The 144,179-nt window shown below is 39.0% G+C and overlaps 3 protein-coding genes, 1 long non-coding RNA gene and 2 other non-coding genes across 11 annotated transcripts; 2 read left to right on the top strand and 4 right to left on the bottom strand.

Moving 5' to 3' along the window:
• The first annotated feature begins 28,774 nt into the window (after positions 1-28,774).
• Positions 28,775-89,914, top strand: LOC131250783 (protein CHROMATIN REMODELING 5). 5 transcript variants are annotated; one of them, XM_058251092.1, is made up of 31 exons: positions 28,775-29,125; positions 31,188-31,950; positions 32,138-32,205; positions 34,187-34,621; positions 46,977-47,210; positions 47,446-47,529; positions 56,645-56,704; positions 56,822-56,925; positions 57,285-57,336; positions 58,620-58,683; positions 60,635-60,728; positions 60,818-60,905; positions 61,000-61,134; positions 67,006-67,197; positions 67,318-67,385; positions 67,975-68,068; positions 68,153-68,277; positions 68,373-68,436; positions 69,694-69,906; positions 72,722-72,964; positions 73,137-73,247; positions 73,365-73,454; positions 73,684-73,866; positions 73,984-74,064; positions 74,165-74,407; positions 77,480-77,632; positions 77,759-77,936; positions 78,025-78,206; positions 83,355-83,717; positions 84,016-84,103; positions 88,903-89,914. In XM_058251092.1, exons 2-31 carry the CDS (start codon positions 31,230-31,232, stop codon positions 89,400-89,402), a joined length of 5,310 nt encoding a protein of 1,769 aa, XP_058107075.1. In that variant the 5' UTR covers positions 28,775-29,125; positions 31,188-31,229; the 3' UTR covers positions 89,403-89,914. The 5 variants fall into 5 exon arrangements, with proteins under 5 accessions (XP_058107075.1, XP_058107074.1, XP_058107076.1 ...); XM_058251091.1 differs by lacking the exon at positions 28,775-29,125 and having other exon boundaries at positions 31,221-31,950; positions 32,141-32,205; XM_058251093.1 differs by lacking the exon at positions 28,775-29,125 and having other exon boundaries at positions 31,221-31,950; positions 68,171-68,277.
• Positions 75,936-77,414, top strand: LOC131250785 (uncharacterized). Its single transcript, XR_009173442.1, has 2 exons — positions 75,936-76,579; positions 76,770-77,414. It is a non-coding gene; the product is annotated as an uncharacterized LOC131250785 (long non-coding RNA).
• Positions 89,915-94,179: 4,265 nt separating the features above from the next.
• On the bottom strand, positions 94,180-105,911 carry LOC131250782 (serine--glyoxylate aminotransferase). Of its 2 annotated transcripts, none has more exons than XM_058251089.1 (6): positions 105,770-105,911; positions 98,697-98,935; positions 97,556-97,840; positions 95,759-96,125; positions 94,627-94,837; positions 94,180-94,474 (listed from the first exon to the last, which is right to left on the bottom strand). In XM_058251089.1, exons 2-6 carry the CDS (start codon positions 98,899-98,901, stop codon positions 94,337-94,339), a joined length of 1,206 nt encoding a protein of 401 aa, XP_058107072.1. In that variant the 5' UTR covers positions 98,902-98,935; positions 105,770-105,911; the 3' UTR covers positions 94,180-94,336. The 2 variants fall into 2 exon arrangements, with proteins under 2 accessions (XP_058107072.1, XP_058107073.1); XM_058251090.1 differs by having other exon boundaries at positions 98,697-98,931; positions 105,770-105,878.
• Positions 105,912-111,375: 5,464 nt separating this feature from the next.
• Positions 111,376-111,462, bottom strand: LOC131252458 (small nucleolar RNA snoR114). Its single transcript, XR_009174477.1, has one exon. It is a non-coding gene; the product is annotated as a small nucleolar RNA snoR114 (small nucleolar RNA).
• A 14,047-nt stretch (positions 111,463-125,509) lies between these two features.
• Positions 125,510-125,595, bottom strand: LOC131252452 (small nucleolar RNA snoR114). The gene has a single exon (XR_009174472.1). It is a non-coding gene; the product is annotated as a small nucleolar RNA snoR114 (small nucleolar RNA).
• An 8,614-nt stretch (positions 125,596-134,209) lies between these two features.
• On the bottom strand, positions 134,210-137,573 carry LOC131250777 (disease resistance protein RGA2-like). Its single transcript, XM_058251085.1, has one exon. The coding sequence runs from the start codon at positions 137,307-137,309 to the stop codon at positions 134,265-134,267; it is 3,045 nt and encodes a 1,014-aa protein (XP_058107068.1). The 5' UTR covers positions 137,310-137,573; the 3' UTR covers positions 134,210-134,264.
• Positions 137,574-144,179: the final 6,606 nt, after the last annotated feature.

Here is a 144,179-nt window from a genome sequence, read left to right as displayed (position 1 = left end):
TCATAATCAAACTCCAACTCAAACTCCTTAAAAAACATGACTGTCATGATTTCTACTAGACTTCATGGTTTTGGGCCAAAAATAGTAAGTGTGCAATTTGGCCTCACCATGTTATTCTCCTAATTTTTCTAAGCCCTTTTCATGTTGGGTACGAATCCTAAAGCTCCAAAGATCAAAAGTTATGATCGAACTAAAATTACTGTTAATAGTAAAAACGAAATTAAAATGGACTTTCAACCACCAATCTGATGGAATCTCGCAAATCCAGCATGGGCAACCCAACACGGCAGGGTTGGTTGGCTAAAGTAGCTTCTCTTACCCCAAAATCATATATGGTATGTTGAATAACTCATTCCGGATTGCAAGATACACCTGCTTTAGCGTTCTGATGGTCCTAATCACTTCCGCCTCCGATCGGACCTTATCTGATCAATCTTAGCCATGAAAGTGTCCACGACATGCTCTACATCAGGTTGGGTCATTTGGACCAACTGATTGATAACCTATGTGGGCAAGCCGGGTGAGGTAGGGTTTAACCCAAGCTCAACCCATTTACTTAAACGGGTCATATTTTTGGAGCAAGTCCAACCCACTACCCATTTAGCTTGGTTAAAACCCACCTCAAAAGTGGGTCAGATCAGTTGATCCACTGGCCAACCTGGCCCATTGCCACTCACTGCAACTAGTCCAGATTGGTTCGGATTTGGTTCGAGCCGAGGAGTAACCATGAGATAATAATCATAAGCAATGACATATAATCTCCTGTGCCCTATCTCCATCCATCTTTATTGATCCAGACCATCCAAATTGCCCACATCATGGATTGGCCATGGCTTAAAAATTGCTCTGACTGATTCCTCACCGTTGGATCAATAGCTTTTCTGCGAAAGTGCCGCAATTTGTTACAAAGAGGCTGACCAATTGGAAAATATGCTAAGATGAGTGTAAGTTGTTGGTTTGGGCCCATTCAAGTGGCTAATCCATTATACATAGCAAATCAAGTGGGCCATATGTAGAAAATCTTATCCGTATGAAAGGTGGGCCATGTCATGATGATACAAATTAGAGGCTACCCTTGAACAACTAGGTGCTGATGTTGCGCGACAGTTGCTCTCAATTCAGGGCTGTCCCCTGTAGGAAATGGCCCGCCCAGACCCACTTCACCCTAGAAGAATTTAACCAGTAAGGTGGCAATGGGCAGGCCTTGCAAGGAAAAGATTGAAATGATCAAAGGTTTGAAATAGTACAATCTAAGTAACGCGGACTTCCTCCATCCATGATAAGTCCCGTCATTTATAAATGGTTTTGATTATTGCACCATGACCTTGGATCAAAGAGTGCATTTTAATTATGCATGTATGTTGAATGAGAACCCACTCACAGGTGTTTTTAAACCATCCATTCATTTGTATAATGGTGGCCCACATAATGATTGGATAAAACCACTCATCGTTGGCCAAGGCCCGGCCCAGCTCAGGCATCAGACCTGGATTTCAAGTTTGGGACAGGCACGGGCTGTCGGGCCGCCCAAGCCACTGCCCACTATCACAGTCGGTCCGGACTGAACCCGAACTAAAATGAGGTGCAGGAAAAGGGACCATGACTGTCTAAATCAGTTTGGGTCCGTTGGGTACCCACAGATCCGATTAGCCATTGATAGCTCTAAGGTAAGGGAGCAAAGAGTCAAGCTGGATAGATGATCTTGCCCTGGGAATTGCTCACAGAGAACTAGTTAAATGATATGTGGTGTGGCCTACATGATGAGTGGATTGGCTTGAATCCACTCATGCCACAGATTGGAACTTACGGGCTAGTTGGATAGTAACTTACATCCAACTAGCTGTATGTGAGAATTTCGAACAATGCAATTAAAAAAAATCTTATCTCATTCCCATTAAACTCGGTTGATGGTCAGGATTCTTGAATTATGGACGATGGCCCATTCACAGTAGTGCCTACCAGATGCACTTTTCTAATAATCCATCATCTTAGGTGGACCACATGATACAAAATAAATGGACTGTTAAAACAACTTTCCTGCCAGTCATTTGGGAATCCAGTGAGGCCATGACAGTTAATGGATGGACGGCGTGGATATACAACACACCCATCAAGGTGGGCCCCAGTGTCACGGCCTCACCAGGCTCGCAAAAGACTGGCTGGAAAATTGATTTAACGGTCCAGATTGCTTATTTGATGAGCCCACTGCGGTTGTGAATGCCTTGGTATTCCAAAACTGGAAATTAAGGGCCCGTTTGGATCTCCGGTTGCTTAACGTTAGTTACTTATGCCACAAGTAACTTATCTTAATTTCTACCTAAGAAGAAAAGTATGTTTTTGGTAAACAACCTGCATATGAAAAGTAAGTATGCTTGCTTCTCATCTCTTTTGTCTCTCCTATGCCTCTTTTAGTAATTTATGAAAAGTAAAAAAAGCTTTAAAAAATTAACTAAAATGATTAAATACTTTTAAATAAAAAAAAGTTACTTATCTGCCACCGTAAGTAGAAAAAGTAAATTATTTGGTGGTATCCAATCAAGTCCTTAGGGCCCCTTTGGATACCATCAAATAAGTTACTTTCTCAACTTACGGTAGTAGATAAGTGACTTGTTTCTAACAAGTAAGTTTGGCTTATGATTAGTTATAAATAACTTTTTTACTTAAAAATACATAATCACCTTTGTTGTTTTTTTTTTTAGCTTTTCTATTTTTCATAAGTTGTTGAAGACATGCATCATGAGAGACAAAAAAGAGGAGAAGCTGATAAGTATGTTGTTTGTCAAATATACTTATCTTCTTAATGAGCAGAAACTAAGATAAGGACCTGTTTGATTTTTCAAAGCTCATGTAAATACCTATAAATGGATAATTATTATAATTTCACCCCGTTTGAAAATTCATTGGAATTTCTACCTTGAAACCAATTTAAAAGAGGTAGTTTAAATTTGTGGATCCTAAGGTGATGTATATTATATATCCATTCTGTCCATCCATTTTACCACAATATTTTGAAGCATGATTTAAAAAAAGAAGTAGATCCAACACTCAAGTAGCCCACACCAGAAGAAATAGTGGCCCCAAGAGGTTTTTAACGGTAAGTGTTCGATTTCCTTTTTCACCATGCCATAAATTCAGTGGGCATAATGAATGAATGATGTGGATAGGGGTGTGCACGAACTGAGCTAGCTCGATTAACTCGCTCGACTCAGCTAGAAAAAGTTCGAATCAGCTTGGTTCGAAGCTGAGTTCGATCCAAGTCGAGCTGGTTTTTAAAGCTCAAAAATGAGTTCGAGCCGAGTTCAAGCTAGCCCCAGCTCGACTCAACTCGACTCGGTTCGAACCCAACTTGAATCGAATTCGGATCAAACTAGTTCAGTGACTCAGTTACTTTGATATTGATGTTGCTCACCAAGTGTTTGATTAAATGAATCAACGAAATGTCGATTGGTGGCAAGGAATGTGTGTTTCATCAAACAAATTTCCTTTTTTCTTGATTTTGATGTTGCTTACAAGGTGTTTGATGAAATACCTGTAAAATTGCTGCTAGTGTTTTACATTCAGTGAGAATTTGAAGGTGCAGTCCATGTGTTTGTGAAAATACTGCATAGGCAAACTCAGCTCGAACTTGGCTCGAACTACCTTGAGCTACTGACCTAACCGAGCCAAGCTGGTCGGTTAGGTTCGAGGACCGAGCCGAGCCGAGCCGAGTTCGAGCTGAGGTCAACTAGTGGCCGAGCCAAGTCGAGTTGAGCTGAGGCCAGCTCGACTCAATGTACACCCCAAGGTGTGGTTAAGAAACATGCATCACAGTGGGACCCACAAATATTTTGCAGCATTCTCGGTTTTTGCATCTAAAGAACAATTCATCAAATCAGGCATAAGGAAGAGTAATGTAAATACCGAATAAAATAATTATTATCCATTTACAAGGTATTTACCAACGAATTAAAAAATCAAACAAGCCCAAAGCTACTGTGGAATAAGTAGCTTATCTTAAGCAGCTTAAGATCCAAATGCCCCCAAGTGTTCAACTCAATATAAAATAGTCCCATATCAAAGTGTTAGCAACTGATACTCTCGGAGATTTGGGTTATCCTCAAACCCCTGTAGGCCCATTAGATCAACGCATGCCCATTCCATCCATCTTCTCGGCAAACTCATTTCACATGTGTGCAAGATCCGGGTCATTCATGTGGTGGACCCACCATAATGTGACCCATGATTTTGGCCCTGCAAAATTGGTATGCATGTATGCCGCACATGTCATTATGACAGGCAATGGTCGGGTTCAGTCAAGAGCCGGGCCCATTCACTAAGCAGCCTGAGAATTCAAATCTAAGCCATGACCTGAACCTAGGGTCTCAATGGACCACGCTGGGCAGTAAGACCAGTATGAGTTTTGATTTTCAATGGGCCAAAAATCAGTCATGCTTGGACCAATTGAAAATTTGGCCCTGAGATCCAGGCCCAAACATGGTCAAAAATACAAACTGTGTATAAATCAGGACTCAAAATGAGGCATGGGACTGACCCATAGGTCTTTTTTTTCCGCGTGACTCGGATCCAATTGTTCGGTCCTAAGTGGTCATGACTTGGCCGGGCTGGGAGGTTGGCTCATCCAAGTTGGGCCAAGCCCGGCATATTTAAGGGGGTGACTCATGGTACTAAAATGGATCATTTCCAACATGGACGGATTGGCAACCCGTGCCAGCACATATCATGAGCCGAGACACTCAAAGAGCCAACATGGCCCATTGTTAACAGCACCCAGGCCCAAACCATTTACTTTAATGGGCTAAGGATTTAAGCCGGTAGCTTGACTAGTAAGAAAAATATTGAGCCTAGGCCCCACTCCCGTTGATTAATATTTTTATAAATTTATTAGGTTTTTATATGGCCTATTTGAATTTATTGAAATATAAATTGAGAAAACAACATTATTATGAACATTGCATTTTTTATGTTCGTTCTTATAAACTTCTTGGAAATGCTATTTTCATTTCCATCTTATTTCCCTTGACCCTCTTAAGAAAATATAAATGTTAAAAAATTAGAGAGAAAAGAGAGAAAATGACTCTTCTATTTATAAAGTGCACCAAATGATAGTCACATATGCCACCATCTATCTTTTAGGTGCACGAGATGTTCAACTACTCATCTTCAATTACCCCACATGTACTAATGTACCACATGTGCCATGGTTGCTATCCATCTTTAAAAGCTTTACATGTAGATGTACTAATTTGGAATACATGCAATAAGTGCCACCACCTTCAAGTACTCCTTCAAGAACTCCGTGTGTGCAGACATCAGTCAAGTGCTTGGACATGTGCCACAGTCCATCCTAAAGTACCAAAAGCACACCCATGTGACATGTATCCCACATATACAATCATGTCAACCTACCACATCTCTCAATATATCATATGTGCAACATGTGTTGCATTTATCTTCAAGCACCCACGTGTGCAAATCTACCACGTGTTATTGTGATATATGTTCCACATGTGCTAATGTGTTACATACAACAATGTTATCCCTTTCACCCAATCCACCGAGGCACATACATGTCATCTTCCTGCTTTAAATAAAATTTTCAAAATAAAAAACAGCTTTTCACTTCTCACCATTTTCTGAAAATAACATTTTCTAGAAAAGACCATTTTCCTCAGTTTTTTTATACAAATCCAAACAGACCCATAATGGAAATGGTCATATGCATTTCAGTGCATGGCATACGTATTTTGAGTTGCTTGGGTCCACCCACAACGTGCATGTGGAATCCAAACCGTGCCTCTGATGCACCTTCTCATGATGTTCGCCTTACATACCAAAAATCATCTTAGATCGGATACACCACAAGGAGCAATGTACAATCACACCTAAAACTTACACATTTATGTGGTGCGGAGAACACGTGTTTTTAAATGGTGCGGCGAACCTGATGAGGATTGGATGGCATACCCACGGCAAGGTGGGACAACGCCATGTAAGTTCCTACTACATCATCATCCTCACTGTCACCTTTGTTCCCTTTGACATGGCCCAGTGTCATGGCTAAGTTGAAATTTTGGAAGCAAGCCTAGAAACTAGGGAACAGATATAATGTACATGTTGCATGGTAGCCCTACATTACAGTGGGCCCCACACATTTCAAATTGTATGGTAATTTCCATGCATCCGAAACACACGTGATCATTCCCAAGCCCAATGGGTTAAGTCTGCAGGTAGGTTCAATTTCGAACCACGGTGCAGACCACTGACCCATTGGGTTAGCCATTTCTAAGAAGAAATAAAACCCTAGCATCCACCAAAAAGCTGACTTGAGACTCATGATTCACAAAGAGAACTGACCACATGCAGGTGTTGGTACGACAACCTGTTGTACTAAACCATCTTTCCTTGCCAACGTGCCACTTGTGTAAGACATCAGTACTATGAAAACAGTGGGTCCCACCATAAAGACCATCCATCTAATTAGGTGGGCCATGACTGTATGTTAAGTCAAATTGTCTGTTGTAGAGTTTAAAAAAAAGAAAAAAAAAACAGTGTGACTCACATGATGCATGGGCCTACCAGCTCCTTGACCTATGTCCTCCACATGTGGCATGTTGGCGGGAAAGATGGCACATTGACACATGAGATTTAGTATGGGTTAGCTGGAGTCTCCCAGAACCCTTCATTCCCAACAGGAAAATCAACTACCTTCTCATCAGTTGATCAAATCCAACCGTCGGATGGATGACATTCTTTTTCAGCCATTCGTCTTCCATGCCAACACATGGATGGGATAGTTACAATGAGTTGATAGAAATGATGCTTTAGTACCATAAGTCATCCATGATTAGATCTATTGAATAAAAGTTTCGGAATATTGATTGGACTTTTTTATACAAATGATCTTGACCATCCATTTTATAGGCTATTGACCTGATTATTAGGATGGTCAAATTGGTGTATTTTTTTTCATGGTAACTGTCGAAATGCATGCTAAATTTGATGAACGGTCCAGATCTTGTGATTATAGTTCCAAATGTCCCAAGGTCTTATTCCCACCAGAATTTTGGTTGGAATATTGGCACAACAATCCAGACCACTTATTCCGCCTACCATGTTTTTAATGGGTTATCATGAAAAAAATCATACCAATGAGGTGATAAATCCATCTACAACATAGCTTTCTTTCTTTTTGTCTTTCATCTTCCAAGTCATGGATAGGATAGTTACGAGGACATGATAAAACCGAAGCTTTAGAACCATAAGTGATCTATGATGGGCCCATTGGATAGAAATGTCAAAATTGGATGTATTTTATATAAATGATCTGGACCATTCATTTTATAAGCTATTTATTAGATGGTTAATATAATTTTTTTAGGTAGCCCATGAATTATATGCCAGACCTGAAAAAAGCAAATTTTGGATCTTGTAATTGGAGTGTCCAGGTGTCTCCATGGGGTCATTCCTTCCAAAATGCTGATGGGAATGGCACCACTAAGTCATTTTAATGATACAGTGATTGGAATGTTTAAGTGTCTTGATGGACTCATTCCTACCAAAATGCTGGTAGGATGGCACCACTTATGACACTTGGACTGCCCATTAGGTCTAGTATACATTTCATGGGCTAACATGGAAACAAATCTATTAGTTAATCATGCCTATCCATAAGATAGTTTTCTTTTTTATATATATAGTAGCTTGTCTTCCAAGTCAATAATAAGATAGAGTCTAACTAAGAATAAAATCAAACTGTTGCTAGGACCTATCTTTCTATATACAACGTGCATGAGTAGATAATAGACAATTTTATCCGTGCAATTAGTCACCAAGAGATTTTAAAATAGAAAAATATTCATTGTATGGTTCTTTAAAAAAAGTATTTCCATCATTTTCATTTTTTTTAATGAGAATAGCCTACACCATTTTCTCTTTATAATCTTTCCTAATATCACGCACATGATACATCTCCTTGAAAATGCAGTCCAACAGAAAAGGTACATGAAATTTCTTATACGTGGCCTGTGTTGTTTCTAAGTAATTAATAGGTGCATGCTTATCATCCATCACACTCGGTTGAGTATCAAAGTCTTTCTAAATTTTAATAAGAAATGGTCTAGCGCTTTTTTACCACTATAAATTATAAAGCTCCTAGTAAACATGAGAATGGTTCAACTTATACATATAAACCATTTTTAAGCTTAGCATGTTTGTTTAGTCTACACTGGATGGCGGCAATAACACGAATCATTAGTATAGATGACCACTTGTTTTTGGAAAATGTTATGGATGTCATATTTAATGTGTGAAAAACTCTAATTGTGTATGATTACGATGGTGTCAGAGAGGGATTTCTCTGGTTATCCATTGTGAAGATGAGATTGGACCTAACAGCCATTATATGTGAGAGGATTATGGTCCATGAATCTCGTGTACCTAAAGGTTCATGACCAATTTAAAGGTTTGGGTTGCCTATAATTATGTTCCATGGCCATCCTATGTAATGGGGATGAAAAATGAGTTAGGCTGGATAATCTTTATAATCAAGTTTTTTTGTGCTTTTTGCCCTGCCTTAGATAAGTGTAAGTGTTCACTATATTTGTAGGTTCTTGTGTTTTAGCATGACTATACACTTACAATGGAAAATCGCATCAAGTCTCACTTGATCATGTACCATCTTTGATTAATTCTTTATCCTAAGAATGTTTGGATATTTTGAGATCTTAATTTATATGCTTTAAATCATCTTGCAAAATTAGAATTATAATTGACATATACGCCTAGTTGATTTCATAGATTATGGATATGGTCAATGTTCATATGTTCCAACATAGGATCTATTAATTCATCTAAAACATTTCAGTGGATTAAATATCGGTTATTAGATTATCCATTTAGCCAGTTTTTAGCTAAGCCCAGCTCCTAAATGGTTTTAGATGCTGGTCAGAATATTTGTATTATTGATATTTATTTTAACTATTAAAAATAGATTGATCAAACTTGATAAATATCTAATGATTGGGATCTTATTTTCCATCTCTTAAGCTTACATGAGATTTAATGGTCAATGATGATTGTAACTAGTGGTGAATAGATTTATTAGTTTAGGTACATGAACAGATAAAATTATAAACTTTTGATAATGAAGGGCATACCAAAGTCTTTAAAAGGATGTTTGGCACATGGAATTAGATGGTATTAAGTGGGATGAAATTTTAAATCCATTGGTTTGAAAAATCATACTTATTTTGATTTATTATAGGTTTTCAACATTGAACCCTGTATATGGAGTGGGGAGGGTTGGGGGGGCTTTCTGCAATTTAACCAGGATATGCAAAATCCATGGGATTTCCTCCTAAAAGTATGAGCTAGGAAGTTTTACGCTGGGAAGGGAGGTGGGGCCCACCTTAATATTTGTGAGGAATCCACCCTATCCATCTATTTTACAATATCATTTTAGGGTAAGCGATCAAAAATAAGGTAGATTTAAAACTCAAGTAGAGCACACAAGATAAAATAGTACGGATTGAGTGACCACCACTGAAACATTCATATGGCCACAAAACTTTTGTATCACGACAAAGTTTTCTATGTTGGTAGTTCATCCCGGCAGGAATGAACTTGTGAACGGTTGAGATGATATACAAACATCAAGGTGGAGCTCGGGAAGGTTTCAATGGTAGGAAATTCTTTCCCCACTCTTTCCTCTTGTATGACCCACTTGAGTTTTGGATTTGCTTGACTTTTGGTAGCATCTCCTAAAATGATCTCACAAAACGGATGGACATAGTGGATTACTCACAAACATTAAGGTGGGCCCCACCTTATTTCTAACTGTAGTTTTCAAACATGATTTTCGAGATTAATAATTGTTTTCTATGTACAACCAAACATTACATGAATCAAAATATGTATTTATGCCCTATATCCTACATGATCCAAACACCAAAGTGAATAGCTCACTCCCATGGCATTAAGAGACGATCCACGGACAAGTGCATTTATTACAAAAACGTAATTCCATCACACTTAATACCATCTAATTGCATGCTCCAAACACCCCCTAAAAGTGATGAGTATTATGAATTGTGCATCCTTCGAAAACCCTGATTTCCTAACATTCGAAGAGAATAATGACCTATTTGGGAGCGTGGATTTGAAACCCTCTGGATTCGAACCCCCTGAATCTGAAATCCTCTTGTTTTGTTTGGCGCCTTAGATTGAGATTCAACTTTAATCCAAAAGTAGTTATTCATAGTATATTTGCAGAGGTTTGAATTTCATTGCTAAATCAACTTTAATATATCTAATTAGTGAACTTATGTAAATTTTGACAAAATGGTTGTAATCAGCCCGCTGAAATATATACTTTGCCAAAGAATGATGAAATTCAAAGTCTCGAATAGGCCATAAGCACAAGATCACGTCTGAGTAACTAACCAATGATTTTTAACCGTTGATTTATACGAACAATGCTTAGACGGTGTTGATCATCATATTAAAGTAATTATAGTGATGCAATTGATAATCTAATTATTTAAGGATATCATTAGTAGGCCATGTGTCTAATAAATTAATAGTCTAGTGATGTTACACATGCAACTATGGAAATGATTTTAGATGTAATTCAAGGTCTCACCTTGGATTTCAAACCCCCTGATTGAGGGGATTTGAAACTCCCTGGATTTGAAACCCCCAGTTACTTTATGGTGTCAAACAACCCAGGGGATTTGAAATCCCCTCAAATTCCCCCAAATCCATGGTGCTAAACGGCTCGGCCCTTAAAAGAAAAAAGAAAAAAAATTTGAAAAATTATTGAAGAGAAATCTCTCTTTCTATCTCTCTCCTATCTTTATCACGCATTTGATGTATGGTCCACTTTAAACAGCTTTTAATCATGGTCCGCTTTAGATAGCTTTTTAATTGTGGATAGTTTATTCCAACCTTTAAATTAGACAGTTTCTTTATTGAAATGGAGCAGGGAGAGACTTTCTAATTTGAAGTATCAATAATGGCTCTCTTCATACGATAATGGGATACATATTTCTAAGGTAAAATCTTAATCCTAGATTTTGTATTTTGGAAAATTTCATTGTATTCACCTATATATTCATATTGAAATTAAATTTTGAACTGTTCCAAAATACTTTTGTCTTTTAAAATTGACCAACTTTATATATATTTTATATGATACAATAAATAATCACACTAATCAAATGAGTGATTCCCTTAATAACTTAGTCTATCTTATATCCATCAATTTTTCAATTTATGAATGTGATTGTTATGATTTTCTACTAAAAGTGATTCTTTAAAATTATAAATAATTCATTATAGCTCCATCAAATTGATGGCCTAAGTTGTTGATCAGGCATAATTTTTCATAATATAGATTATTGAACATATGGCTAAAATTGCCCAATCAATATTGTTTTTACATATGTAAATGCCTCCCTCATGCAAACGTAAGGGCATGACCCTCACTTACCTTTGGTTGGAGTGTTTAATGCTTTGTGATGCTTATCGAGTTTGGATTAAGTATGGGGTTAGCTTAAATGTAAATTTCATTTTTGACTTGGAGCTGTCACCATCACTAGCAAATGTAACTTCAGAATTTATGATCAGCTAAAATCCTTAAAATTGCCTAGAGGTCCATAAATCGATAGATATCTTTACTCGAGTTATTCCTGTGATTGGTTTGCACTGTAGATTTTGAGTAAGGACTTTGGTTACCAAAAAAAAAAGGGGGGGGTAGGCACCTTTTTTCACCCCTGCATTTCACAGTATCTATTTTATGAGGATTTACAATTTTTAGGAGACTATAAAAACACTTAAATGCTACTGTATTAAGTCACACTGTGCTAGGTTGCAAGACCCTAGTTAAGCGAAATGAAAAAAAAAAAAGTAGCAGAATAATATAGTGAGAATGTATGCGTGTGAAAGTAGTTAATGCTTGTGAAATATGGTTTGATTTGAGATGTGATAAGAAAAAGAGAGACTAGACACCCTCTTTAATTAGAATGGATGGTCAGATATCTTCGATTTTAATCATACTTATTGACTTCAGCATCTTCTTAAGCTTTAGAGGGCTTGTACTTGCTTTGATCAGAGTGGCATTATACCTGAACATTTCTTAAGATAGAAGATAGCACAGGTTAAAGCATATGTGTAGTTTGAAGCAAGCGACTTCGCATCGCTGTTGTAGCTAAGCTCAAGAGTCAGCTTTTGAGGGATTCTCTAATGTAAGTTTAACCTATCGATATTCTTTGACCCTCTCTCACTCCGTCCTCTTAATTTGTCTACATTTATAACCCTTAAATAGGCTGAAAATGCCCAATAGTGGTCCTTCATGGGTCCTTTTTGGGCCCATTCTTTTAATTTTATATGTGAGTTATAGAGCCTTTTGCAAAAGGTGTTGCAAGATTAGGTTACTTTCTTAAAATAACTCATAAGGACTATTTTCTTAAAATGCTTCTTTTCCCAACAAACCTTTATAAAAATTCGACGCTTTACGAGATATTCCAGATTTGTAGGTCTTATCACATGCTTATTCTAACTTTAGTTATTTGGATATGGTGGTGTTATTTTCAAAGCTGGATTTTCATAGGATGTATCGTTGGAATCTGAAAATTGTAGTTCAATTGGTTTATAACTTACTAATATGTTTGGGTGAGTGGCCAAGATTGATCGAAAAGGGTTACGATCTCGTCAATATATTTTATTAACTATTTTTAGGTTGTTTTGATGGCCTTCCTAGGCTTTCCCGCTGTGCCTTTTGGGGTTTTATGATTAATTTGAGAGAAACTTTATCAGAATATTACATGTTTGGCCATCTCGAAAACCTTTACGATTGTGTAAAAACAACATATAGATGGCAACTTGATCGATTGATCTTGCCTACTGGCTTCCTCCTAAACCCATTCTGAGTCGTACCCTATCCAACCTACACGACCGCATTCGTGAGTGTTGAGTTGTGTTGTAGTTTTGATCAAAATTGATACTGAAATTGAGAGAGTTCTGATCTCGATTAAGGTGAGTGTTTACAACATGGTAGTCCCATAAAATATGTTTAGACTTAATAGATAACCTGCCTCAGTGGATTGTACTATCGAAGTATTCTGAAATAAATAGATATTTCCCATCAATTTGAAAGATTCGTTGTATATTCTTTCATATGTGAAAACACTTGCTATTAACACCACTATCTTTGAGCAATCAACCATTTTTTTACTTGAATTTTATATTCAACTAGTTCTAAAAGTGTAGCCCACTATGATGCATTTACGTTAATCGACCCGTGTGATCGTTGCACATAGAAATGAAAAATCTGAAAATCATGTTGAACTTATTATAATATGGCCAAGTATAGTTCTAGAACTTGATAACTCAACTGAATTACAAGTTGAGTTTACCTAACCTGAGAGGATTTTAAGCATACTCATTTTGAAACTCGATTATATGCTTAACAGGATTTCACAGTAAAGTGAGTCACACACTTCATGTGTTTTTTTTTTTTTTTTTTAATAATAAAAGAAGTAAGAAGAGGATTTTGAGCCCAAGACCTATAGCAAACAAAGTAACTATTGTCTTCAATTCAAACACAGGTCGTACGTGTAATACTTGGCTGAGATTTGTTCGCGCATGGTACATGTATGTATGTATCGAAGGGGATGGTTAGTCTATCAGATGACTTCTTTTTACATTTGAATCAAAGACTTTCTCTTACGTTGGTGACAACTAGTACCATTTAACAACAATATAATACTCAAAAAGTAAAAAATAAAAATAAAGCTAAGTACTAATTTTATTGAATTAATTAACAATTAATGTTGTATGATCAGTAATTGAATAAATAAATTAATGAAGAAATATTACCAACGATAGCCGAGCAGGTGAAGCTGCTATAAATTATTTACGATCATTTAAACCCTAGTAGTAGTGAGGCAAACGTGATTTAGCTAACTGGTCGCGGTCTAATAAAATTAATAAGTAAAAAATTTAATAATTTAAAATACAAATTCATATATGAAGAGCTAAACTAATTCAAACTTACTACAAAGATGCATTAGACAAAAGTGTATTAAAATTAAATTATGCTAAAACTATGCTAATTGATATGAACTTGTTATAATATTATATTTGACATAAGTGAAGAGACTAAACTAAACTAGACTAAGATAAGTATCTATGTGAAATAAAAAAGATAAAATATGTATCATTGTGCTAAATAAGATATGTGTGTATTTAGATTGGTGAGAACCTGAAGTTCTTCATTCTTTACTATTTTATATATTTAAATAGACAGTAGTTTTACATATGATCTCCTTGACTTAAGGGATTAATTGGACAATCAATTAGTAGTCTTGACCTACTATAAATTTAACTCCTGGTAGTTTTCTCTTATCTCCACACTGATGACTAGTTTTCATATATATGGCCAATCATGTCTGGCAACGTGTCAGTATACATTTCGTCTAAATATTTTGCCTATTTGCAAGTTCTTTAGCCACATGTCGTTAGAAGAATGATAGTCTCTAGCATTTTAGTCATGAATACATCTCTAAACCATTGTAAGAATTATGGCATCCTAATGTACTTATTGAGTGACATATGTCCATATTGAAGATGTCTCTTCACAATCTCCTTTACATCAATTTATAAGTATCTCGTTCCGGTATTTCATACAATAGTGCCAACATGTGGTGGCTCTTCGTCTATTAGTTGAGATCACAAAAACCGAATCGTCTCTTTGAGAGAACAGTGTCGATATCATCTTTCCCTTCTTATATCTCAAATCAAGCTTGTCTTTTAACCCGCAAAACCATCTTGCATCTCTATATTTAATACTTTCATTTTTTGTATTCAAGTTATCTTATATCTTTATTATTGTTATTGTTTTCTCTCTTTTTTTTATAGCGTTTATCCACTTGGACCCAAGATATAGCTATTTTACACCTTAAAAAAAATTTCAAAATCAATATGTCGTAAAAGTTAAAACCACACTTTATACCCGTATAAATGGTGTTCATATTTTCCTTTTTCATTATCAAGACTATTATTTAAAATCTTCAACTATATATTAACCTGAGTTGTTTGAGTTGATGAATTTTTTATTCTCATCCTTTAAATAATTTCATGATTTTTTTTTAGCTGAACGTAAATTTTAAGCTTTCATTGGCTAGTAACAACTCAAAGTTAACTGCATAATCATAACCAAGTTGACACTACACCCCAACTACATTCAATACCGACAAGAAAGCTAAGAGTGTACAAAGCCCACTCACTCGCGAAGTAACATTCACAGCAACTTCAACAAATAATAGATATAGCGGGCTGAGATTAGAATAGTACTTTGGATAATAATATCTACATCGACCTATAAGAAAAAATTACAGCCACTCTTTGCTTAACTGTTATTCGGTTATAATAAATAGAGTTGGAGACAATAAGTCTCCTTTATATAGGACATAAAAATATTTAAAATACATAGAGTAATTTATATTTAAAATAATAAAAAATTAAAAGTTAGTCATGAGCCTAACAATCAATCTAACATTATCCTTTCAACACTTAAATTTATGATTAACTTAGTATAAAGATGACATTGTTATTCGGCGGTATGTTCTTCCTACATCTAATTTAATGATGATATCATAATTTAGAACCCTCGCTTTTAATTACAGTGCTTCTCAAGTGTTTAGCTGGAAATTCGTTTGTTAATTCATGTATATGATGTGAAGCGTGCTAGATCATAACATAGATCAATCTAAATTAAATGTCTCTGACTTCAAGTGTCAAGATAGATAGAGAGACGGTGGGTAATCGTCTATGACCGAGAACTGAATAGTTTAACAGTCTATATTACCACTCATAAAAGAAACCATGTTATTTATGAAAGTATTGATTAATTATAACAATGTGAGAATAGAAAGAATGAAATTGCATTGATAAATGATAAAAAAACCTTACAAAAGATATAACCATTAGCGATCTAACAACTGCAGTATAAATAATAAGGTCCTAAAGCTAAAATCTTTATTGGTCCAACGACTTGAGCATAGATGAATGGAATTATAGTACTCTTAAGATAAGTCCATTTAGCGTAATAGTATGGATTGGCTGTATTACACCACTAAGTTAAAGTTGTTTTATTATAACAATGTAGATGGACTGAATTACACTAAGTCAAGCCAAGTTATACTAAGATAAGATAAAATAGGATAAGCAACATTGCACTGTAATGTTAAGACACAGACGGCATGTAAAAGGCTTTCATAGAAACATTCTTCGATAGTAAGTTAGGTAGGACCCATCATAATATTTGTGAGAAATTCACTATGTTCATCCATTTTACTGGATCATTAAGGACATGGCAAAAAAAGAAGTAAATCCAAACTCAAGTGAGCCGCAGATAGGCAAAATATAAGTACGGAAATGCCTATCATTAAAATCTTCATGATGTCCACGGTGATATTTATATGCTATCCATACCGTTCATAAGATAATTCCTACTGGGATGAATTGCAAACACAAAAATATTAGCTTAATCCAAAACTGTTGTGGCCCCACAAAATTTTCAATGGTGAACATTCAATCCTCATTATCTCTTATACGTGGCCTACTTAAGTTCTAAATTTGCCTCATTTGTTGGCCCATGCCTAACACAATTTCACAAAATGAATAGGCAGGATGAATTTCTCACAGATATTACGGTGAGCCTCACTTAGCTTCTCGTTGTGGGAAGTTCTATGAAAGGCTTTTACAAGTAATCCTTATTTATAATATTGTGTTAGGTTGGGTTAGTGAGGGTCTGAAGTTCTTGAACTTTTTTTTATTTATAATAGAGATTTTAAACGGTAGTTAAAGAGAGATCTTCATAGCCACTCCTCATATTTATTGATGTGGAAATGATTGCATAGGCTTATACACAATCTTCGCTTATTACACAACACCATGTGTAATAGTTATTTGTCATGAATTGACCATTAGTTGCACACATCTTGTACCATTGATGCGAAAGAGAATTGTTCTCGCAATACCACGTGTTAATGATCATTATCTTTTTCTCCTCTCGAGTATGTGTTTGTATGACATAAAAATCAACCAACTTGGCGTTGTTATTACACTGCATCATATTTTGTTAGGCAGCTTCAATCGTAAGAGTTTCTTTCGTGTTATGTTATGGTACATTGACCGAATCTGTCACGACCCGTGACTATATTTCGATTGATATCCATCGTCAACAATGAGGCCACTATGATAAGTAGTTGATTTTACCACTGAGTGATATATGCAATATGCATTTTATGATAGTAGCCAATTGGAATTACTTTTTTGAACTACTTATGACTTTTTTATTCTAATCAAATTCAATGTCAGAGCAACTAAAAATATCTTTTGTTCCTCTTATCGATATTTTGTTGTCATGTGACATTATCTTAGTCGGTAGATATGACATGATTAGATCGGCCATAAACACTAAAGCAAAAAAATATATATTTTCAAATATAATTTGATCTTATTGAACATGCATTATTTAGACATAATAATTCTTGACATGATATGATAAGCTAATTGTAAAAACCACTAGGATAATTGTGCAAACAAAATTATATAGTCCAATTGAGTGAAAGTTTTCAAATGAAGACATAACCTCATCTTTAGAAATCGGTACAATGAAAAATGTATATGAGTAAAAAAATGAACCTCACATGTGTGTGTGTGTGAATTTTGTTAATATCTCAATCTTTTATAATATTAAAATATCTCCGAATCTTTTAAATGTCACATGGGACATTTTGTCGCCAATGCAAACCACCCATTTATTTATAAAATTAGGAGCAAGTCATGGTACAAAAATTATACTAATCAGATGATCATAAACAATCATTCAATATCATAGAAAAATAAACAGATGTGATTAAACGGAAAAACACGATAAGTCTAATCATCGTTATATATTTAACAGATCCTTGCTTATAATTCTAAAGTAGTAATTTAGTTTAATGATTTTAATCATGTGATTTATGGCTTGTAAATAATAAATATTGGTCGTACCCAATTGACTCCATTCAATTTAATTGACATAACTATTGTACCATGGTTGGTTCCTAATGATATTTTTGAATGAACCATCCAAATCACTTGGTGTCCGAGGTTGCATTCAAAAGATTTTAAGATGTTGTAAACATCCCCATAAAGGTGTATGTGTATGTGTGTCTGCCCATACATTTATGAGCCACACAAACGTTATTCTTAACTATTTCTCAAGAAGCACAAAAGTTTAAAAAATTTATTTATAATATTAATGAGTTTTCTAACAATTGTCTATATTAATATTAATTTAAATAAACTTTGGTTGGGAAAAGCCAACTCACTAAATATGATAATGTCTAAATGAGATGTTAAAACGTTAACTACAAATATATGCTTCAAATAAATTCTCTACATTACATTTTTATTTTAATTTTGATTATGCGTTGCACATACCCAACAACTATGCAAACATCAATTTAACCATTACTTATAATCCAAAAAAAAAAAGAAAAAAAAAGAGAGCATAGAAAACCTGTTTAGCCTCGGAGAGTTTTTTAGCCTTTTTAGTTATGATTGGTTAAGCCTAGTTGAATGTATAGGTGTTAAGATGAGTCATTTATGAATGAATACCATCATATACATTCTTTGCTTTACATTTTCAGGATGACTTTAACTATGTGTACACATACTCAACAACTATATAAACATCATTCTTAACTATTTCTCATGAAGTACAATAAATACCTAAAAATTTCATTTAGTTTATGGGGTTTAGTATTTGATTATGTTATTATAAATTAAGAAATCTTTTATCTGAATAAGCTAAGACTATCGAAATATTATTATGTTTAAGGAGGCATTTGATATTTCTACAAATAAGACCTTATTGGCTTATTTCTAAAAATAGGCTTTTAAATTGTTTGATAAAACTCTAATCAAAGTGCTTATTTATTTAGAAAGTAACAAATAAGCTCTAATTTTATAAGTTATAGAAGAGTTACTTTTTAGAGCGGAACTTATTTAGTTTAAGCAAGTAGGCATTTTGGATTAATTTTTGGACAAGTTTGTCCTTAAACTTTTCAAGTAATTCTCATCTTACCCTCTTCTCTTCTCTTTACAATCATTTCAAGATAGGCCCATATGATGAATGATCCATATTAAAGGTGAGCCCCACATGATGGATAGCCTGCATGAAAGGGTGACCCCACATGATGGACAATCCACATCAAATAGGCTTTACCTGATGGATGACCAACATCAAAAGTGGGACCCACATGATGGATGGTGGACATTGAATGTGTGACCACATGATGGCAGATTGAAATTAAATGTAAGCCCGCATGATGGACTATGCACATCAAGTGGGCCCCACATGATAGATGGTCCACAACAAAGGTGGGACCCACATGATGAATGATGGACATCAAAGGTGGGACCCTTATGATGAACAGTTCATATTAAACGTGGGGCTCACCTTCAACATTGGTTGTTCATCATGTGGGCCTATGTAATGAACGATTCACATCAGAGGTAGGCCTCACATGATAGATGGCACACATTAAGGGCCTATTTGGTAATAATTATTTCCCTGTGTATTTACAACGCACCTGATTTGACTACTTACTTTTTTGGCACGCAAACCGAAAATATTACAAAATATATATAGGTCCCACTGTGATGCATTTTACTTATCCACATCGTTCATCCATTATGCCTTTTGAATTTATAGTATGAGCAAAAAAATGAGTTATATCCAAAACTCAAGTGGACCACACCATACGAAAACAGGAATCAAATACTTACCATTAAAAACTTTGTGAGGCCACTATTTCTTTTGGTGTGGGCCTCTTGAGTGTTGGATCATCCTCATTTTTTGGCTCATGCCTCAAAATATTGTGGTAAAACATATGGACGGAATTGATACATCATATACATTATTTTGAGGTTCAAAAATTTTAAATAGCTATTTTGAACCGGTTCCCGATGTAGAAGTTTCCCTGGATTTTCAAACGCATGAAAAGGTAATAATTACCCATTTCCTGGATATTTACCCAAGCTCTTGAAAATAAAATACGCCCTAAAGTGTGGCCCATCATGACACAATATGCACAACGAGTAGGTCCCATTTGATGGGCAGTCCATATCAAAGGTGGGACCCACATGATGGATGATGTCATTGAAGGTGGGCCCATATGATGGTCGATTGACATCAAATGTGGGCCTTCATGATGAACGACTAATATTAAAGGTGGGGCCCCACACAATGAATGGTCCACATCAAGGTAGGCCCGCACAATGGATAGAGTGGGCTTCACATGATGGATGACCTACATCAAAGTGTGGCCCCTCATAATAGACAACCCACATCAAGTGGGCCCCACTTAATGGATGGTCCACATCCAAGGTTTCAAATGATGGATGACCCATATCCAAAGTGGACCACATAATGGACGATTATACACATGGAAGGTGCACCTACATGATGAATGGTGGATATCAAAAGTGAGCCCCATATGATGGACAATCCACTTCAAAGGTAAGGCCCTACATTATGGACACATCAAATGTAGACTTCACGTGATGGGTGATGGGTAGTGGACATCGAGGGGCCCTACATAAAGGATAATTAGCATTACTAATGGGCCCCACATGATGGATGACCTACATCAAGGTTGGCCCCTAATGATGAATGATCCACATTCAAGACGGGCCTTGCATGATGAACGATCTATTTTGAAGGTTTGGCTTACACAGTGGATGGTCCGCATCAAAGGTGGGCTACATATGATGGTTAATCCACATTTAATATACAACATAATTAGGGGTGTACACGAACCGAGCTAACTCGGTTAGCTCGCTCGACTTGACTCGAAAAAGCTCGATTCGAAGCTGAGTTCGAGCCAGTTGAGCTGATTTTTTGAGCTCGAAAATGAGTTCGAGTTGAGTTAGAGCAAGCCCCAACTCGACTCGACTCGGATCAAATCCAGCTCGAATCGAACTCAATCGAATCCAGCCCGTAGTCACACCCATGTCAGTACACACACTCCATGTTAGCCACCACCACGTCCAACGTCCAGAGATGCTAGATGGCATGGATATAACACAAGCATCATGGTGGGCTTCGCACATTGCCATGGTGGGGTCCATGTGTTGTGCTCAGTACGTCACCAAGGTGTGCCCCACGTCATGGACAGGGTGGATTTAAAACACGTACATCAGCATGGGATCCACAGCACGAAATCGGTGAGAAGGAGAGGGACCCCGCTACTACGGGCCCTCCCTATACAATGCATACATCATGATGGGTCCCACAACAAGTGGTCTCTAAATAAAATGAAATCTAACGGTCGATCACCCACCTATCGGCCTTCTTCTTGCTCCCTTGGACTCCTATGCTCCTTACATTCACTTTTGATGGTGATTGATGGAGTTTTGATGATGAGGATGAGAGATGAGAGGGTGAGAAAATGGGTGCTGTACTTGAGGTATAGGGTGTACTTGACTTGAGTAATTGATTGATTGACGGGACATGTTGTAGAGATTCTCTCGAAATTTGCAATGCGCAGCTTTTCTTAGGAATGAAACGCGGACCTACATCTCCTGGCCTGGGTATCGGTTCGGTGCGTGAGTCGCGGCGTTAGAACCGCGGCGACGGCGCAGTCGCGAAGGTGCAAATTTCTGGTCGAGCCGACTTCGGTATGCAGGACTCAGCTTAGGTTCACGCACAAATGTTAGATACAGGTCGAGAGTTGCCGGAATTCGATCGGAAAGACCGCGGAAGCCTACGAAACGATACGGTATAGGATACAGATCTTACAGGCTTCAAATAAATTATTTACATTACATTTTCATTTTAATTTTGATTATGTGTTATACATTCCCAACAACTATGCAAACATCAGTTATGTTATTATAAATTAAGAAAATCTTTTGTCTGAATAAGCTGAGACTATGAAAATATTATTATGTTTAAGGGGGCATTCGATATTTCTACAAATAAGACCTTATTGACTTATTTCTAAAAAATAGGCTTTTAAATTGTTTGGTAAAACTCTAATCAGAGTGCTTATTTATTTAGAAAGTAACAAATAAGCTCTAATTTTATAAGTTAGGGAGGAGAAGCATGACCCCACATGATGGACAATCCACATCAAGTAGGCCCTACCTGATGGATAGCCAACATCAAAAGTGGGACATGATAGAAGGTTGAAATTAAATGTGAGCCTGCATGATGGATTATGCACATCAAGTGGGCCTCACATGATAGATGGTCCACAACAAAGGTGGGACCCATATGATGAATGATGGACATCAAAGGTGGGACCCTTATGATGAACGGTTCATATTAAACATGGGGCTCACCTTCAATATGGGTTGTTCATCATGTGGGCCACGATTCACATCAGAGGTGGGCCCCACATGATAGATGGCATACATTAAAGTGTGGCCCATCACAACATAATATGCACATCGAGTGAGTCTCATTTGATGGGCAGTCCATATCAAAGGTGGGACTCACGTGATGGATGATGGTCATTGAAGGTGGGCCCACATGATGGTCGATTGACATCAAAGGTGGGCCTTCATGATGAACGACTCATATTAAAGGTGGGGCCCCACACAATGAATGGTCCACATCAAGATGGGCCCGCACAATGGATAGAGTGGGCTTCACATGATGGATGACCTACATCAAAGTGTGGCCCCTTATAATGGACAACTCACATCAAGTGGGCCTCACTTAATGGATGGTCCACATCCAAGGTTTCAAATGATAGATGACCCATATCCAAAGTGGACCACATGATGGATGATTATACACATGGAAGGTGCGCCCCACATGATGAATGATGGATATCAAAAGTGAGCCCCATATAATGGACAATCCACTTCAAAGGTAGGACCCTACATTATGGACACACATAAAGGACAATTAGCATTGCTGATGGGCCCCACATGATGGATGACCTACATCAAGGTGGGCCCCTAATGATGAATGATCCACATTCAAGATGGGCCTTGCATGATGAACGGTCCATTTTGAAGGTTTGGCTTACACAATGTATGATCCGCATCAAAGGTGGGCTACATATGATGGTTGATCCACATTTAATATACGACATAATTAGGGATGTACACGAACCAAGCTAGCTCGGTTATCTCACTCGACTTGACTCGGATCAAATCCAGCTCGAATCGAACTTGATCGAACCAGTTCGGTGACTCGGTTACTTTGCCATTGATGTTGCTCACCAACTATTTGATAAAATGACTCAACAAAATGTGGGGAATTGGGGATAGAGTTTGACAGTTTCTTACATATTCTTTTGCTTGTATTTAGGATCTAAAACAGAAGGAGAAGGAACTCCAAGCCAAGGAAGTAGATTTGAGGAAGAGGGAATAGGTACCTGCCGATGCAGTTGTTAATGAATGTCGTAGCTGCATGCCATAATTGATTTATTTGTCTTAAACGTGAATTATTACCAGAAAACAATGTTGGAAAAACGGGATACATAGATATTGAGTTGTAGTCTGCTTCTCAATGTTTGTGTCATTCATTTGCCTCATATATTTGGAGCTGCCTCTTTCAAATGGACAAGAAACCATTTGAATAGAAATGGAAAATACCATTTTTTCTCTTTGTTTTTCTTGGTTTTTATGTTGCTTAGAAGGTGTTTGATAAAACACCTGTAAAATCATTGCCTTTGTTTTACATCAAGCTGACCTTAGCTCGACTCGGTTCGACTCGATGTACACCCCTAGACATAAATGGATGCCCCAAATGTCTTAACATATGAAGATTGCAATCATCAATTCTTTTGTCATTTGGGGCATAATTCATTTATGATAAAATCTATCAAAATAACTATCTGCATTGCCTTTATAATAGAGTTGTTGTAATATTTAAAAATTGCATCAACTATCATAAAGGAAAAAAGCTATTATTTAATAAATTTACCAAACAAGTTTATTTTAAATAAAACCTTTTTTTTTTTTTTTTTTGCTTGAAAAAGTAATTTTACCAAATAAACTTATTTAAAACAAAAACTAGAACAAAAAATGTTTATTGGAATAGATCTTACTAAATTAGAGTAAAAGTACCAAGCTAACCTTAAATAAAAAATTGAAACATTATTTATGCTTATGAATCTATATTTTACCCGGGTTTCCTCTACACGGTAGAACGTGGATTAATATTACATGATGAGGGGCTTTAAACTTTAAATAAATTACCTATGTAAACACACCCTTCCATATAAATATCATCTTTTAAACATTTCTTAAGAAGCGTGGAAAAAAGAGGAAAGACTTGATCTGTGTGGGGCCCACATAAATATCTGTTATAGATCCACTCCGTTCATCTGTTCTGAAAGATCAAAATAGGACATGATTCTAAAAATGAGGCAAATTAAAAACTACCGCATGAAATGGTGGGGATTGAATGCTTGGGGTGACAAAAGTTTTGTTTCAGGACTATATTTGTTGCTACAGTTTACTTGACTGGTAATAACCCTATGAATGGTTTGGATGGGATATAAACATCATGGTCAGCTCTAAGAAGGTTTCGATGGTTGTTCCCATTATTTTGTTGGTGTGGCCCACCTAAGTTTTGGATTTACCTGATTTTTAGAATATTGTCCTATTATGGTCTTTCAAAACAGATGGACAGAGTAGATTTGTCACAGACATCTATGTGGCCCCCACACAGCCTGGGGTCCTATCTGTATCTCAGTGCCCGTGGTAACGGGCAATCCACGTCTGGAAGAAGTCCTCTCTGATGACCTCATCAGTAATCGAGATGGGCTTTGGACGGAATCAGCCTAACCCAGTTTAATATTGTGGAGTCCAAATGGAATGTTGGAATCTTACACCTATAAAGAAAAGCTTCTAATGAATTATCTACCCTAATTTTACTACTTAATCTGCACATGAACATTCAACAACATTCCATGACTTTATATTTTCACAGAGCTGCTGTTTATATTGTGGGGCCCACTTATTACCAAGTTCACGATCCAGAGTACCTGCTTCCACACCACGAAGTTGAAGACAAGGGCTCCCACGATGTATGGTCTTGTATTGCCTACTAACTCAGTATGCTAACTTTGTAAGGCCCACTATAATGTATGTGTCTTATCCACACCGTACATCAATTTTAACAGCTCATTATAGGGCATGAGGAAAAATTTGAAGCATATCCATAGCTCTAGTGGACCACATCACTGGAAACAGTGTGAATTGAATACCTACCATTGAAAACTTTTTTTTAAGGGCTACAACAGTTTTGGATCAAGCTGATATTTGTGTTTCCCCTTCATCCATGTCCGTGTGATCTTATGAACAGGTTGGATGACAAATAAACATCAGTATAGGTCCTAGGAAGGCTTCAATGGTGGACTTCTATCCCCACTATTTCCTGTAGCGTGGTCCACTTGAGATCTTGATATCCTTCAATTTTGGGTTGGTGCCCCAAAATGAGCTGATAAAATGGATGTACGGTCTAGATAAGGCACATACATCACGGTGGCCCACACAGAGTTTACAGCTCGGTGTTTAATTGGCTTCCATCCAAACACAAAATCTTAACGTTCATTGGCGGGCCTCTATTTGCCAACCCAAGCAAAGAATGTGGAATCCATGTCAAAGAAACACCGCCCGTGTACTGTTTCCCGCGTGATCACCTCGATGCAATCTTCCGACGGAATAGCCTTTCCTTTTCCTTGGACCCACCCTCAATGGGTCCATCAGATCAACAATCTGAACCATTGAATTAATGAGCTCGAATATCTATGCACGTGTCCTGTGGTGAGGATTGCAGTAGTTTCTTGGCACGGCTGTAAATGGTAAAAGGTCGAGATGGGGTACACAAATATCATTTGGATGCAAAACTTCGGTGGCCTCAAAAAGTTTTAGGGACTTTTTGGCCGGACAGATTGGATGGGAATGGAAGGGATTGGAATATAGATTTTGGGATTGGCCAGGCATGCCAAACACACACGGGATCCTAATATAGGATATAGCAATCCCGTGGATCTGACCAGGCATGCCAAATAGATCGGATATAGCAATCCTGGGATATATCAATCCCATAGATCTTGCACCAATCCATTGACGCAGCTATCATTATCTTGAAATCTGTGCAATCTACTCTAATACCAGCCGATCCCATCTAATTTGCCCAGCCAAACAGGCCCTTAATGGTAGGCATTTAATCATCATTGTTTTATATAGTGTGGTCCACTTGAGATTTCAATCCATCTTATTTTTTTATAGTTCATATCTTATTATTAAATTAATTTGAAAAAAATTAGATTATCTGAATAAAACACACGTGCAGTGACCATAGGGCCCACCTTGATATATGTGTTATATATCTATACTGTCAACCAAATTTGTTTTTTTTTGGATCATTTTAAGATATGGTCCCATAAATGAAACTGGTCTAAATCTCAACTTAACTACAAAATAGAAAATAATGTGGATTGAATGCTTGTCATTAAAAACTTCCTAACTCCCACCGGTAATGTTTGTTTGCCATCCAAGCTTTTGATAAGGTCACACATTACGGGAGGGAAAACACAAATATCAGTCAATCCAAGATTTGGCATCCGAGAAGTTTTTAATGATGGACATTCAATTCTTATTGTGTGGTCCACTTGAGATTTGAATCTGCTTAACTGTCTTGGATCATGCACTAAAATTAGATGGGAAAGCTGATGGACGGAGTGGATATACAGCAAATACAACAAGGTAGGTCCCACGGCAGAGAAATACTCACTAACGTACCGGAACGGGCATTATAGATAGCCTTTGTACCGTACACGTGGCAGTGAATTATCGACTGCGGGCTCACAATGGAACGGCTAGTCGGCCACAGATAAAACCGATCCAATAATCGTTGCTACTTCTGCGCTACTTCTCCCCGGAGTAACTTTTTCCTTGACCGTTTATTTAAAGGGCCGTGATCGGACGGCTACGAACGCTTGGTTGGTGTCGTTTCAATACCTTGCGATATGGCCATTAAGGCCCTAATCGGGGCAGTTGATTAAAACGTACCCCTGCCACTTGTACGGCTGAAACATACCGTACAGGGTTCTGCCAGCTACACCGTACCATCTTCGCTCACTAGCCAATGGCTACTCCCCTGCCACGAGCCAATGGCTGATGGTCGGTGATCTGTGGCCCCACCATGAGGTATGTGTATCATCCATGCCGCCCATATATTTTCATAAGTTTTTTTATGGTATGAGATAAAAATGAGATATATGCCAATCTCAATTGGACCACGTTATGTAAAAAGTGTTGAATGAACGTCGGCCATTTAAAACTATTTGGGAGCCATAAAGTTTTGGATCAAGATGATATTTATTTTTTCCCTTCATCTGGGTCTGTATGACCTAATCAACAGATTGGATGTTAAATAAACAGTACAGTGGGCCTTAGGAGGATTTTAATGGTGGATATCCAATCACTATTTTTTTTTCCTGTGGTGTGGTCCACCGAAGATATATATACTTCTAATTTTTGATATCAAGCCCTAAAATGATACGTAGAAATATATGAACGGAATGGATGAAGCATATACGTCATAGTAGGCCAACAGAGCACTGACCATCAGCAAATTAGGTGCGCCCTTCCCATGTGGCCCACCTTGATGTATGTATAATGTATCCACGCCGTCCATGGGTTTTTTCGGATCATTCTAGAGCATGAGCCCCAAATAAAGAAATTTCCCAAGGTAGACCATACCATAGGAAAAGTAGTGATTGACCATTAATGAACCACAAAAAGTTTAGATCGAGCTGACAAATTTTTTTCCCCTTCATCATAGTTTGTATGAACTTATCATAACCAGGTTGGCTGGCAGTAAAACATTACGGTGGGCCCTACAATATTTTTAATGGTAGAGCATTTAATCACGACCGTGTTTTCCCTTCATGTAGGTTTGTGTGACTTATCATAATCAGGCTGAACGGCAATAAAACATTACGGTGGGCCCTACAATGTTTTCAATGGTATGACATTTAATCACCACTGTTTTTGGTCCACCTAAAAATCAGGTCTTCTTTATTTTTAGGCCGATGACATAAAATCATCCGAAAAAACAGATGGACGGCGTGGATATAGAATACATACATCATGATGGCCCCACGGTAAGGGCCGCACCGTACTAGGTGAGGCCGGGGTCGCACCTAATTCGCTCCCCTCGCTAGGAACTCAGCTCACGGCGTCCACTATCTCCGACACGTGGCACCTCGCGATTGGCTCTCTACGAAGCCCCGGAGCCCTAAAAAGGCAGAACGACGAACGAAATCAAGAGAGAGAAAACCCCTTCGACTCACACTGTTAGACAAACCCAAATATTACCCTACCATTCTCAAGACGGTGGTGACTCATCCACCATACACGTGTCATATCCACCGCAAACCCCAACCATCAAAACCGCAATTCACGGGGGAGACTGATAACACTCCAACACGTAAGCCGTAACATCAAATCCGTCCAAAAAAATCATCAACGGTCCAGATTAACAAGTTGAACACATGATCAAGATCGTCCAATCAGCGAGGCTCTGGATCACGTCCATTAACAACGAGGCCCAGGACTTGGACGGTATCTGATATCCATATTGTATGCCAACTGTACGGTGGATGCATCATATAAATTATGAGAAATGGTAGTGAACTATCACCGTAGTCATGCGCTATAAACCCGCATCTCCAAGGAAATAAAGAGGAAAAAACCACCGCAATCTTTTCTTGTTTTTCTTCCGATTTGATAAAAATCACATCTCTCTTCGCTCTCTGAAAATCCACCGGAAAAATCAAACTCCCTTCTCTCTCATCACACCGGAATCTGACGTTCTCTCGCCGGAATCCGGCGCCGATTAGCCGTCCTATTTCCCGAAATATTCTGAAAAATCCGAAAAATAAGAAAAAAAAAAATCTCTCATTTTCTGCCTTTTCTCCGTTCTACCCTTTGAGCACCATCGCTCGACTCTCCCGCCTCTAAGCGCACGATTATTAACCTGCGCACCCGGCTCTCCCTATATCCGATCCTCTTCCATCCCATCTTCTCGCCTTTAAAGGTACGTTCCTGCTCTACTCTTCGCCAGTTGCTGCTCTGTTCCTTCCGATTCCGCAGATTCAAGCTTCAGTTTTCTCGATTTGAGGATTTTTGTAGAAATTAGGGTTTCCGATGTCATTTTCTTGTTTTTATTTTGTTTGTTTCGAGATTGATCCGTTGTTTTTTGTTCGATTTGCTTGGTTTCGTTATTTTTGAATTGAATCTCGAACTGGAAGCGTTGGCGTTTCCGCATCAGTCTGGGATTGCTGTGTACAGACGAATCCAAGATCGAATGCTACTTTTCTGTTTCCGATGAATGTTTGGATTGTTGTGATGCCATTTGAATTCATCGAGATGTTTGTTTTGGATGAGTTTTTGGTTCAATTGAGTGAATTGAGTTTTAGTGTGTGGAGAATTCGGGTATCTTGTTTTCTGTTTCGGCTCTTGGTTTATGAGCTGCAGTTTTGAGTTTGAGTTTATGGAGGATTCACCTGTCAAGAACTGAGGTGTGGCTTGATTTGTGGCTCTTGGTGTCTTATAGATTGCATTTTGATGGTCTGCTGGCAAATTGCGTCAGGGTTTTGCTGTTTCCCCACAAAATGGTGTTTTGGGAGTGTTTGGCTTGGTTTTAAATGACTGCTGTTATGTAGTGCATCGCTCTGCCTAATAGTTTTTTGTCTCTCCAATCCATACCAGTATGGATTGGATTGATGTGTCTTGCTTCATAGATTTTAAACTTTGCTGTCTGGGTCTGGAAGGACACCATTTGGGAGCAGAGTCCATTCTTTTCTACTCCAATTCAACAGTTTCCTGCACTAATGACTGGTAGTTAACGCTACAATCAATATGTGGTGGAAAAGCATCTGCTCCGTTCTGTCACAAATTGTGAGAACACACAAAAAATTCATACCTTTTGAAATTTTATGGTTTTGGATGATAGCTTCTTTGTATGATGATGGAAAGTCACTAGGTTTTTCTTCTATTACATGAATTACAGCTTTTGATATTCAGTTTTTGATGCATCCAGCCCACTAATGAAGCATGTGACCCCATATGCTATCAGATTAAAATATGTGGCCCAGATAGGCATTTTATTGGACTTCAGGACTTGCAATTCTAATCAGATGGTCCAAATAATTGACTGCAGTGGGCCTATCAGTCAAACCTTAGTGTTTATTTATCCTCTATACATGGCCATAGGCATATTTTTGGGTCTTGATCAAGCTGTACAGCACCACAACACTAATGTTGTGCATGGGATGGTGTTCTTGGTCTCTAATATCAACTGGTGCTGCGAAGTACAGCCATATGGTTGTATACATTGACCTTGTGCTTGATATATAGAGAGGCCTATTTGAATTAGAAGTCTTTATTGTCAGTTTCTTTAGTTAAGAAACTTTCTTTTTTGTAGGTTGAGTAGGGTTAGAACAGTATCATGTGGATCAATGAGAATAAAGGAAGAAAGAAAGATGTAGAAGCTTATCTACTGTTTGTAAAAAGTTATGTAAAGGCACAAAGGGCCATATGTGGGGACTAGTTGAGACTGATGGTTATTTAATGGTTGGGTTTGTTTTATTGGTTTAGTCTTTGTTTTGTCTGATGGGATCATAATGTTACCTTTTCCCCCCCCAAAAAAAAAGAAGAAAAAGAAAAAAGAAATTCTCCAGTGGGATTCAAAACTTTGTTGGCATGGTGCCTCTAGAGCACCACTGAAGATGCCATTGGGTTCTTTGCGGAGAAATTCCACATAATTATCTTTAAATTCCCATTTATAACATTATTGCTGTTTGCTGAGTTGATTGGAGCTTTATTGTGGCACCTTGGAGGAAGAATTGAACTTTAAAAGTGGTATTGTGTACTATATTTTTCATTGTAGTTCAGTTTTCTTCATGTTTTTGCATCAGTTTTTATTTATTTATTTATTAATTATAAGTTGGGATTAGGGTCAACGAAAGCTAGTTGTTTGAGCATGCATTTTTCTACCAAAATTTAAAGAAAGTTCTGTTTCCCCTTTGATTTTGGTATCAATTGACTTACCTGCTGACTTCTGTTCACTTTCTCTTTGCAATGTACGCCCACTACAGGACGAGTTTTGAAGTAGCGTTAAGAGGATTTCCATGTAAGGGATGGCGTTTTTCAGAAACTATGATAATGGCACAGTATCTGGCCACCTTACTGATGACGAAGGACTGGACAGTGGCATGGATAGAGTTCATAGCCAGGTCGGGAATGGGGATGTAGATGCGAGTTCGAGTGAAAAGGATGTAGACATGAAGGTCGATGACCAATACCGGAGTGAGGAGGAACGGGGCGATGACAATGACAGTAGACTGCAAAATGAGACAGATGGCGGCGATGCCATAGGAAGTAGAATGCAGAATTTGCAGCCATCTGGAAGGAGAACAGCTTTGACGGGAAAATGGGGTTCGTCTTTTTGGAAGGACTTCCAACCTATGCCCACTCGAGAAGGATCTGGATCTGAACAGGATTCCAAAAACATGGATTCTGATTATAGAAGTGATGAAGGATCTCCTGGTAATTCCCCTGCTGTAAGGAAAGATGGGCTAGAGTCGGAGGATGATGACGGGCCGAATGATGCTGAAGAGGTTCAGAGGGGCCAGGCTGATGTGCCCACAGATGAGATGTTGTCTGATGATTACTATGAACAGGATGGGGATGAGCAGAGTGATTCGTTGCATCATAGAGAGCTGAATCAACCTCGTGCTTCTGGTTCGAGACAGCCATCAAGGCCCATTGCTGGCAACAAAAATGTTTCAAGGAATAAAAAGTCTGCGAAGTTCAATGAATATGATTATGATGATGAATGTGGTGAAGAAGATTACGATGGTACTTATGTTTCGTATTGTCATCTTTTATTGGACTAGAAGCTATTCTCCCATGACTATGAAATTGAATTACGCTCTTATCTGATTTTTTAATCACTTATCTTTACAACCAAAATATCTCAAATTTTAGCGGTAACTTGTGCGTTGGTTTTATTGATGGAATATATCCTTTTTTTTTTTGGCTGCAGAAGATGACCCTGAAGATGCAGATTTTGAGCCTGATTATGGAGAGACTGGCAGCAGTACAAGGAACAAGGTTCTCCATGTTCTTATTTTGTTTGTCATTCAGAAATCATTCAAAAAGATCATTGCAGTGTTCTGCCTTTGTATGCATGTGTTTTCTATCTTTGTTGCGTTGCGTTTAATCGTTGCTAGATTTAATGTTTGTGCTTGATGAATTTGCTGATTATGTCATTTCAAGACAAAATTCAATGGAATTATGGAATAACCTTCATCATGTGCTATGTGGTTTCTAATATGAATTTTGTAGTTAAGACCTTGAGCTACCCATAGTTAAATAATAATGCGTTGATGCTAACCCTGGGAATAGCTTTTATAATGTTCATTATTTGCATCTTCATATGCCATCTAACATTTAATCATGTATGCTTATCCGTGCCCCGAGGAGGCCTCTCTATCTCCCTCCGTCTCTCTTGATCGGTCCTGAAAATTTCTAATAAATTGAGGAAAGGATGCAGAGCCATGAAATTTCAGCTAAAAGGAAAAGGATTTGTAGGATACTAATATATTGCTTTTCTAGGTTTTTGCCGAGAGCACTTATGGAGCCAATACAAGTTCTGTTTCTGGTAGACTTGTCTTATTATTTGGCTGTAGCACATCACTGGGGGTCTTTAAATGGGCATATTTTTTCCTCTTCACCTTGGTAGACTTTCTCTATCAACTTTATGGTCAATCTACTCAATTGTGTTAATCAAAACTAGAAGAAATGGAAACAAGCACAAATCAAAATTTCAAAGGTCAAAAGTAGTAGTAAATTAGTAATTTGTTAAGAAAAACTCAAGTGGAGCGTTATCTATTCTGGGACATTGTATGAGTTGATTCTGCTCGCCACATTGGTTTTTGACTACCAATATTTGCATCAAATCAATTTATTTCAGAGTTTTAAGATGTATTATGTCCTCTAGCCATTCAATTTTCCTCTAGCCATTCAATTTTTTTGTAAGTAGGTGGGCCACCTAAGGTTCTAGGCCTTTTAGGATTCTCAGACATTATTTGGGTTCAGTAAGTCAGTTGGGGTTTTGTGTAGTGAAAATGGGCAAATTTTTGGCTGTAGCACGTCACTGGGGGTCTTTAAATGGGCATATTTTTTCCCCTTCACCTTTTTAGACTTTCTCTATCAACTTTGCGGTCAATCTACTCAATTGCGTTAATCAAAACTAGAAGAAATGGAAACAACAAGCAGCCAGCCGTAGTGCGCCAGAGAGCTGCAATTGACTTACCAAAGGATGCAACAAATGCATGTTGTGTTCACTCCTTTCTGGAGGTTAGCCAAAAGTCGAGGTCTCACGACTTACTCCAAGCCACAAATCAAAATTTCAAAGGTCAATCGTAGCAGTTAATTAGTAATTTTATAAGAAAAACTCAAGTGGAGCATTATCTATTCTGGGACATTCCATGAGTTGATTCTACTCAGCACATTGGTTTTTGACTTCAAATATGTGTATCAAGTCAATTAATTTCAGAGCTTTAAGATATATTATGTCCTCTAGCCATTCAAATTTTTTAATTTTTTAATTTTTTTTTTTTGTAAGTAGGTGGGCCAGCTAAGGTTCTAGGTCTTTTAAGATTCTCAGACATTATTTGGGTTCGGTAAGTTAGTTGGGTTTTTCTGTGTGGTGAACTGACCTTAGGGTTTTTCTAACCTTCTTCCTGCTTTGGACCTGTGACTTTAGAAAGTTACAAATTGGCTTGAGATGTTTTTGTGCACGACTTGGTTGATTTGTGATTGGTTGCTTGACTGTCGTATGCTACTTATTGCAGTGGTAGAGTCGTCTCTTCATTATCCATTATGAAAAAAGCCATATCTGCTTATTTATTTATTTATTATGGGTACAATATTTACCTCATTGTTAACCATCATTCAGGAGGTATTTCTACAATGCAACATAGGTTTTCACTCATTGGTAGCATATGGTTTTCATCGTTATGCATTCGAACTGGTATCTTGGCAAACTAACTGTAGTTATACTTGACTTGTTTCTTTCTATTGATGACAGGTGAAAGGGTGGGGAAGTGATGATTTTGATGAAGATGACGACGACGACGACGAAGACCTTGATATCTCAGATGAAATTGATATGGAATTTATTGATAATCCTCGCCGTAGAAGACAGCGTAAAGGTGGACGCAGTTTAAAGTCCATCAGAGGAATTAAATCATTACCTGCTAATAAACGGAAAAAAGGTAGAACATTTGTTGAAGACGAAGATTCTTCAGCAAAGGACTCAGAAAAAGATAGTGATGAGGATTTTAGAACAAAGAGAGGTACCCATCTCCGTAAGAAGGCTAGTGGTCGATCTACTATATCTGCAAATATCATCTCCCAGGATAGTGAAGTTCGAACTTCAAGTAGGTCAGTTCGTAAAGTATCGTATGTTGAAAGTGAAGAGAGTGAAGATATTGATGAGGGAAAAACGAAGAAGTGCCAAAAGGTATGGTCCATTTAAAATAGTAGTGCTTCTTCTATCGTTTTTATATGACATGGATCCTTGGGTAGACTAGGGCCAAACTGGTGGGCGACTTATTCTGTCTGATTGGCCCATGCTAGTTTAGCAAAAGAAATTTGAATGAGTTCAGAATTAGCTAAATTAACTAAAACATGTAAGAAAGATCAGCATGCAGTATATTTTAAACAAATAGAAATATTTGTCAAACATGCAATATAATATTCTTAAAACTAATTTATTAAATGGGCATTGTTGAAAGTGGTGTCCTAGAATTAATAATGGGGCATTTTACCATACACTTGTTAGTTAGACATATGTGCTGCCAAAATGGTATATTGATAATTCTACTTTGCCATTCACATGGCTGCATACACAGTGATATGGATGGCAATTTGGTTTACCCTACAATGAATGGAGGATGAAATACACCAATGTAGATTCTAATTTTGCCCTTCCAAAAATAGTAGAGAACTTTGACATATGTTCCTAATGGTTGCAATGGTTTGAGTGGCTACCATTGAGGGGGTTAGGTATTGTCTCATCAAGTGCTAACAAGGAAAAAGGAAAGAAAGAAAGAAATAAAAACATTGGAAAGGTGTGTTTCAGTAAAACTTGGATGAACCAGTCAGTTATTAGCGAAACTGGATGGCTCATTAGGTTCACTTCCAAAAAATCGTTAAATTGGTTTTGATAGGACTAAATGAACTAGTTGACCTGCTGGTTCTTGTCCAACCGGGTCGAATCGATTGATCTGGTTTGGTTTTTAAACTGTTGATTTTATTTTATTATTTTATTATTATTATTTTAATTCTTTATCTTTTATCTTTTTATGATTGGTAACGACTAGAAATTATTTTATTTGAAAGGCTAGTGAAGACTAGAGACAGATAAAATTTTGAGATAAACCCAAGTGGTCTGCTTTGAGAGTTCTCTTCTTTTCAGTTTGATTGGTATGCAATCCCTACTACCTTGTCAGGGAGCTCATGATGCTTCTATAGGAATTGCTGTCATCTAGTAGGGGGATGCTTTATTAGAAGAAGGTGAATGAATTGGAATTTTTTGATGTTGTTAGTCTTCAAAGGTGGTGACAAACTCCCTAGTTGGTGTTCACTTTAGTCTATGGCCCAAATGAACCTAAGTTGGGAATTTGGAATGAATTGGCCTTTGCCCATGGAAAGTAGGATTTTTTGTGGTGTGCATAGGTGGAGCCTTTAACATTATCTGATACTTCTTAGAGAATAAAATAAGAAGTGGGGTGATGAAGATTATGAAGGGCTTTGCCATGCTGGGTTCATAGACACGCTTTGACCGACGTTCCCCCCCACCCACCTAGGAGGGAGGGTAATCACACGTACCAACAAGCAAGCGGGTGTTTGCTTTAGTGTATGGCCCAAATGAATTGGCCTTTGTCCAAGGCAAGAGGAATTTTTAGCGGTTTTTTTTTTTTTTTTGAACTATAATTTTATGTGGTGTTTAGTTGAAGACTTTGACATTATCTGATTCTCATTCAAGAAGAATTGTGGAAGTAGGGTGATGGTGGTTGAAGGCGAGAAGATGAGTAAATCATACCATAGTGTGTCCTTTAAGACCTATACTTGGGAGAAGAGTAGAGGTGACCTACTTTTGGGAACCTTGAGTTTGATCAAGGTTGGCAATGATTGGTTAGGGCTGGGCCAAGTTGCCCCTAGCTCAACTCTAGTCCCCTAAGCACTGGCCCTATGGGGCCGGGCCGGGCTAGGGTCAGCCTTATATGGTTGTAACGAAAAGCTTTAGATGATCAAAGGTTTGAAATAATCCGATCTAAGTTTTTTATTTTATGGGTATCCTCCACATCTATGTCGAGTCCCATCATATAAACAATTTGGATCAATGAAAAATGACCCAGATCCAACAAATGCCTTTGAATTACACATGTATGATGAGTGGGAATGACTCACAAATGCCTTTAAACTGCCCATTCTTTTTGTTAATTGGTGGTCTGCTTGTTGATTGGACTGGACCATTCAACATGGCCTTGGTTCCGGCCCTGGCCCCAGCTTGAACCCACCATTGGGACTAGTTTAGAGGCCTGACCCTTGGCCCTAGAGGGCTGGGCTGCCAAGCCCATTGTGTTGCAATCTAGTCAATAAGATCTTGATACCCGAATCATAAAGAAATGGACATGAGTACACACACAAGAATGTTTTAGTAGAGGGAGAAATAGCTTTATCCTCCCTTTTATAGACCCTAAAGTCAATTCCTATGAATCTTTAATGAAGATCGCCCAACTATTATCAAGTAAATCTATAATTTATTTAAGGTAATAACAATTCTGCCTACAAAGGTTTGGCCTAAAGTAGAAAAAAAATTCTACTAAATGCCTCCAAATCTTCAACCATATCTTCCAAATTAGCTCTCCTATTTTCCAGAATGGTAAATGTGATGTCTGACATTTAGGCCCCAGATCATACAACAAACAGCTCACAATTCAGAATGTCTTGGCCCCACGGTGGGCCTTGCGCCTACATCACATTGCTAGCCCTTGTTTTGTAGAATAGATGAGGCATGTGCGGACTGCCTAGAGTTTAACAAGGATGAGGTGAAGGTGGTTGTGGATCAGCTAGGGTGTGACAAACTGCTGGAGCCAGATGGTTATCGCTAGTGTTCTTTGAAGTGTTCTTGAACATTGTTAAAGGGGAAATCATGAGCTTTATCATTGAGTTCCATCGGAATGGAGAGATTTAGAAAGATATGGGTGCCTCCTTCATGGATCTTCTTACGAAAAAAGATGGTGTTTAGGAGCCCATTGGACATTAGTCCCATAAAAATTTGACTAGGAGTTCGTAGATCTTGGTGAAGGTTCCGTCTTTGGAAGTGTTGGGGCGAATGTTATCCCAAGGTGCTTTACTCAGGGCCAGAGGGGTTCTTGAGAGTGTGCTAGTGGCACATGATTCAAGTTACAAATTGAGAAAATCAAAATTTGATTTGAAGAAGGCATTCAATTACAGTTGTAAGGTGACAATTTTATTGATCAAGAAGGCCAAATCAGCCGAAAAAATTACAAAGCAGCCCAAGAAGCAGAAGAAAGGGAACAATTGCCAAGAACATTCAAGTTTGAGACCCCAGTCCATAAGATCCAATTTAGCCCTTCTAGACATCTGCAGCTACACTTTTATAGTTATGAAAGCATTGGTTGTTCCTCTACTCTCATAAGGCCAAAAAGCTGGCTAATAAGACTACCTCCATAAAATTCCGCACCCCCCCCCCCCCCCCAAGAGGAGGAATCCCTCAATTGACTTCAGCATCACTCAAGAGACGCTAAAGATACCCAAGAATCTCTCCTACAGTTCTCTAGCAAAAGGGCGAATGAAATGGTGGTTGACTGACTCCTCATTTCGCATACACAGTAAGCAAACATTGGTCATCGTCATCTTTCTCTTCCAAAGATCAACCATAAGCACCTAACTCCTTCCCACCAACCAAGCTAGTATTGCAACCTTGGGAGGGGCCTTGTAATACCAAATGAAGTGTGCACCTTTTTCTGTTTAGAAGAAGACCCATGGACTAACGTGAATTGGGAGTTAATACAATACATGTTATGTAGGAAAGGCATTGGGATCCAGGATGTGTTGGATGAAGGCATGCATTGTGTCAGTGAAGTTCTTGGTATTCATAAATCGCTCCCTATTTGGAGGGTCCTTGTTCTTCTTTGTCATAATAACAGTAATGTTGAGCAAAATGCTGGAGAAGGTGAGAGAGCCTCACCAGGGTTTTCAGACGGTGGACCACATGGAGTTTCATGTTTCATTTTTTAAAAGATAACTCAATTTTATTGCAAAGAAAGGGGAAAAAAGCAAGATAAGAGAATTAAAAACAAACAGGCCCTAAGGTGAGGATTTTGTTAGCCATGGCTATTGGTGAAAGCTTGAACCTGAGGATGATTCCTTCACCTTAGCATGAAAGGGGGCCCTTCCCTAGCCTACCATAATGAGATGGGATTTAGGAGTATGTATGTTGTTTTGTTGTCCATTTTTAAACCTTTCTGTCCTTAGCTCTGGGTTGATTTGAGTCCCATATAAGTTCCTGTCGAGCTTGCTAAAATATCGCCTTTTCGTTGAGATGATCCCGATGAAGAAGCACAGAGCAAACCACCAAGTTCCCATCTGCAGTTTGCTGATGATGCATTGATTATTATTATTATTATTATTTTTATTTATACGTGAATAGAGACCTGATTTTGAATTTGAGGTGGATCTTTTAAGGCGTTCTTAATCCATATCAGGGCCGAAACTGAATGTGTCAAAAAGCAAAATGTTGGAGTGAAGATGGAAGCCACTTTAGCTAGTGGAGTGGCAAGCATGATGATATATTGGGTAGGTTCTATTCCCTCTGCTTATCTCGGTTTGCCACCATGTGAAAAAACTGTTAAAATATCTTAAGGACCCCATTATTGAAAGGTTGGATGGTAGACTGTTTTCTAGGATGCATAAATATCCGTCTTTGGGGACCATGTTTCTCCCATCAAAGCAGCCCTTCAGCAATTCCTATGTTTTTCATGTCAATGTTCCAGTGCACTATGAGTGTTGTAAGTTGACTAGAATGAATCTAAATGGATATTTTGGGGAATGGGATGTGGAAAAGCACAGATATCACTTGCTAGAATTCAAAGAATTGTGCAAACCAATCAAGCAGGGGGAGCTGGAAGTAAATCTTTAAAAGTGTGGATGGAGGGTTAGGAGGGAGTGTTGTGGAAAAGGTCGATTTCGTCACGGTATCGGTTGCAGTTAGGTTCTTTTCCCTCTGCTTATCTCGGTTTGCCACCGTGTGAAGAAACTGTTAAAATGCCTTCAGAGCCCCATTATTGAAAGGTTGGAAAGGAGACTGTTTTCTAGGATGCATAAATATCCATCTTTGGGGACCATGTTTCTCCCATCAAAGCAGCCATTCAGCAATTCCTATGTTTTTCGTGTCAATGTTCCAGTGCACTACGAGTGTTGTAAGTTGACTAGAATGAATCTAAATGTATATTTTGTGGATTGGGATGTGGAAAAGCACAGATATCACTTGCTAGAATTCAAAGAATTGTGCAAACCAATCAAGCAGGGGGAGCTGGAAGCAAATCTTTAACAGTGTGGATGGAGGGTTAAGAGGAGGGAGTGTTGTGGAAAAGGGTGATTTTGTCATGGTATCGGTTGTAGGATGATGGCAAGGACACTACATAAGCAGCTTACAGAAGTTCTGTTATGTTTTGAAATCTATCCTTTTAATGGAAAGTATGGTTGAGCAAGGCACACCATCAAGGTGTCCCGTATCGGTATCGGTTGGCGTAACTATGCCCTCCGAAACCGATACGGATACGGGGGCATAACGGCGATACGGGGGCGTAATGGCCCCTAATGGCGCAAATTTTTTTTTGCGAAAAAAATATGAAAAGAATATGGATTAAATCCGAAATATTCTAAGCATTCCAAATATGTATTCATTTATAAATTGGAACATGTTTATGTGGTGTAACGGTCCACTTTTTGGTGAGAAGTTGTATCGGACTGGGATGAATTTATGAACCAGATAACCTGGATTTGACTACAAAATTCATATATTTAATTTTCTAAATATCTAATTTATACACTTAACAATTTGATATCATTTCTCCCAATAGTTCTTTTAAAAAATGAAATTAAATTTAGGTAGATCGCGTTGCCAATTAGGGGCTGACTTGGAGGACCAACCCATGCCCCAAATCAGCTTCAAATTCATGCAATTTATTGGCATTATCCCACTTGTGAATTGGTGGACATTTATTGGATAGTGAATCATGAAAAAAAATCAAAAGGCCTTATTTTAAAAAATAAGCGTCCACAAATTAACAATTAAAACTATTCAAACAATTTGATTTTGGCATTTTGAGTTAGCACTTATTGTCCATAATTTAATTGGTAAATTTCAAGTTAATACATGTCTCGTGTACAATTTTTTAAGGGCCCGAATTAGGTAGGACTCAGATTGTGAAGTGTAGCACACGAGTGTCAAAGTTTTTTGGACCCCACTCGTGATGAATGTGTTATATCCACACCGTCCATCCATTTTGCCAAATAATTTTAGGGCATGAGCCCAAAAATGAGGCAAATCCAAAGCTCAGGTGGACCACACCATAAGAAACAATAATAATTAAACGACTATCATTAAAAATTTATCGGGGCTACAAAAGTTTTAGATCAAGCTGACATGTGTGTTTTCCCTTCATCCACGTTAGTGTGACCCTATTAACAGGTTAGATGGAAAATAAACATTACAGTGGACCCTAAGAAAATTTTAATGGTGAGCATTCTAAAACCACTGTTTCCTATGCTGTGGTCCACCTGAGATTTGGATCTTACTAATTTTTCGAATCATAACCTAAAATGATGTGGCAAAATGGATGGACGGCATGGATAAAATACATATAGCATGGTGGGGCCCATGTGGCACGTGTACATTTTATTAAATTGTGCAACGTGCTGCGTAACGCGTACCAGTCCATTCATTTGACGCAAGTCCTGTGGGTCTGATCATGAGGTATGTGTTATATCTAAACCGTCCATTTATTTGACGAGCTCGTCTTAAGGCTTGACATGAAAAATAATATGGATCTAATTATCAAGTGGACCACACTGCAAAAAGTAGTGGGGGATTGAACGTTTGCCATTGAAACCCTTTTTGGGATCACAAAACTTTTGGATCAATATGAAATTTGTTTTTCCTCTTCATTCAGGTCTTTTTGACCTTTTGAACAGATTGGATGGAAAATAAACGTTATGGTGGGCCTACGAATTTTTTAACGGTGAAAATCATCATCTCGCTGCTATTTTTGGTGTGGTCCAGACGATCTTTAGATACGATTTATTTTTTGGCTAATGCTCTAAAATGATATTTAAAAATTGATGAACAGTGTAGATATAATAAATACATCACTGTGGAGCCCACGTAACTTTGATCTCCTTTGAACCGTTCGTACAACTCGGAGCTCGAGGACTGTCAACGCTCGTCTTAGCATGACACGTACCTCTAGCTGGTGCGCGGTACACCTCCGAAAGAAAAAAAAAAGAAGGGAGAGAGGGAAACCGAAAAGAAAAAAGAGGGAAAAGAAGAGAGAGAGAGAGAGAGAGAGAGAGAGAGAGAGCTGCAATCGCAGCCTCCCGAGAAGAAGAAGAGTCGCAGCCTCCCGAGAAGAAGAAGAAGAGGCCGCAGCAGAGCCGCAAGCTGCAGCCGCAGCCGTAGCCAGTGTTCGAAATATCGGTATCGCACAATGTATCGCACCCTTGGGATACAGATACGTATCGGTTATCGCACGGGATATATTGTTTGTATCGCATAGTTTATCGCACTTTTTGGGAAACATGGGGAAACATTGGGAAAATGGTTGAATTTTTTAATGAAACTTTGGGGATTGTTAAAAAGGCCCTTAATACACACTTTTAATTCATAAAGTTTCAAAAAAGAAGTGTACATAATAGATTTCCTTTGTATAGGGTCCTAAGCTATGCGTTGTCCGATTGAACTAAGACAACTATATTCAGTATCAACCCCATCCATCCGTTTTTCCATATCATTTCAAGACATTATCCAAAAAATAAAACAAATCCAATAATTAGGTAGACCATACCATAGGAAACAATGGTGATTGACAATTAATGGGCCACAAAAGTTTTGGATCAAGCTAATAGTAGTTTTTTCTCTTCATTCAAACCATAAATTTATCTGGTAAAATGGATGGACGGAGTGGATAAAATACATGAATTATAGTGCGCCCATAAAGTTTACAAAGTACACTGCTCATTAGGGGATCCACTTCCCACCATACTGGGGTGGGGCGCTGATCGTATGCAGATTTCCTGCCAAGATCCTTCGCTCAAAACCTAGGTGGGGCCCACTGTGATGTTTATAAGAAATCCACCTCGTCCATTCATTTTTTGAGATCATTTTAGCACTTGAGAGCAAAAATGAGCAGGATCCAAGACTACAGTGGGCCACACTAAAGGAAAAGGTGGGTAGGAAAATTCCTTACCGTTGAAACCTCCCTGGGTCGACAGTGATATTAACATGCCATCCATACCGTTCATAACATTATTCCTACATGGATGAATTGAAAATACAAATATTAGTCTGATTCAAAACTTATGTGGCCCCACGAATATTTCAAGTGTGGATGTTCAATCCTCACATTTTTGGCACACTTGAGTATTAGATCCTACTCATTTTTTATTTCATGTCCTAAAATGATCTCACAAAACGGATGGATGGAGTGGATTCCTCACAAACATCAATGATAGGCCCCACTAAGGTTTCAAGTGCAGGAAGGCTTTGGCAGGAAATCCTAGTACTGTGCCGACGCTCCTTGGCGCAAGTTGTACAAATATTTCAAAGTTACATGGCCCCACAATAATGTATTTATTATATCTACACCGTTCATGCATTTGGAGAGATCATTTTAGATCATGAACCCAAAAATGAGTCATATCCAAAGCTCAAGTGGACCACACCGCAAATAGTAGTGGGGGATTGATTCTCACCATTAATATATTCGAAGGGCCCACCATAGTGTTTATTTTCCATCCAATTTGTTAATTAGGTCACACGGACCTGGATGAAGAGGAAAAATAAATATCATATTATCCAAAACTTCCGTGACCCCCAAAAGGGTTTCAATCGTAGACGTTCAATCTACCACTGCTGTTTGCATTGTGGTCCAATTGATCTTTGGATCTGTCTTATTTTTCGGCTCAAGCCTTAAGAAGAGCTCGCCAAATGGACGAACGGTCTGGATATAACACATAGCTTATGATGGGACCCACAGAACTTGGTGACATCAACACATAGCTAGGTGGTGTGCGCGGTACTGGATTTAGATAAAAAAAAAGGGGGCTGCGGATTGGCTACTGACAGGTTGAGTAGCTACTGAATTTACGTCACCAAGTTCCGTGGGCCCCACCATGATGTATGTTTTGTATCCACACCGTCCATCCATTTGGAGAGAACATTTTATGCCATGAACCTAAGAATGACTAAGATTCAAAGCTCCAATGGACCCCACCACAGAAAGCGGTAGAGAGAGTGACGCCCACCATTAAAAACTTCTGAGGGCCACAAAAGTTTTCGATTAAGCTGATATATATGTTTTCCCTTTTATAATATCTTTTTTAACTTATTAACGGGTTGGATCTCAAATAAACATCACGGTGGACCTTAGGAAGGTTTCAACGGTGGATGTCACTTTCTCCACTGTTTTCTGTAGCGGGGTCCATTACAGATTTTTTTCTGCCTCGTTATTTGACTCATGTGCTAAAATGATATCTCCAAATGAATGGATCGTGTGGATATAACACATTCATCATAGTGGGACCCACATAACTTGGTGACGTTACTTCAGTAGCGATCTCGTGACTCAACCTGTCAGTAGCTAATCCGCGTCAAAAAAAAGGCTCGAACGACCTTTACTTTTTAAGCAGAGAGGGTTCCGGAGCCGGAACCCTAAAATTTCTCCCAAATCGGTGAAGATGTCTCGGGATTTCTCTCCAAAATCGGAGATTTTATTTGTGGAAACCTAGGAATGATGCTTCAATTCGAATGGCCCGCCAAATGGAAGCTTCTGATCACGACGATCTCTTCTACAGGTACCGAAATCCACCCTCTAATTTTTTTTCCCCATTTTTTCGGATGATGACGTCCGATATCGTCAAAATATCGTGCGATATCGACGATATATCGGCCGATATCTGGATTTTGGGTTTTTTGGTATCTTCCGGGGGTTATCGCGAGTGTATCGTCTCGCAGGGGTGCGATAACGATAATATCGGCCGATAGTATCGATATTTCGAACACTGGCCGTAGCGAAGAAGAAGAAGAGGCTGCAGTAGAGCCGCAGCCACAGCCGCAGCCTCCCGAGAAGAAGAAGAAGAGGCCGCAGCAGAGCTGCAAGCTGCAGCCGCAACCGCAGCCTCCCAAGAAGAAGAAGAAGAAGAGGAAGAAGAAGAAGAAGGAGAAAAGAAAGAAAAAAAAAGGTAAGTACTTGTTTTTTTTTTTTCCCCCTAAGGCCTGTAATAGCTGTTATGGGTCAGTAACGGCCGTTTCGCCCGTAACGGCCATTACGGTAGCAAAATCGGGGCATTGCCCGTTACGCCCCTGTATCGCATAATGGACCCCATCGTTACCGTTACATATCGATACGTAACCGATATGGGACACCTTGGACACCATTGAATTGGGAATTGGCTCAAGGGACCCTTTTGAGGAGGATTGTTGTAGTGAGGATATGCTTGGTAGAACGTTTGGGTTTTGTTACGAGCAATGTTTGAAATATCGGTATCGGATTACGTATCGCATCCTTGACATACAGATACCTTACGAGCTCTCTTTATGCAAAAAAGCCTGGCTCTTTGACCTTTACCACCATATTGGTAGCTAGATGATCTGGTCCCTTACGCTTAGTAGAGACTAGAGAACTAATAAAAAATAGTTGGAAGGTCAAACTGTTAGGTTTGCTAGAGGGCGTCGTGTTTAACCATTGAGGGAACGTCAAGAGAATACAAAGTTGGGGAAAGTTTGCTAATTTTTATTTGCGATCATGTTATGAAAAGATGATGAGTTGGGGTTGTGGCGACAATTACATGGCTTTGGGGTGTTAATTGCCCTCTTAGAGCCATTAACCTAGACTCTTGATTTCTAGATCACATGGTTCCCATGATCCGTTTGACCTGAAATTTTGTCCCATGCTTATCTATCATAAATTAACTGTATATGTTGAATATTTGCTCCTAGATTATAGTAGAAGTGACTCATTTGTCAAATCAGCCCCTTAACCCTTGATTTTCGTGTCCGTCAAGTGAGAATAGTTCGTGGGTAATTGTAGTCGAATATTTCCCTTCACGTGAATAACTTGGATCGCCCCTAATATGGATCGATTGTGAGATGTGAGTGCCTCACCTTCGTAAGCCTTTTCTTAAGCACTAAGTCACCTCGTTTAGGAAATAGCTATATTACCAAATCTTCCTAAATTTGGACCTTCTAATTCACCAACTTTTCACCGTCAATTGCAACTCAAATTTGGACCATTCGTTGGCCTTATATGACTACAAAATCATACAAAATTTAGACCTTGATACATGATCCTACAGCGTTGAATGATGGCTGTCTTAAAGCTAGTTCCTTCCTTTTGATATAATGAGTGAAATTTCAGATTTAGACCTTTCCGACCATTGATCAACCATCAAAATTTACTCAATTGTTTGCCTATCATGACTACACATTTCTCCCAATTTTGGGCCCCAATCATCAAGCGTGGACTGTTAATTACGATCAAGTCTGTTTCGGCACCCACCAGACTATTTTTCAAGATTGACCAATCTAGATTTTGGATCACCAAGAAAATTACGTATACCGACTCTATTCCTCGACCTCAACACCATGAACGGATTAGAATTTACAGAAGATCGCTCAAACCACGAGGTTTAGAAAACCCACTCATAGTGGGATGTGACAGGCTCTTTGACCTTTACCACCATTTGGTAGCTAGATCATCTGGTCCCTTACACTCAATAGAGAGCTAATAAAAACAGCTGGAAGGTCAAACTATTAGGGTTGCTAGAGGGTGTTGTGTTTAACCATTGAAGGAATGTCAAGAGAATATGGAGTTGGGGAATTTTGCTAATTTTTATGTGCGATCATGTTATGAAAAGATGATGAGTTGGGGTTGTGGCGACAATTACATGGCTTTGGGGTGTCAATTGCTCTCTTAGAGTCAATTGCTTTTGGGTGGCTTGGGGGATGAGATGAAGTGCTAAGTGATTGACATGAATGGTTGTAGAATGTGTACATGGAATGAGTTGAGCATAAACCATTTTGTCCCTTCATTACTGATTTGCATCACATCTGTGGGAGTGTTGAAGAAAATTCGGTAATTGCGTGGCTGTAGGTTGTCAACTGTCTCTTAGAGTCAGAACTTTTGGGTGGCTTCTCGGATGAGATTAAGTGCTAGTGGCGGACTACCTCAGAAACAGACAGGTGATAATCATGAATTCCTGTAGGATGTGCTTTAATCCATGTTTGCCATGATTGTCGCCCCTTTCATCTGCCCTCATTGGATGCGCTTTTAGATGGATTAAAAGAAAAAGCTTGGAAATGCTGTTCCAACTTCCAAGTGAGGTTGATTTTAATATCTGGTTGTTATTCTTCTAGGCTATAGACCAAACTTTATCCCCTGTTTAGTGGATATGTTCATATTTTTTGAACTCTTTCTTTCCAAGTTATCCTTGTCAAAAGCACTTATCATGCAAAATCATTCATGCAACTTCCTTTCCTTACCTTATTCTATGGCGCCGTGAAACAGGTCTCCCAGGAGGATGCTGAAGAGGATGATACTGATTCCATTGAGAAGGTGTTGTGGCACCAGCCAAAGGGCATGGCGGAAGATGCTTCAGGGAACAATAATTCAAGACAGCCTGTTGTATTGAGTTCCTTATTAGACTCTGAACCAGAGTGGAATGAAATGGAGTTCTTCATAAAATGGAAAGGCCAGTCATATTTGCACTGTCAGTGGAAATCTTTGTCTGATCTCCAAAATGTAAGCCTTCTGATATTTTTGAGGGTACAAGTGGCAATTGTTAGTTGCATCTTACTGATTGCATGTTGTATTTGTTCTTTAAATTTTTTTACAAATGAGAAATTTCTAACAATGTATCCTTCAATTTGTTTAATTTTTTTCCCTGATAATGCTTTCATTTTTTCCCCTTGGCTTTTTTTTTCTTCTTCTTCTCCTGAAGTTTAAATATCATCCAGTTTATTGTGTTAATTTGCAGCTTAGTGGTTTCAAGAAGGTCTTGAATTACATGAAAAGGGTGACAGAGGAAAGGAAGTTCAGAAAGACACTGTCACGTGAAGAGGTAATTTATCAACTTGGTGAATGGTAATTGCTATTCTTCTCGGCAGTGAAGTAGAATGTCCTTGAAAAACTAACTATGAAGCAAACAACATTTGCCACTGGAGGGCTTCACCTCTTGTTCACATGGTTCTTTGAAGTTTTGGTTGGTTCACCCTGTCGTACCTGGTTTGCATTCATTTCATCTCTAGACTGATGCAGGACATGAAATTCAAATATGATGTGCAAGATTTTCAGGCTTTAGATCACGTTAGTTCAGAAACAATTTCACAAAATTCCATATCCTACACAAAAAGTTCAAGCATTCAATCAAGGCGAATTTATGCAGTCCCAGGCCTATACAAGCTAGGGTTGGATCAATCAAAATTACAAGACCAAACAATAATCAAAGGAGGGTAAATTCATTCACGCATGCACAGAAATAATTCTCCAATCCAAGGGGTACACAGATTTCAATTCGGGGAACCTTAAGGTTGAAGAAATGACATAAAATTGAGGATTTGAGTAATTTAGGGTGAGGGTTAGGGATTTGGGGTGAAAGAAGAGTGAAAGAGAGGAGAGAGACGAACCAGATAAGTACCGCATGTGTGGACAGCAGCACTGGCATAAACGCACGTGCGTGTGATCCTTACTGCACATATGTAGGGCCCACTATTCAGAAAAAAGCCAGCTTGGCCCAGGGTGGACTCCAAAACCCTCAAATTTCAGCTCGATCCGATGCACGGTTTGTGCATGGTGCTCCGTCGAAGTTTCAGCCCTCCTGTAGGGCCAGATTCTGGAAATCTGCTGTAGAGAGAAAAATGGCTGCAGTAGAGGATGGATTTGAAGCGTAGATGATTGTAGGAGAAAAGAAATATGGATGGAAGAATGTGGGGGCGAATCGGGATAGGTGTGGCTTCGCACCACGGTAGTCAGCCTTTCGAGGAAGGGAGAGTTTTACATCTAATTGAATCTCTACAACTCAGAAATTTAGAGGAGCAGAAAAACGCAGAATTTTTTTTAGTCTTTAATGAATAAAAAGACTACAAGGGGTGCCTATTTATAATAAAACCCTATACCCCAAAACTCGCGCCATGTGCGCAACCTATTACTTGGAGATGAAGTAATAAAAAATAACAACTAATCAAAACAATCTAAACCGTCCATGATATTCCTAATAACAATAATAGGCAAAACTTAAAGTACTAGATTAATTAGAATAGTAGGCCACGATTATGAGAACCCATGGTGGGATTTACATGACTATCGGGCCCACTCCAATGAACCAAAGCGCAGTCCTCTAACTAGGAGGCATTCCCTGGATGTCATCATTGATCTAGATCAATGGTGGGGCTCTCTTCCTTGTGTACGTGCGTGGGGGGGCGTGCATGTGCACGGGATGTCCCCACCATAGACGCTAATATATATATATATATATATATATATATATATATATATATATATATATATATATATAACATGAGTAACCTTGGGAGAAATTTTTGCTGCAATTACTTTTTCGACTTCGTAAAACTTTGCCTTACAAAAGGACATCGAAAGGGTTTTAAATCTAATGAAATGGCATTTAGGGAAATTAGGATATGGCCACATGCTGAGAAAAATTACGCCTCTATTAAAGAAAGAGCCCAGACTTTTACGATAATCACCATCATCATCCTCACATTTGGGACTCACATGTCATCTACACCATTCAAATTGTGGGCCACATTGTGGATGGAGCATCTTTCTTAGATCATGGTAATCAAGCAATTCTAACTATCCAATTTGATGGCTATCAAATGGATGGTTAGAAGTAAAATAGTGAGTTATCCAAATTCCAAGGGCAAGATCGGATGGTAAGTATGATTTCCTCAATGTAAAATTTTGACTGTGTTTCATCCAAAGTTGGGTCAATGATTTTGATGGTTTGGATTGCCTAAAACTATGCCATGTGTACATTTGAAGTGTCAACTACCATAGAATAGCTCATCAAAAGAAACCTAATTTTTACCACTGGTTAACCTCTCCTCTTTCCCTCTGTTTCCATACTGTTTATTTTATTTATTTCCAATTGCACATGTGGTCTCTAGTATGAAATAATGGGCGTGATTCACACACTTTAGTTCCTAGTTCAAGTTCACAAACTTTGCTTTGCTAATCGAACATATAGATATGATGGCTAGTGATTGTATGGTAGTTTAATAATTATCAATTTTCTAGCTTCTACTAAAAATTTAATGAGCAGTTTGATTAATTGTCAGCTAAACCTGTTTTGACTGCTGTGTTGGTTTTCAATTTCTAGCAATTCATTATCTAACCAATCTGTGGCCTGGTAGAAGTTTGACTTATACATTTTCTGTCCTGAATATTGATTGTTAGCATCTAAATAACGAATTGAGAAGCCATTGGTATGGTCAAGGAATGTCATGGTTGTTTTACTGAATCCTTCTCCTCTAATAGTTTTTTTTGTACATTATGTCCTCTCATGAACTGGCTTCCAAATTCTCTATGGTCCTAAGAGGATTAAGTTTAAAACAGTGTTTTAAATAGCGCGTTGTGTTTAGCATAGCGTCGAACCCTCTAGTGTGTAGCATAAGCTACATGATACTTTTAATTTTTAATTAAAATAATATAAAAATATGATAAATTTATAAATAAATATAAAAATAGCAAAGAAAATGAAAGAAAAAGCATAGGATGTCAAATAAATCACTAATAAAAGAACAAAAAGAAGAAGAGGAGATTATACAATCTCCCAAGTCCCAAGTCATAAATTTGTCAAGTACATATCTCTCTCCTAGCAGTTTGGTGGGTGACCTGGGCGGAAAGGAATAGACTCTGCTTCCAAAACTCGACCCTTGCTTTAGAGACAGTGAAGGCCAAAGCCTTGGCTATTGTCTCTGAGTGGAGCATGCTTTCCAATCCCTCGGAATGGTTCTTGTTGCCTGTTTTCTTTTCCTTTTCCTTGTATTCTTTTCTCTCTGGCTGTTGTTGCTGAACCTTTATTTAATAAAATTTTCGCCAATCTTCAAAAAAAAAAAAGAAAAAGAAAAGAAGTTCACGAAACCAATCCACATCATAAATGATAAACTTTCTACTATAAACTCTAGACTTTAGAGCTCATCTTCCTCGGTAAGTAGCAAGTCATCCTCATCTTCATCCATTCTTCCATCAGAGCCTTTCATCATTAGCTTTTCCATCAACATCTTTCACCTCTTATATACCCTTATCACTTACTTTTACTACAAGATAAAGAAATTGTCCCATAGGACAACCTACGCGTTAAAAAGAGATCCATTGGAATTTTTTATTATAAAAAAAACTACATATAGAAGTTCATATTAAAAGCTATAACTAAATGTACTTACTCAAAGGAGTTGTAGCCTTTCTTTTATTGGAAGGGGTAGGATTCGGACCACCATCTGATGGTGCATTGCTACTAGCTGAATCATCAAAATCTAGAATAATGGGAATGACACTAACATCAAATGCTATGTCTCAATCCTCTCCGAGCCAAGATATATGTTTAGGAAGAGTGGGGTTTTCTTTTTGAGTAATCCACTCATCATCAGAAGCAATCTGGTCTACCAATATAAGGTCTACTTTAGCTCTCCTCTTCATGCTTCTCTCCTTTAACTTCGTATTGTACATGACATAAACTAAAGAATTCTACTTTTGTTGCTCCAACCTATTCCTCTTCTTCGTATGGACCTATCATTATAATGATGCATGTAAAAAACATGCTAATATACTAATTACTAAATAGCCAATTTAGAGTGTATCAAACTAAAAATAAAAAAAACCTTTCTCAAAAGTACTCCAGTTTCACTCACAACCCGAAGGTACATGCAAGACTTCAAACTTGGATGGCAAATCTCTTGAGCTGTGGTGTTCTCTCTCCAAAGTGTATATGCCAATTAGCTACACATTAATTAAAAATAAAATTATCAAATGCTTTCATCAATTACACAACCATACTATACATAAAAAAATATAAAAGAGCAAATATAAAATCACCCGATGAACAATGCATCATGGTATCCATTGCTAATTCAGAGCAAAATCCTCTTTTAAATTCATATTCATCAAATAGAATATTGGCAGCAACGCGATCTTCCCAAAATCCTCTTTTAAATTCATATTCATCAAATAGAATATTGGCAGCAACGCGATCTTCCCTGTCAGGGATCATCCTCAACATGCATTCATATAGCCTGCTTTTTATCTCGGGATGTGAAGAGAACTTGTCTAAATACCATATTTGAGGATTCAAAATGTACCCAACCGCATGCAAAGGGTGATGAAGTTGAGTCCATCTTACATTTATCTTGTTCTAAATTGGAAGATACTTCTTGTTTACTCGATTGCAATTGAATGCAATATGCTCTTTTGCAGAGTCCATTAGTTCATAAATAAAGCCCCATTGGCTTTAAAAAAAGCATATTGCAGACCTCTCATCGGAATTCACTTCTCTCAAGTCTTACCACACTCACCAATGGAATGATGCTCTTCACGCACATAAGGAAACCTACGACCAAAACTTTGGTTCAAACATTATGATAGCCCGTACTTTCACTCCTTTTGGCTTTTTAGCCCAAGCACAAGTTGATCACTTCTTCGATGAAAACATGGTTTGAAGAGCTTGTTTTTACTTATAAAGACTTCGAAGGGTGAGGTATGTAGTGGCAAAATGTGTCACTGCTGGCCGTAGAAGCTCAATATTTTTTGTAAAGCTTCTCATCATGCTAAGAACAATCCCATGCCCGTAAATGAAATTTATAATTTCTCTTGCTTTCTCAAGGGTCTAGGAGTACATCTTCATCTTTCCCATATCTTCCAACATCAAGTGTATGTAATACGTGGCACATGGAGTCTAATATAATAATTTTCTTTTCTCCATCAACTTCTTCCTGACACTCACATAACTTGAATGGTTATCTGTAATAACCTTTACCACATTCTCTTTCCCAAGTTCTTCCACAACAACGTCAAGATACTTAAAAAACAAATTGCCATCTTTTATAGAATCTGAAGCATCTATGGGCTTATAAAACATTATTCCAGCTAGGCTATTCATTATGAAATTGGTGATGCTTTTATTTTTCACATTTGTGTAACTGTTTGACATAATTGTGCACCCGTATGTTTTCCAAGATTCCTTCTACCCCTTAAATTAAATCGTCAATATTATTTACTTCCTCCTTGAGTATTCATGTCCTCATCTCATGCATAGATGGTGGCTTTAAACCGGGTCCAAACTTTCCAATAGCCTCACACAAGAAAGTATGGGCTATTGCACAAGTTAAATGACAACACATTCACATTAACAAAATCTCCCAATCACCTTATAAGCTTATTTTCTTTCGTCGTTCTTCCACTTTGAATTTAATGTTACTTGTTGTTGTTCGCTACTTACAAATTGGTCTATATAGGACCTTGTGCTCTTACTATTTGGCATACTGTGCCGGACAAGGTATTCTGTAATGGTAATGGTAGCCATAACGCCCACCACCATTACCTTTATGATACAGGTTGTAACGGTTGTTACGGTTCCCGTAACGGCCATTACAGTCTTTTTTTTTTTTTTTTAAAAATTGAAAAAGATTCGAAGAACATGTATTAGCCCCTTAATGGACTGATACGTGGCCGTTATGGCCTTTACAGGGGGAGTTACATGCCGTTATAGGGTAATTTTTCTGTAATGGCTGTTACGACCTTTACAACCCCGTAATGGGTAATGGTTCCCACTATTAGCTTTACATAATGGCCTTTACAACACACCATGCCAGAACCGGACCCGCTTGCAATCTCATATATGTCATTACCACCACCCCCCACGCTACCAGACGTGGATAAATATGTTGACCCCCCTCTCTCAATATCACGGAACACCTCAATTTTATTTTTATTTTTTCTTCATGATGCTCCTTAACAGCCTTTGCACACTCCATCTTTGCTTTTTTTGTTACTTTCGAGCACGGCTTAATCCCAACATGGGTTCTAAGCTTCTAGCCAAGTGATGCTTTAAGCGCGTCACCCCTCCCGTACACCTTAGAGTAAAACCTGTTTTGTACATAACACTTGTTGATGCAAAAATCTGGTCCACCCTTTTTCGACCTTCGAATACCCGCACAGGAAGAAGACAAATGAGACCCTAGCTAGACCAGGATACCCTTCGATGCCAAAGTCAGGCTAGGAATCTGGGTCTAGTAGTATCGAGGGGTTTTGGGTGAGAGATTTTGCGTACCTCTACTCATGTCAGTGTATGTATTTATAACCTTTTGAGGGCGGTGGCGTATATGACAATGCCTCTTGGATGGTGATTGTGTATTATGGAAGATATCTTCCTCCGGACGTGTTGTGATTGATTTCCCGAGATCTTCGGCGAATATCTCGGAGGATAATCCTATCATATCTTAATATACTGTAAGTGTATTTGAATTCTGAGGTGGTGGTCTATCCGAGGTTGAGGCCAATGTCGATATCCTACGCTAACCCCACCTCCAAAGTTGGTAACCGAGGCCGACCTCCGAGGCCAGGGTTATTTTTCGGCTCTCAAGCAATCCATAGTCTTCGAGTTTGTACATCTGGTCAGTCCATTTTTACTCATAACAACACTAAAACATGCCATTTCCAACTTTTCAGTGAAAAAAATGAAAAATAAAAAAAGGGCAACAAAACAACAAAAAAATGAAAAAAGGCAACCAAACAAGTAAAAAAAAGAAAGAAGAAAAGATGTCAAAATCTAAGAGATACCAATCATTTTATCATAAAAATAAAAATAAATAAAAATAGTTGTAAATATACCTTTTATCTCTTCCAAATCAAGCAGAAATCACAATTCGGAAGGCCCATAGCCGCATGGATATAAAATGGGGAATCTCCGATTTCTCCCGTTTTTGGTCCAAGGCCTCTGAAATTTCAGCCGTAGGATTCTCTGATAGGACCAATCAAAATCCTAAAATCTCGCTTCAATAGTATATGTAGATTGAGAGAATCAAACTCTTAGTTTTTTGGGGGGCTAGATGCACTGCTGCTGGAGTAGATACCCTTTTCCCTTGGGTTTCAACTTATAAAGCCTCTTTATGTTATGTGAGTCTGCCACCATTTATATCAGCTAAAGCTTCTCTGGCCGTGGATGTCCAAAATCAAATGGTTAGGATAATCAGATAGGCGTAATAATAAATATATCATCTATCCATGATAGGAATCACAGTTTCGATATTCTAGATTGACCTTATGGATTGCCACATGTGATTAATATGGGTTACCACAATTTCCAAAATATGTGTGACATAACATTTAAAAAAACTTAAAACTAAAATGAGTTGCTGGTAGCGTACGCTACATAGGCCTCACACTACAGCATATGCTATGTAGCGTTTTAGCTACACTATGCTACTCCTTGTGTAGCTTATGCTACCAAAAAAACTGGTTTAAAATGAAGATTTTGGTTATTTGACAACTAGTGACACATAAGCTTCCCAACAAGACTTGAATTTGGAAACTTGATTCTTGCTAATTGCACTTTGCTTGGACAATATCAACAAAAATGATGATGTCGTTTTAAATTTTAGTTCCCACTCGTAAATTTATTTTTGTTTTGATAAAGTTTTTCGAAATTAATTCATTATATGGTGGCCCATCTATGTGCTTCCACATCTGCCAGTGATACATGGATCTCACCATGTAGATTCCCTGGCTGAAAAATCTGGCCGGTTCACTCATCTTGTAAGCCACAATAGTAGTAACATCCGGATGGCTAAATTCAGGAGAAGTTTCTTTTAGCCATTCATTTGGTCATAAACAGTGGCACACCGAATTGTTGGACCTTCTGGATTTTTGGCAAGAACATCAACTTGGTGTGACCCACCCGATGTATGGCTTGGATATTGCACCCGTGTTCCATGTTGGCACATGTGGTCGCATTGTAGATGGGCTGCCTTTCATACATGCGCATAGATTCGTAGATGTCAGGAGCTCCTTACGAGGAAACGAAGTTAACAAAAATTGCAACTCCAATGGTTCATGTCAATCTGCCCAATACATCTTGGGCTAAGGATGAATTCTGTCCATTTTGTTACGGCCTGCCCCACAATCATTTCTTGAAAAAAAAAGTAATCTAGGACATAATTTTAATGGAAAAATGGTAGGCATGGATCCAGTAGTGTATTTCAAATGGTGTTTTTAATTAATTTACTTATTTATACTGTTTTTTACGATGCGTAGCTCGGCCAGAATGTCCTTTAGAATTGGGTTTCCCTGTATTTTTGTCATTGATTATGGAACTTGGAATTGATACAAGTTGATATTAGAAATATATTAATGCCTTCGGCAAAGTGGCTTCTAGAAGCGTCATCCCTCATAATGTCATACAATCATTGTGATCATCATCAGATCCTTCTCCCAACTATTTCAAATGTTGGCTTTATGTATCTCATTTCATATATTCTTGTCACACATGCAGATAAGAAAATACAAGTCATGTAAAAGCTTTGTAGACTACAGTGGTTCTGTTAGCTTGCTAGAAAGGTCAGAAAAGAAATCCCTGGTTTAATGAAAACTATTAAATTGAATATGTTGTGAGTAGGAATACATTTACTCGAATGCATTCTAAATTTTAAGAATTTTGCGACCTGTATCCACGTTCTTTGTTACATGATTTAGTTTTTTCATTGTGGTTGTTGGTTTTTTGAACTGGGCACTGATATCCCTAGCTGTGACAATCTTCTACCCAAGTTGCTCTCTCACTCTTGTTTCATTCTCCCACACCTGCTCCTGCTTCCTAGGCATTTACATATGTATCTGCTTTGTTTGACATCATGCTTTGTGCTATTGGACAATTAATTTGGTGACTTTGGTCATATATGCACTACTGGCTTGGCCGGATGAAAGGCTTTTGATTTCAGTCAAAACAATGTTTTATGTTCTTTTCCTTTTTATAGCATGCCATTTTACTAAGCTCACATGCATTTCTTCACACTTATCTTTGTGTGCGTCCATGCGTCGAGCAGGGCTTCAGGGTCCCCATACTGTTGATGACCTCATTCAATTTGTTTTTCCTTTTTATCTGTACTTTTTTTATTGAATTATAAATTATTATTGGACTGTTGCACTCAGTAAGCAATCTCTTCAATCAGGTTGAGGTTCATGATGTGAGCAAGGAAATGGAGCTAGACCTTCTCAAGCAGTATAGTCAGGTTGAATCTTCCTTGGATTAGTAAACAAAAAAAAAAAAAAAAACACACACACACACACACACACACACTTCTCTTTTGACTTCTGGCTAATGGTTCCTCTTAAAATACAATTTCCAGGTAGAGAGAATATTTGCTGATAGAGTCAGTAAAGTTGGTTCTGATGATGTGGCACCAGAATATTTAGTGAAGTGGCAAGGACTCTCTTATGCTGAAGCAACCTGGTACATTATTTTAAAACTTGTTGATATGATTAGGAATGCCTGTTTATGCTGAAGCAACCTGGCACATGATTTTTTTTAAAACTTGATTACATGGTTAGGCATGCCTGTGCTGCTAGACATAGCAGAAGCTTATCTCCAATGCTTGTTTTGTTTAGGAGTGTCGAATGATAATGTGAATTAAGCTTTAATTAACAATGACGAGAACAATTAATTTGTTGCTGCTTACATTGGAGAGTACTGTATACATATTTTTCTTTGTATATGTTCTTATCTCTCTTTTGAATCGGTGGCTTACAATTCTTCATCATAATTTGCTAATAACTGAATGATGCTATGGTGATTTGTTCGTCTTATTACAGGGAAAAGGACACTGATATTGCATTTGCTCAAGATGCTATTGATGAATACAAGGTAGGGTCCTATTTATTATGATACATGAGAGGTTCTTAATTTATTTCTTGCCTTAGCTTAGTGAGCTCAAATAGCTGGGACAAGGCTATGATGCTGATGCTGATAAAATGCGGAGCTTCCTTGCTCCATGTCGTAGTGAAAACATATGTTTCCTTCTTTTGTGCATTGGTGCTATTTCGTTGTTGTTCTCTATTATCAAACTTCAAATCTTAGTTGCAAGAGTCTTTCATATCACTTAATGCTTCTGCTAAAAAACATGGATTTGCCCTTTCAAAACATGGTCACAAATGCCATATTCATATCGCTTAATGCTTCTGCTTCAAAACATGGCCGCAAATGCCATATTCATATCATAATTTAATTAATCATCATAAATAAAAAAAAAATATTTATGACCATTGGAGCATGTGTGATATACAATTGCATACCATGAATATGGCATTTGCGACCATCGCGTATGCCATATGCATGGTATTATGTGATCGCATTCGACAGCATTGGTTGGTATGATGGGCATATCCCATCATATGATTTTTCAGCCATGCTCTAACCCTAACATTGTTCAGGCTTCAGGGTAAGGGCAGTTTGGATTGGCTATACACATGTAGATTAGATGAACCAAAGTTAGTAGTTGTGGAAGGTGTACCTGCAGGGATCTGGTACTAAAGAAAGCAAATGTTTGAGTTATCAATCACAAAATCCTGGTAAGAATATCTTGGCCATTCATCAGTTAAATCCTGTCTTGGATGTGCCACAAGCCACAATTCTCCCAAGCAAGGTAATCTTAGTGGGCCCTGAGTGACATATAGAATGTTATTTTCCCATCTTTAGCACTATGGCTGAATGCGGGGTTAGGGTAGTTGTCTGATTGAAACTGTTGATATAGTGTGCCTCATCAAGCAAAGAGCATGGCATGATGTGCCCTTGCATATGGGCATCTGGAAAATCCTCAGGTGCATGACTTGACTGAAGACTCTCTTGCAACCATTTATTGTATGTGGGCCATCTTTCTTCATGCATAAACCTTTAAAGTTTATGGCATTGATATATCCCACCATGGTGTTGTGATGGAAGTTAACTGCGGGGGCAATCTTGACCGTAGTCAGAAAATGGAGGGGGTTGTATGGAAATGTGATAGTATAGATGTGGCTGTATGTCTAATTCCCTTTTTCCATTAGTAGGTTTGCATCTGGATATGGGGAATCCACTTCTTTCCACCATCCTAATTCTGCTATAGTAATATTGCTTCAAAAAGTCTCCTGATTTTCTGTATTCACGAGCAGGCTCGTGAGGCTGCAATGTCTGTCCAAGGAAAGCTGGTGGACTTCCAGAGGAAGAAGAGCAAAGGTTTGTGTTATTTCATGTATTGCATCTTATCTTTGACAGTGGTTATTTCATTTGCAATGTGGGATGGAAACTTGAAATATTATCTAGCTTGGTAAGAGTGAACTTATCAGGGGCAGGTTGCTGGGAAGTTTCTATGTTATACAATCCTTTACATTTGTTGCTGTGCTATAGATTTTTTTTTTTTTTTTAAACTTGAATATTGGTACTTCCATGTTTTATATGAACTGGATTGCCGTTTTGATTGGGAAAGATGATGTCATAATGTTAGCATCACTGTTCAACCCTTCTTTAAACTTAATCAGGTGCTGTGTTGTATTAGCCATGCGATTGACCAATGCGCATTTAAGATCTCAGTACAATTGATCACTGCACATTTAAGTTCTCTTCTCATTCTCTGAAGCCTATGCCACACCTTGCTTTAGTGATGACTGCGAGCATGCTTGATTTTCTTTTTCTTAGTTAATAGTTTATCTTATTTAATTGACGACCAGATTGTCCAGCTTATGACATGAGATGCTGTCTGCGTTTTTTTTTTTATTTTTTTATTTTTTTAATCAATACAAGCTACTGTCTTGTGGAAAAGGGATGCACATAATGAAAGGAACAGTTCCACCTGCTCAAACAGTTGATGCTGGGTTAAAGTGGAAGAAAGAAAAGATGATACGCACCACATATAGACCATGAGAACTATTGAAGAACATCACTGGGAGTAAAAAAGACAATGAGAGTAGCTGTTGGAGGGGAACCAATTAAAAATAAATAACAATTATAAATATTTGTAAGAATGAGGAAAAAGATCAAATATTATCAAGAGAAGAAAGTGTTAGAAAAACAACAGGTGTATGGCCATAGAATGTGTACCAGAGTGTGCTGGCATCATGGTGTGCCATAAAGGCCATTAGGGGGCCGTAAAGGCCGCTACGTAAAGGTAACAGTGGCAACTTTTGCGCGTTATTGGGACATAACAGTCGTTATGGAAAAAATGACCTGTAACTGCCATTAGTGGTCCGTTACACCCCCTGTAAAGGCCGTAATAGTCTTGTAATGGTTTGGAATGAGGCAAATATAGGTTTTTTGGATATATTTTTTTCAACGTTATGGGGCAGATACAGGTTTTTTGGGTTTTTTCTTTCAATAAAACAAGAGACCATAACATCTATTACGGGGGCCGTAACAACCATTACCACCCATATCATAAAGGTAATGGTGGTGACCGTTATGGCCACAATTGCCGTTATGGAATACATTGGCTGGCATGCTTTCTATTACACATTTCAGACTGGAAAAGGATGAGAAGTTTGGGTTTTCCAGTTTACATTGGTGATAATATTTGGTAGGGCTCCATCATCACAAGTTTACATCGTTCATAACCATTATCATTTTTGTCATCAGAGTCATATAGCCTTATCCAGCTATTTAGGGTCAGTTCTATGAATCCTATTCTGTCAAAAAGTCCTAAAGATCTATCTTCTTTAAACATTATATGTATTTATATTATGCATGTGAATTTAATGAGATTGTGCTCTGTGTGGTCAATTCAGTTATATGTATTTTATATTCTCATGTTCTTTGGATGGAGTTTGCAGTTGAAATTATTGTCCACGATGATGGAAATTGCAAACAAATCAATGAGGCAACTACATTGCATGCCGTCTTTCTAATACTACATTTGTGGTTAATTTTTCACTGTCTTGACCTTGTCTTTGCTGCCTTTTTCTTGCTATGTTGTAAACCAGAAGGTCCTGTTTTTACCTTCATGTTGGTCTCAGAATTCCTGTTTTTCTCCTCTATGTTATCTTTCTCTCAGGAGCAAGGACCCTGTTTCCTTCCTTTGTCCATGCTTGCCACCCTGTCTTATCTTTCTTGTGAATACATTTACATTTGTATTTTTTCTCCATATTATTTCGATTCAATCGCTAGACATTGTGTAACGTGGAATCTTTTTCTGTAGCTATTCTAAGGAAGCTTGATGAACAGCCTGAGTGGTTGAAAGGTGGTAATCTTCGTGATTATCAGCTCGAGGGCCTTAATTTTTTGGTTAACAGGTATGATGTACCCTTATTAGTCCACTCACTGTTTTCTGTTGCCTTATCAATATATGAGAGATACCTGAACAGGCTTGATTGTAGCACAGTTGGAGAAATGATACAAATGTTATTCTAGCCGATGAGATGGGTCTTGGAAAAACTGTTCAGTCAGTTTCAATGCTAGGTTTTCTACAGGTAGGCTGCATGTTTATCCTTCTCATTGCTTCTTGCCTCATAGATCATGCTGCTATTTTTTCCCCAAATCTTATTCATTTTGTTGATTTTGCAGTATGCTCAACAAATCCATGGGCCATTCCTTGTTGTTGTACCATTGTCCACTTTGTCAAACTGGGCAAAGGAGTTTAGAAAGTGGCTCCCGGAAATGAATGTGGTTATATATGTTGGAAACCGTGCCAGCCGTGAGGTATGTCATCCTTTCTGTTATATATATACGCACGCACGCACGCATGCACAATGTTCCGAGACTCAAAAGAGTTGTTCAATTCCAATTTAGTTGACTTATTTAGATTATAGAGGTGGTGCTTTTCTCTTGCTTTTACAGTACATATTTAATATAACCAAGAAAGACAATGTACTCCATCTTTTTGGCAGCAAAAGTGGTTTATGATTTGCTGCAAGTGTATTCTCTTCTGCTGATGATTGATTTGTTTCATTTGATCCTTTCGGCTGGATTTAAATGCCTTATTACTGTTTTTATGGCATCACATTTCATCAAGTTGGTTTCTAATTTTACCAAGTTTTCAAAATTTAGACTGTTTTGGTTGATCATATAATATGCTTTTATTTAAAGCCTAAATAAAGGGTTAGAGGGAGGATTTGCAACCGGGGTATGGCAGAGGATTCTAACACTCTCCAAGATGCAGTGGGTGATGCTGGGGTCAATTGAATCTCTGATCCTATCAGGAACAGAGGGTTGTTGAGACAACGGCTGATATAATTCTTTGGATGCTCTCTGGTCCATTTAGAAAGAAGACAACAAGATGTTTGACAACAAGGTGGCTGCAGTGAAGTTGGTCTTCCAAAAATTGAAATGGAGGATTTTCCATGAGGTCCTATGACTCCAGCATTTAAGGGATGCGAATATATAATATATATTGGGTGATGCAGGACCGATGCATGAACTAAGTAACATGTGAGATCAAATAACCGAATTAAGATATTTAATAAAAAACACAAACATCCCTATAGTCATCATAAATATCATGAAAATCAAAATAAAACCTTGCATAATCCTAGTTTAAGCTACCAGCATTGTAACTCAAGATCATTAAATAAAAAGAAACTAGGATCTAATGGATGTAGGGACATCCAATTATCGTAGAATATAGTCTATTTCAAAATAGGAAACCTAATACAACGTAGGGTGAAAATTAGGATTTGGGTAATTTGGGAAAGTAGGAAAATTAAGAATTTTAGGTTTAAGGTTAGGGTTTTGGGGATGGAAGAAAGAGGTTTTGATATAATGATGGTGAGAAACCAAAAGGAGCATGTGGGATTCACACGTGTGGCCATACGGCATACGTGTGACGCGGGAGGATGGGTTTAGGTCGGTTATGGGAAGGTTGGGTTTGGGAGATGACGAAGATTTGTGATGGGGAGAATGAAGAACCTAAAGAAAATACCTGGATGGGGAAGAAAAGAGGATGGTGTTAGGATAGATGGAGACCTCGCACCTTCGTTGATGAGGATTAGCCTCGTCCCAATCTTCCTTCCAAATCACATGGAAGTATCTTCAAATCGCATGAAGATGTGAGAAGAAAGAAAGAGCTTCTCTCTCTCTCTCTCTATTTTTTTTTTTTTTTTAAAATTTTAAAATCACAAAATCCAATGGGTGAGTAGTCACACGCCCCCCTCTTTTTATAGATTCAAGAAGTTTCAAAAAATACAAAAATCTCCGTCTTGTGAATTTTAACGAAAATAGCCCTAGTCTAAATAAAATCAACTAAAACACTCATAATGTGAGTAAATATAAAATAATCAAAAACTAAATTTTAAAATATAATAAAGTCTAAAACTGATGTGGACGATTAACGATTAATGGTCCAATCATGTGATTCATGCGATCCAATGGCCCGATCGTTGCCTCCCTCCGATCCAACGGTCTGGATCACTCCATAAAGCGGCCCATGTGCATCTTTCTAGTAGGGGGTTTTCTAGATGCTCGCACATGCACATGGGGTCTTTAGCATGATCACGGGTACTTGCCTAACTACAGGGAAATCGGCACGGCCCGCCCTCTCTGATATGTATGTAAGGGTGTATGTGACGTGATATCCTCATAATTGGGTCTATGGAATTCTTCTCTCTCTATTATACAGCCCTTCCCCTATGACCCACTTCTTTGTACATTGTTGTTTTGCTTTAACATAATCACTTACCTTTAAAAGAAAAAAAGAAAAGAAAAAAGAGGGGGGTTTGAGGGAGCTACCTACAAGCTCCCACATCTTAACAAAACGATCTTATACATCTGATTGATGTTCAACATTGTAGATGGTCCATGTTGTTTTAACAAACGGATCATTGATCTGGACAGTTAATCATGCAGGCCTTACTTGTGTTGCTTATGCAAAACAAGAATAAGTTGATTGCATCATTATATCCATATGTTATTGTCCAAGAAAGATAGATGATTTGTATGGATTATAACAGTAAAGATCCAATCATCGATTTACACCATCCATCAGGTGGTCACTTCAGATAGACTGTGACTTCCGAGAATTACTTTGGTCAGAGGTCTTAGCCATATGAACGATGGGCATGAAAATGGAGGGTCCAAATTGATTATGTTCATTGATTTAGGCCATCCATCATATGGGGTTGTCTTTGATTATTTGTCTCCTAAGCATCACCTTGATTATGTTAATTGATTTAGACCATCCATCATATGAGTTTGTCTTTGATTATTTGTCTCCTAAGCATCACCTTGATCCGTTAGTTGTAACTATCCAATCAATGGTGATTTTAGTCATGTGACTGCAGAAAAGGGCAATCATTGATATGAATGGTCCATTCAAGCCTGCCTTTGGTTACTCATGACTCTAAAGAATCACTTTGATTAGAAAATCTTGACCATTAGATTAATGGCTTAGAAAATTGATGGTCTAGATTCTAGATTGATTATACTAGAGAAGGTCCATTCATTGAATGGATGTTATGTTCATTGATCTGAAATGTGCATCATGTGGTCTTCACCTTTGATCAACTATGACTCTCAAGAATCACGTTTATCATACTATCCAAAACATCCAATCAATAACCAAGAAAATGGATGGTCCAAATCGATTATACTATAAAAGGTTCTATTGTTGATCTAGACTGTCCACCACGTTGGCCCCACCTTTGTTTACCCATGCATGCCAAAGGATCTAATCATCGGTTTGGATTGTCCATATGTAGGCTAGCTCTTGATTACATGTGCCTTTCAAGAATCACTTTGATTGGATCATCCTAACCATCTAATAAATGGCATGAAGAGGGGATGGCCCATATCGATTGTATGAGAAGGGGTCTAATGAGCAATTGGGACTTTCTTCCATGTGGCACTCATTTTGGTTGCATGTGCGTCTTAGGAATCATTTGGTCAGATCATCCAAACTCTTGGACCAATCATTAGGAGAATGGATGGCTGTAACTGATTATACTTGAGATGTCCTGGTATTCACCTTGGAGTCCATGCCTCTCAAGGATCACTCAAATAGGCCAATATTAAGGTTGCGCTTGGCTTGTTGCCTTTTTAGAGTCGTTTTGGGTAGGGATCCTACAAAATTGGGATTCAGCTAATCCAGATTTGGTGTGCCCCACACACTGCACGTCGGATTTGTTGCATTTAACAATTTTTTCTTCTTCTTCTAAATTTCCATAATTGCGATTGAGTGGAAGAAGTGCCTGTTTAGCTTTACGAAATATGAGTAAGGTTATGTGGCCTGCGAAAACTGGGATTAGTCTTAATAAATTGTAGACTCTACCTAAACTGAGCCTTAGGAGTGGGGCAAACTAATTTGTGATTTGGGAATTTCTACTCCTATTAAAATTTCTAATAATGGTGTACTGCAGATCTTTTTCGTTATATTTGAAAGTAAGAGCTCTTTCATATGCGGTCTCCTGTCATACCTCTTGTCTAGTAAGATCCTGAACTTTACAGATTATTGTTCTCACAGCCTAAGCCAAAGCAACTTAACATGCAAAATTTCCAGTAGTATGGAAGTTCCAAACTGAATCATTGATTATAGCAAAAGAGGCCCTGGTTGGAAAAAGTTTGATGACTGCCTGCCCATCTGACATCAACCCTCCTCGTTTGTCAGGTTCGGGATTGGTAGGTATGATTGTTGGTAGTAGATGCATCTGCAACTGGGAATGAATAGCTGATTGAACAATTAAATTGTAAAATGTTCCCTTGCGTTCCTTGGCACGCGATGATTGCACAACATCCAGAGGTTCTGTTTCACACAACACTCTTGAGGCACTTCTCTATTTCATCCACCCAGCTCTATTTATATCGGACATGTCCTAAAGATCACAAAAGAATTTTCTACTGGTTGAGCTATGGTGTTTGCTTGCACAATTACCAGAAATTTGATTCACAGGGACTAGAAACCATCCTTTGGAGTTCTGTGGGCAAGTCCATCTCTTAAATGAGGTAGATAAAAAAATCAATCACTTTGAATTGTGTGGTTGATGCAAAAATCGTCTTCCTATTATGTTGTTCTTCTCATCCATCCTACATCAAATTGGTACGAGGGCAAGTTTTGCTCTTGAGAAGTTGGAAGTCTTTTTCCTATATTCCCCAAAGTGGTCAATTATTGTCACTAAATTGGCTTCAACCTATTCAGCAAACAATACTCTTACCAGCCTCATGGTTGCCTCAAGTACCCAAAATCACTTTCTGCAAGTTTCAGGTCATGGTTCGTCAACACAAATCGTAAAGCGAAGCATCAACATATTTGGGTGTGGAAGAGGGGAAGCGTCTTTTTCCAAATGTTTCAAGCTTAAGCAGGTAGGAAGCAGGATGGGAAGCATGAGTTCAATGTGGGAGCAACACCCATTTAGAAGGATCATGCAACTAACTATTGAGATGGCGGGAAGTGGATTTTTAACAAATTAGTACTGTGACTTCTATTGACGCATGATGTGCTGCACCAGTACCTAAGTGCTGTGAGAAATGGTCAACTTGCTGCCACGGCACCTGGTTGTGGTGAAAAGTGGGCAAGGGTTTCCCACGTAATTTTGGACAAGTGAGTGCAGTTAAATAAACTAGCCCAAGAGAATAAGGTTTGTCTTGCCACATGGAGTATATGAACTGTGATACGTAAGGAGCAGTGTTTCAAATAGTGCCCGTAGCGTGGCTGTTGCGCTATGTAACGTCCTAAATAGCATAAATCCCTTGTAGTGTCTACAGGGGTCATAGCGTACGCTACAGCTACAATGTATTTTTTTTACTATTTTATTCTTTTATTATTATTTTTTCATGTTTTCTTTGTATCTAATGTTGAGGAATGTGACACTTGTATTGTACTTGATACTTTTAACCTATGAGATTTTTATTTCTTTTCATAATTGTGACTTGTGGTTTCAATTTGACATTATTAAGTAAAGTGGTTTGCTTAGAAAGTTGTTGATGTGATAATTATTTGATTTGGCTTATATATGTGGATTGACTTTTGATAAATGATAACTAATAACTTGTTTGAGCATGCTTATAATTGATAAAATGAATAATATTTTAGGCATTAATTTTTTTCCCCTTTTTTCCACTATTTATTATATTTGTCCTAATTTTAATTAAAAAATAGAAGTATTGTGTAGCTTATGCTACACGCTATAGAGGGCTGAGCGCTACGCATCACGCTACTGCTATTAAAACACTAGTAAGCAGTGATGTGATGAAGCGAGTGAGGGTTAATATAGCTTGTGTACAAGAAACCGAGTGGTAATGGGCAAAAGCGTCCTCAACACTAATTCATTGACTCTTCAAGAGTGATGTGGCATATATTAGGGGGCCATATGTGCAATTTACCAAAGGGACCCAACAAGGAGGCTTCAGCTGACCCTTGCCTGAATCAAAGATTAGGGTCTGTTGTAATATGTGTCATGGTGTTTTTTGAAATCATGGCATATCACAGGTCATGGGAAAGGATACATGTTGTTGAATGTTGACTAATCACATTTCTTGCTTCCTTGAATTTTTTTTATTATGTCTTCTGATGTTTATAATGGCCCTGCAAATTAATTATAAGTTTAGCACTATATGTGTTCTGATCCTTAACTCTTGTTGCAGGTTTGTCAGCAATATGAGTTCTACACAAATAACAATAGCAGCAGGCATATTAAGTTTAATGCTTTACTGACTACATACGAATTAGTATTAAAGGATAAAGCTGTATTCACCAAGATCAATTGGAACTATCTTATGGTTGATGAGGCGCACAGGCTAAAGAACTGTGAAGCTTCATTGTATACAACACTTTCGGTATGCCTGCTGCCTTTCCTAAAACTTTCTTTCCCTTTTAAAGAAAGCAGTCCAGTTTAAGATCACCCATTTCATTGTTTAGACAAATACAATCATATTGATATATTTCACTTATCACAGGAGTTCCGAACCAAGAACAAGTTGCTTATCACTGGTACCCCATTGCAGAACAGTGTTGAAGAGCTATGGTGATTGTTCATCACCTTTTTTTAAAAAAGATTGTTCATCATCTTTATGAATTTTGTTTGTACAATGAAATGGTGATATTCACATGCTTTCGCACAATTGTTTCAAGCTTTTTTCTTCTGCTGATATAAAAGAATGCCTGCTATTATAATTATCTAGGATGATGAGCCACTATTTTGTTTGGGATTTTCTAGTGCTTTTTTTTTTTTCAATATATAACGACTATAGAACTTAGCAGTTAACCATCTGTATGGTATGAAGCCATTGCAAACTCCTCGACTTCTATTTATCATGCATGATTCATTGCTCATTTGGATCTATGTTCAATCATTGATTCAAGCTCTGTTATTATTGAGGCTTTTTTTTTTCAAGACTTGTCCATATTCTGTATTCCCGTGTGATTGCTTAAATTGCAAGTCATTTTGTTTTCTACATTTCTTGCCTATATTTGGAGCAGTACTTTTCCAATGCTATTTAAGGAGATTATATGTCATGTTTTTGTTTAGTGCATTTCTTGATGCTTGTTTGATTTCCTGAATGTGTGCAATAATATTTGTGTCAGCTGACCTCTTTGTTGTTGCTATGTAATAGGGCTCTATTACATTTCCTTGATCCAGAGAAATTCAAGAATAAAGATGATTTTGTTGAAAAATACAAGAATCTAAGCTCCTTCAATGACATTGAGGTTTTATCACTTACCTTGCACTCTCAGTTCCATGTGGTATATTCTGTTTCCATATGTAGTTGAAGTTTACTGGTTTTTCTTTAGCTTGCTAATCTTCACAAGGAATTGAGGCCTCACATTCTTCGAAGAGTTATCAAGGATGTGGAGAAGTCTTTGCCTCCAAAAATTGAGCGCATCCTCCGGGTTGAAATGTCTCCCCTTCAGAAACAGTAAGCACACTGCCCTTAGCTTGTAAGGGACTGCTTATAGCACTTAGTATGTTTGCTAACTTGGAGTGTGTCTGTTTATGGTTGCATCCTTCCAGGTATTACAAGTGGATTTTAGAACGTAACTTTCACAACCTGAACAAAGGAGTCCGCGGAAATCAGGTTTGCACCTATTTCAAATATTTAGGTCCCGTTTGTCATTGAAGAAATGAGCGCTTGTGATCCTTAAAAATCACTTATTAAGCACTATATATGTTTGAGTTAATACTTAATTTGTTGCTTAATAATCAATTTCCCCAATAATCACAGGTTTCTTAAATGCCCAGGGGGTCATTTCCCAACTTTTGTCAGTTAAGAAGTCCCTATTAAAAGGGATTCATTTGATATATGGATGATTATGGTTATTCATGCGTATGCACGCTAACCCTATATGCACATTTCATATATGCACCGCACCACATTCCATTCAGTCCACATCGTGGCATCTACTTTTGATGGGTCACATTCATGAAATCAGATTGATCGGACAATCATAATCTCTCAACAATCAATATTTACTTGTCGAATTATCATTGAGTACTTCTCACTTAACTGTTCATATGTTGGCCACCAATTGGTGGTCATAGTCATCCTTTAATTTTCTTTTCATTCATTCATTCTTCTTCTTCTTTTTTTTTTTTTTTTTTTTTTTTTTTTTTTTTGGTTATGAACTATGACTCATCTATAGTGTGAACCACTGTTTTAAAAAGTTGAAATAGATGTACAAATGTGCCAACTGTAGAGTCAGTAGGACCTGTTGAGAAAATTTTCAAGAAAATGAAGAGTGGTGATTAGACAATTCTGACTGTGAAAACAATTCCCTGCAGGAAATTTTTTCTTTCATGTATGTTTACAAAACAATTTTCTTTTGTTGGCATAAGCATTTCTCAATAACATCTTAGAAGAAGCAAAAGACTTACTGAATCACTGGACGTTGTCACCCATCTAAGAAGAAGCAAAGGACTTATCTGAATCACTGACTGCTGTTGTCAACCACATAATGGTCTGCTAATGAATGGGTGAACAAATTGGCAAAAGATGGGGCCTGGTGTCAAATTGGCTTCCCCACCCAAATAATATTCACCCATTCATAAAGAAAAATCTAGAGAACTGTTTATCATTAATCAATTCTCATTCTGCACGCCCTAAGGGCAATGCAAAGGTGCCCTTAAGGAAACGTTTTGGTAATATCTTATTTTGTACCATCCATTATTCAGTTGTCTTCAACATATCAACCAGCGATATTAAAAGGAATAAAAATAAGTGAATATAGTCTGCATCTTTCTAAACATAGGAAATTAACTGTTACTGTTGCTTGATTTAGTCGGATTTCTTTTGCCAAGGATACCGTTATGATCATTCTACTTAAAAAAAATGCAGGTTTCACTTTTAAATATTGTTGTGGAGTTGAAGAAATGCTGCAATCATCCTTTCCTATTTGAAAGTGCAGATCATGGTTACGGTGGGGATACCAGCATTAATGATAGTGGTAAAGTTGAGCGCATTGTCCTAAGTAGCGGCAAGCTAGTAATACTTGACAAACTTCTGACGCGACTGCGTGAGACAAATCATCGTGTTTTGATATTTTCTCAGGTTTGTCTTGAAAAAAGGATTTGAGTCTTGTATGAAAGTATACTTCATGGTTTGATATACAGATTGCAAATTGAATGCTTTATTCAACATCACAATCTTCTGCTTGACCCATTTGTCGTCTTCATTTAGATGCTCTTTGATGATTTTGTATCTAGTTGAACAAATGCAAATATACATTCCTTTTACTTGTTGACTATTGAGATGCATCCGAATTTTTTGATATTATTTCCTGCATATCTTGTGCATAAATATATTTTTGCATGAATTGTCATGCATTTGCAGATAAATATATACAAAACAACAGAAAAGTATTGACCAATTGGCTGTGGATCACATGGTTACCAAATAACGGGGGGAGCCTGTAATCAATGACTTCTTTTAAGCCCATCAGCAGGTCCCTAATTCTGACCTCATTTGAATCTGCTTCCAATAGGACTGGTAGAAATGTGGACTCCCTCCCTGATTGTATGATAACATGCCTGCAAAACTTAAGGGAGCATTTTATAAGGCAACTATTCACTTTGCTATGCTTATCTGGGACAGTGTTAGGCAGATAGAATGCAACATAAGTTGAGGCGGAGTGTTGCAAAGTTGAGCATGTCGAGATGGATGTCCAGGAAGACTTAGAAGGATGGAATTAAAATGAAGTCATCTGAAGCTTCTACAGTAGTCTCAGGAAGAATGATGGAGGGAAAATTGAGATGGTCCGATCATGTGCCATAATGACCGGGGATGGCTCTATTAAGGAGGGTGTTAAGGTTGAAGGACCTGAAAAGAGGATTGGAGGTAGACCTAAAAGGAACTGGACCAAGGTGGTGAGAAGGGATATGAAGGCGTAACGGTGATACGGGGGCGGAATGGCCCGTAACGGCGCAAAATTTTTTTTTTTTGCCAAAAAAATATGAAAAAATATGCATTAAATCCGGAATATTCTAAGCATTCCAAATATGCATTCATTTATAAAATGGAACATGTTTATGGTGGTGTAACGGTCCACTCTTTAGTGAGAATTTATGAACCAGATAACCTGAATTTGACTACAAATTTCATATATTTAATTTTCTAACTATCTACTATCAATGATAGATATATTAGAATGAATGTAATATGAAAATATCTTACATTTAGGTGTTTGCAATTATTTTTGAGGGCCAAAATTCATGCGTAAATAGAAAAAAATATAAAATGGCACCCCAAATATGTAAAATGCACATTAACATGTTCTACTATGATTAACACATCATATGGCATCATTAAAACAGCAAAAGAATCATTAAAAAATGATTTTTCGAATTTTCAAAAAAAGGGCCGAAATAAATGCGTAAATAGAAAAAAAAATATAAAATGGCACCCCAAATATGTAAAATGCACATTAACATGTTCTACTATGATTAACACATCATATGGCATCATTAAAACAGCAAAAGAATCATTAAAAAATGATTTTTCGAATTTTCAAAAAAAGGGCCGAAATAAATGCGTAAATAGAAAAAAATAAAAATAAAAATATAAAATGGCACCCCAAATCTGTAAAATGCATATTAACATGTTCTACTATGATTAACACATCATATGACATCATTAAAACAGCAAAATAAAAAATAAAAATTATATATTCGAATTTTAAAAAAAAGTGCCAAAATAAATGCGTAAATATAAAAAAAATATATAAAATATATAAAATGGAACCCCAAATCTGTAAAATGCACATTAACATGTTCTACTATGATTAACACATCAAATGTCCACATTAAAACACCAAAACAATCCTTTAAAAATGTTTTTTAGTATTTTAAAAAAAATGGCCTTAATAAATTCGTAAATTTTAAAAAATATTAAAAAAATATAAAATGGCACCCCAAATCTGTAAAATGCACATTAACATGTTCTACTATGATTAATACATCAAATGGCATGATTAAAACAGCAAAACAACCATTAAAAACTGATTTTTCGAATTTTAAAAAAAGGGGCCAAAATTCATGCGTAAATAGAAAAAAATATTAAAAAATTATTAAATGGCACCCCAAATCTGTAAAATGCACATTAACATGTTCTACTATGATTAACACATTATATGACATCATTAAAACAGCAAAATATATTAAAAAAAGTATAAATACCTATTTTTGACGAATTTCTGAAAAATGGCCCACCGAGCTTTGATTCAAAAAAATCTATAATATAATGTGTTTTTCTATCAAATACCTAGTTAAGGTTGGTCGAAATTAGTAGTAGAAGGAGTTAGAAACAGTTTGGAAGCAAGAGGTTTCAAAAAAACAGCAAAAACAGCTTGTTTACTTTGTGAGGACAAGGCCTTCAGATTGATTGGCGAATCAGGATTCTTAAAGCTGGCCCTAAATATTTGGAATGAGGCAATGCTTTCAAATGCAAACACGACAAAAGGCGGAAACTAAATGTAGTCCATGAAGTTGATAAGGATAACAACTCAAATAGTATAAGCAGTTCTCACCATTAATTGGTGCTCTGATACTTGTTAAGTGGTATTCTGTTCACTATTTTCTGATTCTTATTGTTGAAGTCGATTGTTTTGTGCTTTTCTGGTCTAGTTTCTATTTCTTGGAACCATTCTGAAAGTTTTGGGGGCAGGTAACCAATGCTGAAGCTTGTGTGTTTTTTTTTTTCTTTTTTTCCCGTCTACTTTTGTGTCATTTGGAAGTGATTGAATCTTCTTTGTCATTGATCACATTGTTCTGATGGTTAGGGTGTCAGATGTCCATATTCCGTTCCTTGTTTCAACATTTTTAGTGTTGCATCTTATGTAAAGGCTTCCAATTCACACCATATTGTGCAGATGGTTAGGATGTTGGATATACTTGCAGAATATTTGTCACTCAGAGGGTTCCAGTTTCAGAGGCTTGATGGTAGCACAAGGGCAGACCTCCGCCACCAGGCAATGGAACATTTTAATGCACCTGGAAGTGATGATTTCTGTTTCCTTCTATCTACTCGTGCTGGTGGGCTGGGCATCAATCTCGCGACTGCAGACACTGTTATAATTTTTGATTCAGATTGGAATCCTCAAAATGATTTGCAGGTTCAAATCAGATGAACATCTCTCTATAGTGAATCTTTCTCTTTCTCGCAGTTGGAATCTATGATCATTATCTTCTAGATTTTTACCCGTTGATCCTTAGTTATAGATTGTGAAAAATGATTATTTTTCATGCATTTGTTAATCATGACTTTCTTGGGATCTTGTTTGTCAGGCAATGAGTAGAGCTCATAGGATTGGGCAACGAGACGTTGTTAACATTTATCGATTTGTTACAAGCAAAAGTGTGGAGGAAGATATCCTGGAGCGTGCTAAAAAGAAGATGGTACAAAAATTTCAAATCACCTCTGCTTCCTTGTATCGTCCTTCATGATCCACCAGTATCTGTGGCCATTGGTCTTGTTTGTTTCTTATGTCATTTACTGATGTACATGCTCGACAGGTTCTTGACCATCTTGTCATCCAGAAGCTAAATGCGGAGGGCAGGCTGGAAAAGAAGGAAACAAAAAAGGGAAGTTCTATGTTTGACAAGGCAAGTCCACCGTGAACTTAATTGTTTGTGCGTGTGTGTTTTAATTATCATCTTGCCCTATTTACATGGGTTACTTGTGTTGTTCATTTGAGATTCTGATGTTTGTCAAGCCTTCTGTTTTCAATGGGACCTTTGTTTGTGTCTCACTACATTCCATCCCACCCATTTAGTGAATTCTTTTAATTACTGTGACATGATTCCTTTAACTGTCTACTCTGCATAATTGCAGAATGAGCTCTCAGCCATCTTAAGGTTTGGGGCAGAGGAACTCTTCAAGGAGGAAAAGAATGATGAAGATAGCAAGAAGAAACTTGAGAGCATGGATATTGATGAGATTCTTGAGAGGGCGGAGAAAGTTGAGGCAAAGGAAGGTGATGGGGAAGCAGGAAATGAATTATTAAGTGGTTTCAAGGTAAGATTATTGACATATCTTTTGAGCTAAATAAATATAGTCACTTTTACATTCAAGAAGATTAAATGCATCTCTCTTACATGCCATCCTTCTTTTGCTGCTTGTCCTTCTATCTAGGTGGCCAATTTCTGCAGTGCTGAAGATGATGTGACTTTCTGGAGCCGTTGGATTCAACCTGAAGCTGTGGCTCAAGCTGAAGTATGAACATTTTTCTGGGATCTAGGAAATAGACCAAATATGTGCCTTTAACATCTGATTTCAGGGTCTTATTTCTTGACATCTGTCTTTTATACTTTAGGAAGCATTAGCTCCCCGTGCTGCAAGGAATACTAAGAGCTATGCTGAGGCCAAGCAGCCTGAAAAAAATAATAAAAGAAAAAAGAGGGGACCAGAGTTTCAAGAGAGATTTCAGAAGCGGGGCAGTAGATCTGCCGATTTTCCTGTTCATTCCTTGCCAATGATCGAGGGGGCAGCTGCCCAAGTAAGAGGATGGTCTTGTGGCAACTTATCAAAGAAGGATGCCAATCTTTTTGTCCGTGCGGTAACATCTCTTAATATTCTCACTATTTAAAAAATCTCTTAATTTTCTTGTGTACTCGTTCTCATCCTGCTTGTATATAGCATGTAATACTCTTAACATGGCATATATATGTTTCGTATTATCTGTTTTTACTTGGTTCCAAAAATCATTCCGTTTTAAAATGTTTTTTTTATTGACAATAATATCCATCCATCCACCCACCCACCCACCAAAAAAAAATAAAAATAAAAATAAAAATAAAATCATAAATCTACCCATAATGAACAGGAGGTATCAATGGAAATATTTTGATATGTATTGTGTTACTCTTAGGAAAATTAATTAATATAGAGGAGGAAAAATGACGCGAAGATAACTAAATTTCTTCCAGTATTCTTATACTTACTAATCAATGCATGCAATGATGTAATTTGAATGTTAGTTGTGCATATGACCTCATTCAAAGTATCAGATTGATTACATCAATGGCTAGCTGGTGCAACCTGGTTATCGAGTCAATGAGATCTCGATACCCAAATTGCAAAGAAAATTTAAAAATATACTCGCAAGAACAATGTAGTAGAGAAGGAGAGAACTTTGATTGATATGAATCCTTTTCTCTTGCAAAACTTAAAGAAGAGCCACACTTAAAAATTATTCGAATGAATAACTCCTACACCACTACCTTTTTTATAGGATCTTAAATGAATCTTTAATTAAAATCCTCCAACTAAAAGATTGGTTTCAATTCAATCAAAATTTATTTCAACCCAATCTAACCTTCTTTGATTTGGTAAAAAATTAATAATTAAAAACAAACATGGAAAATAATTAATGTCTAAAACTAGCCCATATCTTCAATCATATAAAGTATAAATAAATAAATAATAAAATAAAATAATAAATCAGCACATGTTGGGCCATGGCCCTTGCCAGGCCCTACAGTGGGCCTGCATCATTAGCGTACTACGATGATTCATATAAGAATAATGCTACGACGATTTGAGCAAATCGCCTCTCAGGGGTGATCCACTCTCTTACTGGGAGCTGGAAAGTACCTCACTTGGCTCTGTTTCGTAGAAGTAACTGGAAATGGGAATTATATGGCGAGTGTCATGCATCTTTTATGTTTCCGACAAGTGGGAGCCATAGTCCCTCTGTTAAAAAAAAAAAAAAAAAAAAACAGTGGACTGGCCGCAGAAGTTCCCTGAGTCATACAGTTGGATGCAAATTGATTTTGACTTAGTGTACCTGAAGGAGTGGATCGGCCTGATTTACATATAAGGTGATCATCAAGGTGTGAACCACCTTTTACAAGGACTCAAGCAAAGTTGTAAAAAGCGTAAGATTTACGATCCCTAACTCTTAATTGCAAATTTCATGTGCATCATACAACTATAGTGTCAACTTGTATGATTACTGAGAAATGCATAAATGGGGTCCAAATTTACGTGAAAAAAAAAATCAAAATTGTCATTTGTTTCTCCATTATTATTTTTTTATTTTTATTTTTAAAAGCCCTTTTGCGTTTAAGACATGTAAAGGCCCTCTGATGTAAGAAATCATCTGTTTTGTCGAGAGAGGTTGAGAGGGAGGGAGGGAGGGAGAAGAACACAAATCATTAAATTATTTGGTCTCTTTCCTTTGTTTTTTGGGTTACTTTCTTGAAAGACAAAATACAAAGGGAAGATATGAGAATTTGTTAATAATATCACAATTCGTATACTGCAAACAGATTTTCAATTGATAACATCATGATGTACAGTAGTTTTCTTGTTGCATATTGACAAGGAATGGATGAAATGTGAGTACTTTTTTGTTTTTAAGAAAATCTGGAAAAACTTGCAATTTATGATACAATTTGCTATTCCATATGATTCAACCTCTCTTATGATTTGCGATATGACAACATTGCATGTGGGTGGGAAAGAATTGGCTGTATGTGAATCTTAAAATACGATTGCTGTATTTGATCATTTCTCTTATCATATCCTATAGGAGCTTTGCTATGCCAAATGCTTGTGAAAGAAATGTCATCGAAACGCCACCACATGGGACAGTTTGGCACACAGACGCAAGATCTAAGTGGTCTTATCATCATGCTGAACAGGATTTACAAAAGAAATGGATGGAAAAAAACTCACAATTCCTTAGGGTCGACAAGGCAACCAAAGGATCAAATATTTAATACAAGTTTTGTGCTTTATTATTATTATTATTATTTTTAATTTTTTTAATTTTTGGGTTAGCTTGTTAGTACACACCCATGTCAGTACACACTCCATGTTAGCCACCCCCACTAGGGATCGATACCAAGACCTCAAGTGTTGAAACGAGGTATCTCCACTCAGTCTGCCAGTTGAGCTATGGATCTGGGAGTAAGTTTTGTGCTCATCAGAGTTAAAAAAAAAGGAAATAAAGTTGGGTGTGTCAGGGATTCCATAAGCTGGCCCTCTATTGCTCTGCAATATATGTAATCTGTTGAAGGGGTGAACAAAAGAAAAGAAATAGTGCTGGTGGGAGCACAGGTGACTTCTGCTGTTGCATTCACGGGTTGAACCAAAAAAAAAAAAAGAAAAGAAAAAGAAACTTCGAATATTTCCCTCTTTACTTTACCTCTATCTGGCAGAAAAAAGGAAAATTCCTTTTTTTTTTTTTTTTTGTCTGTCCCTAAATTAAATATTAAATAATAGGAGACTTAAATGAAAGTTCCTTTTTTGCATTCGCTCTCCATTGCATTGGCGGAACAAAAAATTCTGTTGCATCAATATGGAAATATTTAGTACATGAAGCCATGATTTGATATCTATATCTATATCCTATATAGATATAAACTGATCTTTTTTCTGGAATCGAAGAAAGATATTGAAAAATATATTGCTCTTGTCACTCCAAATAAATGGTTTCTCTGTGGGGGAAGGGAATAACGATTTATTCCTATAATGGGAAAACTGTGAAGACTGTAGAAGTTCTATCAACTACTTGATTTTTTATTTGAAATTGTTATTCTGCTGTCCCTATTCTTTTATTTATTTTTATTTTTTTAATGGTTTTCTCTGTCCATTAATCTTTACCGGTCTTTTGGAAATCTAGGCTAAGAAGTTTGGGAACCCAGATCAAATCAGCTTAATAGTAGAAGAAGTTGGTGGTGCAATTGAAGCAGCTCCTTCTCAGGCACAGATTGAGCTATTTGAGGCATTGGTTGATGGTTGTAGACAAGTGGTTAGAGGAAATCCAGAGACCAAGGTTAGTCTATAGCATCTCTCAGGGAAATACACATCATTACTTGCATGCCAAATCTCAAGTCCTTTTTCTTCTTGCTTATGTAGAAAGTACAAGAATTCACACCCTCTACTTGCTCTTCATCTATAGGGAATTCTGTTGGACTTTTTTGGTATCGCTGTAAAGGCATACGATATGCTAGATCGTGTAGAAGAACTTCAGCTACTAGCAAAGCGCATTAGACGCTACCAGGATCCAATCAATCAATTCCGACTAATAACACATCATAAAGTTCCAAGTTGGTCTAAAAGTTGTGCCTGGGATCAAGGTATAAGCAAGCCAGTGAGAAAGCTACTTTGTTTTTTACTGCAACTTCCGTGTTGAAATCTAACCATAACTGTCAACAATTTCATTAGTTGATGATGCAAGGTTGCTTCTAGGAATACATTACCATGGATTTGGAAACTGGGAAAAGATTAGGTTAGATTCGAAGCTTGGGCTTACGAAGAAGATTGCTCCTGGAAATCTTGGACCTAATGAGACTTTTCTACCACGTGCTCCTATTTTGAGCGATCGTGCTTCTGCTCTTTTGAAAAAGGTATATGGTCATTGACTTTTCTATATAGTTTTATTGTCTACTAGCAATATGGCTTGCTTTATCTCCAGTCAAGGAAATCCAGTTTGCCCATCTTAAAAAAAATAAAATAAAAATAAATCTCCGATGCACTTTTTCATTTTTTCCTCTGAAACCAGTGGTAAGCCTCTGGGAAGAAGGTGATTTAGTCGTGAATTATATTAATAAATCCTTTCTCCGCATGTGGTTCATCCGCCAATAAATCACTAATAATATCTTATCTTCTTTGGAATGTCGAACATGGTAGATTTCAATCAGTGTTGTTATCCTGATTTGAATCAATTCGAACCATAACCTTTGCTCAATCCTGTAGACGTAGAAGTTCCAGTGATGGAGACTACGTGTAGAGGCGAGTCATTCATATGCCAATTAAGCTGATTCAGTGTTGTATCTTTTGGCTGAAAAGCTTGTGGCATGGTCATATTATACTCTCAGAATGGTCTTGCAATGGCCTACTACGGTGAAGCTTGCTCTAGTGCATTCTTGTAAAATTATTAGAAGGTATGAGTACATTTCCAGGAGAACTTGGAATATTTGGCTGACTGAGCAAAATGCTATCTGATATAACATGGGAGTTGGGGTTGGGTCTGGGATGGGCAAGAGAACTATGCGAATGGTTACATACATGGGCTAGTAAATGTTCAAAGTGGGTGCCAGTGTGTGTGGGGGCACTTGTGCCAGAGGTAATGTGTCAAGGTGCGGAATTGGTGACTTACTGATCATGCAGCTGTTGTATTCATTGTGGTATTGGGTTCTTTGAGGTGGATAGCTCTCCTGTAAGTGCAAAAGTGATGTTATATGACTGATGGAGATGGTGCTGGTATGCTGATTAGAAGTCACATGGAAGACCTATGATGGGGCAAGGTAGTGGGTGTATGAGCTGGCGTCTCATTGGAGTGGGGTCTGCATTGTTACCTTCTGGTTCCTAAGCGAGGTGGATGCCTTGTTCGTATATCTATGTGGCATGTACATCCAAGTGTTTCAGAATTATATTGGTTGGCAGTGGGGATCAATGCAAAGATTAGGGCCTCAAACTTTGCATCACAATTTATGTGGTTATGATATCAAGGGATTATTATTATTATTATTATTATTATTTTTAAAAATAGAAGATAACCATTTCATTAAGGTCTTCCAAAAAGATATAGAGAACAAAACGAGATCTGATGCAGATGTGTCTCTCTCGCCACCCTTTCCCACTGAAAGCAACTGCTAAAAGAGTAACAACAACAACAACAACAACTACTACTACTACTACTACTACTAAGACTGGAGCAATGCACTCTCATTTAACCCAAGAAAACTAAATCCCAATCCCTTTGCAGTGAGTCGATCCAGACCCCATTGAACTCCAACAATGCTATTGTCCACCTAAACACCAATGAGGTGATGCTCCACTTGAGAGAGGAAAGAGGAGAAACATTACTTTGAAGGATCACACACACGCACACAAACACAAACACAAATAATAATAATCCTTTCAACTTTTTTTTTTTTTTTTTTCAATTTTCTTGGCAATCTCCATTGGGATCTTAAAAGGAGACAATACACCTGAAAATTTAAAGAGCGGATTTGATAAGAGTAATACTTTCCCCCCATCTATAGGTAAATTTTTTCTTTTTTTCATTTAATGAGTCTTTTTTGAATATTCTTTGACCGTAACGGCCGTTTCGGGGCCGTTACGGGCCCTAAAAAAAAAAACAAAAAACAAAAAAAAAAAAAACTCACCTTTTTTTCCTTTCTTTTCTTCTTCTTCTTCTCTTTCTTCTTCTTCTTCTTTTTCTTCTTCTTCTCGAGCAGCTGCGGCTGCGGCTGCGCCCTGCTGTGGCTGCGGCGGCTGCGGCTGCGGCTGCTTCTTCCTCTTCTTCTTCTTCTTCTTCCTCTCTCTCTCTCTCACTCTCTCGCTCTCTCTCTCTCAATCTCTTCCTCCCCCTTTCCCTCTTTTTTTCTTTTCTCTTCCTTCCCTCTTTTTTTCTTTTCGTTTCCCTCTCTGCCCTTTTTTTTTTTTTAATACTGATGTAGGTACGTGTCACGCAAAGACGCGCGCTGACACTCCTCGAGCTCCGAGTTGTACGAACGGTTAAAAGGAGATCAAAGTTATATGGGCTCCACAGTGATGTATTTATTACATCTACACCGTTCGTCTATTTTCAGAGATCATTTTAGAGCACCGCCCAAAAAATGACTTATATCCAGATATCATCTGGACCACACCAAAAATAGCAACAAAGATAATGATTTTCACGTTAAATAATTCGTACGCGCACGGTAGCGTTTATTTTCCATCCAATGTGATCAGACCCAAGTGGGGCCCACTATGATGTATATTTTCTATCCATATCGTCCATCCATTTTGCCACGTCATTTTATGTTAGGATTCAAAAAATTAGTAATATTCAAATCTTAGGTGGACCACACCATAGGAAAAAATGGTTATAGAATGCTCACTATTAAAATTTTCTTAAAGTCCACTGTAACGTTTATTTTCAATCTAACTTATTAAGTGGGTCACATTGACGTGGATGAAGGGAAAACACACATGTCAGCTTGATCTAAAACTTTTCTAGCCCTCAATAAATTTTTAACGGTGAACATTTAATTATTGTTGTTTTTTATGGTGCAATCCACCTGAGCTTTGGATGTGCCTCATTTTTGGGCTCATGCCCTAAAATTATTTGGCAAAATGAATGGACGTTATGGATATAACACATTCATCACGGGTGGGGCCCAAAAAACTTTGACACGTGTTGCACTTTACATCTGAGTCCCTCCTAATTCAAGCCTTAAATAATTGTACACGAGACATATATTAACTTAAAATTTGACAATTAAATTATGGACTCTGCAATTGCTAACTCACAATGCCAAAATCAAATTACTTAAATAGTTTTAATTATTAATTTGTGAGTTTTTATTTTTTAAAATAGGACCTTTTGATTTTATTTTATTTTTTTATGATTCACTATCCAATAAATGTCCACCAATTTATAAGTGGGATAATGACAATAAATAACATGAATTTGAGGCTGATTTGGAGAATAGATTGGTCCTCCAAGTCAGCCCCAAATTGGTAACGCCATCTACCTAAATTTAATTTCATTTTTTTTTAAAGAACTATAGGGAGAAATAATATCAAGTTGTTAAGTATATAAATTACATATTTAAAAAAAAAAATTAAATATATGAATTTTGTAGTCAAATTCAAGTTACCTGGTTAAAAATTAATCAGACAGTCCGATACAACTTCTCACCAAATAGTGGACCGTTACACCACCATAAACATGTTCCAATTTATAAATGAATGCATATTTGGAATGCTTAGAATATTTCGGATTTAATCAATATTTTTTCATATTTTTTTGGCAAAAAAAAAAATTTGCGCCGTTACGGGCCGTTACGCCTCCGTATCGCCGTTACGCCCCCGTATCCGTATCGGTTTCGGAGGGTACCGTTACGCCAACCGATACCGAAACGGGACACCTTGGTTAGAACTATAGGTAAATTTTTTCTTTTTTTCATTTAATGAGTCTTTTTTGAATATTCTTCACCCTACCATGAATACACTCACCATACCCAGACTTAGAAGCCTTGTTCATAAGCATGCTTAGACTCTTTGCCACAATGGTCGAGAGAAGTGAAAAGGTTTGCTTGAAGGCTCTTAGAACTGTTGAGTGTTGACCAATATGAAGAAAGATGTCGTGCCAATGCATTTTTTATATATTGATCTTAACCATATCAAATCAAAGCCCTCACTTGAAGGGAATAAAAAAAGTACTCCCAATCAGTATGGTTGTTGGATTTTTCCACATTCCCTTTACACAACCACGTGGCATACCAAACAACCTTCCTAACCTCCTCAAATTCCCTCTTGAGCCAAACAACTCACTCATGAATACACCTAAAATTGAGATCACCAAACCTTGCCTTATGCGATCTTTTTTTAGAGGTTCTCATAAAAATCCATAATCACAACTTTGACTTGTGTGGTATCCTCCAAATGGGTAGTTTGGACACATCTTATGGATATGGTTCCTCCTTCGTCTTCCGTTCACTTTGACTTGCGATTCCATGTAACAAATTTTTTTAGCCAGACCAACTAATGGCAAACAAAAGGCGACATTTATTTATCATGCCCATAAGTCATCAGTAATTATCCTTGATGCATCAATCAATTTCTGTTCTTTAATCATCTGAATATCAACATTCCTACAACACAATGTCTTTGATAACATTCCCATGATCTTGACACCCTAAACCTTGCACATTCATCAATCATTCTCATCGATACATGGATCAATTTCTGTTCTTTAATCATCAGAATATCGGCATTCCTGCAACACAATGTCCGTGATAACCCTTCTATGATCTTGACACCCTAAACTTTGCACATTCCATGAAATGATCTTCATGGTATGTTTTCACCTTGGTTTTGTCTCTGCCACTGTATTTCTTGCTCCTTCTGTAACATCCATCCTGCCTTTCTTTGCTGACTTATCATAATTGACAGAGGATGTCGAGCTACCTAACTCCTTCCTCTATTTCTTTGATGCGAAATATCGTTCGCTCACTGTCATCCCTTTCTTCAAGCTCTTTAAACAAGACATCAACGTCATCACATGCCCTTTCAAACGGTAGGCCCAGTTCACAACCAAGATCTCCCATGTTTATATTGTCCTTAGATTCATCTGATGCCTCTAGATGCCCTGTGATTGTATGAGCGTTCCAGATCACAACCAAGATCTCCCATGTTTATATTGTCCTCTGATTCATTGGATGCCTCTATATGCCCTGTGATCGTATGAGCATTGAAAGTGGACGAGTTTCTGTCTAGTGAACTTGGTTTCCCTACTCATGAAGACTATATATCTCACAGTTATATAGCTTCCTGGGACATCAGGGCCAGGTAATAGATAGCTTAGAATTTCGTCAATTGTGTGTCTCAGTTACAGTTCTTGATTGGATGAACATCGAATGTGAGTTGCTTTTATTCAGTGGATGATTGTACCAAAGTTTTACATATATATTTCTTTCCCTCTTCCTATTGGCGGCTTCTGCTTTGAGATCCTTGTGACAGTATGAAACCACCTGGCTTATATGTTCTTCCCTAAGCAGGAATTTGCAGCCGTCGGCGGCAAGAGTACAAAAGCCAAAGTGGCTCGCAAGCCTCCTAAGAGTGACGGAGATAACCTTCATAAATTCTCAAGTACTCGCTCTAAAGAAGTGCAGGGAAGAGTTCGTTTTCCAAAACAAAGTGTTGGAACCATCAAGGAACCCCTGCGAAAGCGTCAAAAAGTCGAACCCAGGATCAAAGAGGAAGGTGAAATTTCTGAGTCCGAGCAGGAAAGGTATCACAGTCAGCAGTTCCGGGAGGAAAAGTGGAGGGAGTGGTGTGAAAATGAAATGCATGGTGAGATGAAGACATTGGGGCGTCTAGAGGAGTTGCAGACTACCAGTGAAGATCTTCCAAAGGAAAAGGTCACTCCTAGCCTTTTATCTCCTACTTTGTCAATTTTCATTCTGGTAAGGTGTTCATCCTTTATACCCGATGGGGTTCGGGCGAGCGGCCAGCACCGTGGGTTTGCTCTCTACTGGTGTGGGTTGGACTCCCTTCCCCGGCATTACCCAATACACGTGGTTGTGGGTGATTGCGTGCATCCGCAGGGAATAGTCTCGCCTGAATATGGGGTGGGGACACCCTGTGTTGTCAAAAAAAGAAAAAAAGAAAAAGAGAAAAGATGTTCATCCTTTATGCTTAATCATTATATTTCTTCAGGTGCTATTTAAAATTCGGAAATATTTACAACATCTTGGGAGGAAGATAGACGAAATTGTACAGGAACATGACTCATATAAGCAATCTAGTAAGTGCTTAAACCTTATATCACCATTTACTCTTTTTTTTTTTTCTTGTGTGTGTGTGTAAAAGTTTCATTTTGATATTGTTCTGCAGGACTTTCTTGCTATATTTAAGATTTCCGTGTCATTCTAAATGCTGATTTCATGGTCTTGAGTTGAGTCATGCAATGGGAAGTTGTTATGATCATGATCACCATGATCATCATCACCTAAGCCTTATTTAAATTAATTAGGGTCAGCTACATGAATCCTTTTCTGTTCGGATTCATGTTGGAAGTTATAGCATATATTTGATACCGGCCACCAACTTGACGCAACCTTCCTCTCTCTGGGCTCGGGACCAGTGATGGGAGCACAAAACTCTTACAGGCACAATGTAATAGACTATAACATAGGTTGATTACAATCTAGCACTATCTAATAATCTATTACATAGGTTGATTACAATAAATGAGTTATGTTGGATAGAAGAACATAACATGATTCTGCTTGGCTATTTTTCTTACAGAACATGATTCTGCTTAGCTATTTTTCTTACTCTAATGAAGGATTTTATTTACTTGATGAGTGTGAATGACGTTAAGGTAGCTCTCCAAAGCAACAAAATCATTGACATTAGTTTCACATTAGTTACCCTTAATAATGGGACGAGCCACTATAATTTTTTTACTTTTGCATAGTGAGATGAAGTTTTCTTGCAAAAATCGCTCTACTCTCAACTTAGTATCATTAGGACTTTCCCACAGGTTGGATTGTGGAAATAGGGGTCTATTGCTCTGGTGCTCCATCTTCTAGATCTGGACTCAAACACTATTAAATGGGTGTGTTCTGTCCCCTAGGATCCATGGAGATTTGCAACATTATTTGGGGAAATTTGAAATTTGTGTGAATTTAAATGTCTCTTGGATTTGGACTCCCTCAACATTATTAAATGGGTGTCCTCTGCCGGTCACACATCTCTGAGAAATTCAAAAATTGGTGTGAATTTAAATGTATCCTTGTCCACCTCACTTGAGAGGCTAATAATGTTGCTGATGCTCTTGCTAGATATATGTATGCTGGGAGGTTCACTCTTTGCCAGTAACTGTTGCTTTCTTGTTCTCTCTTTGCTAGATTTTTATGTTATTCTGAAGAAAATGATATTATAATGTACATGATAGGGGACTGTGCAGGCCTTCCTCGAGATGCACATGGTAAAATGAAAATAAGCAAAAAAAATAGTTTAAGACAAGTCAAATCAGAAAAGAATGAAAAGTCAACATAAATCCAATGAAAGAGTGGAATTGGAGAACAGGATTCATGTAGCTGACCCCAATTAATTGGGATAAGCCTTAGATGATGATAATGATGATAAAATCCAATCAATATCAATCAACAATAAACAAACTATAAATTAATGAAGCAATAGCAAATGATTATTACGAGAAATAATACCTTGCATAAATATTGTATAGCCAATTTCTCCTGTAGATAAACTGATATGCTTCAGTCAAAGGGGAGTAAAACAGGGGCAATTCGGCATTTCAATTCTTTTATGTCGCACCATGGTGCCTATAATAGGAGAATGAAATGAAACTAAAACCAAGAGGGTAAGAGGTAGTTCCTATAGATTTCTGACACAATCCTAATTCTCACTAGGTGTTAGATATCTTGCTGATTGAAAGTTGAATGCCACGAGGAAAGAAAGCAGAAAATAGAAATAAATTCTAATAAATTCGAAATTGATTGATGAATAATTGATCATTGCATAATGTGTGTCCTTACACCATTAATATAGAAAAAAAAAAATTAAAATTCGTAATTACCAAAAATAGCAAAATTCTAACTCTAATAAAAATCCTAATTCTAATAAAACTCTTCTAAGGCCTAATTTCTAAAAATAAAAATTGCAAATAAACTTTCTCTAGAAGAGTCCTAGTATAACTAAAATTTATTTCTAAAAGGAAAGAAAATCTAAAACTCTAAAAAATATTAAAAAATCGGAATTACTAAAAATAGTACATTTTTTCTAAAAATTCGTTTTTGAGCTGAAAGCGCACGTTTTCTGACGAAACGGACGGATGCGACCCACTTTGTGGGTCGGTTCACCTCGGATGGCCCGTTTCAGTAAAGATTGATAGGTTGCATGCCCCATAACAATACCCGGATCAAAAGTTATGGTTAATTCACCGTCCATCTTCTTTTGTCTCAACCATGCTAGGAACGTATCTGTGATACGTTCTACATCAGACCCCTCCACTTGAAAAAAACTCGTCCTCGAGTTACGCAAGAGACTTGGCACATGAGTCTGAGATAACTTCTGACGCCGATGTTCATTAGCCCTTTTTTTGTACTTAGCATTAAGCTCTTGAGCTGACACAATACACGTACTCATGTTTTCCTTGACTTGACTAATATTGATCAGTTCCTTCACATTTGTCTTCAAGATCTTATATTTTTTCTGATAATGTGGGCAATTAGGCGGACTTGCCCCTGAGATGGGATCAACGTAATTTTGTATATCTCGTATGGGAGGCAATTTATCGGGGGGTTCATCGAGCATAATCTCCTTGAACTCCTGCAAAATTGGCTTCAAATCTTTTGGGATATTCACAGGCTCCATATATTTTTCATTTTCAACTAATGAATATATATGTTTTGTTTCCTCAGATTGTTTGACAAAAGCCTGTTCAGTTGTGAGAGACTGTTCCTCAACTTTAGAAGTCTTGGGTTGGTTTTTCATTCCTATAGAGGTCACATGTTCGCCACTGATGAATCCTGTGGTCTGTTGCAACTCCGTTTTGACCCGGTCACCTCTTGCCGACAAATAATAGGATTTCTCTGCATAACCCTTTAATGATTGGTTATCTTGCCAATAATTTTGATTTTGTTGGAATAATACTTGATCATAATTGGTAGGGAAGAATCTCATGCACAATAACTTCTTATCCGCGACCACATGCGGATTGGCGCCTTCATCCGTCTCGTTCGCTCGAGTTAAAGTTGTTCCCACCAATCTGAAGCTCTGCCCGTCAACTTGTAGGCCATAAGTTTAACTTTCTTTTCTTCCATTATGTTCATGTAGTCGAAGAAACATTCGACTTTAAGCAACTAATTGAGGAAGTCCTTGAAGTATAGTTGACCATTAAAACTAGGAAGATCAACTTTCATCTTGAATTCTTGATCCATCTGATCCATCTGATCAATGGCTCGTCTAGGATGTTGTAAAATCATGTCGCTAGATCCCACTTTATTAGGAGGGATCTTGTGGTTCACTGATAGCGTCGCCCTACGATCAATATGATTACTAATTCTAGCAATTGTTGATGGTGGATCACCACCATGAACACGGAGTGCCAGGGCCTCCGCCAAACGATCCGCCATGCGATCAATGGAAGCTAACCCTTGCATGGCTTGCCGATTCTCTCGCCGTGTTGCTTCGAAAGCCGCCGTTAAAGGTAAATTCCTTGGAACACCGTCCATGGGATTGTTGCCCGACCGTCGTTAGAAGCCATCTATCAGGAAAAACCTCGCTTTGATACCAAACTGCAACGGAGGACGTGAGGTCGAGCACCGTCTTCCTCAAGAGGATAACTATTCCGAATCCACGGAACTTCTCTGGACTCCTCACAGAGACTTCTCGAATCCACGAGGAAAGAAAGCAGAAAATAGAAATAAATTCTAATAAATTCGAAATTGATTGATGAATAATTGATCATTGCATAATGTGTGTCCTTACACCATTAATATAGAAAAAAAAAAAAAAAAACTAAAATTCGTAATTACCAAAAATAGCAAAATTCTAACTCTAATAAAAATCCTAATTCTAATAAAACTCTTCTAAGGCCTAATTTCTAAAAATAAAAATTGCAAATAAACTTTCTCTAGAAGAGTCCTAGTATAACTAAAATTTATTTCTAAAAGGAAAGAAAATCTAAAACTCTAAAATATATTAAAAAATCGGAATTACTAAAAATAGTACATTTTTTCTAAAAATTCGTTTTTGAGCTGAAAGCGCACGTTTTCTGACGAAACGGACGGATGCGACCCACTTTGTGGGTCGGTTCGCCTCGGATGGCCCGTTTCAGTAAAGATTGATAGGTTGCATGCCCCATAACAATACCCGGATCAAAAGTTATGGTTAATTCACCGTCCATCTTCTTTTGTCTCAACCATGCTAGGAACGTATCTGTGAAATGAAACTAAAACCAAGAGGGTAAGAGGTAGTTCCTATAGATTTCTGACACAATCCTAATTCTCACTAGGTGTTAGATATCTTGCTGATTGAAAGTTGAATGCCAGTCTGTCCTGGTTTTATCCAATTACAACCTATATTTGTTTTATGTTTGTTGAGCATGCTTTTGTTTGTTACCTTGATAGTCTTTCCTGCTTCCTTTTTAGGGGTAGCATTTGGCTCTCTGGGCCAGGTCTGTCTCTGTCTGCTTGAGCTTGTCCCATTCATTTGTCGGGTCCTGAAATTCAGGCCTGGGCCTGGCACCTGTGAAAGCAAGTAACGGGGTTTATCTGAGCTTTGGCATGCCCTCAATTGAAAAGAGGTTTCAACTTGTGCCCAGACCTGGCCTGTTTATTTTTCAGGCATAACTACAGTCTAAGAATAAAGCTTGAACCACCAATTGCTGGCCAGACACCCAGAAGCCCAGTCAGCTGGCATGGTCCACTGCCAATGCATATACTTCCGTATCCGGCCATATCTTGTTCTTTGAAACTTTTCATTGTTGCTCCTCTTTGCCTTGATATGTATGGAACTGCCGGTCACCCTCTCACCAAATTCAGAAATTTTGCTGAGAATCCTTCTCCTTTACAGGATTGACCAAGCGATTGTGGAACTATGTCTCCACCTTTTCAAATTTGCCTGGAGAGAGACTCGCTCAGATCTACTCTAAACTGAAACAAGAGAAGCGAGATGAGGCAGGAACTGGACCCTCCCACCACAACAGTTCTGCACCGGGACCCAGCGATCGAGATAGCGATCCTAATCAGTGCCCCCCCTATGGTAATGGAATTCAGAAGCCAAGACCGACCTCTAAATTCTCATCCCACCATCCTTCAGAAGCATTTCACAGGGATCAGGAAACGGGAAAGTCGGAAGCATGGAAACGGCGTAGAAGAGCCAACATGGATGGTCAGCAACTCCAAGCTCAACCTTTACCACCACCGTATCAACAACCTATGAGCAACGGTGGTGCTGGGATTCTTGGTTGGGGCCCAGCAGACAGTACTAGGCGCTTCAGTAGTGACAGGCCAAATGGAACCCGTCAGCCCCATTTCCTTCGTGGTCAAGGACACATGTCCGAGCTCAAGTAGCAGAGAGTATTGTCTTGACCGGCCTTCTACCTTGCCATCAAATAGATTTTTTTTTTTCATTACCAGAATAAAAGAGTTTGCAGATTGTGTAGCTTGATCTAAAGCTGTTATCCGGTACCGAGAAGCTTGTGGGGGCCACCAAAGGTGGCTGTGTAAAAGAGCTGTGTGATGAGAATCACGCATGGAAGAAAGTGTTTAGTGAACTGGCATCTATTCGGGGAGGTACTAAAATACAGGGAGGCATGTGGGGCCTGTTGTAATTTTTTTGAGGGGATGAGGTCAGTCTCTCTTAAGTCTCTAATGCACAGGAAGTACTGAAGGATTTGCTTCTTACATTGTTGAAAATATATATATCTCCAAGAAAAGAAAATTTGCATATAGGCTTTGTTTCTCTTTTTTCATTCTCAGTTTTTTCATGTGTTGTGGCAAGTTCAATGTACATTATGCAAGCTTGCACATTTCAACTTTTGAATTTGCGTTTCCAAGTGAATGCCGACTCCCTAGTTTTATTACTTTGAAGAATTCTCACCACTCCATGCATGGTGTGCATCTGGATGTGAAATTTCATGTCATTGAGATGATTCATATTGATGCACAATGAACAACAATAGGGTTGGTGCTGCTTTATTTTGTAATGATGCTCAGACCCCAGATTGTAAAATGGTTCAAGGCGGGACACAAGCAGTCATGGAATATTTTGGATATTCCATCACTGGTCTTACTTCAATTCAATAGAACTTCCGGATGCATGCAGCCTTGAGTATAAAGCTATAGGTGCATATATGTTTCTGTTCTTTGAGCCACTGAGGGGTCATACTTGTACTGAGGACATTCAATCAGCCAATAGGGATGTCTATGGGCTACTTAACCAGGTTGCAGCTTTTGTCATGGAACAGCTACGAGTCTTTTGTTGCCAAGAAAAAATAAAAATAAAAAATCATTGGGATTATTATAAGGCGGTTCTGATTTATATGAAAGGGTCAAATGTGGCATCATCAGCGTGCCTATGGAATGGGTATTAAATGGCAAGTGGGGTTTTGATAGGATAGGGCGCCTCGCATGTGGATTACATCTCAACTGTTGTTGTGGAATCTATGTTACACAGGCCATTGTAAGAAACATTAAAATGGATGATTGTGAATGGAGATGATTATTTATTTATTTATTTATTTTTTTGAATGGGGTGTGTTCGAATCCAAAACTCAAAAGCCCTGCACAGTATGATACGGGGCCACTACATCCCATCGAAATTCATGGCAAGAAGTGGTTGGGTTACCTTGCCAATTAAAGCTCCTGGGCTGCCTGACAGCATCCTTGGGAGTGAAATGCTCGGTTCATTTGTTCAAGGTTGAAGAGGTGGGTCACATGCCAATGTAGCACATGCGTGAGAAGTGTGCTATGTAGGGCTTGCTACGAACATGCTCAGGCCGAAAATTCTCTGGTCCAATTATCAGGTGGACCACATATAGGAGCCATGTTGACATGGAGTTATAGGTTGTTGATCTTCTGTAGCCTTTTTTTTTTCCTCTTCCACACCTATTGCCCTTCTAATGAATGGGGTATTTTGGTTGTTAACATGAGATCCACTTTAGGGGAAACCGTCAAAATATAAGATCCATCCTTACGAAACCTATGGCATCAAATCAAGCAACTGAATATGCAAAAACTTTAATTGAAATAAGTGCATGCAAGGCCATTAACATAGTGGGGCCCGCCTATTGACAGATTAGATTGAACACGTGTGTCCAGTTTGACCTGCAACACTGCATAGGTGTAGTGGTGCACACCGCATGAGGGAGTGAGTTTACGTGCATGTGATCCACTCCGTTCATCAAGTGTGCCACCCAGGCTGATCCAACCCTCCGGTGATGGTAACATAGGCAACGGTGTAAAATCATTCCTAAAACATTCAAATTCACATGGTATAGTCCATCAGATGAATGTATTAGATGGAAAATAAACACTGAATGGGCCCCACAAACAACTGATGGTGGGTGCCTGGAAATCTACTATTTCCTATTCTGTCAGTGAATGATGATGCTTGATGATTTTCATTGCAACCGTCCAATAACTGTTCACCAATCTGAAAGTCATAAAATCAAATAAAAAGTAGCTTCTTTCTTTATTATGTCTCAACTGGGACCGATACCATAGCTTGTCCAGTTCATCCATCACACTTTGCCAGAGTATCAAAAGTTCTCCTGATGTCATAATTCTATCCTTATCAGAGGCATGATATCTGAGAAGGTTGTTCCAAGTTCATTTAACAGCCATCTTCTTCTTGTTTTTTGTAGTAATATAAATTCTGCTTTATATTGTGTTTAATGGAGGAGAATTTCTGCAATTACTCCATATTTCTTATTTGTCAACTCGTACACTTCTCCCACTATCTTGTATTAAAAAAATTCAGTCTCGTAACTACATTATTTTGGTAGCAGAGCAAGTTCTAATATCTTGGGTGTTTATTTTCCATTTGTTCTTAATCTACTCCTGCATCATTGGGTGAAGTTAGTCATTGTTTTTATTTTTCTACTCTCTTAGTTCACTATGTGCTTCCAATCGGGTAAGTTTTGGTCTATTCATTTACTGAATGTACCATTCATGGACAAATCATTTTATCGGCAAAAGCATCTGTTGCAATATGTTTTGGGTTGATTTTTGTTTCCGCCACGATTTTAAATCTGTTGTTTATTTGCTTGATGGCTTTTCTTTTTTGGCTACAAATAGAATCAATCAGACACTTTTGTGGGTTCTATGCTGCAAAATTCATGAATTAAGCTAAATTAAGTAGTTTGATTTGGTATTCTGCTACAATTTTAACCTCAGGAACATAAATGGGCTAATCTAAATTCTATTTATTTTCAGTCCAAACTATTCCTTACTTCAAGCATTATGTCTGTACAAGTTCCCAGTTATGCACCAAGGGCCTGTTTGGATGACACTCAATTTTCATTTTAAAGTAAAAATAAAATTCTCCCATTTGGTCTTTTGGTTTGGATAATATCCAGGAAAACAGTTCAATCGCTATTCTCCCTGACAATCAGTTTGAGGTCCTTGGAAATACAGCAGGAGCCCTTGCACATGCCAATACATGGTACATGGTCCATGTATAATAAGTCCATTACGAGGATCTTGGTGGGACAATATTATACATTCCATAAGCTCAGCACCGATATGCTTCAGGTGGGCTAGAATCAGCTGTCAAATATCAACCATCCATTGGATTTTTAGAGGAATCCCGACAGGCGGTGACACCATCAATGCGGTGCTGGTGCCCTGAAGAGTGAAAAATCATTTGAAGTGTTAGTTAGAAAGTTTGTCATCCAAACAGTTCCTTAAGGTCTTTATTTATTTATTTTTACATATAGATCTAGTTGTGTATTGTTTGTGTACATAAAGTACATTAATCTGAGGTACAATATATATCATGAAATATGATGAATCTGAACCATTTGTTCATCAATTAAATATCTTTGGGTCCCACAAATTATGAAGGTACCGGAACATCGACACATGATTGCCAACATCAATGCGCAGACACTGCTTATCTTCCTATATGTTATAGGAGAAGAGTAAGAGGATGAGAAGGGAATCTAGGGAAAATTGATACTTAGCTAGCTAATAACCTCCCTAACCTATTTTATTAAGAAACTGGTATGGTGCCCAAAGGGAGCACTGAAAATAAAATATTCGACATTTATTTCTCTCTAACACTATGACAACACATGCTTTGATTTTCCCTTCATATAAACGGTTTTTGTCCGAGAGATGGAATTTAACAATCTGTGGCATCTCAAGACAAGTGATGTATCTTTCCCAAAAATCAATAGAACCCATCTTAAGGGTGGGAAAGTCTGCACTAATTCGCATACCGAATGCAGAAATTCCCTAGACAAGATCGACACATGAAATTTGGTTACATTGGTGTTATTTTGCATGTGCTGTCCTGCTCAATGAGTGCTCCAGCTTGGTTGTTGGGCCAGGCTATCTCATTGATGAGAGGCTTGGATGTTGCACGTGTTGCTACGTGCGTCCAAGTGTAGAGGTGCATGTTGGTGTAGCAAAACATGGTTACCAGTAAATGTTCTGAGATCAGACAGTTGCTATTTCTCACATAAAAGCTTGTATTTGTGGGTCTTGTGATATGGTGATTGGGACCATTTAACAAGTGGGCCTTAAAATACATAGGCTAATCCCCCCAAAACTTACTAATTGTTGGAACACTAGTGCTCCATTGGTGGGCTTTTCACTACATTCACCTTTCAAGCATGTCCCCACCTGACTATCAGCCCATCCACTGCTGGTCCCACACAATCAACTGCCATGCTCACCAAACCATTGGGCTTGTGGTTTTGTTCTCTCTTCTGGAAGGGCAGAATTGGTTGCTTTCTATTTGAAATCATCTGCTTGAATTACTTTGAGCTATCATTTTTTACAAGCAGAGATTGCTTACAGTAATCAAGACCATTCATCTTGTGGATTCTACCACGGAAGAACGACCATATTGAAGAGCATCTGTCCAACATCCTAAAGATCTAATTATTGTCTAAATCTAAAATACACACAACGACCAGAACCGTCTGTTAACTCAATTAGTGGGATTGTTTGATGGGGAGATGTTTCCTTCATAGGTCCAATCACGTGGGACCACCAGATGAACAATCATGATCAATTAGATTAAGTCCTTTCAACCGCCCATTCAACTATTTATCACTGATACTGGGATACTTCTAAGTCTGTAAAAGTGGGGCCCATGGTTCAGAATGTAAAAAAAGGCTTAGAGTTGGAACTAAGGTTGATTGAAGAGATTTTAAATACAAGAGCATGCATGTATTTAACAAGAAGAGAGTAAGCCTCAAAAGAGTATAGAGGAGATTATCCTTTTTACAAAGCTTATAACAAGAACATAAAAAGAGAAACAATACCAAATCATATTATATTCTTGAAGGGATCAATGGGATGGTATTCTGCATATAAGCGCAAGCTGCTGCGACTCCGCTTCCTAGCTTAACCGGGTATCCAACGTCCTTGAGTACCATCTCCACACCAGCCAGACAACCCAGCAATTGCAGCTGTAAAATTCAAGTGATTCAGTACATGTTTAAATACTCGAGTATCACACATGGGACTATTGCATTTGTTCTTATCTGCATATAAAGAAATTGTGAAAGACCCAAGTTTTATAAACCAATGAAATTCAATGAGATGAGAAGAAAAACCATACGTCATTAAGGTTGCCGAGATGGCCTATCCTGAATACTTTCCCAGATACTTTATTCAGGCCCAAACCCAAGCTCAAGTTGTATCTCTTCCAAGCTCTCCTAACAATTTCTGAACTGTCAATGTAAGGTGGAACAACTACTGCAGTGACAGTGTCACTAAACCATTCCTCCTTTTGTGTGCAGTTCTTCAAACCCCAAGCCTCAACAGCAAGTCTGTATTTTAAATGTGTTAGAAAATGGCAGCTAGAGCAAAGGACCATCTATGGAATAGAAATCTGTAAGACATTTGGAATCATGTATGTGGTAGATGAAGCCTAACCAAAGTGTGATGAATGGTGTCCTTATCTGGTGGGCTGCATTCAACTTGGACCTGTAGAAAAATGGTCCATCATTCGAACCATTTATTGGGTGGATTCCGATATGCATTGGCCATGGTAGAAAACAATGTCATTTTTGAACTGATGGTAGGAAAGGTCAGCATTTAACAGGAATGTTCCACCAATTGGATGGGTAGAATCGTTGAATCCCTGTGGTTTTTCAGATACTTATCAAGCCATGATGGACTAACTCGATGAAAGTTTGATATGATGGACCATTGTGCAGCTTGTCCAGTTAGAGTGCAACATACTAGATTGAGGAAATTGGTGTTCTGCACTCGTCTTAGATTTCTCAGATTGAACATTCCTTGAAATAAAATTATCATAGTTAAAAGAGGGGGAAGTATATTTATACAAAGGATCTGTATTTACATATAAGTTAGTTATCAAGCACTCATTGTACATGTGGCACACATTTATGTGATCTGGACCAATCATCTATTGGGTAGGCTGAGCTCAAATCAACCTGGTAAGGGGATTTTAGCTACTGGTTGGTGGAATTGATTATAGATGGACGGTTAGAAAAGCATATCCAAATTTTGATAAACATTTAACAGGAAAACAGAAGTCATTGAGTGCCTAGGATCATTTCGCCAGTGTGATCTTTTGTGTATTGCCCACCCATCCATGATGTGGTCCAATAAATAAATGTTCTAGATATCCTATTGTGGAGATTGAGTGTTTGATAACTAACTTAGGTGTTAGCTTTTCCACATGATCCTTCCCAAAATATATACAATTAAAAAGACCTGAGTACCTTGTAGCTTTCCCCAAACGGCTGTGCCTTGCAAATACATTGTCAAGTCCTTCCTCAAATAAGAGGTCCAGAGCTGTTCTCAGGCCATACAACAGCTGGATGGAAGGGGTGTAAGGCCAGAAAGTTCCCAAATTATAAAACTTCAAGTAATCCTTCCAGTCGAAGAATACTCGAACAGATTTAGCAGTCTTGGATGCTTCCATTGCTTTCGGACTTGCACACACAATTCCCATTCCAGTAGGCATAGAAAGAGCCTTCTGAGAGCCTGTTAAAGCTACATCGATCCCCCATTCATCCATTCGGAAATCAAGTGCACATATCGATGACACTCCGTCCACAAGGAACAGGGCAGGATGCCTGTAATCATCTGCATTCCATCTTTGCAATTTGAGTGTTTTGCTTAAAGAAATGAGGGTCGTGAGAAGATGGTTAAAATAAATCAGGAAATAGAATCTATTCCAAGAACTCACCACCTTAAGTATGGACATGTGAATTGTACGATTTACTCAAAAAGGAATTAGGAAATATTACGTTTGTTTGATCGAGCTTTTTCTTGGCCCAATAAACTCTACAAGTGGGACCTAGATTTTGGTGTTCAAATGGTTGCCCCCGAGATATCTTGAATCCATGATGGGGCAACCATTTGAGTTGGATATCTTGAATCCATGATGGGGCAACCATTGAGAACCAAAAGGAGATGCCCACATGTATCATGGTTGGATTGAACAAAAAGATAGTGTTATTTCTTTGGAATTAAGGTTGCGAAATGTTATCAGTTGAAGATGAGTTTGGAAATAAGCTATATATATACTAACTTGTTAGCATATCTAACTACTGATGTAACTCATAATGACATCTAAATGAAATGGAATATTAAAAAAATGATTAAAATTTGGATGGAATGTAAGAATATGATTATCGGGGTCATTTTGAAGAAACCAGCCAACTCCAACACAACATTTTAACTAATGACTTCATGAAGAAAGAGCTTCAGTTATTCTTATGTTCTCTATCCTCCATTGATTTAACTAATCGTGGCAATGTTTAGAAACGATAAGTCATTTAGTGGTAGTTATGACTTAAAGTATCCTTTTGGAAATACCATAGACCAACATTTGGTAGAATCTATCAGTGGCAGACTCCATTTCAAACTTACCAAGCATTTAGGACAGTGGGATATGATCTCAGTCCCTGAAGTATGTTTTGTTTGTGGCAAGTACTAGAAACAAACAGAAGATTATTTCAATTGAGGTAGTTTCAAACATACCCTTATGCATCATATCTCTGGAGTTTGCAAGAAAATGCAAGCTATATTTCTATAGACCCGTTTGGATGACATCCAGAAATGTATCCAACTCATTTCTGGGAAGACAGATAACAATGTCCCCTTTCAACAAATCATTCTCCAAGAGAATAGCAAAATGTTATTTGCACTGAAATGAATAGGCAATGGTGGAAACTTTTGCCAGCCTACAAATGTGCCATTGAAGGCAAATGGGAGCAATCCAAACCATCGATAAGGTGGGTCGTACCATGAGCCTTACCCGATTCAGAAGCCTGGTTTGTCCAGCCTTCAGGTGGGCCACAGAAGTCCTTCAAAACTTTACTATTGTCCACCTTTTATGGTAAAATAGTAAACCATTCCAACATGCGCTCTAATATGACTGATAATTTTCGGTGGGAAAATGAGTAGGGATATTTCCTGACATCATCCAAATGGGACCTAAAGATGGGATGATAAGATGAGAAATAAATTTCATTTCATATGGTTTATATTCAATAAATTCCGATCCTTACCGAGCAGTTTCCTCACAGCTGCCAAGTTATTGGTGACTCCTGTTGCAGTCTCATTGTGAACAATGCAAATAGCCTTAATGGTATGTCCCCTGTCTTCTGCCAGTTTCGATGCCAGAACATCGAGATTCGCGCCTTGTCCCCAATCACTTTCCACGACATCGACATTGAAGTTGAGGCGTTGCTGTTGGTCGATCCAAAGCAGGCTAAATTGCCCGATCAGGAAAGATATGATACGATCGCCAGGCGATAATGTGTTTGTAAGCGCACTTTCCCACGCGCCAGTACCTAGAAACACCACATTGTTGAATGAATGAAGATACAAGAAACAATCTTAGCAGAAACATGAGCCATGATGCAGTGAGAAGGCTTGTCGTGGGCTCAGCTCCGGTCAAGGTGGACCTTTAGAAGGTGGCCCACCTTGTATCCAGATGATCTTGGTTGCCATGGAGTCTGTCACATTCATCTTTGAAAATAATCACCCTGATCCAATCAAACAGATGATCTCAACAAAAGTGGGTCCCAGTACAGTTTCTGCAGCTCGATTGATTACAAATTCGGTTCATGGTTTTAGATATCAGTTTTGGAATGCAGCTTTCTGAGGGACTGAAATGAGTACCACTTGGTCAGAATTGATGCATGTTTCGGAGGCGACCTGTCTAGCTCTCCACTGACACCATGTCAACTCGGTACCAGACAATATTTAAGAACATGATTTGAACACTGGAGACTTAGTCCATGGAATAAACAGTATTTGATCATCAGATCACACTCCAACAATTCTGACCAAGTAAAAAGCTCCATGTTCATTGCAGCTTTTCGATGAAGGATTTGCAGCTAAGGCTTCTCCACTGGAGGAGGACTTGGAGGCCTATGGATTTGATTCTGATTTAGAGAATGTGAATGTATGCAATTTCAGCTAATGGGAGGGTCACCTCTCAAGATGATCATTGTTTAAAGGATTCAGTTCATGTGGGTCCATGTTCAAGCGATCCAAAGTGTTCAAGATATGAGCATCATGGCCTAGAAATCTCCTCAATTGGAAGATATGAAAGGACTATTGCTGTACGACTGGTGACAGTAGAGAGCACAGACTTGACAGTTTGGATCACCAAACAGTGGACCCGACATGGATAGAGAGTACCTGTGGTGGGAATCAGAAACGGGGTCCCAGATGTCGTCTTGAAGATCTTTTTAATGTCCTCGAGAAGTGTCTTTGTCAGGGCCGGCACTGCAGGTGAGCGGTAATCCTCATTGTTTCTGTTCATCGCCCGAATCACAGGCTCCGGGATGTTCACGGGCCCCGGAACAAAGAGATGGTTTTTCCCAGGTGCATAAGTGTAATCCATCTGGTCTTTGAAAGCAAGTAACGAAACACTCTACCTCAAAATTCCATCCAAGAGATTGAGCCAATTCGATTTCTATACTTAAACTTAATGAAATTCACTTCCACAAACTCATAAATACATATATGAAGGATTATCACGGTGAAAAAGAAACTGAAGCCTGCCAATGAATTCATTACTGCACTGATATTCAGCCAAAACTGCAAAACTCGTACAATGTAAGAAAGATAATTCACATCACCGAAAATTTTGATTTTCTGTCCTCAAAACCATCAAACTACAAAAACCCATGAAGGCAATCAAGCCGCGCCTCTCTTCACCAAAAATGAATATTTTTTCTACTGTAAGAAAGCAAATCTACTTCACTGAAAATTTTGATTTCTTTCCTCAAAACACTCAAATTACAAAAACCCATCAAGGGAATTGAGCTGACGTTTGATTTCAACACCTCTTCTCATTGGAAGTCATGATTCTTTTTTACCTCACTTGACTGAAAATTACTTATTTTTACACTGTAAGAAAGCAAATCTACTTCACTGAAAATTTGAATTTGTATCCTCAAAACACTCACATTACGAATTTTTACACTGTAAGAAAGCAAATCTAATTCACTGGAAATTTTGATTTCCATCCTCAAAACGCTCAAACTAGGAAAACCCATCAAGGGAATTGAGCTGAATTTTGATTGCAACACCTCTCTCTTCACCGAAAATTATGAATTTTTACTCTGTAAGAAAGAAAATCTACTACACTGAAAATTTTGATTTCTATCCTCAAACACTTAAATTACAAATTTTTACACCATAAGAAAGCAAATCTAGTTCACGAAATTTTGATTTCTATCCTCAAAACACTCGAACTAGAAAAAACCATCAAGGGCATTGAGCTGAATTTTGATTGCAATGCCTCTCTTCACCGAAAATTATGAATTTTTTACTCTGTAAGAAAGAAAATCTACGTCACTGAAAGTTTTGATTTCTATCCTCGAAACACTTAAATTAGATATTTTAACACTATAAGAAAGCAAATCTAATTCACAAAATTTTGATTTCTATCCTCAAAACACTCCAACTAGAAAAACCCATCAAGGGAATTGAGCTGAATTTTGATTGCAACACCTCTCTTCACCGAAAATTATGATTTTTTTTTTACTCTGTAAGAAAGAAAATCTAATCCACAAAATTTTGATTTCTATGCTCAAAACACTCAAACTAGAAAAACCCATCAAGGGAATTGAGCCAAATTTTGATTGCAACGCCTCTCTTCACCGAAAATTACGAAGAAAGAAAGCAAATCCACTTCACTGAAAATTTCATTCTTTCCTCAAAACACTCAAACTAGAAAAACCCATCAAGGGAATTGAGCCAAATTTTGATTGCAACGCCTCTCTTCACCGAAAATTACGAAGAAAGAAAGCAAATCCACTTCACTGAAAATTTCATTCTTTCCTCAAAACACTCAAACTACGACTACCTATCAAGGAAAACAAGCCGAAATTCGATTGCAACGCCTCTCTTCACCGAAAATTATGAAATTTTAGTGTCTAAGGGTGCGTTTGGTTACACCAAACATCATGAAATTTCAATATATTTCATGATTAATCAGTGACATTCAGACGCGCCAAGAAAAGAAAATTCAAACTTTATGCAACTTCATATGTAAACAAACCAAAAGAAGATCCGAATCCGACTAGACCCGGTTTTAAGCTGGGTCCAAAATGGTAGACCTGAACCCGACCGGTTATTTAACGTTTACAGAAAATTGGACCCGGACCGCGAAAAGACTAGTCGGGTCTATCGGGTAACCGCAGCGGGTCAGGGTTGGTCTATTGGTCTCTGGGCCAAACCCAACATAGACCTACTCCTAATGATTTGATGGCCTTCACAGACGATAGACAATGGCCCAGCAGTCAGATGTGGCCCACCATTAATCAGGTGTGCAATACCTGTAGTAGGTCAATTTCTTTTATCCATCCATTTCTTGTGCATGTGTGGTCCACTTACAGAGCTGACCAGATTGATTTTTTGAATCGAGATTTAAATAGTTAGGTCCACCTGATGAGTGGATTGGATCACTCAAAAGCGCGACCACACGTGAAATACAGTGTGTCAGATTACCATTCCCATACAGCAGCGGTTCACATGCAACTGATAAAGGCTAAGGATCATACGGTTAGGATGTTCCAATGCTTATACACAAAGAAATCTCCTTGATTGGAAAATCCTATCTCAATCCAATCTTTGGTCATTTTCCCCATTGAATCTGGACCGTTGCTTCATTATTTTCATCACTGTCTATATAAGCAGGTAACTATCCAACGGTTAGCAATTTCCCTTGGTAAAGACTTTGGGTATGGTCCACCCGACCTACAGTGGGTTCATCCATATCAACGGTCAGGATCATCCAACCATGGGCTCCACTTGTAGAGAAACCCATGGCCTAGCTCTCCATACCGTTGATCTGATGGGCCCAACTTGGAGACGGGTGGGCCTTTAAAGTTATACTAGATTCGAAGCCTTTAGTCCTTTGGTTTCCCCACCGATGGTGGGGCCCACCGGATAAACAATGAAAAAGGTGGGCCCCACCATGAAGGATTCCCTTCTGGAAAATCAGGCCGGTCCACTAATCAGGTTGGCCACGCCTTTATGTTGAGTCAATCTGTAGGCTGTCCATCAATTCCATTTGTCTGCCCACCGGTGGGAAGTTGAACGGCCTATTTTTGTTGCAAGTGATTTTCATGATGGGGTCCACCGTTTTGACGGTGATGATGTTCTACACACGTGGCATGTGAGCGGAAAATATGGTGCGATGCCACGAATTGTGGTACCTCGTACGTGACCGGTTCTATTTCTGATGTGTCTGTGACTGTATGTCTTTATCTATAGAAATCGTCTACAATACCTGTTGTACTCAGCACGTACAACACCCAGGATTTTTGGGGCCCACCATGTTGCATGTATGACATCTACTCCGTTTATCAGGTGAGAAGCTTGATTTCCAGCTTAAATACAAAATATCAGCCCCATTAAAAACTCAGATGAGCCACACAACTGGGAAGAATGTAAATTGCGTGTGTCCCGGATGAGTTTTAGATGATCTTTGTAATTTCTTTTTATACTGGTAAGCCACGTATGATCAATGGGTTTGAAGAAATACAGATACTATGGACCCACAATCAAACCTATGGTTGCTGTCCAACACCAAAACATTCCATTTGGTGTGGCCCATCTGACAGCTAAATTTCGGCCCGAGGGTCGAGTATCAAGGGGCAAACGTGATGAATGGAGTGGATTTGATACAGACAACATGATAGGCCCACAGAGCGCTGCGTAAAGCAAGTGTCGCACTGGATTCCTGTCCAGACGTAGCCGCCATTTTTGACGGTGTACATGGTTTTTCAACTCTGACAACATGAAGCTTTTGGTTCTGTAATCCAGACCATTAATTTTGAAGTTCTCAACGGCTAAAACGACAGATTCAAAGGTTAGATTTTTCTTTCCACAAGGCTTTTGGACACCGTCCATCCACTGAGGTACACAACAGGCCAATGGTTTGGATTACCGAGCAATGGGCACCACTTGTCGGAACGGAAATGTCATGCCCATCTGTCTCTGCGTATCCAGCTAAATATGAGAGGATGCGCTCGAATGGTACTCGTACCACCCATAGATAACGGTGGTAGCGCACTGTTGTGGGGCCCACGTGATGCATGCATTGCATCCAAACCGTTCATCAGATGCATCCCCTTTCATTGGCTACAACTTCAAAAATCAGGCTGATCCAAAAATCAGGTGGGCAACACAAGTAGCAACAAGTGAGAGGGGATGCTCACCATTGATTTTTGCGGTATCCCTTCATCCGAAGTGGATAAGTCAGATGAATGGACTGGATGGCGTATACACAACACGGTGGGCCCGCCATGCAAATCAATGGTGGAGTTTTGGATCGGCCTGACTTTTGGACTTAGTGCCCTGTTGTGGGCCCACGGCATGTACACGTGATATCCAACCCGTTCATCGGATGTGTCTGTCCATCTTTAGCCAAGATCCAAAAATCCAGCCACACCCAAAACTCAAGTAGGCCACATCAGTAGAAAAAATTGAGAGGGGATTCCCACCATTGATTTCCGTTGGGGCTCATCTAAGTTTCAGAATGGCCTGATTTTCTTGCCATCACTTCATTTGAGGCTGATAAATTAGATGAATGGACTGGATGGCGTATACACAACAAGGTGGTACCCATGCAAATAAATGATGGGCGTCCCTTCTCAAGGTATTCATCCTGACCGTCGATTACCGAAACATAAACAACCGATCAGATGATCAAATCCATCCAAAAGTTGGCATTAAAGCCATCCATTTTCCAACACTTGGATGACATGATTATAATTCTCTAGAGGGTAAAAAAACTGATTCTTTAGAACCACAGGCAATTCATGATGGGATCCAAGAAATAGATGGCTCAAATTGCTAATACGCCTATTTTTCATAGATGATCTCGACCATCCATTTTATAGACTATTGATAGGATGTATAGAATCATTTTGATAGATGTAACTTCTACGTGGGACCTAATAGAACGTGTTCTGGACCTAATGGACGGCCCAGATTAATCAATTGAACTGTCCAAGTGTGTGATGTGGCTTAGAGCACTATAGTCGTACAACACTCTTAAGTATACTGGTAATTTTTTACTATAGACGCGCCGTACCACCCATAACCTGGGTCCCGTGCAAAACTTATCTTACCAAATTATACCCCTGTCGTACCAACAAACTAATAAAGATGAAAATACTTATACTAATTTTAGTTGCTTTATCTTTAAAAATTAAAAATATTTTTATTTAAAACTCTTTTTCCATACCTTAAAAATTTACTATGGTAACATAAGTTTTTGGTTATCATAATAAATAAAAAAAAACATAAAAGGAAAGTATATACTTTCGTAACATAAGTTTTCTGGCGTCAGAAAAAAAAACACCCTTAAAGGGAAGCGTCTGTACTGTAATTTTTTCTTAAATCGTGGACATTTGGGTAATTTACATCTAACAAGCACATTCAAATGTAGAGTTAGCAGGCTCGCAGCGAATATGAAACCATTCAGTCCGTTGGTTAAGTGGGCCACAGGTGTATACTGAATATGCTCTGTCACTTACATTTAAGTAAATCTAATTACTTAAAAAGGTGTTTGATTTTCTGTTAAATAAATAATTACTATTTTGAATTTGAATTATATACAGCCGCCTTGTGATGTATATAATTCAAGGCGGCTGTAGATCTAACCAGACGTCAACATGTGTATAAAATTCACAGATGCCAGACGTCAACATACTGTAGATCCAAACTTGATGAATGTGAGTGATCCATGCCGTTCATCTGTTTTATCAGCTTGTTTTAGAGAATCAATCCAAAGTTGTGACAGATTCAAAGAGCAACTGGACCACACCACAAGAAAAAGGGAGAGTTAAACACCTATCATTAAAAACTTCTTGTGGGCCACATAAGTTATAAATCAAGCTGATATTTGTGTTTTACTTTCATCCATGTCTGTGTGACCATATGAACTGGCTGGATCATAGATGCACATCATTGTGGGATCCACAGATGGTTCGCCTTCAACGGAGGGAGGATGTCATTATTTCCCCGTTTCCTCTGGCGTTGTCCACTTGTCATTATCCCCCTGTTTCCTTTGGTGTGGTCCACTTGAGCCTTAAAATGAGTTTGTAAAATGTATGGACGGTATGCATCAAACACAATTCACAGATTTCACTCGCATCCCATTTTCAAAAAAAAAAATCTCAGGCATAAATTTTGAGACTATTCTCTCTTCCAAACAACTTTATTTACTACCATTTACAATGGTAAATATAAAAACAAACACCACCTAATAAATCCAATTAGCAAACCAGCAAAACATACACCAAAAACCCACATGAATAACGGCCCAAAATCATACAAGTACATGTGAGTTCGGAAGCTAGATATATACAACTCAAGCTTCAAGATAATAGCTTTGGACCAATATCACAAAACCCACACTACTTGACTAGAGGGAGAAACATTTATGGACTTGTCCATTCAAACTCACCCATAGCCAGCAATTCAGCATATCATGAAAATATGGTACAAAAAATTAAAAATGTTGGTACATGTGAACGTGTGGCTTAGAAGCTCTACAAGCTCTCTGTTGTAACTTATCACCTTGAGACCATTCTACTAGATATGCATCCTAACTGAAATCAGGCACTGAAATTTCAGAGTTTTGAGGGGGTTTCTCCAATTGATAAAATGGAAAAATCCAACTGTTGATAGATATATGTAGGGGCCAATGAAAGCATCTTAATAATAATAATAATAAGACCTGGTATAAGATGTTTATTTAAGCAAAGCACTAAAAATTTGCAAATTGATATGTTTTGAAGTAACACGACTTTCATTGAAAAGGTCAATATTAAAAATTTGAAGTACGGTAATAATTCAACTTAGTATGAAAAGAACCGTTAATCCACACAATTAATCATCGTGCTTGGTTGAAAAATTAACCGTGCGAAGCTATTATGTGCTGGATTATGATGGTACACCTCAAAAATATAAAGGGAGACAGGAAGGATAAAACACTGATGATTAACTGAATTAAATATATGTATAACATGCATATTATGCATGTATTTAATGACTATGGCCCTGCTAGATGGTGATCTAGGCTGTTCATCTAGAAAGTCTAACTGCCACATGTTAAATTAAGGAAGTTGATTGACAAACAACGGTCCAGATTCTAACACATGGATGATAAGGATCAAGACAAGGAAGCACTAGATGAGCGGTCTAGATTATATTATCTGGTGGGACAGAAGGAATATAATCAATCTTACCTGTTGGGGTACTTCAAAATTGATGGAAGCACTGAAACTGGAATTGGCAGAAGTCTCTCCAAAGTTAGCACACTCCCCTACTACAGAGCGTGACGGCAAAAAAAGCAAAAGGGGGTTTTCTTTTATAGGAATCTTTGCAGTCTGGAGCTGCCACGTGGCAGATAAGAAGACGTGACCACGGAATCGTGCGGCTCAGGACTAATATCATAATAGAGAAACGTTTTTTTTTTATTTTAATTATTTAAATGAGAGGAAATACGTGGCGTATTTTGGAAGGATGAGGATGAGAAATGCCAAGGGTAACCAACAAAGATAACATGATAACGGGTTTTCTTTCCACCACAACTTCTTGGACCCGAATCGTCAGCAACATCTGTTTTACGCGGCGCGTAAATGACTCAAGATCTGTGCGGTCCACCTGTTGTTTATGTAAAATCAACTCCGTCCATCAGGTTCTAATCTTGATTCTAGGACATGAGAAAAGAAATCAGACAGACCCAGAACTTGGCTGGGCTGAACGACAGGGAATAGTGGAGATGGAATACCAACCGTAGGTTTTTGTATGTGGTTACCCTGTCGTATATCTTTCATCAAACCCGTTAATCATGTGTTAATCAACATTATGAAGTGAATAAATAAGAATTACCTGGAAAAAATTTCATACTGGCCACATAATATAAACTTATAGGTTTTATGAGAAATTTTACATTGTTCTCATTGGTGTGTCCAACTTTAATGTTTTATTTCTCTTATATTTAATATTTACGGTTAAAATAAGGTTTATCACCTGATGGACAGGGTGGATCTACACATACAATATGTTGACCCCACATAGCTTGTGCGTTTTACGCAACTGCGTAAAAAGCGTCGTTGCAGACGATTGCAGTTCCAGCCTCCCTTTCTTTCGGGCGCGGATTGGATACTGACAAGGACAGTAGCCAAATGGCTACTGAAGTGACGTCACCAAGCTCTGTGGACCCCACCATGATGCATGTGTTGTATCCATACCGTCCAACCATTTTTAGAGATCGTTCTATAACATTACAAAGAGAATGAGATAGATCTAAAGTTCAAGTGGACCCCACCATAGAAAATAGTGGGGACAATGACAACCACCGTTCAAAACTTCTTAGTGGCCACAGTGATGTATTTTTGAGATCCATCCTATTCATAAGTTAACATAGAGATAGATGAAGTGAAAACAGAAATATCAGCTTCATTGGAAACTACTGTGGCCCCAAAAAAGTTTTGAACCGTACCCACTATTTTCTATGGTGGGGTCCACTTGAAGTTTAGATCTATCTCATTCTCTTTGTAATGCCATAAAACGATCTCTAAAAATGGTTGGACGGTATGGATACAACACATGCATCATGGTGGGGTCCACAGAGATTGGTGACGTCACTTCAGTAGCGATCTAGCTACTGACCTTGTCAGTATCCAATCGGCGCCCCTCTCTTTCTCAACCACCCACGTCAAATCATCGGCTAGGATTGTTTGATGAGGTACTGTACAGCTGTCGAATGCATCAGTTGTACATGAACTTTCAGATACAGCCGTTTCTTTCCCCATATGGGGTGGTGATAGACTCTGTATGTTAGTTTTGCTGACCACATGGATCAAGGGCTGCCCTGCACTGGTACCAGTCAGAAGTGGGGCCCACGTGATATATTCAAGACATTGGACCGTCCATCATCAGATTTGACACCTTACGTGCACCAAAAATCTGCCCAAATAAAAATTCAAGTGGCCCCAGCAAAGGAGACAAGTTGAGAGGTCACCTACCCTTAATTTGTATGGGGCCATCATATTCTCTATACGGAATCCAGACCGTTCAGACACTTTGGATGAAGGGTCAGGACAAAAATCAAGCTGTTTTGCAACTCAGCTGGGCCCCCGTCAGGATAAAGGATAGGCATCCAAGGAAGCAGATTGGGTGGTGATGGGGTCACCACCCATATCCCTGGAGACCAGATTCCGTGGGACCTGCCGTGATGCATGTATTTGATCCACGCCATCCATCTGTTTAAGGCTCAAAATTAAAGTATATGAAAAGCTCAAGTGAACCACACCACAGAAAATAACAGGGATTGAATGCCAACCGTTGAAAACTTCTACCAAAGAAGTTTTAGATCGAGTTGATATCTGTGTTTTCCCTTCATCATAGTGGGCCCCACAGTCATTGGTGTCACCACCCAATCCACTTCCCAAATTTAAAATCATGTGAACCATAGGCATTGTAAAATTTAGGAAGATTTTGTAAAATTTAAAATCCATGTGGACCAGGTGGACCATAGGCATTAGTTGGGACTTGAAGGGACTCAGTAGTCACCATTCTACTGATAATTTAGGAAGATTTTGTACAATTTTTCGAGTTTATAATATATATCGAATCTCGGCCTAATCAAGTGGACGGGATAAGATTTCAAGCCTGGTCTCTGCAAATTCGCTCACGAGTATGACTCTCTGTGGACTCGGTAGAACTCACCGAGTCAACTTGAGAACCCAAACAATTCAATCCAACCCACCCTGGCTTGATTAGAGTTGCTAGCACAATCACTTAGAGTGTGACTCGGATTGGACCAAGATTCATCAAGTTAGCTCAAGAACTAGGTCTTCCCCGATTCGAGTTGGGACTTGAAGGGACTCACTCACCATTCTTCTGATAATTTAGGAAAATTTTGTAAAATTCTTCGAGTTTATATATATATATATATATTGCGTTACGTCATATAGGATTTAAATAAAGAATATATTCGACGTGTAAAAAAAGAATGAATATACATAAAAGATAAAGGATAATGAACATGAATATACATGGAAGACAATAAAAATAGATTTATCCAGATCACCTAAGCACGGAATGAATTCATCTATAGTTGCCACTGTCCGTTGTGTTTTGTTTTAAAAAAAAAAAAGAACCCCACCAGTCATATTCAAACCTATGAAAAAAGCATTGAATGTGCAACTAATATCCCATGAACCACGCATCTACTTTCTTAGAATCTTTGCCATATCATATTAGAAAACTTAATTTTACATTAGTTATTAGCTAATATTAGTTTTGTCAAATTAGGAAGGGGTTAGTTAAAAAAAATTCCTCATTATAGTTATCCTATTATTAGGATTTGAAAATCAAGAGTCATCTCAATATGGGGACTTAAGCTGGTACATCCACAACATGTACAAATTCTATTTGTCTTACTTTTTGCTTCCTTTTTTTTTTGTTGTCTTTTCTTCTCTTTACATTTTTTTTTTCATTTGTTTTGTAATTAAAATATCCATTTCCAGTGCATGCACTTTTAATTTAATTGTTAAAATATCATGTCAACTCAAGTAAAAGTGCTATTTGATTCATGAATGGGGATTCATTAATTTCTTAAATTCAATGAAAAAAATGTGACTTTTCTTCTATAGAAATGCAGGCCCCTTATCCATATCTTAGTAGATGAAGTAATTTAGTTGTATTTGGGCACTTAGGGCCTGTTTGGAAAGACGCATTGCATTAAATGTAATTAACACATCATTATTATGTAATGATTATATGTTTGAAAATACCATAATATTTTAACATTAATCCAATCTCACATTTGGAATTGAAATTTTCTTTTAATAAAAACATTGTATTACATGAAATCAATGTTTGGTGGATGCTAAAATTTTAATAAATGAGTATGATTCACAATCGAGCAAATCACCTATATTTGTAAGCAACTCGAGTGTCACATATAAATGGCACATATGGATAGAGACTGTAGATAAAATATATGCATCAACATGGGGTCCACAAATGTAGTGGATTTTGAAATCCCCCACTGTATCTCCTGTTGGGATTGAGGCATACCTAGGAAGTAGATTGGCTGGTAAACCAATGCGTTAGGATTTGATTGGGCCATATACCGCTATAAAAAAAATGAGTCATACAAAACAAGCTTTAAAGTTGTTCACTCAACTAAACAACTAGCCTGTCTTTGATTCTAGCATGTGGCCTATCAAATTCTGCCATGTTGGCCACCAGAGATATCCTCGGTGAACACCAGGCAATCTGCGTCCCTGATAAATGGGTTGGATGAACGCTAGGCACATGCACACAAGTGCAGGTGTGATTATGGTTTTGTTCTCTGTGCACTCCTAGGCCTGTACCACACCTGTCATATCTGCCATGGGAAATATACATCACTGAGATATGTGTGAAATCTGAACCGTCTATTATCTGAACTAGTCCATATATGTAGCAAAAAACAACTGTATCCAAAACTCACGTGGCCCTACACAAAACCTATGGTCATTGTTTCTTCACTTATTATTCCCTGTATTTTATGTCCCTACTGAAAAGTTGTAACACTGCTATATTTTTGCAACAAGTCTTATAAATTAGCTCCCAAGAAGTTTTCGACTGTAGGCATTTAATCTCCACTATTTCTTATGGTGTGGTTGGCTTTAACTTTGGATTTGCCACAGGCCGGGCTCTTGCCTACAATGAGTTGATAAATCGTGGCTTGGATAAAACACATGCATCATGGTGGGCATGGCATTGCCTCACCCAAAATGATGTGGCCATGATCATAGGATCACCTTGATGTATGTAATGCATATCCATGCCGTCCATTCATTTTCCCAACTCCTCGTTTTAGAGATGAGCCTAAGAAACGAAGGAAGGAGATCCAAATCTCAGGTGGACTATACCATACAATGATGGTTGAATGCCCATCATTAAAACTTGCTAAGGCCCGCTGTAATGATTATGCAACGTTTATTTGCCATCTAACCTGTTGACAAGGTCACATAAACCAAGGTTTAACAAAAAAAAAAAAAAAAACCAGCTTCATCTAAAACTTTTATGGTCCACAATTTTCCCGATCAATCAATATTTTATCCTATGTCGTAGTCAACCTGAGTTTTGGACTCATGACTAATGCCTAGGGGTGTACATCGAGTTGAACCGAGTCAAGCTGGCCTTTGCTCGACTCGGCTCGGTCCTCGAGCCTGACTGGCCAGCTCAGCTCGGTTCGGTCAGTAGCTCGGGCCAGCTTGGGCCGAGTTAGCCATTGAGGCATTTCCACAAAAACCTTGACTGCACCTTCAAAACCCATCTGTGTGTGAAACAGAAGCAATGGTATTGCAGGTATTTTATCAAACACCTTCTAAGCAACATAAAAACTAAGAAAAAAAGAGTATTTGTTTCATGTACATACCTTCCTTGCCACCAGCCACACTTCGGTGAGTCATTTTATCAAATACTTGGTGAGCAACATCAATGGCAAAGTAACTGAATTGGTTCGATCCAAGTTCGATTCGAACTAGGGCCTGGTCAAACTCATTTTCGAGCTCAAAAAATTAGCTCGACTTGGCTAGGGCCTGCTCAAACTCATTTTCGAGCTCAAAAAACTAACTCGACTCGGCTTCAAACCAAGTTATGATACATTTAAGCATGAACGGTGCAAGGCTTCGAACCAAGTTGAATCAAGCCTTTTCGAGTCGAGCCGACTCGGTTCGTGTACGCCCCTACAACCATATGATACATTTAAGCATGAACGGTGCAACTCCATCAGGTCGCAAAAATGGTGCAAGTGCAACTGACCCACCTGATGGACGGTCGCAAAAATGAGCTCAGGCGCGCTAGTTTTGTCCAAATATCGGACAACTGTGATAACACCCATCATCACAACTTGCACTAAAAATCCTCATCACCCATGTATTCAATGGATGGAGGAGAGAATTCAAAGAGTTCAGGATAGAACAAGCCAACCGATGTGGGACAAACATGGGAAACGGATAATGAGATAATAACAGGAATGGCAGAGTTTTCTTCTTTGCATGTCTGTTTCTTCACGTGCGGTGCATGGTTCAGCGATCAAGACCGTTGGTCAATCATGGATTGACCTTTCCCAAGAACCCTTCTAAATCAAGCAATCATAACCCTTTGATTCTACGGCTAGGATCTATCCTTAGAAAATGATCATGATCAGTGATCTGAGAAAAACCCAGTTAAATGATCATTTCTTAGAATTTGGATTGTTTGAATATTTTTCATTTCAACTATCCACTAATGAACAAGCCATCTAAATCAGGACCCATGATTTGGGCGATTTAGGTTGACTTGTGGAAATTATTAATGTGTGCGTATCAACCATCACCTATGCCAGAGTATCAATTTCTCATTAGTTGTATTCATTTTTCAAAGGAAAAGAAAAGGAGCGACCAGTTCAGCATATTATCCCAACTGGATCAAGAACAGGTTTATCCACATGGTCGAAATCGACAACAAATAAAGGACCAAAGGGCTGTCAATGGGCCGGGATCCGGGCTATCCAACTCATTGTTCTTAAAAATTAGTGGCTCAACTCAAAACTCGGTCTAATCTGTTGGGGGCCTTGCACAAAACCTTAGGATCTAGCCTTCCAAATCAAACCAAAATTATGGGATAATAAAGCAATGAAATAAATCAAAGCAAAAACCACACCACACAAGAAATTTTTACGTGGAAAACCCTCAAAGAGGTAAAAACCACGGGACCTCGTCCAGATTAACAATCCACTATGAAGTAGAATGTTACAACCTTCTTCACTTACGCAGGAGTGGATAAACAATAAGAGAATAAAAGAAAAACAGAGAGATCTCACCGATCACGAGGACGTAGAAGCGTTGAGATGTCGAGTGCACAGTAGATCACCTCTACGAGCAAAACCTCCCTTCTACAAGCTTCCCCCCTCTCTCTCTCACACACACACCTTTGATAACCCTAAACCCTTTAGCAAACCCTTATAAAGCTTTAGTAAACCCTCTTGCATTACCTAAAAAGGCCCTAGGCACCCCTATTTATAGTTTAGGAAAGTCACTTTCGCACCCCTTGTGAAACCGCCTTAAATTTCCGCAGTTCGCACAACATCCGGACTCGAATTTGCGTAACCTCGACTGGTCGAGCACCTCCCTCGATTGGTCGAGCACCTTGGAGAAAATTCATCAGGTAGTTGCTGGACTTTGAGTCGAGCCCCACTCAACCGATCGAGCGCCACCCACGACCGGTCGAGTATCCCACTCGACTGGTCGAGCAGTGCGGTTAAATACTTCAAATTTTCAACCCGCAGCACTGTCTCTCCTCTGAACTGATGAGGAAAACCCCATCAAATCTCCCCCTTTCTGACTCAGGAAGAATTCACATTCTTTAAGCCAGCATGGTTTCTATAAACCTCAAACTTGCTATTGGGCAAAGCCTTAATCATCATGTCTGACCTATTATCATCCGTGTGGACCTTCTCAAGCTGTAACACCTTCTGTTCTAAAGTATCCCTGATCCAGTGATACTGAATATCTATGTGCTTCGACTTGGAGTGCTTACTTGGATTCTTGCTCAAGTGTATAGCACTTTGACTATCGCAATAGATCATGTGCTGCTCCTGCTTCAGGCTAAGTTTCTGTAGGAATCTCTTCATCTAAAGCATCTCTTTACATGCCTCTATGACTGCAATGTACTTAGCCTTTGTCGTCAACAATGCTACGACCTTCCGTAGCTTGCTCTGCCAAGAAACTGCTCCCCTTGCAAACGTGAACATGAACCCTGATGTAGACTTCTTGGAGTCTATATTGCCTGCCATGTCTGCATCTCTGTAGCTCTCTAACATAAGTTTTCCGTCACTATAGCATAAACTTAACCTGGATAAGCCCCTTAGATACCGCAATAACTATTTCACCGCTGCCCAATGCTCTTTGTCAGGATTAACAAGATACCGACTAACAACACCAACCGCATATGCTATGTCTGGGCGTATACACATTATAACATATATCAAACTTCCTACAGCTGATGCATAGGGTATCTTCTGTATCTCTTCCACCTCTGCCTTCATTTTGGGACACTGCCTGTCGCTCAATCTGAAGTGACCATTCAATGGAGTATTGACCGGCTTCGTTGCATTCATATTGAACCGCTTTAGGACTTTCTCAATATATCACTCTTGTGACAGCCAAAGCTTCCTGCTGTTTCTGTCATGGGTTATCTCCATTCTTAGGATTTGTTTAGTCGGGCCCAAGTCTTTCATCACAAACGACTTGCCCAACTCCTGTTTCAGCCGGTCGATCTTATTGATGTCTTTTCTCATGATGAGTATGTCATCAACGTGTAACAACAGAACTAAGAAATTACCATATGAGAACTTGCGCATGAACACATAGTGGTCCGACTCCGTTCTGTCGTACCCATGCTTCAACATAAACGAGTCGAATTTCTTGTACCATTGTCATGGAACTTGTTTCAGCTCATACAAGCTCTTCCTCAGCCTACACACCATATGCTCTTTGCCCTTGACTTCGAACCCCTCTGGTTGGTGCATGTAGATCTCTTCTTCCATGTCACCGTGGAGGAAGGCAGTTTTAACATCTAACTGCTATATATCTAGATTCATACTAGCCGCTAACCCTAGCAACACCCGTATGGATGTCATCTTCACCACTGATGAGAATATCTCATCGAAGTCTATGCCTTTCCTCTGACTAAATCCTTTCACCACAAGTCTGGCCTTAAACCTCGTCTGTGAATTCTTCTACTCAACCTTCTTTCTGAACACCTATTTGTTGCTTAAAGCTTTCTTGCCCTTAGGCAATTTCACCATATCATATGTGTGGTTTTTATGAAAGGATTTCATCTCCTCTTGCATAGCTTTCAACCACTCCCCCTTATGCTCGTCGGCTAGGGCCTTAAAATAATCTTCTGGCTCTCCTCCATCAGTCAACATAATGTACTCCCCTGTTATCAGGCACCACGGGAGGAATAATCGAATCCATGTCCTCTAGCTCACCTGAACTAGGTTGGTTCTTCTCTGGCTTACTAATGTCTTTTATACACTTATCTTCAAAGAAAATCACATCTTTGCTCCTGACGAGCTTCTTCTCGATCGGATCCCACAATCTATAACTGAATTTTTCATTACCGTACCCCAAGAACATACACTGCCTAATCTTCATATAGAGCTTAGACCTCTCGTCCTTTGGTACGTGAACAGATGCCCTGCATCCAAACACTCTGACATGATTGTACGATGGATCCTGTTCAGTCCACACCTTCTCAGGTACTTCTCTGTTCAACGGGGCTGATGGAGACTTATTTATCAGATACATTACTATGTGCATTGCTTCTCCTCAGTATGTCTTGGGCAATTTCGCATGGGATAACATGCATCTGATTCTCTTTATAATGGTGCAATTCATTCACTCAGCCATATCATTATGTTGGGGGGTCTTGGGAATCATCTGTTTATGTCGTATACCCAGGGACTCACAATACTCATGAAAGTCACCAATGTAAAAGCCACCATTGTCAGTGCGGATGCACTTCATTGATCTACATGTCTCTCTCTCAACTATAGCATGAAATAATTTAAACACACCAAAGACCTCGTCCTTAGATTTCAAAGCATAAATTCAAATCCTCCTAGATGCATCATCTATAAAAGTGACAAAATACAATGCCCCACCCAAGGTTTTTGTCCTTATAGGACCACAAACATCAGCATAAACCAAATCTAATGCATGCACTTTATTAACATAAAAAATAAATTTAACAAATGAAACTCTATATTGTTTTCCTTATAAACAATCAATACGGGTTTTGAGAGGTATACCTGTCACGTCTGGAAGGAGCCGCTTCCTCGCTAGTAGCTGAAGCCCTTTTTTCACTCATGTGGCCTAGACGTCTGTGCCACATGTCAATAACTGAATCTTCCGCTGCGTTTGACCCACCCTTGCACACACTGACACTTGCCTTATAAAGGGTGCAGCACTTCTTTCCCTTGGCTGCGATCAACGAACCCTTGATAAGCTTCTAACGTCTACCAGCAAACTAGCTTTTATAACCATCATCATCCAACCTTTCCGTCGACATTAAGTTGAGGCGAAGTTTTAGAATATGCTTCATATCCCTGAGAACCAATGTGCAACCCATATCGGTCTTCACACAAATAGCACCGACCCTTACGATTTTCGATACGCCAGAATTTCTCATCTTCATGGTCTTATAGTCACTTGACTTATAGCTTGTAAAGAAGTCCCTTTGTGGAGTCGCATGAAAAAAGGCTCCCGAGTCAATCACCCAATCGGTGTCCTGACTCATAGCCGTGAGACAAATATCATGATATGCTGAAAGAATAACTACAACGTCGCCATCTGAAGCGACTGTAATGGAATCTAATTCATCTTCCTTCTCCTTTCCTTTTCCTTTTTATTCTTACGACATTCATACTTATAGTGACCCTTATTGCCACAATTCTAGCATTCAACATCCTTCCTGGTACTCGACTTGCCTCTTGATTTATCTCGAGCTGTCCCGCCCTTCCTGTTCTTTCCTCTCCCCCGTTCCTATGTCACGAGAGCCTCTTGCTGAATAGATCCCTAAGATTTCCTCCTTGTCTCCTCATTGAAGAGACAACTAGTTACCTGTTCTATGGATACCTTTCCGTCTGGCGTAGAGTTATTTAGAGACACCACCAATGTCTGCAACTATCAGGCAATGAGTTAAGCAATAACAAAACCTGTAATTCATCATCCAAGACCATCTTCATAGTGGAGAGCCGGTTTAATATATTGTTAACCTCATTCATGTGCTCAGCCACAGAACCACCATCTTTGAACTTGAGATTCACAAGTCGTCGTATCAAGAAAATCTTATTACCGACTGTCTTTCGACCTCTTATAAAGACCTTGTAATTTCAGCCATAGGTTAGCCACTGAGGTCTCCATACACACATGGTAGAATACGGAATCGTCTAACCATTGTCTAATAAACCCCACCGCTTTCTGGTCCAATTTCTTCCAATCATCATCTGTCATATCCTTTGATTTTGCTGATATGCCTTGAATTGGACAATACAAGTCCTTGCAATAAAGCAAGTCCCCCATCTTAGCCTTCCATATGGTCCAGTTAGAACCTTGAGGCTGATCATCCTTGATGAGCCACCTTCCATAATTCAGAGTTGATCCCACTTCGTTTAATGAACTTAGCTCTAATGCCACTTTGTTAGGGGCCTTACACAAAAGCTTAGGATCTAGCCTCCCAAATTAAACCAGAATTATGGGATAATAAAGCAATAAAATAAATCAAAGCATAAACCACACAACACAAGAGATTTTTACGTGGAAAACCCTCAAAGAGGTAAAAACCACGGGACCTCATCTAGATCAACAATCTATTATGAAGTAGAACGTTACAACCTTCTTCACTCATGTAGGAGTGGATAAACAATACGAGAAAAAAAAACAGAGAGATCTCACCGATCACGAGGACGTAGAATGCTGAGATGTCGAGTGCACAGTAGATCACCTCTACGAGCATAACCTTCCTTTTACAAGCTTCCTCTCTCTCTCTTTTTCTCTCTCTCTCACACCTTTGATAGCCCTAAACCCTTTAGCAAACCCTTGCAAAGCTTTAGGAAATCCTGTTGCATTACCTAGAAAGGCCCTAAGCACCCCTATTTATAGTTTAGGAAACTCCCTTTCGCACCCCTTACGAAACTGCCTTAGATTTTCGCAGTCCGCACAAGATCCGGACTCGAATCTGCATAATCTCGACTGGTCGAGCCGAGTCCTCGACCGGTCGAGCGACCTACTCGACTAGTCAAGCACCTCACTCGACTAGTCGAGCATTCCAGAGAAAATTCATCAGATGGTCGGGGGATTTTGAGTCAAGCCCCACTCGACCGGTCGAGCGCCACCCACGACTAGTTGAGCATCCCACTCGACTGGTCAAGCAATGCGATGAAATACTCCAAATTTTCAACCCGCTGCATTGTCTCTCCTCTGAACTGAGAAGGAAAACCCCATCATAATCAACTGGATGGGACAAGATTTCAAGCAAAGTTTCTACAAATTCGGTCACGTGCAAATTCGCTCATAATCAACTGGATGTGGACTCGGTAGAACTCATCGAGTCAACTCGAGAGCCAGGACAAATTGATCCAACCTGCTGTAGCTTGAATAGAGTCACTAGCACAATGGCTCCCAGTGTGACTTGGATTGGACCACGATACATCAAGTTGGCTCAAGAGCTAGGTCTACTCGATACGAGTGGGGACTCGAACGGAGTCACTCACCGATTTGATAACTTAGGAAGATTTTGTAAAATTCTTTGAGTTTTGTATTTTTTATTTTATTTTTATTGCTTTACTTCATATAGAATTTAAATAAAGGAATACATATATTCTGTGTATAAGAAAAGAATGAATATACATATAAAATAATGAGCACAGATATACATGGAAGGTAGTGAAAATACACCTATCCAGGAATCACCTATACATAAAACAAATTCATCTATAGTTACCGCTATCGATTGTTGTTGTGGGTCAAATATTGCATATCAGACCCAGTTATTGCATGAATTTACAAGCATGATACCGTTTAATGGCCTGATTTAATTGTGTTTGTGATGCAGAGTGTATTTACGAGCATGGACTGAAAAAGGATGCTTAAAGCATGGGATGGACTCCAGGGGACCAAGATCAACGAAATTACACGCCAGGGATCCGCGGAAATCGAGAAACTAAAGCTCAAGCGGCCTGAAAGTCAGCCAGAATGCAAGATCACGAGGTTCCCACCACCCGTTCAGCTCAAAACTCCATACATGGCCAAGGGCCCACAAATTAACTGTACATGGCGAATTTCAACCTTCAGATCCCTTCAGAAGTGGCCCAACGGACAGATCAGCCCCTAAAATCTTGATTTGGGGCCCGCCTGATATCTGGATATACTCCAATTTTGGTCTCAACGCCTTAAACCACGTGTCAAAGCGGATGGACGGAGCGAATTTCTCACGATCATCACAGTGGACTCCGCATGTACAGCGCGTGTACATAAGGCACCGCTGCCCGCGCCGCACCGGACGGTCAGCCCGGTCAAAGACGGGCTGACCCGTCTTCTTCTTCCGCATCAACAGCGGACAGACGCCATCCGTCCATTTTTCATTAGTGGAGCCCATCCATCATCCATTTGGGAGATCTGAACCATCCGTACTCTCCTCAGGGTGGGCATAACCTCATCCTAGCTATCCTTATAGTCCCATGCACGCAAACACACGCAGATTTCATGAAAACGCAGGTATGGACGGTGGGAGAAAAGATCACATGGGCCACACCGAATCCAACATGAAACCAGCCCAACCTTAGTGGTTTTCCGACGAGAATCGAATGGTCGGAGTGGATTCTACACTGGGCATCAAAAAATGGTCCGCCGACCATCACAGCGCCGCAACGCGCAGGCTCTGTTTCGTAATAGAGCCTGCGGTGGATTGTTGTGGGCCACCCTTTGAGGTGATCGGTCCGATCTGGACCGTCCAGTGGACTCCCATGGGCCTTACCTCCCTCGCCTAGGTGGTGGACTTGCAGAAGAAAGCTTTAATTGGATTTCAACCGTCCAATCGGAAGACTGACGGTGAACTGAACTAATTCGTGGTTCACCACGAAGCAGACCCAAAACCAATCAGGTTTCTCTGGTTTTTCGTGGGGAAACTGATGGACGGGTCGGATTTCTCGTCCAACATCAATCCAAGGCCCACCAGTCATCACAGATGAAGGGCCGTAATCCTTTTTGGCGTAAACAGGGAGTCCGACTCCATTGCAAATAGGCTGCGTGCGGACTGTCTCCGCGACCTATCTCTGGTAGGACTCTGCAGCAGCTCTCGGAGGACAGCTCTATAAAGAAAGGAGGCTGGAACGTGGGGAGGGGCATTCAATTTGTAAGGCTGGACGTGAAAGGGAGAGCGGAAGATCGGTTTTTGGTTTTAGGCAAGAAGAAAAGCTGAGGAAAAGAGAGGTCGGCTGTGAAGCTGGAACGTGGGAGAAAGAGAGAGGAGCCTGGTTTTTCTCTTCTTTTCCTTTATATTTCCTTTATTTTAATGTTCAGCCCATTCATGTGTGGCTAATCCTCTTAGCTAGGGCTAAGAGGTGAAGCCTGTAGCGAGATGGGAGACACTATTTCACGCATTTAATTTGAATTTCTGAACTGAACTTGGTTTTAAGTTGATTATTAAAAGAATATTTTCTCAGTCTTTAATGGTCTGTTGTGACTGAAATTACAATGGGTTTGCAATGGCTTTGAATATCTCTTTTTCCCTTTTTATGTTTATGAAGTCAGGAACCCCTGTTGTTCATCATTGTCCCATGGGCATGGTAGGATGACAGTACCCTTCCTGATCTTTATACATTTTTGGTTGGTTGGTAATTATTTTAATTCTGTTGTTTACTTTGTCTCCTGGGCATGGTTTGGTGATGGAATCCATTCTAATTCATATACTTTTCATCTCTTGAAAATCAGATCAAGTAAGTTCAGTTTGAATTCCATAATCCTTGATGCAGGCATAAGATCTCCCTGATCCCTACAAGTGGATCCTCTGAATCTCTAGTTTCCTTTCTCTGAATTCCTTAAGTTTTAGATAATTATTCCACAATTATTCCTTAAATTTACATTTGATTTTGATTACATCTTAGGCTAGTTCTATTTCTACCTAGTTTCAGATAACGTACAGGTATCAGTCCCTGTGGATTCGACCTCGGTCTTACCGAGTTTATTACTACATCACAACCCTATACTTGGGGAGTGAACAATTGTGCTTTGTTTAAAAAGAAAAAACTCCACTATTCATATTCAAACCCCATGAAAAAAGCTTTGAGCGTGCAACTAGTATTCCAGGAACTACGTATATTCTTTCTTAGAAATTATTGCTGAATCGAAGTAGAAAACTTAATTTTACATTAGTTATTAATCTAATATTAGTTTTGTCAAATTAGAAAGGGGTTAGTCAAAAATTTTCCTCATTATAGTTGTGCTGTTATTAGGATTTGAAAATAAAGAGTCCTGTCAATATGAGGACTTCATCCACTATCTTACTTTTTGAGTAAAGTTGTTCTTTTTTGTCTCTTCTTCTCTTTACGATTTTTTTTTTTCCATTCATTTGTTTCGTAATTAAAATATCCATTGGCAGCATATGCACTTTTGATTTAATTGTTAAAGTATTGTGTCAACTCAAGTGAAATCTGCATCATCATTGGAGATTCTTTAATTTCTTAAAATCAATGAAGAAATGTGACTTTTCTTCTATAGAAATGCAAGCCCCCTATCCATATCTTAATAGATGAAGTATTCTAGCTGTATTTGGACACTTATGGCCGGTTTGGAAAGATGCATTGCATTTCACTACATTAAATGTAATTAATACCATTATTACACAATAATTATATGTTTGGAAATACCATGGTATTTTGACTATTCAATCTCACATTAAGGACCAAATTCTTCCTTTAATAAAAATATTGTATTACGTAAAACTAACATTTGGTGGATGATAGAATTGTAATTAACAAGCTTTGTTTCACAACCGATGGTGGTCACCTATATTCATTCACAACTCAAGTGTCACATGTAAAGGGCACACATGTATGGACAACGTGGATAAAACACATGCATCAATGTGGGGCCCATGGATGTAGTGAATTTTGAAATCCATCAGAAATCCCACTGTATCTCCAGTTGGGATTAGAAGATCAAATACCTAAATTAATTTAATCCTTTTGACCATTTTCAAATGCTGGATGTAATTTATGTTCCGCTTGGTGTAATTTATGTCCCACTTAATGTAATGTAATATCACTTAATCCTGCATTTCAAATTGGATCTTATTGGATGAAGGAATTTTGAACCCAATGGGGGCTCTAAGGCTCTGCAAGTGACTTCTATCATACAACATTTGCAATGCTCACCCACTAAGGGGTCATTTGGAAGCCTGTAAAGTCCTTAAAAAAAAAAAAAAAAAACCACCAATATATTCATTTCATCCACAAAAGAATTAAAAGACATGCGCATGGGTTCGGGCAACCGCCAACAAAAAGCTAGGCAGGGCCTATTGTAAAGGATCCCTAGGGTGAAAAACAGGAAAAAGAATTACTATCCATTGTCTCTATGTTCCGCTCTTAAAGGGATGGTCCTGAGGTTTCCCAAGCCCACCTTATCCAGCAGGATGAGACGCCTGATCTAGGTCGGAATGTCTGAAATGTGGCTGTAGAGAGAGGAGGTTTGGGTTTTACTCCCCAGCCTAGCTAGCCCATCTACCGGGGCATTACCCTCCCTCTGGATATGGCTGATAATGATCTGACCTTTATTCAAAATCCTCCTCAATCTAGTTATCCAGTACTTCTATCGCCAGCCATTCTTTGAATTTCCGTTAATAAGATATACAACAAAACTGGAATCGGACTCGATCTGCACCCTTTTGAGTCCCAAATTCAGACAATATGTCAGCCCATTTGAAACGGTCTGTAGCTCGGCTCTATTGTTGGAATCAAAGCCATATGCGTTATAGAATGCGAAAATTAACCTCCCTGATTCATTTCTGCAAATACCTCCGCCTCCCGAAAGGCCTAGGTTACCTCTAGCCGATTCGTCAACATTGAGCTTGCACCAGCCCGGGTTCGGCCGCAACCACTTTATCACCGTTGTTCTCATGGGTTCCATCCAAGGAATACTCATGCCTAATGCTTGAAAAGTGATACTAGCGGCCAAAGTCAAAGAGTGAGGACTAGACGTGTCCTTGAAGAGGAATTTGAACCAACCGTTTATTCTTGTGATGACCCTGTGGGCTTGAATATTCTTGCCATCAAACCTAATTTCGTTTCTGGCCCTCCATATCTCCCAACAGAGGATAAGAGGGAGGAGACACTGCATCAGGGCTATCGTGCCCCTGGATGAAGAAGAAGCCCACCATACCGACAGTCTCTCCTTTAGTTTAAGAGTATGATGCACGTGGATGCTGAATACATTGCTAAAATGGTTCCAGGCTGCCGATGCTAAGTCACCAGATAGGAAGATGTGGGGCAACGTTTCTTCTGGGGGCAGGACCCATCACAACAATTGCACTTAGATTACAGGTAATATGATTACAGAGGTTGTTTGGATGCATGTATTTGCTTGTAAAGGCTTTATCAGCTGTAAACATGTTAAAATTTTTAGTTGTATTAAGAAACTTGGTTAAAAGCCATGTTTTCAATTACATGTAAAGTCTTTACCGCTAAAAAAACATCATACATGTTAGAACACAATGGTTAATATATACTCATGATATGTGGGGCCCACCATAATATGTATGATACATCTAATCTATCTATCATGTACTTCCCTTGATACTCTCTGGTGGCCCTAAAAAAACAGCTCGCCCATTATCAAATGGACTACATGAGGGAAGGATGGGACGTCGACCATTAAAAACTTCTAGATTGCATTTGAGGCCCACTATGATGGGTGGAAGACATCCAATCCATTCAGTGTGCACATGCTTTAATGCTCTCCTAGGCCCCTTAAAAAAAATATAATCTTTCTTATGTGATTTGCAGATTTTGAAAGGTTCACTGCCAAACCTTTATGGTATGAATACCTACTTTATTCATTGCAAAAACTTCATAGGCTAACCAAACACAATCTACTTAACCCAATACATGTAAACTGATTATTCCTGAAACTCTTTTTAGGGGTAATGGGTTTACAACTAAAAAACTTTAGGGCATCCAATCGACCACTAAGGTTCACACAAGTGGGTCCCATGTGACCCAAGTCAAAGGGATCATACCCTCATAGAGTTTTAAGAATTCTAATTAGACATGTGCCTTGATGTGAAGATCCTAGTCGCTCAATAAGTAGGTCCCCACATCGATTAGTCATTGCTCAAAATTCATATAAGCTAGAAGACCCTACTGACTTGATTTGAATAAACATACAGACAATTGATGATTTTCATTAATTTTTTGAAATCGTGATGTTGATCAGCTCCACGGTTTTACCACAACACCATGGTTTCCCCTTACATAAACCTATAATTTGTTGAATAAAATGATTATACAAAGAAACGGATGCCGCCACGTGCAACAACTAAGTGCAGGAAACTGCTGCGGTTGGAAGTTAGGTGGGGCCACCATGATGTTTGTGAGAAATTTACCCCGCCCATTCGCTTTGTTAGGTCATACTAGGACATGGGACGAAAACTGAAACTGATCCAAAACTCATGTGGGCTACATGATAGGAAAGTGGAGATTGATTGCCAATCGTTGAAACATTAGTGAGGCCAAAGAAGTTTTGTATCATGCTAATATTTTTGTGTTTTCAGTTCATCCCAATGGGAATGACCTTATAAATGATTTGGATGGCATATAAGCATCAAGTGGACCCTGGGATGGTTTCAACTGCAGGCATTTTCTTCCCCATTTGATGTAGGGCATGGCATAGATACATTCTAAGCATAGCTAAACTACAAGAAGGCCAAACGAAAATGGAAGGAGTCTATTGGATTTGGGCCCCATCCTCCGTAGGGCACGACATAATTGGGTATAAGAGCATCTGTTTTGAAGAAATTCAGTTTAGATAGGAAGAAATAGTGAGAAATTGTCGTTCAAAGTGTAAACCATAAATTGGACATAACTTTTTATCCGATCATTGTTATAGGACGCACAACCTAATATTTAGCAGGCCATCTAGTGTCTGTTTGTTTCGCAAGAAAATGCATGCTTTTAGTTTAAAATTGAGATTTTAAGAAAATTTTATTATTTATAGTAATTTCAATTTTGTCATATTCCTTATTTTTATAGTTTTAAATTTTTGTCTTTTTAGAGATGGATTGTAATCACACCTTGAATCCTCCAATAAGGTTAATTTAGGACTTTCCAGTTTTAGTAAAACTTACTATTTCACATTAGTTGTATTATAATTGAATTGAAACTTTTATTAAGGTTAGAATTTTACTATTTTGAATAATTTTAAATCAGAATTTTATTTTTCTTTATTAATGATATAATTGAGAAATTATAGACATTACAAATTATTCAATAAAATAAAATAATAATTCATGTTTTCTCTTATTAATGATCTTTCTCATTATCTCCTCACACCCATTCCCTATGCAACCATTGTTTCTTGTGGTGTGACCCACTTAAGTTTTGAATTAACTTATTTTTTGTCTCATGTTCTAATATGAGATGGCAAAATGGATGGATAGGTGGATTTCTCGCAAACATCACAATGAGCCCTACCTGGTTTCCAATTGCACTTAGGGGCAATCATCATCCAAAAGAAAGAGAGGGCCCTTCATCTCATTGAGACATACACGATGAAGGAAGTAGATTGCTTGGTGACCCGAGACCCTATTATTCCATGTATTTTATGGTGCGGTCCCTCCTGAAAAGTTGTAACACTTTGCTATGTTTTTGCAACAAGTCTTATAAATTGGCTTAAGAAGTTTTCAACTGTAGGCATTCAATCCCCACTATTTCTTGTGGTGGGGTCCACCTAAACTTTGGATTTTCCTGGTAAAATGAGTTGAAAAAATGAGGCTCGGATAAAACACATACATCAAGGTGGGCGTGGCCTCAGTCTCGCCCAAAATGGTGTGGCCATGATCTTTGGCCCACCTTGATGCATGTAATGTGTATCCACGCCGTCCATACTACAGGAGATTCAAATCTCAGGTGCACCATACTATAGGAAACAATGATGATTGAATGCCCACCATTGAAAACTTGCAAAGGCCCACGGTTTCGCCAATGTTTATACGCCATGCCATCTAATCTGTTGATAATGTCACATATACCCGGATGAATGTAAAAATAAAACAAAAATCAGCTTCATCCCAAAACTTTTATGGCCCACAGTTTTTAACGGTCAATGACACTATTGTATCGTGTAACTAATGGGACCCATCCGATGGATGGTTGCAAAAATGAGCTCAGTTGCGCTGGTTTCGTCAGGATATCAGACGGCTGTGATAACACCCATCATCACAACTGCGCAAAGAATCCTCACCGCCCATGTCTTCTATCAGTGGATGAGAAAATTCAAAGAGTTCATGATAGAACAAGCCAAACGATGTGGGACAAACATGGGAAGCAGATGATGAGATAATAACAGGAATGGCAGAGTTTTCTTCTTTGCCTGTCTGTTTCTACACATGCGGTGCATTTCAGCGATCAAGACCGTTGGTCAATCATGGATTGACCTTTCCCAAGAACCCTTCTAACTTAATCAAGCAATCCTAACCCTTTGATTCTACGGCTAGGATCTATCCTTAGAACATGATCATTATCAATGATCTGAGAAAAACCCAGTTAAATGAGCATCAGTCCACATCCCACGGGCAAACTCACAACAACTAGTCAGAGTGGTAGACTTAAGATTTTTGGCTCATTGCATAGTCATGGTGGCCTACTAAAGCAACTCTCCCATCAGCATACTTGTTTTCCACGTGTATGGATGGGATATTACTTCAGGAAGTTCCTTGAAGCAACTCATAGTAGTGTATCTCAACTTAATTGAATGGGTCCATGATGATAGATGGTTGGAAACTAGTGTGAATGAGCGACCTAAACTTAATTGGCAAGCATGTGGAACTGAATTGTAAATCAAAAGCAACCTAAACTTATAACCTGTTAGAAATGCAAGACACAACGGAGGATAGAAGAAAATTATAACGAAATGATCAGATCTATTAGGTTCAAGGCTTGACTTGAATAGTCAATTTCTCAAGACAGATTTACTGTCTTATTTTTGGAAGTTCCAGCAAGTGCAAACGAAGAAAATCTGCAAATTGTCTTCAGGATACAATGTACTCTCAATCCGATTTTCAACACGAAAATTTGCACATTTAAGTATTGAACAGATATCTAGTTTTGACACCAATATACCTTAAGACGTTCAGAAAAAAACTCAGCAAGAGATCAGATTGAGAGTAATTGCACAGAAGATGATACAGTTTTTCTTGTTGGATAACCTTGATGTGTCTTATTTATGTTGTTTATCTATTTTGTCAGCTCATTTTAGGTATAAGCACAACAACTCATTTTAGGGTATGAGCGAAAAAATAAGGCAGATGGAAATCTAAGGTGGACCACAGGATAGGACTGTGATGCAGGAATGAACGTGATGAGGTCAATCACCATCTTCCTCAAGGATAACTACTTCGAATCCATGGAGCTTCTCTGGACTCCTCACAGAGACTTCTCGAATCCACGAGGAAAGAAGCAAGAAAATAGAAATAAATTCTAATAAAATTCGAAATTGATTAATTGATGAAATAAACGAGTTCATAACCCTTTAAATAGGGATACCAAACAATGGGAGAGAAATCAGAAGCAAACTACAACTAAAACTCCTAGAATTCGCAACTTACTATAAATAGTAAACTTCGTATTTATAGACGGTCGTGATGTCTACTAGTGTGCAAGGTTTTCGGCCAAAAATAGTAAGTGTCCTATTTGGCTTCACCAAACCGTTCTCCTAATTATTCTAAGCTCTTTTCACGTTGGGCGCAACTCCTAAAGCCCGACAGATGAAGAGTTATAATCAAACTAAAACTTACTATTTATAGTAAGGGAAACGACCGTCGATCCAGGGTATTTCGCAAATCCGGGTTGCGCAACCCGACATAACAGGGTTGGTTGGCTAAAGTAGCTCGTTCTACCCCAAAATCATATATTTTATGCCCGATAACGCATTCCGGATTGTGAAATATGCCCAATCTAAGGTCTGACGGTCCGGATCACTTTTGTCATCGACTGGGCCTTTTCTGATCCATCTTAGCCATGAAAATGTCCGCGACCTGTTCTACATCAGTCCCCTCCACTTCAAAAGAACTCGTCCTCGAGTTCTCATCCTGCTCTGGTTCATGATACTCGGTCAGGTCCGCGACGTTGAAAGTCCATGAGATCGCTATGTCATCTGGAAGATCAATAACATAAGCGTTGTCATTGATCTTTCAAATGATTGGGACGGGTACAATCTTCTTATTTTTTAACTTGTTGTATGTCCTGGTCGGAAATCTCTCTTTGCGAAGATGGACCATAACGTGGTCGCCCACCTCGAACAATTTTTGTCGTCGGTGCTTATCCGCTTGTTCCTTGTACTTCTCGTTCAAGGCATGTAGCTTGGTCTGCACTTCCGCATGGATGCCCATGATCTTGTCTGCCATATGTTTTGCTATAATGCTCGTGCCTGGGTGCTTGGGCAGAGGGACCAAGTCAAGTGTGTGGTGAGACACTTGTCTGTAGATAATCTGGAACGATGATTTCCCTGTCGAGCGGTTCACCATGTTGTTGAATGCAAACTCTGCTTGAGATAAGGGCAAATCCCACTGTTTCGATTTTTTTTCTTAAAATATAACGAAGGAGGTTTACGTGCGATTCACAACTTCGGTCTGCCCATCAGTCTGTGGGTGGTAAGCACTGCTGAATTGAAGTCGTGTATCGAATCGAGTCCACAAAGTCTGCCAAAAGTGGCTAATGAACTTCGTGTCACGATCAGAAGTAATGGTCTTAGGGACCCCGTGTAGCCGTACGACCTCCTTGAAGAATAGATTTGCCACGTGTGTTGCATCGAAGGTCTTCTTGCATGGGATAAAGTGCACCATCTTAGAGAAACGATCTACCACCACGAACACCGAATCCTTACCGCATTGTGTTCGTGAGAGACCAAGCACGAAGTCCATTGATAAATCCTCCCAAGGACTGTCAGGCACAGGTAACGGGGTCTAGAAGCCCGTATTCTGAGATTTTTCCTTAAAGGTCTGACAAATATGACAACGTTGTAAGGCTTTTCCTATATTACGTACTAATTGCGGCCAGTAATACCGCTCTTCCATAAGAGCTCGCGTCTTGTCTCACCCAAGGTGTCCACCGAGGCCACCTCCATGTAGCTCCTGAGTAATCTGCTCCCTCAAAGAACTTTGGGAGATGCACAATTGATTCCCTTTAAAGAGAAAATCGTCCTGTATATGAAGGTCACTGGGGTGACCTTCTTGACACTTCATCTAAGAATCTTTGAAGTCTTCATCCTCGGCATATAGCTCCTTGAGACAGTCGAAATAGACCACCTCGTTGCTCATCGTAACAAGTAGTGATGCACGTCGGCTAAGTGCATCAACCACCTTGTTCTGTTGCCCTGACTTGTACTTCAGAATGAACGTGAATTCCTGTAAAAACGCAACTCATATAGCATGCACACGATTCACGTTAGTTTGACTATTAATAAACTTTAATGCTTGATGGTCAGTGTACAGAACAAACTCTCTTTGAATCGGATAATGCCGCCAATGTCGCAACGTATGAACAACTGCATATAACTCAAGGTCATAAGTCGACCACTTCTTTCGGGCTTCGCTGAGCTTCTTGCTGTAGAAGGCTACCAGCCTGCTTTCCTCTGATAATACTCCTCCAATTCCGACATATGAAGCGTCCACTGAACTTCAAATTTTTTTCAAAATTAGAAAGCACCAAGACCGGTGTTGTAGACAAACGATGCTTGATCTCATGAAAACTCTTGTCAGCTTTATCGGTTCACTGGAACGGTCCTTTTTTCATGCAATCTGTTATAGGCGCGACTATGATGCTAAAATCTCGTACAAATCGACGATAGAAAGTCGTCAACCCGTGAAAACTCCTCACCTCATGAATGTTTGTCGGGATCGGCCATTCCCTAATGGCTCGCACCTTTTCATCGTCCACATAAATGCCTGTGGATGTTACAACAAATCCTAGAAACAACAAGCTGTCAGTTAAAAAACTACACTTCTTCAAATTGAGGTACAACTTGTTAATTTGTAAGACCTGCAGCACCTGCTTGAGATGTTTCATGTGCTCCGTCTCATCCTGGCTATATATCAACATGTCATTAAAATATACTACCACAAATTGGCCAGTGAACGGTTTTAGAACTTGATTCATTAAATGCATAAAAGTACTTGGTGCGTTCAATAGGCCGAAGGGTATAACTAGCCACTCATACAACCATTCCTTGGTCTTGAATGTTGTTTTCCACTCATCACCGGGTCGGATATAAATCTGATGGTATCCGCTCCTTAGATCTAGTTTAGAGAACACCTTGGCCCCTTCTAGCATACCGAGCATGTTGTCCAACCGTGGTATTCCGAACCGATATTTGATGGTAATTTTGTTGATTGACCGGCTGTCGACACACATGCACCAGCTTCCATTTTTTTTTTTTGCATTAATAATGCTGATACGATACATGGGCTCATGCTCTCTCTCAAGAGACCCTTACGGATCAATTCCTCCACTTGCCCTTGAAGTATCTTATACTCTTTCAGACTCATCCGATAATGAGGGTGGTTGGGCAGGCTAGCCCCAGGGACGAGGTCTAAGTGATGTTGGATGTCCCTCATGGGGAGCAATTCATCAGGTAAATCTCCAAGCCAGACTTCTTTAAATTCGTTTAGCAACAGTCTTAAACTTGGATGGATGTTTGAGGGTTCCTCTTCCTCGCCCTTCACTACTATGGCATATACCTCACCGGTTTCTTTGGACTCCTCCATGAAATCCCGAATGGTCAAAAGGAAACTCCTCTCTACTTTAGAGGCTTCAAAATGGTTCTCTAGTGCCATAGGGGCAATGATTATTTTTCGACTATCCTTGATGAATATGTAGACATTGTCTCGTCCCCAATGGGTCGCATCATAATCCGACTGCCAGAGTGACTGAGTAGCATATGACAAGTTTCCATATTGACCACGTCATAAAGTATCTGATCCTTATAATTTTTGCCAATTGAAAATGAGATAGTGCATTGTTCATTTACCTTTGTCTCATTCACCTTTTTTATCCAGCCAATTGAGTACGGGGAAGGATGTTTCGTCATTGGTAGCTGCAACTTATCCACCATCACTCTTGAGACGATGTTCTCGCTACTACCATTGTCTATGATCACATCATAGACCTTTCCATTGACAGTGCACCAAGTACGAAATATATTGTGTCGCTGTAGATGTAATTCCTTTCGTAGGGTATATAGTAATCTCTACACAACTAGAAATTCACCACGATCCTCGCTCGTCACTTCATCACAACCTGATATTTCTTCAGTAGTTTGTTCATGTTCATCAAAGCCATGGTCTTCTATAGCCTCATCTTCAGTGCCCCTTCGTTTATAGTCAAGTGTACTATGGGTTGTTGAAGACAAGTGTTTGATAAGTGGCTTGGTTGGCCACAGCGGTAACAATTGTTCGACCTTGGTCGAGCATAAGGATTCGGAATCATACTCGGGTCCGCTGTTGTGGGTGCTACACGTTGAAGTCTGGATAGGCCGCTCCCCGTATCACGGTTTGCGGTTGCAGGACGTTGAGGATGTTCTCTTATTAAATCTTTTCCTCGTGCCAGCACTGGATCCTGTGTGGGACCCGTCATGGGGGGTCGAGTTGAAGGATAAGGACGAGCAGGAACTCTTGCAAGTTGTGTTTCTGCCCTACCCACCAATTGAACTGCTTCATCCATGGTCCCGACTGGGTACATTTGAACTCGGTCCTGAATTGTCAGTCGCAACCGACCTATAAATCATGCCACCTTCTGTGATCAGATTCTGACAGATCGTTTCGTGTAGCCAACCGCTGAAATTCTTCAGTGTAATCTATGACGGTTTGATTTTCTTGTCGGTAATTTTGATATTGTTGGAATAATATTTGCTCATAATCACTGGGGAGAAATCGTGATTGAAGAAGACGTCTCATCTGTGGCCATGATGAGATAGGAGCCCTATTCCGATGGGCTCGTGAGAGTTGTAATTGCTCCCACCATGCAGAAGCACTAGATTTTAATTTAAACGCTACCAAGTTTACCCTTTTATGATTTGGCATGTCCATATAATCAAAATATCTCTCTACTTCGGCTAGCCAATCGAGGAAATCTTCTATACGTAATAAATCATTAAAACTAGGAAGTTCAGCCTTACCTCGATAGTCTCTTTTAGTACAATCTAGATGATCACCTCCATGGATTGGTCGTCAGGCAAAACCTTCATTAAGGTCATCATCGCTAGAACTTGAATTATCTGGTGTAGCCTTACAGTTTGCCACTGGTAGTGCCATACGAAAATTGGGGTTGTGTCGTACAACAACTACGGGTGGTGGAGCAACCATAGGTGGTGGAGCACCGCCTTGGGCTTGGGGCGGAAGTAGCGCATCCGCAAGACGGTCGAGGGTTGCCTGCAGCCCTTACATGGTCAACTGACTCTCCCGGGGGAAAGCTTCCATTCTTTCTGAAAGATAGCGAATCCCTGGATCATCGTTCACAGGATTTTGATTTATACCTTCATTGTTTGTCATCGGCCTGAGGAAAATCCTCGCTCTGATACCAATTGACGCAGGGATGAACGTGATGAGGTCGATCACCGTATTCCTCAAGGATAACTACTCCGAATCCACGGAGCTTCTGTGGACTCCTCACAGAGACTTCTCGAATCTATGAGGAAAGAAGCAAGAAAATAGAAATAAATTCTAATAAAATTCAAAATTGATTAATTGATGAAATAAATGACTTCACAACCCTTTAAATAGGGATACCAAGCAATGAGAGAGAAATCAAAAGCAAACTACAACTAAAACTCCTAGAATTCGCAACTTACTATAAATAGTAAACTTATTATTTATAGACAGTCATGATGTCTACTAGTGCGCAAGGTTTTCGGCCAAAAATAGTAAGTGTCCTATTTGGCTTCACAAAACCGTTCTCCTAATTATTCTAAGCTCTTTTCACGTTGGGCGCAACTCCTAAAGCCCGACGGATGAAGAGTTATAATCAAACTAAAACCTACTATTTATAATAAAAACGAAATTAAAACAGGGAAACGATCGTCGATCCAGGGGTATTTCGTAAATCCGGGTTGTGCAACCCGGTGTAGCGGGGTTGGTTGGCTAAAGTAACTCGTTCTACCCCAAAATCATATATTTTACGCCTGATAACTCATTTCGGGTTGTGAGATATGCCCGATCTAAGGTCCGATGGTCCGAATCACTTCTGTCATCAACCGGGCCTATTTTGATCCATCTTGGCCATGAAACTGTCCATGACCCGCTCTATATCAGACTGTGAATGCTTAAGGAAAGGCCAATTTGTAGTTACGGTCCAGGCTTAATCATGAAATTTAGGCCTGATCATCAAATGGGCCAAGAGACCACACATTGTGGAGAATATGTCACACTTGTAATATATTTAGGGCCCGTTTGGGAGCGTGGATTCGGAACTCGGGATTTGAAATTCTCTTGTTGTGTTTGACACCCTGGATTCAAAATCAACTTTAATCCAAAAGTAGCTATTCATGGTGTATTTACAGGGGTTTGAATTTAATTACTAAATCAACTTTAATATGTCTAATTAATGAACATATGTAACGTTTGACACAATGGTTGTATAAAGCCCACTGAAATATATACTTTGCACGAAAATGATGAAATTCCAAGTGTCTCGGATGGGCCACAAGTACAAGATCACATCCAAGTGACTAACCAATGATTTTTAACTATTGATTTACATGGACAATATTGGACGGTGCTGATCATCGTATTAAAGTAATTATAGTGATGCAATTGATAATCTAATTATTTTGGGACATCATTAGTGGGCTATGTATCCAATAGAGTAATAGTCTAGTGACACACATGTTACGCATGCAACTATTGGAAGGATTTTGATGTAATCCAAGCTTTCAATGGCCCTGCATCCATCTGTATATGACCTCTTGAACCAAGCTGTAAGCTGTTGTATGTGTACAAAATAAATGGATGGATAAGAGAAACTGACCGCGGGGTTCACATGGAAGTATATGTATACGTTGTGTATCTCTTTTGTCCATCCGTTTTGCCAGATCATTTTATGGCATGGACCCAAAAATGAAGCAGATACAAATCTCAAATGGACTCCCACCATAAGAAGCAGTGGTCATTGAATTCCCACCATTAAAAACTTCCGAACGGCCAGTTGCCAACTTTCGTACCCACAAAAAAAAAATATATTTGGGCATGTTTGGGAGCGTGGATTTGGAACCCCCAAGATTAGAAACCCCCTGGATTTGCAATCCTCCAAGTGTTTTTGGCACTCTGGAGTGGAATAAACTTTAATCCAAAAGTCCCTATCCATGGTATATTCACAGGGGTTTAAATTTAATTACTAAATCAACTTTAATATATCTAATTAGTGAGATATGTAATTTTTGACACAATGGTTGTGATAAGCTTGTTGAAATATATTCTTTGCCTGACAATGATGAAATTCCAAGTATCGGATGGGCCACATGCACAAGATCATGTCTGAATAACTAACCAACTATTTATAATGATCTTCCACCGCTGTTTCTTGTGGTGTGATCTATCTGGCAAAACTGATGGCACAAAATATAGATTAAGGTGGGCCCCGAGGTCAGGGTCTCACCCACAAGGCTGGATCAATTGCGTCTATGTGGAAGAAATAAAAAGGCAATCAACATCTGATAAACATCTTTTGATTTACATATTATTAAAACTAAATCCACAAAAAAAATTTAAAAAAGAAAAGAAACAGAAAAAAAGAAAGAAAGATAAAAGAAAAAGAAAGAGGAAAAAAAAAGTAGAATAGTTACACAGAGCAGCAACAAAATTCCTTGAAACACGCAAATGAAAAGCTGTTCGTTGATTTCCTCTTCTTGGGCCCGATCATCGTAATGCCTAATAATCAAAGCTGATATTGGGGATGTGGGCAATCTTGTACCGATCTTCTCCTCCTTCTCGACAGCGCTCTTCTAAGAGTGGAGACCTCCATATCTTTAATTTTTGAAGCATGGTGAAGTGTTGAAACTCCTCTGGTAGAGACCTTAAATTAGAACAAAACCAGATCTCCAGAGTTTGGAGGGCTTTGAGTTGCCCCAACCAACCACAAGGGAACGATGTCAGCTCAGAACATCCCCAAATCACCAAATGGTTAAGGTTGGGGAGGATGGGTAAGGGCCCACCCGATGGCAACCCATCATTACCTATGCTTAAACTCAGCTTCTGTAGGAGCGGTGGAAGGTTGCTTGGAAACTCCTTCAGCTTTGGACATTCATCCATTTGTAATTCCAGGAGTGATGGCGTACACTCTCCATCATCTCCACCTCTCAATTCCCACTCCTCCCAATTTTGCATGTTGGAGAAGCCGAGAGTATGGAGCTTTGGGAATGACACAACACCATCACCACCACTTCCATCATTATTATCATCCCCACTAAACTCACCACCCACCTTTCTCACCTCTTCCATTCTATAAATAGAAAGGAATTTAAGGGAAGGTAGTTTCCCAAGACCTGGCAATTGTTTGCACTTGTTACAACACGAGAGCATCACCTTCACTAGATTGGAGAACACTGGATCCTCTATCCACTTGGGAAGCTTCCAACCTTTGTAATCTTTTATTTCTAACTCTTTCAAGTTTGTGTGTGGCTGAAGGATTTCAAGCACGTCCTCCATTTTCTTCACCTCATCATCATCCAACGCTTCATCACCTCTGTATTCATAGGATATAGCATAAAGCTTCTGCTTCTTATACAGTTCTGCCTCCGTAGCTTCGGCCCTGCTCACTTTTTCCAACCCAATAACTTGGAGTTTTCCTTGAAGATGATTCATCAGTTGTTTCAGTTCTCCCCATTTACATCCTTCCATGCCACCCTCCACAATCAACTTTGTTAACATCCGAAGGCTACTTAGGCTCCCCATGCCCTGCGGTAAGTACATCAGCTCGTGGGTATTTTCTAATTCTAGATGTCTCAGGTTAATCATTTTTCTCAGCCCTCTAGGCAGTTTTTTTAGCTTAAAACAGTAATTGAGTATCAAGGTCTGTAAATTTCCACAATTACTCACCTCCTCAGGCAACTCCTCTATGCTTGTCCAAGATAAATCAAGATATCTCAACTGCTTCAATTTCCCTACTGTTCCAGGCAATTTCATAATGCCAGTGTGATTCAAGTCCAATGCCCTAAGGTGTCTGAAATGATGAAATAAATTGTTTGGCACCCTAGAGAATGTTGAGTCACATAGCAACGTCCGCAACTTGTTAGCCTTATACAAGGTGGCCCAAATGGAAGCCACTTTAGCACCATCTTCATCACTGACAACTAAAACAGAATGGCGGACATTGCTTAGGTTCAGCGAGGCTTGCTCTCTGATATCCTCCAGTGAACAGTCACTACCTGCAACAGATTGCGCAAGATCATGAACTAAATCATGCATCTTGCACTTGACTATGTTCTTGTCATCGTCCAGTTCTGCATCTTGAAGCAACGAGCGTCTTAGTAAATCATCAAAATACAGCCCACCAATTTCTTCGATATCTCTACTTCCGTCGGAGCGGATGAAACCTTGTGCCACCCATAACTTGACTATCATATCCTTCTCTATCTGCCAATCTTTCGGGAAGATGGAGAAATAAGCAAAGCATTGCTTCAAAGCAGGAGGCAAGTCATGGTAGCTGAGTAACAAAGCTGGTAAAACGCCTTTTAAGACATCATGTGAATTCCATATGTCGCTTTGCAAGACAAGCTCCCACTCCCTTCTTGTCCTTCTCAAGCACATGGCACTCCCTATCGTCTTTGCTGCGAGAGGCAGTCCTCCACACTTCTTTACGATTTCCTTTCCAATCGCTTCCAACTCTGAATGCTCTTCTGCATTCTGATGCTCAAGTGCTCTGCGCCGGAACACTAACCAGCAATCGTCATCGGATAAGACAGCCAGCTTGTGTATGTGAGCCCTTCCCATCGCTAATGCAACATCTTCTCTACGAGTGGTTACAATGATACGACTCCCTGGTGCACCATCTTGGAAAGGAAGTATCAGCTTGTCCCACATCTCGCGGTCATTGCTCCAAACGTCATCAAGCACAAGTAAGAATCGTTTTGAGTGCAGCATACATCGGAGGCGATCCTGCAATGGGGCCAAGTCTAATGACTCACAACCAGTCCCAGTTGCAGATTCTATGCTTGATTTTGTAATCCTCTTCACATCAAAATCTTCTGAAACACACACCCACATTTTCATGTGGAAATGCCTCTGGATCCTCTCATCATTGTAGGTGAGCTGAGCAATGGTGGTCTTGCCCACACCCCCCATTCCAACGATAGAAATGACAAAAGGCACCTGATAATTTACTCCTTCACTACTCTCCTCCAGTAACAAGTCTACGACTCTATTTTTGTCATCTTCTCTGCCTACAATTGACGGTCGATCGATTAGGGAGCCTGTCTCTCGCTCTCTGATCTCAGCCCGCCTCACTTCACCATCCACCCTCTCCCTCTCTCCACTATCTACTCTAAGACCCAATTGATTCTTCTCTCCACCAATATAAGCTAATCTTTTCTGTGCCTGCTTTATCCTACTCCCAATTTTGTGGCGTAATATGACATGATTGAAGCAAGCAACGGGTGAGAGGAAGCTTCTTACATTCTTCTTGCTGAAACAGGACCCATCACCTTCATCAGGTGCTTGTGATTTGAGAGATTCTGTCATCCACTCATCTAGTATGTCGTCCACATCGTATGCCACATCTTTGAGCTTCTGCAACCAAATCATCACCGATCTGTCCTTCACGCGCCGAGATTCAGCATCTTCAAGCAGAGCTTGAATTGAGATGAATGTACTGGAGAGATTTTCGATCTCATTGGTGACACCCACCAATGAAGCCACCTCATCCTGGAGGATGGTGTTCAACTTTTCTACTGCAATTGAGACGAGTGAATCGACCATGTTTTCTTTCTCCTTGTTTTGGTATGTAGATGGGAAGAAGGAAGGAATTTGAATTCAAATTGGTTTAGAAATGGGAAATGGGAAGGAGTTTGAAGATATGGAACAGAGAGAGAAGGGAGGAATTTGAAATAAAATTGGTTTAGAAATAGGAAATGGGAAGGAGTTTGAAGATATGGAACAGAGAGAGAAGGGGGGAATTTGAATTCAAATTGGTTTAGAAATGGGAAATGGGAAGGAGTTTGAAGATGTGGAACTGAGAGAGAGATATATGCAAATGTTGTTCTGCTGTTATTAATACAATTGAATGAAGATTTTATAGGAAGCGTTGATCAAAAGCGTGTTGTTTCCGTCTACTCTTTATTCGAAGATTGATGCAAAACCTTCATTCCACTTCAACTTTAATTAGTTATTCCAAATAAAGGAATGGAATAATATGATATGGTCTCCACCCAAGGGTAAGCACGTCCTTAAACTTTCACAAGTGTGGCCCATAGATTGGATAATGGATAAACCATTCCCCCATAAAAAATTCACAATCAGATTTTCCCAACCCATGGTTTTGGAAGCCAACGGATGGTCGGTTAAGAAAAGAACAATGGAAACGTTCCTTACTGAAGAAATAAAGAGAAAGAGAGAGATTATCGTAGAAATTCTGTATTTCAATGTGTATTGTATTGGAGGAAGAACACCCTCTTTATAGTATGATTACAACCTATTGATAGTAAATATGCATAGTTGTAAGAAAGATCCTATGTGCTAAATATAAGATATTATATAGCTAGAGAGAATATTACATTGCTGGAGATTTACAATCTAATATAACAAGATCACACAAAGTATGGTAACAAGATCACACAATATTTTAACACTCACAAACAAGTATATTCTAATCTCTGAGTAGAAGCCGGACTAGAAATCGAATTGCCTGTTGAGTTACTTAGGTACGCTTTTATTGTACTGAGTAAACTCTATTGGGCTGATTGTGAATGTTTGTGGTTTATCCACACCGTCCATCCATTTCTCCATCTCATTTTAGGGGTTGAGCCCAAAATGGAAGAATATTCAAAGCTCTAAGTATATATGCCACACTACAGGAAATAGTGAGACTAATGATTTCTACTGTTGAAACCTCTGTAAGGCCCATCGTGATGTTTATTTGTCATCCAAACTGTTCATAAGATCACGAGGACATGGATGAAGGGTAAAAACAAATATGGGATTGATCTAAAACTTCTGTAGCCCTCAAGGGCGTGTTTGTTACGTGGAATTGAATGGTATTGAATTGTATTAGATGGGATTAACATCAATATTACTCAATGATTGCATGTCTGGAAATACCATGGTAATGTAGCCATACAATCCATGTTTGGATAAAATTTTTGACATAGGAAAACACTGGATTAAGCAAAATCATGTTTGGTGGACCATGAAATTGTAATCAATGGACCAAATTCACAATGGATGTTGTTCACTTGCACACATATATAACCAGAATGTCATGTGTAAATGGTGTATATAGATGAACAACATGGATAAACACATGCATCAATGTGGGGCCCACATGTGTAATGGATTTCAAAATCTATGGAAATCCTGCATGAGACCAAATGCAATTCCATGGGACTAAATGCAATTCCATCCCACCTAATTCTAACATTTCCCATCCTCTCCAAATGCTGGATGGAATTGCATGGGACCAAATGCAATTCTATCCCTCCTAATCCCATCTAATATCCTGCGCCAAACGCCCCCTAAGAATTTTTCAACGGTAGACATTCAATTCAGACTATTCAGATTGTTTCCTGTGGTGTGGTCCACTTGAGCTTTGGATATGCTTCATTTTTGGCCTCAATCCCTAAATTTATTTGTTAAAAGGATGTGCAGAGTGGATAAAATACATAAATCACAATGGGCTCCAGGGAGTTTACTCAGTACACAATCTGCTTCTGCTGGGGTCTACATTACATTGACCATGTAAATTATTTTTTTTGTTAAAGAAAAAAAGAAAAAAGAAAAAAAAATTGCAATAATATATTCCCAACTCTTCAATTGCAAGCCAATGGTTCGGGTGGTTCAAAAAATGTTTATATTGATAGTTAAGAATTGCAGGATTTGAATCATGGTCCAACCATAACAAGACTTAACAGACCAACTGTATGAAGTAGCCAACCATGGCCTCCACACCATCTATTGAGTGACTTGGACAGTTCAATCGATCAGCCGGGTTTCCGGTTAGCTCTCAAAAGTATGAGGTGGGTTACCAACCAAAATCACAATCATGACAATTCGGGGAGTGGATTAGGCGATGTGGCCCTTACTGTGGGGCCCACTTGATATAGTTATTCTGTATCCACACCGTCCATCTATTTTTGTAGGTCATTTTAGGACTTTATATATCCTAAAAATGAATTGGATCCAATTATGAAGTGGACCACATCATAGGAAACAGAGTTTATTGAACGTTGTACCATTAAAAACTTCTTAGGACGTAACTTAATATTTTGTAGCATTTATATGCCATATAATCTGTTGATAAGGACACATAGGCCTACATGAAGGGAAGAAACAAATATCAACCTGATCCAAAAACTTTTGTTGTATATTAATGATCAATCACCATTGTTTCCTACGGTGTGGTCCACCTGAAATTTGAATCTGCTTCATTTTTGGGATTACGCCCTAAAAGGATCTCACAAAATGGATGAACTGAATGGATATAGAAGAAATACATCAAAGTGGGCTCCACATACGGGGCCACAATATTTCGGGTGAGGCCCTAATCGACTTGTGCTTGTTACCTAGTAGGGCCTTCCCAGTTCGGACCTAGGGTTCCGGAGCTAAGTTCCTTAGTATTCTGGAAAGTCCTGTAGAGGACTAAGTCCTTGGCTCGGAACCTTCTAACTTTCACCATGGAATTGTAGAAACGTGCGAATTGCTATTGCCGAGTCACGACCTTAAGTTGGGCTTGCTCTCTTTTTTCCTCAATCAGGTCCAAATCTAGCATCATCTTCAACATTCTGGTGCTCGTTGTAGGATTGAGTTCGGGTAGATGGGAGTTCAATCTCCACTAGGATGATCGCCTCGGCGTCGAAGGCCAGGGAGAAAGGGGTTTCTCATGTGGCGGTTCAAGTGGAAGTCATGTACGCTCAGAGGACAAGAGGGAGCTCTTCTAGCCAAACTCCTTTAACCTTCAGCTTGGTTCGTAGGTGACCCTTGGTAATCTTGTTGACTGCTTCGACCTGCCCGTTCACTTGAGGATGCCGAGGTGATGAGTAGACATTCTGAATCTCGAGGTTCTCACACATGCCCTGAAATCGGTTGTTGTCAAACTATTTTCTATTGTTTGAGACAATCGTATGGGGGACCCCGTACCGACATATTATATTCTTCCAAACAAAGTCATTATTTTTCTGTTCGATAATCGTGGCTAGAGGTTCGACCTCGGCCCACTTGGTGAAATAGTCAACCGCAACAATTGCGAACTTGGTCTATCCTTTTCCAATTGGCAGGAGGCCGATGTCGATCCCCCATTGAGAAAAAAGGCCATGACCCAATCATGGGGGTCAACAGCTCGGGCGGTTGATGAGGTATGACCGCGAAGTGCTGACACTTGTTGCATTTTTGAGTGTATTACACGGCATCTGCTTTAATGGTTGGCCAAAAATAGCCTCGTCAAATGACTTTGTGAGTGAGGGCCCGACTTCCTGAGTTGTTGTCGTAAATGCCCTTGTGAGTTTCCTTCAGGACGTACTCATCTTCATTGGGTTGCAAGCATCTAAGGTAAGGAAGGGAGAATCCTTTTTTGTACAAGATGTCTCCGACCATAATCTAGCGGGCTACTCTGAATCGGAGTCTGCGCGCTTCTAGTCAATCTTTGGGTTACTTTCCTTCCATGAGGTAGTCGGCTATAAGGTCCATCCAGATCGGCCCTGGATTTATCGAAAGTACCATACTTGGATTAGGTTCGTTGATGCTCTGCTCAGTCAAGAACTCGATTGGGATTGGTTTAGGGAGATCATCTTTGGTCGCTGTGGCCAACTTCGCCAGCATATCTGATTTGGATTTCTCTGACCTGGAGATCAGGCTGATATTACACTTCGAGAATTCATCGATCAGCTCTCGGGCCTTCTGTAAGTAGGCTTTCATTTTGTCTTCTTTTGCTTGGTATTCACTAGCTATCTGGTTGACGACAAGTTGTGAATCACTGTGAACTTCCATCGCCGATGCTTGCCATTGTCCAGTCAAGAGGGTTTCATATTTTGCTGCGTTGTTCGATGCTTGGAATCTAAATCTTAAGGCGTATGTGTACAGGTCCGGTCTGGAGCTTCTAGGACTATCTCGGTCCCGCTGCCTTTGGAATTGGATGAACCATCTACGTGCAATGTCCATGTTTGCAGCTTTGGCTTGACTATCTGGTCTCCAGGCTGCTCGGTCTGGACGTCAAGGTTGGCTCCTAGGTCATTTTTAGGTATGACTTTAACGAGAAAGTCAGACACCGCTTGGCTTTTGATAGCCGTTCAGGGGCAATAGCTGATATTGAACTCGCTGAGTTTGATTGCCCATTTCGTGAGTCTCCTTGACAGTTTCAGTTTCTGGAGCACTTGGTGAAGGGGTTGGTCTATCGGGACCACGATGACGTGGGCCTGGAAGTAAGGTCGGAGACGTCGTGCTGAGATGATTAGGGATAGGGTGAGCTTCTCGATGTCTAGGTACCTGGTTTCTACCGGGACTAGGGCCTTGCTAACATAGTACACAAGCAATTGTTTCCTCCCTTGTTCTCTGATGAGGACCAAGCTGACCGTGGCTGATGACACCGCTAGGTATAATAGAACTGGCTCTCCTTGCTCAGGCTTCGAGATCAATGGAGGAGACCCCATGTATTGGTTGAGCTCTTGGAAGGTGAGCTCACACTCCTTTGTCCACTCTGCTTTTTGGTTCCCTTTTAATTATTTGAAGAAGGGTAGACATTTGTCTGTAGCTCGGGAGACGAATTGGCTGAGCGTGGCCACTCTTCTTGTAAGGCATTGAATTTATTTTGTTATTCTTGGTGAGCTCATGTCGAGCAGGGCCTATATCTTATCAACGTTTGCTTCTATCCCTCTTTGGCTTACTAAGAATTTGAGGAATTTTCTTGAACTGACACTGAAGGCACATTTTCGCAGGTTCAATTTCATCTGATATTTTCGTAGGATCGCGAACATTTCCTCGAGGTTGGAAGGGTGGTTTATGCCTCTGACGCTCTTGACTAGCATATCGTCGATGTAAACTTTCATGGATTGTTCGATCTGCTGAGCAAACATCTTGTTGACAAGTCACTAATATGTGGCCCCAGCGTTCTTCAGCCCGAAGGGCATGACCTTGTAACAGTAGAGACCTTTGTCGGTGACGAAGCTCGTCTTCAGCTTGTCGTAAGGGTGTTTCGCGATTTGGTTGTAACCTGAGTATGCGTCCATGAAGCTCAGAAGTTCGTGTCTGGCTGTGCTATTGACGACTGATCAATCCGGGGGAGAGGAAAATTATCCTTGGGGCAGGCTTTGTTGAGGTCAGTGTAGTCAACACAGACCAACCACTTCCCGTTGGATTTTTTCACCAAGACGACGTTGGTTATCCAGTCTGGATAGAATATTTCTTCCACAAAACCCACTTCGAGGAGTTTCCCGACCTCTTTTCCAATCACTGCATATCATTTTGCTTCAAATGCCCTCCGATTTTGTCTGGCCGGTGGTCAGGATTGACATTAAGTTGTGGACCATTACTTTTGGGTCGATGCCAGGCATGTGTTGGTGCGACCAGGCGAATGCATTAGAGTGTCGTCGAAGGAGGGTCATGATTTCGTCCCGTAATGCTGGGACCAACGATGACCCGACCTGAACAGTGCGAGTTGGGTTGGACTCATCGAGTGGGATAGACATGAGGTCTTCCATTGGGAACCCTCTTTTGGCAGAGTCTTCTCGGGGGTAGAGGGAAGTGATGTTCATTGTTTGGTTTTCCTCAATGCTAAGAAATAATATCATCAAGTTTCTTATTGGTCTCCTTTGACTAATCAAGTGTCGTACTCGGTCGGGAACTTCATTGCCAGATGATATGTTGATATGACTTCTTGGAGGGTATTGACAGAAGGTCATCTGAGGATCACATTATAGATGAAGGGGTAGTCGACGACCAGGAAGTCTATCATTGTTGTTGCTTGATTCTACCATTCCTCAACAGTGACTGAGAGCTGAATCGATCCTTCTAAGGTGATTGTCTCCTGCGAATCCGAGCATAGGTGTTTTGATAGGTCAGAGTTGATCCCTCTCGACCTTCATCTTGTCGAACGCTTCGACGAAAAGGATATCTGCCGAGCTGCCGGTGTCTACCAAGATTCGAAACACCTTGCGATTGGCTATGGTCATAGTCACCACTAGTGCATCATCATGGGGGTGGTGGATAGTTCTAACACCCTCTTCGGTGAAGGTTAGATCACAAGGAGTCATTCTCCGCTCCTTTGTTGGTTTGTTGGCGATGTGCACTTGGTGTTCTGGAACATCGTGACTAATACTTCAGGTATGGGCTCTACAAGCACTGTTTGAGTCACCTCCTCTGGCAGGTCTGCTAAAGATAGTGCAGATCTCCCCTTGGGTTCATTGTTAATGGGTTGCTCGTTCTTAGGGTCCGCCCGCTCTTCCCTTTCGGTGACGAATTCTTGCAAGTGCCCATTACGGATAAGGATTTCGATCTCTTCCTTCAGATCGAAGCAGTCACTCGTCGAATGGCCGTGGTTGTGATGAAAGGCGTTGTACTTTCTCTTGTCCCGCTGGTCGGCATCGGCTTTCATCTTGTTCAGCCACTTCAGGATTCGCTTGTCTCGAACTTACATGAAGACTTGCT

This window comes from Magnolia sinica, chromosome 7 (genome assembly GCF_029962835.1).
Source record: "Magnolia sinica isolate HGM2019 chromosome 7, MsV1, whole genome shotgun sequence".
Classification (NCBI taxonomy): Eukaryota; Viridiplantae; Streptophyta; class Magnoliopsida; order Magnoliales; family Magnoliaceae; genus Magnolia; species Magnolia sinica.
The sequence above is the reverse complement of the archived record's forward strand: the minus strand, read 5'-3'. Positions and strand labels throughout refer to the sequence as shown.

What these genes read in the sequence shown, in the direction of transcription:
- LOC131250782 (XM_058251089.1), bottom strand. Translation starts at nt 98,901, where the DNA reads ATGGATTACACTTATGCACCTGGGAAAAACCATCTCTTTGTTCCGGGG. An exon ending in CGTTTGGGGAAAGCTACAAG is followed by an intron (nt 94,838 to 95,758) that starts GTACTCAGGTCT and finishes TTTAAAATACAG; the next exon opens with ACTTGCTGTTGAGGCTTGGG. An exon ending in ATCTCGGCAACCTTAATGAC is followed by an intron (nt 94,475 to 94,626) that starts GTATGGTTTTTC and finishes TGAATTTTACAG; the next exon opens with CTGCAATTGCTGGGTTGTCT.
- LOC131250777 (XM_058251085.1), bottom strand. Translation starts at nt 137,309, where the DNA reads ATGGTCGATTCACTCGTCTCAATTGCAGTAGAAAAGTTGAACACCATC.
- LOC131250783 (XM_058251092.1), top strand. Translation starts at nt 31,230, where the DNA reads ATGGCGTTTTTCAGAAACTATGATAATGGCACAGTATCTGGCCACCTT. An exon ending in TGGTGAAGAAGATTACGATG is followed by an intron (nt 31,951 to 32,137) that starts GTACTTATGTTT and finishes TTTTGGCTGCAG; the next exon opens with AAGATGACCCTGAAGATGCA. An exon ending in GAAGTTCTATGTTTGACAAG is followed by an intron (nt 73,455 to 73,683) that starts GCAAGTCCACCG and finishes GCATAATTGCAG; the next exon opens with AATGAGCTCTCAGCCATCTT.